This window comes from Aulostomus chinensis, chromosome 8 (genome assembly GCF_037954235.1).
Source record: "Aulostomus chinensis isolate RoL2024-O1b breed Wild chromosome 8, RoL_Achi_v1.0, whole genome shotgun sequence".
Taxonomy (NCBI): Eukaryota; Metazoa; Chordata; class Actinopteri; order Syngnathiformes; family Aulostomidae; genus Aulostomus; species Aulostomus chinensis.
The window spans coordinates 24,099,048-24,221,733 of NC_141327.1; the positions used below are offsets into that span (position 1 = coordinate 24,099,048).

General features: G+C 42.9%; 9 protein-coding genes and 1 long non-coding RNA gene across 22 annotated transcripts; 4 read left to right on the forward strand and 6 right to left on the reverse strand.

Annotated features, from left to right (window-relative positions):
- Positions 1–2,321: 2,321 nt before the first annotated feature.
- Positions 2,322–11,412, reverse strand: tmem154 (transmembrane protein 154). The gene is made up of 8 exons (XM_086211805.1): positions 11,077–11,412; positions 10,272–10,367; positions 9,104–9,175; positions 8,881–8,916; positions 6,862–7,029; positions 6,460–6,514; positions 6,248–6,324; positions 2,322–3,357 (listed from the first exon to the last, which is right to left on the reverse strand). Exons 1-8 carry the CDS (start codon positions 11,168–11,170, stop codon positions 3,353–3,355), a joined length of 603 nt encoding a protein of 200 aa, XP_086067931.1. The 5' UTR covers positions 11,171–11,412; the 3' UTR covers positions 2,322–3,352.
- Positions 11,413–14,404: 2,992 nt separating this feature from the next.
- tma16 (translation machinery associated 16 homolog) lies at positions 14,405–18,449 on the forward strand. The gene is made up of 7 exons (XM_086211808.1): positions 14,405–14,522; positions 14,690–14,793; positions 15,414–15,451; positions 15,558–15,642; positions 15,759–15,907; positions 16,025–16,067; positions 16,913–18,449. The coding sequence occupies exons 1-7, from the start codon at positions 14,520–14,522 to the stop codon at positions 17,103–17,105; spliced, it is 615 nt and encodes a 204-aa protein (XP_086067934.1). The 5' UTR covers positions 14,405–14,519; the 3' UTR covers positions 17,106–18,449.
- On the reverse strand, positions 17,289–34,726 carry marchf1 (membrane-associated ring finger (C3HC4) 1). 2 transcript variants are annotated; one of them, XM_086211806.1, is made up of 8 exons: positions 34,323–34,726; positions 26,158–26,211; positions 24,569–24,642; positions 21,883–22,680; positions 21,514–21,694; positions 21,221–21,365; positions 19,105–19,149; positions 17,289–19,014 (listed from the first exon to the last, which is right to left on the reverse strand). In XM_086211806.1, exons 1-8 carry the CDS (start codon positions 34,407–34,409, stop codon positions 18,704–18,706), a joined length of 1,695 nt encoding a protein of 564 aa, XP_086067932.1. In that variant the 5' UTR covers positions 34,410–34,726; the 3' UTR covers positions 17,289–18,703. The 2 variants fall into 2 exon arrangements, with proteins under 2 accessions (XP_086067932.1, XP_086067933.1); XM_086211807.1 differs by lacking the exon at positions 19,105–19,149 and having other exon boundaries at positions 34,323–34,714.
- Positions 34,727–37,081: 2,355 nt separating this feature from the next.
- LOC147257708 (uncharacterized) lies at positions 37,082–41,039 on the forward strand. The gene is made up of 5 exons (XR_015117624.1): positions 37,082–37,362; positions 37,660–37,791; positions 38,471–38,883; positions 40,147–40,266; positions 40,373–41,039. It is a non-coding gene; the product is annotated as an uncharacterized LOC147257708 (long non-coding RNA).
- Positions 41,040–45,861: 4,822 nt separating this feature from the next.
- On the reverse strand, positions 45,862–59,538 carry tmem192 (transmembrane protein 192). Of its 2 annotated transcripts, XR_015117625.1 has the most exons (7): positions 59,393–59,538; positions 58,375–58,530; positions 57,591–57,852; positions 57,377–57,499; positions 50,448–50,553; positions 47,283–49,930; positions 45,862–46,555 (listed from the first exon to the last, which is right to left on the reverse strand). XR_015117625.1 is itself a non-coding variant. In XM_086211818.1 (6 exons), exons 1-6 carry the CDS (start codon positions 59,417–59,419, stop codon positions 49,816–49,818), a joined length of 789 nt encoding a protein of 262 aa, XP_086067944.1. In that variant the 5' UTR covers positions 59,420–59,538; the 3' UTR covers positions 46,570–49,815. The 2 variants fall into 2 exon arrangements, 1 of the variants encoding a protein (XP_086067944.1); XM_086211818.1 differs by lacking the exon at positions 45,862–46,555 and having other exon boundaries at positions 46,570–49,930.
- On the forward strand, positions 46,177–48,658 carry apela (apelin receptor early endogenous ligand). The gene is made up of 3 exons (XM_086211819.1): positions 46,177–46,492; positions 47,847–47,936; positions 48,230–48,658. The coding sequence occupies exons 1-2, from the start codon at positions 46,417–46,419 to the stop codon at positions 47,933–47,935; spliced, it is 165 nt and encodes a 54-aa protein (XP_086067945.1). The 5' UTR covers positions 46,177–46,416; the 3' UTR covers position 47,936; positions 48,230–48,658.
- A 415-nt stretch (positions 59,539–59,953) lies between the features above and the next one.
- LOC147257711 (LIM and calponin homology domains-containing protein 1-like) lies at positions 59,954–92,787 on the reverse strand. Of its 9 annotated transcripts, XM_086211817.1 has the most exons (31): positions 92,314–92,787; positions 84,097–84,167; positions 83,938–84,007; positions 83,746–83,852; positions 83,633–83,663; positions 83,411–83,521; positions 82,174–82,301; positions 81,931–82,001; positions 80,830–81,031; positions 80,471–80,677; positions 79,729–80,037; positions 79,215–79,481; positions 74,751–75,008; positions 73,375–73,713; positions 72,948–73,253; positions 71,830–72,162; positions 71,497–71,535; positions 70,965–71,094; positions 70,663–70,820; positions 69,873–70,485; positions 68,862–69,191; positions 67,082–67,184; positions 66,934–66,959; positions 66,641–66,754; positions 66,391–66,483; positions 65,525–65,729; positions 65,332–65,431; positions 64,870–64,944; positions 64,664–64,772; positions 61,603–61,705; positions 59,954–61,182 (listed from the first exon to the last, which is right to left on the reverse strand). In XM_086211817.1, the coding sequence occupies exons 1-31, from the start codon at positions 92,425–92,427 to the stop codon at positions 61,157–61,159; spliced, it is 5,148 nt and encodes a 1,715-aa protein (XP_086067943.1). In that variant the 5' UTR covers positions 92,428–92,787; the 3' UTR covers positions 59,954–61,156. The 9 variants fall into 9 exon arrangements, with proteins under 9 accessions (XP_086067943.1, XP_086067936.1, XP_086067935.1 ...); XM_086211810.1 differs by lacking the exons at positions 74,751–75,008; positions 80,471–80,677 and having other exon boundaries at positions 66,934–66,956; positions 92,314–92,782; XM_086211809.1 differs by lacking the exons at positions 74,751–75,008; positions 80,471–80,677 and having other exon boundaries at positions 92,314–92,781.
- A 1,277-nt stretch (positions 92,788–94,064) lies between these two features.
- uchl1 (ubiquitin carboxyl-terminal esterase L1 (ubiquitin thiolesterase)) lies at positions 94,065–100,025 on the reverse strand. Of its 3 annotated transcripts, XM_086211820.1 has the most exons (9): positions 99,978–100,025; positions 99,884–99,895; positions 99,280–99,408; positions 98,185–98,326; positions 97,709–97,794; positions 96,912–96,959; positions 96,711–96,780; positions 96,558–96,616; positions 94,065–95,112 (listed from the first exon to the last, which is right to left on the reverse strand). In XM_086211820.1, the coding sequence occupies exons 1-9, from the start codon at positions 100,008–100,010 to the stop codon at positions 95,029–95,031; spliced, it is 663 nt and encodes a 220-aa protein (XP_086067946.1). In that variant the 5' UTR covers positions 100,011–100,025; the 3' UTR covers positions 94,065–95,028. The 3 variants fall into 3 exon arrangements, with proteins under 3 accessions (XP_086067946.1, XP_086067947.1, XP_086067948.1); XM_086211821.1 differs by lacking the exon at positions 99,884–99,895; XM_086211822.1 differs by lacking the exon at positions 99,978–100,025 and having other exon boundaries at positions 99,826–99,887.
- Positions 100,026–103,576: 3,551 nt separating this feature from the next.
- Positions 103,577–107,823, reverse strand: LOC147257713 (arrestin domain-containing protein 3-like). The gene is made up of 6 exons (XM_086210245.1): positions 107,535–107,823; positions 106,559–106,616; positions 106,264–106,411; positions 105,948–106,044; positions 105,497–105,753; positions 103,577–105,416 (listed from the first exon to the last, which is right to left on the reverse strand). The coding sequence occupies exons 1-6, from the start codon at positions 107,788–107,790 to the stop codon at positions 105,162–105,164; spliced, it is 1,071 nt and encodes a 356-aa protein (XP_086066371.1). The 5' UTR covers positions 107,791–107,823; the 3' UTR covers positions 103,577–105,161.
- Positions 107,824–109,844: 2,021 nt separating this feature from the next.
- anxa5b (annexin A5b) lies at positions 109,845–120,798 on the forward strand. Its single transcript, XM_086211823.1, has 13 exons — positions 109,845–109,967; positions 110,254–110,304; positions 114,196–114,280; positions 114,619–114,713; positions 116,131–116,244; positions 116,357–116,447; positions 117,293–117,372; positions 117,466–117,516; positions 119,423–119,516; positions 119,648–119,743; positions 119,866–119,924; positions 120,162–120,284; positions 120,388–120,798. The coding sequence occupies exons 2-13, from the start codon at positions 110,302–110,304 to the stop codon at positions 120,448–120,450; spliced, it is 954 nt and encodes a 317-aa protein (XP_086067949.1). The 5' UTR covers positions 109,845–109,967; positions 110,254–110,301; the 3' UTR covers positions 120,451–120,798.
- Positions 120,799–122,686: the final 1,888 nt, after the last annotated feature.

The window sequence follows — 122,686 nt, forward strand, 5'->3', positions numbered from 1 at the left end:
TAATTCTGCTTATGCTGTGTATGTGTGTTTCTTAGCTTTTCTTTAGCTTATTTACTTTTCTAGAATTTCCATATAAATTTAAACTGGAATATGATTCTTATGTGTAACTGTAAATACATTTTCCTCAGTAAAGTTTGGGTAGAAGTACAATAGACAGGGGAGGCGAGAGACTCCAATCCTATTTTTCACGGTGTGTCAGAAATCACGGTGGATGAAAACCTAGACCCAATTCTCTCCAGTATATTGAGCCTCATTTATTCACAGGCAAAGAAAAAACAAGCCACTGTGGATTAGTGTGCTGCTGCTGCTCAAGTTAGACCTGCAGTGCCAGCCATGGTTAGCTTTGGCTCACGGTCATTTTCATGCCCTGTATCTGAATCCTCCAGGGAGCGTCTGAAGCCCTGAGATATCACTAAGCACCAAACATGTGATCCCGAGAAGAGTGGAATTGAGAGACTGGCATCTGGTCAAGGAATACTGAAAAGCACACCCTGGAAACAAAAGACGGCTGTAAATAACCACACGTTGCTACTAAGTGGTCTCGGGGACATAACAGGAACTGCTATGTGTGCATGCGTTTTTATGATCCCCTTCAAGAAATCTAAATCTTGCATGGAGTTTTCTATTCGAGCTGTTTCTCAGTCAATGAAGTTGAACACTAAAATACACCCAATCAACTTCTGTTTTGAGGATTTTACTGGGGTCAGATCTACAGTATTCTACTGAAAAAAGTTAGTGACATTATTATCTCCACTCTTATTGCATCCTTTTCAATTTCTGCCTTGTTATTCACTGAAAACAATGGAATGCCTCAAGATTTTCCAACATGAATGTCAGGAAAAAAAAATTATCTGTATCTAAAATATGTTGGTCTAAATGAATCATAGATGCTAAGTTTACCAAAAACGCTATTAGTCTTTACTTTGAAATGCAGTTCCAACTCACAAATTGTCCCCAAAAATACCCAGATTCTCTAGTTCAAGCTCTGCCTGATGTTTTCAGGCAGAGGAAGAATTAACATGGTTTAAATTGTTTGTCATGGCTTTACAAAAGACCAAGCGTAACGATAAAAGCGTTCATTCACACACACAGATTCCTTTGTGTTGACTATGTTTTCCTCTCTGATGTTGCCCAAAAAACAAAGTGGACGTGATGATTGCGAAAGACGGACGATGCTCTGTAACATCACTGCTGCTGAAGGCAAACAAACACGGCTGCTGGTGTGGCTGTGAAATGGAGCTGATGGACTGTGACAAGCAGCAACATTGCCCGCTGGCAAGATGGTGATTCAGTCAACATGAGCTGTGTCAATTCAGGGAGGCAACTTACTGGAAATATGATGCAATGAATGGGTCATATTTACGGTGAAAGAAGGATTGAATATAACTTTATTAACAACAAAAAACGATCTGTTAACAAATACAATGACTGACAGTGTTAAAGATTGTTGCGTGTTGTCAGCCATAGTCCTGCTGGTGAGAAGCATCAGCATTTTTATTTCCATGTAAACCAGTTTAGCCAGTGTACGTACATGTTTGCAGATGTTTCTGACTGTGCACACAGTAAGAAAATACCAGCACCTGCTGTTCGGGAGCACCTCGGAGGGTTTTGTAAGCACTTAAAGTACTATGTCACTTCATAATATTAAAGACTTTATTTATGCTGCTATTTATTTGAAACACATGGTGAAGAAAGCCAGCAGAATTCTCACATTTGAGATACTGGTTGTTTTTAATCTTGGACCCTGTTTAACCATTGTATCTAAAGGATTTTGGGGGATAGCAACTGTTGGGATTTGGTTTGCTGTAAGGAAATTTCCAAAAATCTTACACAAATATCCATAGATGACCAGAAAAAATATAGATAGTCAAAGGACAAGGTCACTGTAACAGGCAAACATTGCTGTACATTATTTTTCAGTGTCTTATTACAGAGCTAGACCCATTAATAGCCAGAAGATTAATCAGATGGTTGTGTTCCTATCGAGGAGAAGTCACTGGGTTAGCAAAATTAATATCCCTCACTGCCTGGGGAGTATGAATGCACACACACAATGTTGTGCTGACCCATCTAAGTCAGTGTCAAAATGTTTCATGGGATGAATGAGAATGAAACTCTCAGATCATTGAATGTCTGTACCAGAATGTGTCACCCTCCATCAACTAGTTAATGACATTTCACTCAAAATTCAGTAAAAGTCACCAGGATACGTTGCCCAGGAGACGTTCTGGACAAAATCTGATCCCCGTCCATCCAGACCCGAGAGGTGGACTGACTGAATATTTCCATCCATTTCAACTCTGGTGTAATAAGAATGAGGCAATCATTTCACAAAGACATTGTATTTATTGAAATCTTTTGAAAAGCTTCATCAGCTAAACAACATATGTGAAATATTAACAAAAAAAGGCATCATGGAATACATGTTTTGGTTTGCTGCGTTCTCATATTTACAGTGCAAGATGCAAGAAAATACTGACTGACACTGAGAAAGGAGCTCTCACTTTTTAGTCACGACTGCTTATATTCAACACTTTAAAGGCAAAAGCAGAAACAAAATATCTGAGCAGCATCTGTAGATATTAAGTATTCAGTCAGAGAGTTATTATGTGTAGCAAGATGAAAATCTTATCTGCAGCAGCTGTTTCAGCAACGGGCAATAATTTATCAAAAGACTCAGTATGTGGCTGATTTCACTTTCTGAACAGTTTCTGGATAAAAACACACAAGACTTCATAGGTCTTAACCAGCTCTGCACAGGAATGAAAAGGAGTGGCCTTCTTTGTCATGCATGCCTACAATCCTCAACAGGATATTTCCCCATTAAAACCTGCAACTGGGGAGACACACAACAAAGAGGCTTTGAGCCGAAGAGACGCCATCAGCAGAAGCTATGAGTTGTCATATCACTGAGAGAGGTTTTGTGTTGACCACACACTCTTCAACCATACGAATTTGCAGATAAAGGAGTGTTTTGCAGCTAAAAGACTGTTTTTTTTTTAAGTTAACCCTAAAAATTTAACAATGTGGCTGATTCACTGAGACCAAGAATACTGTACATTGACATTTCAGTGGATAATAAAAACAGGCAAAGCATCAAAGGAGCAACACACAACACTGATCTTTGTAACACATCCTGGACATAAATGAAACAACGGAGCCACTGTTTTAAAAGGTTAAGTCCAGTGTTGTTTTCCGTCAAAGATTTTAATTTTTCGATTTTTCTGTCAAATCCTGTGGTCAATAACCTTGCTTTGACATGGTGTGATTATTGCTGAAGGGTCATAACTTCAGAGCTGGCAGATGTTGGTTGCTGACTGCGTGTCCTTGCATGCCAGGTGAGCGTCCTTTGTCAACCTGCAGTGGAAGAATCATGAGAGAGAGTCGGCAATGTCAGAGTCTGGATGATCTGTAATGTCTGATCTCATGAGGTGGCGGCGGGCGCAACAGCTCAGCCACTCACCTGACATTGTTGAAGCCTACAAATACTACATTTACACTGTTGGCATTAAACCTTCTAAAGCCTTTAATTTTAACATCGACTCTTATTTCAAATCCAGTCTTTTATCTGAACTTCCCTGAAGATACATCCTGTCAATGCCACTGACTCGGCGGCTCGTACTCATCAGCCTCTGCTGGCATGAAAGAGGCATTGTTCGCATCACAGAGTCGAAGAGGAATCATCATAGACATAAACTCAAGACACTTACAAGCTCTGACCAGTGTCGACACTTGCGCTCTCTAAGATCTGTGAGTAAATCCATATGAAACAGCGGCAAAGTGCACATTGGGGTTTAAAAGATGAAAGTATATCTTCCTCTGGAGGACAAAGAACTATTCCTTGTGTTTCCAAAATATGTTTGGAAAAGCATCCAGATTGATTCTGTAAATGTTCATGCAAATATACAGACGCTTTCTTTCACGAAAACTTAACAAGATTACATTTGGTCCCCCTCCACAGTCTCAGCGTGACACATTTTCTGAATACTTCAAACATGCACTTTTCTTTTAACAGCACAGTGAATTTCACCCTCTGCAAAGCATCTGGTAGGTTTCAAAGCAGCTTCGACGACATTGGATTGTATGTTTTCTATCCTTAATCTACAACTGGGCCTGATTTACTGTGAAAACACACAGGTCTGACAAACAGAGCGCAGCTGCTGTACATAGAGCACAAAACACAGAAGATGGCATCACACTGTGCAATCACAACTGCGCTGATATTGCTTGTACTTCTGTTTGGAGATCTCTTGTGTAAGCCAATGTGTACAGAGAGCTTCAGATGTTGAATGAAAATACCCTCTAACCCTTGCACAGCTTTGCAAATGGAATCCTGAGAAAAAAAGCCGTGTGTAGCTTTGATGACGTTGGTCAACAGTCAGTAGAACGGACCTTGACCTTGCCTTCCCAGCCCTGCCACTAAGGAGACTATCCCAGGATAAGTTGCGCCACAGTCTGTGCATGCCTGTTGTAACCACTAGCAGATGTGAGGGTACGTTAAGACTGCAATGCTCGATGACTCAAGGCTCACAGTTCATCAGTCTGAGCTGTACTGAAGCCAGCTGGTGCATCAAAACAAACACAGGCTGGAGGGAAACAGGGTACTCTTCGGAAAGGCTTCTTATAGCCCATCTGACAGGTCCGTTAGCGATGGCATAGCCACCGATAGGTCTTGTGAGTGTCATCATAATTACAGTTCATGACCAGGGGCTTGTGGTTATACTTGCTGTAATATGTCAGGACAGTGTTACAGTATTGACAAGAAAATCTTAAGGCTTTTAAGCTATTGTGATGGGTGATGATCATGATGAAATAGGTCGCAGTTGATAAGCCTGCTTTTACAAATGAAAGTCTCCCGTTAATTTGGAAATTCTCGGGAATTGTGATTCCAGTAGATACAGAAGAAACCATCTGAATGTCCAGGAATCAAAATTGAGTTGGACTTGAGTCAGCAACAACAACTGTGGACAAATGACTGAATCTGAGAGCATGAAGCAAATTAATGAGGTGAAAAATAGTTTGAATTTACTGATTTTTTTTCTTTCTGATTTACTATGTATGAGAAGCAGTGATAGATCTGCCATGTATTGGGATCAGCCGCTGTTTGCTTTGATGACTGACATCAGCAAATAAGATGGCAGCAGCCAGAGTTTATGTTTTCACATGAAATTTCTTTAAGTAAGTTGGTTTAGTTTGTATGATGGTTACTTGTTACCCTGATTTAAAAGGAGGAATAGAGTTCAACAAAAACAGCATCAACTAACAAGCTAAAAAAAAAGAACCTGCCAGTATCCATAACGGCTCAGTTATTATTCCAAACATCAATATTGATGAATTCCACTAATGGTATCTATATACTCATAAGCTATGCTGTGGAAGTTACAGCTGTTAAATTAGGAATTGAACCGTTAAAAGATATATTTTTGAAAATAAATCCAAGTGGATGTGATGCCTTGACAGTATCGTAACTCTATGCGTTACATTAACGCTCAGCTTGGACGACTTGTTCATTTGCACATTTGTTTGTGGTAATTTATCGCTGCAGGCTGTACTGCTCTTTTATACCCCATAAAAACCCAGATTGTATATATATATATATATTTTATTTTATTTTTTAAAATTTTGTTATATTTTCTGCACTTTTTAATCGTTTATTGGATTACATGCACCAACAGCACCACAACAAATTCCTCGTATGTGTAAAATCTTACTTGGCAGTAAAGCCTTTTCTGATTCTGATTCTGATGTAACAAATGTAATCATACGTCATCTTGGTGTGTGAGAAGGTGTCAGTGTAAGCTTTTATTGTATGGAGTGTTTATGGAGCAGTGTATCTCCTCAGGGATGGTCATGAGCTAATATCTCAATCTGGCATAAGTCATCTCTTCTCATTTAATTAATGATTTTTGTGCATGGTGCTTGTTTAATAAAGATAAGACTGTATACAGAATCATGAACGTTTAGTGCAGTTGGAGCAAACGCATTAAATAAACCTTACTAAACCCTCATAAATGAGGTTATCAGTGTCATAAAGGTTACATGCTAACTTCATTCATTAGCACATCGTAAGAAATATCTAGAACTAACAGTTAATCAGGTTAACTATGAGCAATGACATCAATATTGGGTATATAACTGTTAGTTTACTTCTCATGAAGAAACAGTGACCTCTGCTGGAAAAAGGTGCCCTCTCACGTTAACGTTCACATCTCTGACAGTGTCTCATTCTTATTTTACAGAATCCTACCGTCTTTTTTCATCCATTGGTCCAACTCATCCATCTCCAGCTCCAACACAGACGGCACATCTTCTTCAAACATCGGCCTAAAAATCACATCAACAATACATCAACAACAACAAAAAAACAAAAAACTAGATTTAGAGCATCGTATTTCAAAATTTTTCCAAAAGCACTTCTATAAAGCGTTTAGAAAAATGACATAAATTCTGAATACATACATTGGCACCTTCTCTGTGCTGGATCCATCTAAATACGGATCCTCTTTTCTGGAATCTATGAGAGGAAAGCATCACTTGGTTAATACAGGATGTCATTACCAGTCTAAACAGCTAAATATGATGAGTTAGCCTTTAGACCAGTTAAATCACGTATCATCAATATTGATTCATTGAATAAAAATTAAGCCAGACTCTAAAAATTTACAAATTCCACTGATATTCAGCCATACAGGAATTTATATGTAGTACGTTGATTTTTCATAATCCCCAGATCTCACTGTAGACAAATTACATTGAATTTCAAAGCTTATTTTACTTTCACCTCCAACCGTCTCCATCTCCCCTTAGATTTTTCAGTGATTTGGGTGAAGAAGGATTTGGTATGTGTTGTGATGGATTCACCTTGATTTCTTGCATCTGTATCCCACTTGCGTTTGATGCAAATACCAAAAACTATCATGGCAATGATTAAGACAACCAGCACCACAGGAATCAGGATGATGGTGGGAGTCAAAACAGTCTCTCCTGAAGGTGTGGCGGTTGGATCAAGTAAGGTGGGATCCTCGGCTCCTGAAATGACAGCAGAAGTAGCTGGTCATCATTCCAGCTCAGCTCAACTTTTGTCTCCACTTTTGGTGATATTCGGTCTCCTGCGCGGTGTCCCACAAGGATCATTACTTTGCCGTTTGTTGTTCTCAATACACAAGTGACTCCTCAGCCCCATTATGACACATCTGAGTCCGTCCTATTACTGCGATACTTATGATACACACTTGTACCTCCCTTTGGGACGTGGTGGTATTTGAAAGGCTGAAACTGGATTGCTTCTTCAAAGAGGATGAAGCCATGAACTGAATTAGTTTTCAGTCCAACAGATGCTGTTAAAACTGTAAAGTAACTTCCAAACACAGCTTGAGGGTTGTAACTAAGCTTGGCATTTTACTTGGTGCTGATCTTTAATCATATATAATCAAACATTAATATTAAGTAATACTTTTCTGGAATCATATTTTGTCTTTTAAACAAGGATAGAATATATGATAGAAATCTGACATCATACTTTGTAAGATTGGATTTAGTTCTTTTGTGAACATCAAATTTTTTTATGAATATCTCTTTTCATTGAATTAATTATGCAGAGGGGGAACCAACGGGTTCTGGTTTTGTTTTGTGGTATAGGAGCCTTTCCCAATCTACAGACTTTAGAACATTTATGTTATAATTGCACAGAGATGATGCTGTATTTTTGGTTTGGTTTAAGCTGTCCTGTTAGGTTATTAGCACATCATATTTTTAATTTGGATTGCGGCAAAGCCCTCGAATTTGGGGTCAGTTTGCTGCCTAAATCCAAAACACATCATTCCACTCTGTTTTAATGTCACTGAGGCGATGAATGATTTTTGAGTTGATTTTAAAACATTTACATGAACTGTAAATGGACGAGCAAAGATTAAAATCAGTGACATGGAGCATCCTCACTGAGTGCATCAAGGTCATTCGATAAGCCTTCCGTCACTGGCAGTCGTTAAAAGTAACTTGTCAGAGGAACAGTTTCTATTTCCATGTTCAATCACTCCATGATCAAATCAAACATTTTTCCCTCAAGTGGGTTTCACTGGGGGCGGCACGGTGGTGCAGTGGTCAGGACTGTCACCTCACAGCAAGAAGGTTCCAGGCTCCAGCACGGGATCTTTCTGTGTGGAGTCTCCATGTTCTCCCTGTTCCTGTGTGGGTTCTCTCTGGTACTCCAGCTTCCTCCCGCAGTCCAAAGACATCAAGAGGGGACGAGGCTCATTGATACTCTAAATTGACCGTAGGCGTGACTGTGAGTGTGAATGGTTATGAGGTGGGGTTCACCCTGGACAGGTCACCAGTCCATCACAGGGCCAACACATAGAGACAGACAACCATTCACACTCACAGCCACGCCTATGGTCAGTTTAGAGCAGGGGTGTCCAAACTGGTCCAGTAAAGGGCCAGTGTGGCTGCAGGTTTTCATTCCAACCAAGCAAAAGCAACACCTGATCCAACAAATGAGCTGTGTGGACACAGCTTAGTTGATTTAAGTAGAATCAGGTGTTGCTTTTGCTCGGGTGGAATGAAAACCTGCAGCCACACTGGCCCTTTACTGGACCAGTTTGGACACCCCTGATTTAGAGCATTCAATTAACCTAGTCCCAACGTGGGAGGAAGCCGGAGTACCTGCAGAGAACCCACACAGGAACGGGGAGAACATGCAAACTCCACAAAGAAAAATCCCATGCTCAAGCCAGGACTCGAACCCGGAACCTTCTTGCTGTGAGGCGACAGTGCTAACCACTGCACCACTGTGCCGCCTGCATAAAAATAATAATAATTATTATTATCACAAATTAACAATTGTGATCGCTACATACAATCATTTTGATATATACATCATACCAGCTCCGGAGCCGACATCTGTAATGGGTTCTTCAACTGGAAACAAAAGACAAAAGACACACACACACAGTGATTCAACTGTTCCATTACTGATGAACACAGCACCTCCATCTCTTCTTTAAAGATGTGAAAGAGGTGAAGGCAAACTGCATAAGAGTATCAAATGCTGACCAACCAAACTCCTGAGCAGCTCCTCACTTCTCTGTCCAGGAGGTGAGCTTACCTGTGACAAGGATGTTGATGGGGTTTGATGTTGAGGAGATATCAGGAATAGATGATGTAGTTTCTAGAGACTCTGGGAGAAACAGAACGTGATGCCAACATGTTCACTGAGGGACAGTTGAAAGACAAGAAGTATGTGGACACCCGAACGTGACACAACACACTGCACTGCTACACTTATCTTTGTAAAACTACACACATCAAGTTGAGAACTGTAAATTATCAGTCATCAGTTTTAAACTTCATTCAATACAAGTAAAACCAGGAAAGGAATATGTCAACATTCATGATGCTCTGGGAATGTTTAGGGAATATTTTTGGGAAATTGTATATAGGACGTTCCCTCGAGGTTACTTGTTGAAAGTTTCATGTCATGACACCGTTCCTGTACCGACATTGTTCCCTGAACTTCCTGAGTTATGTTCTCTAACCTTAAAAAACTCCACATCCTGACCACCCAGGAACATTCTTTAGTGTGAAGATCAAGAAGGAACTTCCCCAAAACATTTCCAGAACATACTGAATGTTCCTTTATTCTTCCACCATATTTCCCTTTAAAGAACAGTGGGAGCATCACAAGTTGACATCCTTTAGCTGTGGTGGTCTCAGAATGTTTTGGGAATGCACAATTTATGGACATAAAGCCCTGTGGAAAAGTTTTTTGTTTTTTTTTAATGTCCCCAAAAGTTCTCTTTGTAGTGTTGCTATAGTGACCATTAAATAACAAAAAATGAAATGTAGGTAAAATTTGACCTGCGCAACTTTCATTAACAGACAAAAAAAAAAAAAGATATTTTAAGAACATCTTCCTTGTTCTGTTCCACATTCTGGATAAAAGAACCATGTTGGTACTGCACACAGTGGCAGAAGCTCTCTTTTTGGTCTAAATGAGCAGATATTTATGATTTTTAAGTCTAGAGAGTGATTTTAGCCACAGAGTGAGGGATCCAGCTAAATGGTAAGAAATTGGGCTGCCGGCAGATGTGCTAGCTTGATAATCATCCAGAAAAGGTGCCACAAATTCCCATCCAGGATATTCCTCACCTTTAGAATATTCTCTTCGATGTGGATTGCATATGTTTTTAATTGGAAGTAGCTGGTGTATAAAGGATAGACAGAAAAGGTGTCACGAGTTATTGTCACGTATGTTAGAATTTCTTGTGTCTCACCTATCACCTCTGGTTCATCCTCAGCAGTTGCTTCTTCACCTGCTTCCTCCTCGTGTGTCTCAGTGTCTGACTCATCGCCATGATCTTGGCAAAATACTGCAATTCAACACAGCTTCATCTTACAGAAATATACATTCAACAGCATTAAGTGAAACATTTTTAGCCGCAGAGAGAATTAATATGAAAGCAAAACACACATATGAATGAAGACTGCAGGGGATTTCCATCGACATAAATAAGCTCTGTTTCTAACCCGTAAATACAGAACTCCAAGTCAGAACATACAGGAACTTACAACTTCCTGTGCTCAAACATTACTAGCAGTTGCTAAAGCATTGAAACTGTTACAAAAATGGAGTGAGCAGTGCAGGTGGCCATGTTCAACATATTGAGTAATTTGTTCCCAGCGGGGCTTTCTCATGTCAAAAAATGTGAGAATGTGCTTCCTTTGTTTAGATGAAGCTCGATTTCATGGGGAAAAAAAGAAAGAAAAACATGCAAAAAAATGCTAACACACTGTAAGGTGTGTCACCATTAGAAAAGGCGGCTAGTACTTTTATATCATTTCTAAATGGAAGAGCTGTAAAGTAGCTGAGCACCGGACACAAAAGCGTGCAATTAATAGTTTGGATCTTGTTATCTGCTCCATCTGGCATTATTAAACGCATTATAAAAGTAGCAGTTACTAGTAATAAATAATAAAAAAAAACAAGTTACACCCTTAAAATCAGGGAAGTAGAATGTAGAAATCAGGGAGGTGGCAGGCGAGAGAGAAAGAGAAGGTAAAAGCATTTCCTCATCCTACCTGTCCCAGCTAGAGTGGTCACCAGCAGCAGGAGCAGCAGCAGAGGGGTCTTTCCCTGGGGGCCTCTCATGTTACCAGGCCAAGAAGCAGACATAGTGCCATTGTGTGCCCGTCTCTCTCTCTCTCTCTCTCTCTCTCTCTCTATACTGTCACAGCATCACACTTCCTGATTTGACTTAACACGTTAGATGGCCAGAAAAAAAAAAAGGAAAAAAAAGAAGCCTGCTGTACACACCCTCAGACTCACTCAGATAAGTCACTCAGATGTGATGCAATCAGCTGTGCTTGTAGCCACAAGTCTGACGGCTCCTCAGCTGCAGTACAGTCACATTCCTGCCAGTTAGGTATGCAGCCCTTCAGTGTCAGGGCAAAGCTGAACAAACTTGAAGGAAGACAGAAGAACCCCCCCCCCCCCACCCACCCACCCAAAAAAAAAAAAAAAAACAATTTGCATGAGCTCACAGAGTCCCAGCTGGTGGACTACCACTTCACCACGTCGTCTAGCTGCGTTCAACAATTCCCAGTCAAGGCCTGAAAATGTGTTGTATTGATTTGTAGGAGGTATAAAGCTCAAGTAAGATCTTAGTGTGAGTCATTCTTTGTACTAAAATACTGATTGTGTATTTGAAGGTCATGCTGCTGTGATTATCTATGGGCAAATGCTGATGGCCTACTTTAAAAGAATACGATCTTTCTTTAGGTACTCATGGGTTTCAAAATGTTGGCTGGGCTTTGGGATATCTGTCAGCGGTGGCTAATATCAGTCATCGAAAATGGCATTAAAAAAAATCAATCCTGCGTCACCGTGAAAGTGGATAAACCCAAAAGACTTGAAAAATGATCCTTTTGAAATATCTAGTGACTCCTCAGAGGAGACGTGCGGCTAAATGACAACAAAACAGATGAAATAACAGTAGACTTATGATATGAACCTATGAAGGCTGTACATCAGGGGCCCAGGCCTCAGAGGGCTTTAGGGTTAAACTCCCAATCTATTTTACTCATGTGTACTCAACAACACATTTGGCAGGTGTAAATGCTGAAACTCAGAAGTGACCTGCTATTGAAAAAGTATAATTTATTTGCCTCTTTTTTTCTTTTTCTTTGCCAATTGAATTGAGTTTGTTCGTATGCCTGTGGGCTCCTCCAGAGGGAGGAAGGGGATGAGGGTGGGTGGTTGAACTCAGGCATAATACAAGGTAATTGTAACTAATGGAAAAATGTCCCCAATCATCAGCCATGGGCCTCATTCATGAAATCCTCTTACACATTAGCGGATGTTTTTAACCCTCTGTTTACCTTTCACACTGGAACCCGAACCTGGTGGTTATTTGTATCTCATCTCTCCGTTTATCTTGTGTGCCTCTTGTAGCTGTCAATCACCCAGGCTTGCTAAGACTTCAGTGTTAAAAGGGTTATGCCGATAGCAATCAGGACTGAATTGTGGGCAAAGAAACCCCAAAACAACAAGATTGTGCATGATTGAGCCTGAAAGAGTCTTCAAACATGCTGGCAGCTCTAAATGACAGCAAGCAAACATCCTACACGCTAATAATCCAGCCACTTCTCTGTGCCTCCGTCACTGTCGGCCATCAAATAGGAAGGAAACAGATAATAGAGAGTCAGGACTGCATAAAGAACTTCAGATGTTGACCTGCTCTCCGTCACTGCAGACCCATCACACCCTGCTCTCGTCCTACACCTTCCCCTCTGGTCTGCACCACAGAGCACCACGCCAACGCCAACCCAACCAGATGCATCAACACTTTCTTAACGCAGGGCATCACTCTGATGAATAAACCTGAAACTCTTAAAACCCACTGCACCAACAAACTCAACGTTCAAGGCAGATGCCTGCCCGCATCTGTCTGCTCCAACATTTCTGCCACTTAGAAGGCAGGTTTTTTTCCTCGCCATCTGCTCACTCACAGAGAATCACTGAGTGTCTTTAACCTAAATGAATTTAAAGAGCAGGGATCAAGACCGGCTCGATTTGTAAAACGCCATAAGGTAAGTTGTGATGTGGTTTGGGGGTACATGTATAAAACATACTCAAATTATTCTGTCCGTGTTCATCCCAATAACATTGTACTCTGCAGAGTTGTTGGAATAAAGTTTGAATGATTAATATTCATAATAAAAACGCTCTTATTCTGACAGATCTCATGAACAACATTCATTCCTATTCTGTATATATTAGTTTTAAATTCTTGATTACCACTGTTCTGACGTTTCCCCTGGTTTTAGGGGTATGTCTATTCTGTGCAATTATTACAAGAACAATAAAGAAAACCGAGGAATATTCCTTTGTGAATGTATTACAAACCCTTACAACAAGTACTGTTTACACTGTTTCCTATTCAGATTAATATACAGTCTTAGTGTGGTGTTGTAGTGAATTAAATGACGTATTTAACATCGTTTGGTGAAAGTGTTCTTTCTTTGTCTTGAGTGACAGAGCTCATCAAAGTCAAAGTAATCTTCGTTAGCCCTGAGGGACGATTTCTTGCACAGCCAGCAGTAAATACAGTCAACATGCACCAGTCAACACACAAGTCAATCACACAACATGTTGGTTCAGACAGCAAAACGGCCACAGGGACAAATTAATTCCTAATTCTATTTCTCTAAACCCTTCATCTTAACAGACTGTATGTGGAAACAAGAAGCGACTCAAAAATCCCTGAACAAACGTCAGTAAAATTTTACCTTGATTTTTGTTTGTTTGTTTGTTTCTCTGAGATTTACTGCGGCACATTCGAAAATGTCCTCTTACCCGTTTTGCCTTGATTATGTCGCAATTTATAAATGTCAGAGCGTAACAACATTTCTGAGTCATTATTTAGACAGTGTTTGACTGTGAGAAATTATACATCATCCTATTAAATCCAAATCATCATCATGAAGACAAACTTCCTTTACAGTAATATTATCCAAATAATGCTCCAGGGGTTGTACGTCAGTCGGTTTCAACACAAATTCTGGTAGACAGACAGGTTGTTATCACCGCCAAAAGTTGAGACACCTGTTATGGAATTTTTTGCACTAACTTTCAAGGTTTCAGTTTACTTCAACGGCTTGTTACTTGAGCTCTGACAAACACCTTTTTACGTCTCTACATTTCTAAATATTACATTATAATCTATTTATTTTAACTCCGGTTTTTGGTATTTACCTCCAGAATGTAAGTGTATAAACTAGTGCAAAAAAAAACCAAAACAGAATTAATTGGGTGTTCTACAGCTTTGTTTTCCTTGAAGTCTGTGTTTAAAAACATCCCAGTAATCCAGAAACACTCCTGTATTGTACCCTAAAGACACATTTGTTTAGAGAAAAGGAACATTTTTTTCTCTGTGCGACATATCCGGACCCAATTTGTTGACGGACCGGGTAACTTCCGGTTGGAATATCAACAGGCAACCACGAGTGCTTAAACAGACGAAATGGTAAGACAGGCTGGAAAAATGATCTCTGTCTGTGTGCTTGTAACGGACGAGAGTGACGTTTGAATGTGTGAGTGAGTTTGAGTATCAGCTAATGACCGGGAACAGCCGAATGTGACTTTACGTCATTGTTTTGTTTTGTTTTGTTTTGTTTTGTTTTGTTTTTCCAGCCCAAAACTCAGAAGGGAAAAGCACCGGAGAAGGTTGTTCATCCTTACAGCAGGAAAGCCGCCTACCTGGCCCGAGAAGATCTGCGACTGAAGAGGAAACAAAGGTGCTCAGTACAGGAATGTTTGAGCGTTAACTGGCTCGATGCTTCGAATACCTAAATATAAATATGCGGAGCAGGTAACGAGATTGGGTTGCTGCTGTGTATACAAATTTCCTCCCAAATGGTTTTTGATTCGTGTCATTCTTTCTGGGAAATAAGCAACCGAGCACTGATAAGTGTTACCGTAATTTCAACAACATTTCGACTTCCTGTCTACTTCTTTCCTCCACATGTACATGCACGCTAACCAAATCAGAATATTACTATCAAATAAATCACATTTCATAAGTCTTTTTTTATCTTCAATGAATGCTAAGTCATTTATAATGACTTAAAGCAACAGACGTGGTTGGTTGTTGCAGATCTGGCAACTTTTTAATATTTACCATCAAAACATTTGGTTCCCTGTAATACATTGCGGGGCCTTTGGTTACTATAATGAAATTATGAAGCAACCATAAATGTTGTTTGAAATGAACTTAGAATGTTTTGATTTTCTGAAGGCCACATAGATTTAATAAATGATAAATGAGGTCTGTTATTGTCTTTTATTGCTATTTTGTTGGCTACAAATAGAACAAATAAATGTAATGACTTTCCTGTCATCGTTTTCTCTCCTGCAGGCAGAAACATGACAAAGCCACACGCCTAAGCAACATCGGTAAGCCGTTGCTCACTGTCTTTTATTTTGAGCACTTGCTCCTTGTTTACCTGCTGGGAGAATTCACCAACCTCCTGTTGAATATCTTCTCTATACACACACACAGGTGAGAAGCTGTTGTGGTTTCAAACACACTTGGATCCAGAAAAGAAAACTTACACCAAAAAAGATGCTTGTGACATTATTGAAAGGTGGGTTCATATCAGGGCTCGTTAGAGTACTTAGACTTAATTGGTATCTTGCTGTGAACTGTCTAAACATCAGATTGCTCATCACGTTCATCTTGATGATGTGTGTGTGTGTGTAGGTACCTCCACAGGTTTGATTCTGAACTGGAGCAGATTGAGCTGATGAATGGGATCAAAGGTCGGAAGGGTCGTCTACACGGCGCCAGAGAGAATGTCATCAAGCAGACCATCGAGCGAGAACGAGCCGACTATGAGGGCAATGGGTTTGGTGAGTAAAAGTGTAGTAGTAGTAGTAGTAGTAGTAGTAGTAGTAGTAGTATAAGTAATGACACAGCAACCGAAAGCTTTAGAGTGTGTATGATGTAATGTTTTCTCCTCCTCTCAGAGATGCCGGACCTCATCAACAGCAAACATCTGAACACATTCAGGTCAGTGAGTTGCCTCGACTGTTCAGGCCAAGATGAGACAAAATGACCCGTCTGGGCTTCACTCGAGTCACCAGTTCTAACTGGGCCACGGTTTAAACTTTGTCTTACTTCCTTAGCCCCCCCACCCCCACCCCACCCCACCCCTCCCCACCCCACCCCCGTCTTAATTCTTGCTTGTGTTGGACAAAAGCATCTGCCAAATGAAAATGGTTGGATTGTAAATTGTAAACTGGCATGTTTCATCTCATCCTGTATCTAAATTTAGTTTCATTCCAGTCTTTGTGTAAGGACTGAGCTGCCGTCCAGCTAGTCAGTGACTTAACTGTTGACTCAGTAAGATCGCACATAAAATGATTCGTTTACTGTGGTCATGTTGTGAGGAAGCATCATTTTAGTGCTCTCATTGCTCATAGATTAAAATCCTCATTTATCTGATGCAAAGTTTCACCTTCAGTTAACAGATGTTTCCACAACTTCTTTATTTTAATTATACTGACGCACTGATATTTAGAAATGACCATACAAATTATTTAAAATGATGTCATCCTCAGCCAAACTTCCAGCCGCTGCTCCGGCGGATGACGAGTTTATTAAACATCCTTAATGGTGTCAGCAGCTCAGGTTGGCTCGGTTGTTTTCAGTGAACATCGGAGTCGTTTAGAAGGCAACAAACTTGTTCCTCCACTTTCTCTTTTCAATCCTGGATGCAAAAGACTGGTATTGCTAACAATAATCCAAAGAGATGACGGTATTAACCACAGGATCAGCACATGAAAAAAAAACAAACAAACTGAGAATATAACGTATGATAACGCTGATATTTGTGAATGTCCTTGTTCTGGCAGGGATTGGACCGGAGATCTGAAGAAACTTCCGAACATCAAACTGAGGAAGGTGTCTAACAAAGGCTTGGATGGGAAGAAAGAACAGGAGGAGGAGGTGGCAGATGACAACGAGGATGACTACGATGACGATGACGACAACGACGACGATGACGAGGAGCTGGATGAGACGCTTCTGGGGTCAGACTCAGAATGATGCTCGTTCACTCCATCGTCTGTGCTAGACTTCAGCCTGCTGTTCTAAAACTGAACATGGAACTGGCTGACTGTAGAGACTCTACGGTCAGAAAAGTGTTTGTATTGAAATGCTGCTACTCTACTACTGTCCACAAGATGGGACCAAACTCTCCTGTGACGCGTGGTTCAATAATGTGGCAGCAGTCAGATAAGGAGTTCTACATTCACTGTTTATTGCACAAATAAATATGCATTTTTAGATAACGGGATTATTCCATTTTGTCCAATCGGGGGTAGAAAAAAATGCTTTTTCAAAGATTTTGGCTGCACTCATATTGTGGTGGATATAAAACAGATTTTCCATGATGTGACAGTGACACAAACCCAAATTTAAACCTGTAAAAAAGTTGACACGTGTAAACAACAGTTGTGTTTAGTAGATTGACAGGTGAGAGCGACAATGTTTGGTAACCAAGGAAGCTAAATTAACCTCCGGAACACATAAAGCTGCAAAATGTGAACTACTTTCTGAAATGGTTCAAACTTCTACTATCACCATAAATCTTTTTTAAAAACATAAACTGTTAGATTTTAAACAGCTAAAGAGTGTGTGTCTGTTTATAAACGCCTGGCTCTTTGGTGTCTGAAGACCTGATTGTCCAAGAGGAGAGTAAAGGCCTCAGTATGCTTCAAAAGAAGTGATTGTCAGAATTAAAAGATGCACCCGCCCACAGTTTTTCAGTTGGATCATATTTTGATACCCGAGATCGTCTTTTCTGGAATATTATGATTGTTGTCATTTGCTCAAGGGCACATCACAAGATGGCAGTAAACCACACAGCCCTTCAGAGAGCAACAACTAAACACATTGAATTTGAATGTGTGTTCGGGCTCATGATCCAGCACAAGCTATGGAACAGAATCTGGCTCAGCACCGTCATTCCGATTTCTGATCCGTGAATAATGTCAGCACCGGCACCTGATTCCGATAAATCCGATATCAGTCTCGAGTCAGAATATCTGAGGCTGCAGCTCCTTGCAGAAAACTCCCGACACAAAAACCTGCACGGAAAAGAATGTCTGCAAACAATCTGATCCCGACTAGAGCGCCTTTAGGACTACCCGACCTCACACAGGATAGAATGACTGCCGCTACAAAACCTCTCTGGAGCAGCAAAGAACTGCCCTTTGCAAGTGTCTGAGTCCACATTTCCAGTGAAAAAGTGCTGCAACACAACTAGGACTGAGCCAGTCCACACGAGTCTGATCTTTAGACCGGGTAAGACGAGAGGTTTGAAGCATACTGGCAGCTTTAGCATCGACACACAACTCTTGTCAGTGCAGTTTGAAAAAAAAGTGCATGAAGGAATAAAAATGTTTCTCGCGACTTCATTGTCTCTTCCGTCTCACTTATTCCTGGCTCCTCGTGCTCTTCCCCGCTCTTCACGGCAGACCTCTGTTCTGAAGAAACGGCTCTTTCACTTGTGTCTCACGAGATCAGTAAACGCGCAAGCTGAGATGCTAAAACACTGCGGGTCTGACTCACACTGTGCTCACACCAGCCTCTTGTTGCATGAGCAGGGTGTGACTCAGTGCTCTAATCTGAGCCAGAATCAGTCAGACGGGGTGTTGTGTGGGTGCTACTGCTGCCTCCACAGACACCTCTGAGTCCATCTGTGCAGCCGGAGCGGGACTGACAGGAACCTCCACTGTGTCGTGCCTGCCGTTTGTCATGGCGCTGGGCCGGACCTGAGGGTTGTGCGGGTTCTTCTCGGGGCAGTTCTGCACGGTGATGATGCGGTTGAAGGCCTTGAGGCGCCGCCACAGCTGCAGGTAGACCTTACATTGGATGTACATGAAGATGAGGCCGCCTGTGAAGCCGATGGCCACCACAATCAGCTTGGTCCAAAAGGGCCACTCCACCACTCCTGGACAAACACACACATGATGACAGAGCTGAGCAAACCTGCAGGATGTGTGACGGACCATGATGGTGGTGTTTGCGGCGCTGTGCTTACCCTCGGGCGTATAGTACTTCAGAAGAGAAACTCTCCATAATTCGTCTGCAATCAAGAGTCAGTGTAATTTCTATTTATGATTGCTGTTGAACTCTGATCTATGATCTACACTTGATGATAGACAGTAGATATATATTATATCATGGCCACTCTAGATGTTTACTGGTTGAAGCTCTAGAATGTGGAGAGTGTAACCAACATTTTCGGTAGGCGTTTGTTTACAGGTCTAGATTATTACACCGACATTATTCTGTTAATTCTAATCTGTTAATAGATCAGATATATCCCGTCGTCCTTCAGCTCCTCGACAATCATACTCATCTGTAAAAAGTGAGGCAAATTCTGAGGGGCCTGAAATCAGCATTACTCCTAACGGTCAGCAGGGGGCGACATTGTACTGAATTCTATGGGCAAATCAGATTTCCTCACTTGATGACCTGAAGACAGATCATGGTCTCTTGCTTCAGGTCTTCTTCAGGGCAGCGTTTAGGTCATTTTCCCATTCAGTGTAAAACAGACGATAACAGATGATTACCATGACAGGCAGAGTCTGAACGGAGGTGCTCCATCACAGCTCCACCCTAAAACTGAGCTGGATGTACTCTCTGATCAGTCAATTGGATTTTTAGCCACGTTTCATAAACCAGCTCATACACGCCAGTTTTGGTGTAAAGGCAGAAAAAGATTCCGCTTCTGAAATTCTGTAGCCTACAGATTTTAATTTAAGAGTTTGAGGTATTTTGATCTGATATTTGTAAGTTAACAAGAATGGAAATGAATACAACATCGATTGAGTGAGTTACACTTGGCTTCTACCTGCCCAAACCCAATCCTGGTTTTCAGTAGTTGTGAGTCAAACAGGCTCCGATGAAAAATCAAGCCACCCCAGAAGCTGCTCAGATATATGCTAGTGCACAGAGGAGATTTTTGCTGGTGTTCAACTGTAAAAATTAGAGTTTGAAAAGAGAGATATTTGAGACACAAGACACATCCTTCCTGCAGTTTTCTGTCTGTTGTGAATTGCAGTCATGACACAAATAAGTGAGAAGCTCAGGATCGATTGCTCAGGTTTCATTATTTTTCCATTCCCCACTCATCGACTGTGACTCAGCTTCACCCACTTCAACACATCAAACCAGAAATTCCATCTCTTCTCTGCGTGTGACATCCAAATTACTTATATATGAACTTATGTGATTAAAAGGCATTTTGCTGGCAAGTGGCCATGGTATAAGGGGGGTTAATTCCAGTGTAAGTCACATGATCGTAAAAGATCTCACTGCCACGAACCACCTGACATACTCCTTTAAAATCATGAAACTTACACATGGTTTGGTGTTATCAGTGATTAAAAATGTATATTTAGATTAGCATCTATTTGGTTTGTAGCCTTGGATTCTATGATATGAGAGAGATAAAACAGATTATTCTACGACCACAGCACAACATTCCACCACTGAACACAACCTGGGACGTACCACGGCACTGAGGGGTCTACCTCCACGTGAGCAACACAAATGGAAATAACCACTAAACGTTGGCATGACGGCCGGCATTGGATCAATACTGGCAAGGAGCTCTGGCTCCAGTTCAACCAGTTCATGAACTGGGTGTTTAGTAGACACACACACAGACACACACAGACACACACACACACACACACACACACACTTACTGTATATTTCTCAAAATTTAATAAAACTAGTGAAAACATCGGGTGAAACACAGACATCTATTATCAAATTCATTACCAGAGTCACGCAGGTGATAAAGGAATCGGCAGAATTTTTCAAATCTATTTATTTTTCAGTTGTGTTTTGAACATGTAATTGGAGTGATATGACTTGATATATCGACAGATACATTGTAAAACTGCAAGCTAATGTACCAAAAAAGTTTTTTTTAAATGCTTTCCTGCTAGGAAATTAAATTAAATTGTATGTTGAGCACCAGTGTAATGAAATGTTGACGGTCATGAAAACAGTTTTACAAATACAGTGTCGCAATCAGCCACCACAGATGCTAACGCTGTCAGTTCAAAGCCCAAGCCTGTTCCAAACATTCACTCTGCATGTCTCTGGTACATGAGGGAGGGGTGTGGAGAGGAAGTACTAACCGTTCTTCCCAAGTCTGATCTCCTCAGTCGTCCTCTTGACCAGAATGTAGACTGACCACAACATACACACAATTGCTATCAGGTGAAACATGACCGAACAGAAGATCTTCCTCCTCTCGCTCTTCGACATGTGTAGCTTCTCCCACTGGACAACAGAAGAAAGAAATGTTCAGTAGTACATCCTCAAACTCTTGTCTGGAGGAGTAAGCATATAAGTCAACGACAGTGTGTGTGTGTGTGTGTGTGTGTGTGTGTGTGTGTGTGTGTGTGTGTGTGTGTGTGTGTGTGTGTACCGTGCGGAAAGGTTTGAGTTTTGTCTCCATAATAAAGTCAAATTTGCAGAGTTCACAGCAGCGAGTGTCTGAGGATTTGATCCACTGATAGAGGCAGGCATGATGGACGAAACTCAGGCTCCCCGTGCAGCGACAAGGCATTATCAGCGGGTACTCATCATCCCCCTCACAGTGGCAGATCCTACACACACACACACACACACACACACACACACACACACACACACACACACACTCGTCAGAATGATGCGCAGCTTCCATAAGGTCCCTGTGGATTGCTCCTGTACACTCACCTTCTCCGTCTCTGTAATGTTTGGATAAGAACTGTAAAACTGATGAGTGCGCACAGGCTGATGGACACACACTGACCTGCACACTTCCATCTCAGAGTCGTCAGAGCAGGGCCGCAGCAGGCCGCCGTTCACGCCACAGTGTTTCTGTGGAGTGGGCACAGACATGTCCCCACCCCCTGAGCCTTTTTCCTGATATGATTTGGTGATGAGCTCCTCGCCATCCTCTGCCACTGATGAGCTCTCCCTGCGAGACTTGAGGCCTCGGCAGCTGTTCTCTTTATCCCGGCTCTGTGACCCCTCCCTCTGGGAAACGTGGCCGTCTCTCTTCGCGGAGCCCCTGCTGCTGTGCCTCTTTTTAAGGCCTCTGCTGTCCTCCACCAGAGGCTGGTTCTCCTTCTCCTCATCTGAGCCCACCGACTGCAGCTCCATGACCTCTGTTTTGTCTTCCCCTCCCTTGCCTCCACTGCGGCGCCGTGCTCTTCGGGCTTTCTCCTTACTCCAGCTGCGGGCCTCACGGCACGCCTCGTCCTCTGAGCTAGAGTCCGAGTGGGTGGCACGTGAGCAGCGGAGGCGTGGTGGGAGGTCCCTCCGGTTCCTTAAGGACCGTTCTCTCTTTTCTCCCCTCTCGCTGCGGTCAGAGCTGAGGCTTCGGTCGCTGCGGTCCGTCTGCTCCTGTTTGGCATTCGTTTCCACGCAGTCAAAGGCGGAGCAGCTGTTCCTCTTACGGCGATGACGGCGCTTCACCTGCTTTTTCTGGGTCTGAGCTGAGGAGCTCAGAGCTGAGCTGGGGACTGTCATCATAGACGCATGTGTGCTCTTGCTGGATTTGTGTGATTCAGAAGCATCCTTCTCTAAGTGGGTCAGCTGCCCAGAACTACACATCAGACACACACACACACACACACACACACACACACACACACACATGCGCATGCACGCACACAGATGGAGACATGAAAAAAATCATAAATGAGATGGAAATGACACAAAATGAGAAGATTTTCCCAGGTAATTTAACCCAAAGTACCAAAAAGACTTCTTTCATAAACTTCCTCCATCCCAGTACAACCAGCTGAACGGAACTGAGGGTTGTGAAGCTCTGAGATGTTGAGCGTTCAATAATGGCCTCGCAAACTTTCAGAGTATACGAAATTACACAGTTGTTATTATCAGCTCTTAGAGAAAAGAAAAGTTGGTAGTCGAACAATGCCGTTATTTTAATCACAAGGGTTGGCAAAAAGACACCTTTTTTAGTCATTAATTAAAAGACGCAAATCTAAAGAACCGCTTAAAAAGTTAAAGCTAGTAATCGCATCCTTGCCCTTTGACCCCACAAGTGGTTTTTAACTAGTAAATGGAGAGCTGTGACTCATGGGTGGAGGGCAGCGATACGCCTCCGTCTGCTGGAAATTAAAAGAAGAAGAGCGCATGCATTGTTGAACAATGGTTTTGTAAAACAATGATGGAAGCAGACGAAACCATTCGCGTAGAACTGTGACCTGGAACGCTCTGTGGATAATATCTGACTCATATTTTTGATTATGGTCATCACAGCCTATAAAGAGTGAAAAGTGCTCTGAATGCCTGGAGACAGAAACATTCTGTCCTCTAAAATGTATTCATTTACACACACACACACACACATATATATATATATATGAGAATTTAATTATTTTATGTGTTTTTCATGACCAAGATGAATCTATAAAATTGATTTAGTTTGAATAACTATGCATTTAAAATTGGTTGTATCAATTTTTAAAGCGTAATGAAACTTCAAACCACGTTTATCATGGGATTCTGAGTAAAAGCTCTCGGATATCAAAATAAAACATAAATTCACAGGTCTTTTTTTTTTGCCCCGATACCTGACATGAAAGCAAATATTTGATAACTGCGTTGACAGCTTTGGAAAACCTTAAAATGAGAAAAAGGTATACAGCGCTGCAATCCGAACTGAACTTTATCTGTGGTGCTCACAGCTTCTTCTTTTTTTTAAAGGAAAAAATGTCACATTCAAAATTCAGCAGCACTATCACTCCCACCATCAGTCGCCCTGTTCCTCTTGAGAATGCGTTCTAACTGGGATGGAGAGAATAGTTCCAGTACTCCTGCCAGTGTGTAGGGTTGATACTGGAAGGACACACTGCTGTTGAATGATTTAAACTTAATTTATTTTACAGTATCTTTCCTAAAAGCAACCCAGTACTACTGGACGTATGCTTGTTTCTTAATATGTGTTGGTACTATCAATTGACCAGTGACCACTTGTGAGAGGAGTACGATCAGGATAGTATCGCGAGGAACTGGTGAGTACGGAATGATCTGAGCATGGTGAACAGACAAATGGAGGCACAAACACACACAGGGACGCATAAAACATTTATCCACCATCATCAAACACCAGGAATCAATCCAGCCTGGCCGTGTGGATATAATAAGCTGAAACATCCCATTTGTGCAATAAGCCATTTTTCTTTCTTTTTTCCTCTCTTATTGACTGCACCGTGGGAGCACCATTGGATTTCAGCATCCATTTTATATTTGTCATGCCCTGGAGGTGCAGCTGACCATACTAATTCAGTCTCTCGCTCCGTCAGGAAGAAACTCTGCATGTTAATATCACCCAGAGGCTTCTGGCCGCTCTGGTGCCGGCTTAAGATGATGTTTGTGTTTGCAGGATTTGCAGTAATAGGAAAAGGCTTTTTTTTTTTTTTTCCTTCAGTCTTTCATTATCTGAGCTAAAGAGATGGATGTCTTACCTGCATATGTCCTGAGAAGACGGAGTGATTGATGTCTTTGAGGCTGTCGTCTGTCCAGCTGTGGAGTTGCTGGCCTGCAACAACCAAGAGAACCTGTTGGGATCCCTCTGCCAATGACTGATCAATAACGGTTCAGCCACGTTATTCTAAAGGCCTAAAATAGGATGAGAAGCCTGCCGGTCCAGCGTCTGAGGCAGCCTCAGACACTCACATGGCCTGCAGGCCTCACAGGGTGTCACACTCCATTATTGTATTACACATTGATTTACAATCAAGTTGGTCCTCCGCATTCATCAGTGAGCAACCATGAGAGGGACCAACTCCATCGGAGTATGAAATTGTACAAAACTACATTTAACAAATGAGTGTTTGATATTGTTTGTGCATAAAAACAATGACAATTACGACAACAGAATCCTTAAACCACTAACTACTCCCCTCTCTCTTTCGAAATTCAAGATTACACAAACATGTAAATGTTTTTCAAGCATACATTGTATTTTTGTTTTTTTTCAACCAGGATCTGCTTCCTTGTGATGTCACAAACCCTGCTCATGGGACCACCTCTTAAAATAAGATATTCACGACTAATAGAACAGATTTCAATTCAAAACGATATTCAAACTTCAACTGAGAAAAACACATTTTTGACGATGGTTTTTTTGTTACGATTCTTGAAAGTAACATCGATAGTGCAAGTCACCAAATCCTTACGTATTTTAGATCATAACGCCAAGTCACCTAAGTTTCCCCAGCGCGGATAAAGTGATGTCTTATTTGTTGTGTGCACTAATTCACGTCTTTCAGGGATCTTTGCCGGCAGTGTAGTTTTAGGAGCAAGTGAAGAATGAATATAAAAATGTAATTTTAAATCGGTTTACTTGAAATTCTAAGAAGGTCAGCGAGTTGCCGACGAAGCTTTAATGCTTTGAGCCGACTGTATTAGGCTTAAATCAATCCGACAAAGATAAGGAATTCTCTCTGTGGGGTTTGTCCGTCTCTGACAACCTCTCACTATCAACCTACTTGAGTTCCTATTTTAATCCACACACCGAGAGCAGCAGGATCTTCTAGGAATGTTGATGCTGTTTTGAGAGATTAGTCATCAGTTTATACATTTCAATCCCAAACTGTCGCGGGTTAGACCTACACGGCACAGGTTACCAGGTGACCTCCAGGTGAAAAGTCAACCGTCTTCATGGCACCAAATATCCTGAGTTGCCCCTGACGCTACCTCGCTAACCCCTAAATCCTGACATAGGCCCAGGGTTCACTGCTGATCTCAGGACAAGAGAACCAAAAAAATAACCTCAGATAAAACAGAGCTGAGACTTGTGATGCGTACAAACTGTAAAATTACAGGCCGGATTTAAAGAAAACCAAAACAGAGGCAACTGAGAACTGATTTGATTTACAGTCGATATTAAAAAAAAAAAAAAGGAGTGAAAGTATAATTGAGTTTAACAAGTGACACAACCGTGGACTGAAATCCGCCTCATGTTAGTGACATTCACATCAGTCTCTTCTTCCGGAAACACACATTATGAACCATGACTTTGATATGAAATGCTCTGATGACCAGCGGTTACCTTGGAGATGTTGCTGGACCGACTCCCTGAGCGTCCAGGTGTCTTGCCCTGCCCCTGCAGACGAGACAGGAAATCATTACAGCGAGTCTGGGATGCTTTAAGAGTTAAAACCATTGCTTCATCTATCACGGCACTACAACCGTTTCACTGCAGCATCATAAATACACCAGCACCAGCCTCATTTATCTCACACTTCATTGTTATGCGCTGAAGGCCGCAACTGACATTTAATCCATAATCTGTTGATTAGTTTCTAGATTAATCAGCTAATTGTTTAATCGATTATAAATTGAATCTTATGAAATGTCTCAAAAAACCTCAACACGTGTTCTCAAAGCCAGAATTAAGGCCCGTGACTTCAAAAGATATTCAATGTGAAAATATATAAAAAACAAATAATACTAGTCTTATAAGTTTGACTTGAATATTCACATCACACAAAGAAAGAGCTGCAACGATTAATAATGAAGTGGATATTCTGTTCATCCTTGTCAATCTTTTGACAGGACAGAATGTCAAATATTTCCTGGTTCCTGAATCTTAAATAATCAGGAGCCGCTGCAAGTTTTTTGTTACAATGTTAAAAATACGAGAAAAGTGAGAAATAAGGGTACATTTGTCAAAATAAACAGTAAATTATTTAATTCTCTAACTATTTAATACAGACAAGGCAGATTTTAGCAACTGCGTCTAAAGCATTAGTGGCTCGCACTTTTATCTGACCAGCTGAAATCCAGCATCAGGAGTCATGCGCGGCCACGTGTCCCTGTCACTTCATGGTGACCTGAGCTAAAACTAGCCAATCCTATTACACGCCCATCCCGCATTCTGCAATGTGTCTCTATTTTAAATTCACTTAAAGCACTTTTCCTTGGGCGCCCTGCAGCGTTGATTGTCTGACCTCTGGGGTTAAGACCTTGACACCAACCGTCAGACGCGCTGACATCTGTGGCCTCGTTCACTGCCAGCACAAGCTTACACAAGTTGCAGTTGCCAGGTGATTGTATTAGCGCAGCATACTGAGAATTTCAAGATCTTCCTGTAAAGCGTCGTGAACACAGCGAACTTTCTGGGAATGTGAAGTTGTGCTTCTCAAATTACAACATGCATAGGTTGTGACAGGATGCAGCAAACCCCTGACGAACCCAAGTACGTTGTGGAATCGTTCGTTAACGACGATGGTCGAAAAACACGTGCAGGAGATAATAAAGGAAGAGGCAGCGTCTCGATACGTCAGTGTTACATCCTCCTCTCTGACTGACCTGTTTTTTGAAAACTTTAAAAACATCAACTTTACAAGATCTCTGAATGTTTTAGGACTGAGAGCATGAGAAATCCTCACGATAAACTTATTTTGCGAAGGGTTGGGAAATCTACTGTTAGAAGATGATCCTCTACAAACGTATCTGGCATCATAGGTGGGAAAAAAAAGAAGAAGAATAAAACCTCTCTAGATGAGGTTATGAGAATAAGGTGAATCCACTCGAAGACAAACCAAGAGACCTGCAGGGAGGAAAACAGCAGGAGTTATGAGTAATGTTTGCTTTCGTTTTTAAATTCACCGATGAACAAGTTGATTTTAGAGGTCTGGAAGCAGGATATTTCTGCCTCAGCCACACAGGTGATACGACTGGCAGCCAGTTACATTAAAGGATTAAATACAATTATCCCAGACAAAGAGCGCACACACACACCTCACACACACCTCACACACAGCTCCAGGCCTCAGCTGCCTTTACTCTGGAGATGCGCTAAATATGAGCGGTCTGGGGGAAGTGAATGAAAATCTGAAATAAAGTGAAGAGAATCAGGATTTTATTTATTTATTTTTTTTTTATTCTAAAGGCAACACATTAAAACCAACCTCAGTTTCAAATACTCCAGAGCTCTTTTGGCCTTGAGAAATAATACAGAGGTTTATAATCTGACTACAAATCAGTGTTAAAGAATATTAGTAGATCTTATTCCAATATGAGGACGTGCATTTTTATGATGCTGGACTTAAAGTTTTCCAAATAATTTGATGAATGAATGCCTTAATAAATGAGACAACATGTCATTCAACGCACCAAATATAATATTACAAATATAATTAACTGATCAAATATGACATGCATTGTCTTATGGAATTTATGTGCCTCTTTTCGCCATTCTTTTATATATTTTCTACCTCATTTCAGTTTTTTATAGATATAGAAATAACATGTAATAAACATTCATTTCTGTATTTTCTTGATAAATAACTGCCATATTATTTAAATGAGGAGACTTTGGCGCAGCGTCGTGGCGATTTACTTTTTTCTTACAAAGTATCTGTTTGGGCTGAGTAGGAATATGGTTGGGGAGCAGGTACACGCGTGCACGTGGGGACCTACACGTGCACGAGTGTACCTGAGAGCGTGGACACTCTGCAAATCAGTGAAATAAATAAAAGAGACAGAGAAGAAGACTGCATCATCTAATCTGATCAAGGGATTTACTGATACAGTAGCCATGTTTAAATCAGTAGCGCCGAGTAGAGCTCAGAGTACTGTAAACACTTCGCTCCTCCTCTGGGGGTTGGAGGAAGTGGAGGAAGTGGAGGAAGTGTGTAAGAACACATCAGGAATTCATCAGCAGTCAAGCGTACAAAAGATTTTTTTCTAACTCACTTTTAGGAAATAAAATCCACCTGGTAGGTCGAAGGTCCTGTAGCTGGCTTGTACCCTCGACTGTCTTCGTCCTAAAGGGATGGTTTTATTGCAACTAAAATACCGAATCATTTATATGTAAATTATTATAAAAAGTTGTTTTTTTTTAAAAAAAAAAGAAAAAGATTTCTTGTATGATTTCATGTTTTGTTTATTTACTTCAAACCAAAGCCCTGTTCTACCATTGCTGTGTTAGTGATCCATCTATGCCTGCGAGCTTGGTGGAGAATAAAAAAAAAAAAAAGTTTTTAAAAAATTGGTGAGTTAAAAAAAAAAAAACCCTCAATTAATGGGATGTATGAAAAACAATCCTATTTCGTCTCGTAAGGTGGAGTCTCCTCCAACACTCGCCGTAACTCAACCGTCAAGCTGTTAACATTTGCAGCGGCGTTCAACTCCTGTGAGGGTTTCTGAGCTGTTATGCATCAGCTTTGTTTCTGCGCGTTCAGTGGAGCGACACGTCGGCGAACACATAAACAATCAGATGATCCATTTTTACTGTCCTTGTCCTCTCTGTCTGTAATAGTTTATGTTTTAGTGGGCAGTAAAACAAGTTTGGGATCTATAAACCGAGACACTGGATTGTTGGAGGATGCAAGTAAGCAAACTCAGGTTTTAACCTCTTTTCCCTCCTCTCCCTTGCCAGACGCTCAAATAAAATCAAACACACAGCAGCACTGAACAGCCCGTCGGGAGTGATTATGATCACAAACTCGGGTGTCGTGCGTCGAGGGCTGGTGAGTTCCAGTTCTGCTCTGATGTGGCAATGAGTGAAAAACCAGCTCCTGAAAGTGAGTACAAGTCACAAAAGTCTTGTGTTGTTGGAGGACAACCCTGAAAGAAATATGATTGATGTTTTTAATCTTTGAGACGAGCTACGATGTATCACGTCTGGACCGACCTACTTAACACAGTAGGTTGGCCTGTGACCAACGAGCTAATAAACACGAGTCAAAGTGTGTGTTGAGAAGCACCAACGAGTGAGAGCGTATTCACACCAGTAGTAGTAGGCGGTTCCAACACAGTGGCAGTGTGAAAGCACTCCTGTAATGGTGTCTGCGCAGCAGCGTTGTAACAGGGTGGTCTTCACTGTGTTCAAACGACAACCCCCCCCCCCCCCCGCCCCCCAAAAAAATATATAAGCCATATCACAATATGGCTCAGTGCAAAATCCAAATCACAGGAGCTGCAATAATTGCCAAACGTGTGTCGAAATACCATCAAAATGAAGTTTTGTGGTGCTGTTTATGTGTTGAATACGCTTCCACATTCAAATATGAATCGTGACACAAGGATGGTTCCCCCTCTTATTGTGAATTTGTCATACCTGTCGAAATAATTCCAATTTGTTCAGCCTGAAACGGGGATGATGACCTTGACGGCAGCTACGGCTGAGCAGCAAACTGAATATGTATCACATTGAGAACCTCTCACCGGCTCCTACTCATTAAAAGAGCATAAAATAATGCTTGATTCACCGTAATCGAGGCAAAAGATGGAAATAATAAGAAATAATCAGTGACACACACATATAAACGTCGATCACCCAGCTCATCTGGCTACTCTGACTTGATCAAGAACATGTACTTCAGATTTGTTGGGAGGAAAAAATAAAGAATAAAGAAAGACAACGAGTGAACAGAGATAAAAATGCAAGTGGCCCATTTCTTTTTTCCATGATTTCAGGAGCATATATATATATACATACACGGTATGATATTGTATATATCTGGTATGAAAAAAAGAAGACACACAACACTTTAGTGTCGTGTGTTTTCACATATTTGTCATTTCCTCTATAAATACGAGGAACTGATCTTTATAAAGTATCGCGACCTCCACTTGCTGCTGCTACTCCTCCACTACCATTCACCAAGAGAGGGGTTACACACACACACACACACACACACACACACACACACACACACACACACACACACACACACACACACAGGGTTGCCAGATTAGGAGCAGCAAAAACTGGTCCTTCTGAAAACGACAAGCATCAGTTTCCTACGATGACTTACCAGACCACCTGCTCCTCGGCAGACACCCTGACTCAGTCTGAGGCAGAGCGGAGACCAGTGAGTCTCCGTGTGGACACGTCTCTGCAGGGGGGATTAACTGAAGTAGCGTGGCTATATTTTCACACTGTACATTGGCTTGGCCACATTTAGTCCACCAACCATCAACACTTTAAATTTAGTCCTGGCACGTTTTACTGCCTGCATGAAATATAACGTGAAATATTTGTGAATGAATGAAGCGAAATCCATTAAAGAAAAATAAACGTGCCATGGGATGGAGCTGTGGCGATCAGAATCTGGGGTCTCTCCATGGCGACACAAAAACTCACCGGGATTCACATATTGATGAATTCAGAAAAGTCCCGTTTAAAAAAAAAAAAAATAGAGAGGAAATATGCAGAATTGTGATAAAACAAAAAAATTACAGAGGCCTAAACTATTTGTTTTATGTATAATTAAAATCTCGAATAAATAAAAGCTTCTGCCTGTTTGTAAGGCAAGGCAAGGAAAGTTTATTTGTAGAGCACAATTCATACACATGGCAACTCAAAGTGCTTGTATGTTCCTCAGTCACGCTGGAAGAAAAACGCCCAGGGATGAGATCTCCACCATGGATGCTCCTCTTTTAGCTTCCATAAAAGCTCCACTTTAATGTGCAAGGTTTATCTCGAATGTTGTTGTTTTTTTTTATGAGAGAAAAATGTGTTTTAAAAAGATAAATTTGCGCTCCTGACGCTGCTGATGCAATGGGAAGTTTGTCTAGTTATGTTTGACAATATCCTTTTATCATCTGCAGAGCTTGTTTACTTGTATTTTTGTCATGTAATTAAAGTTGCAAAAACTGACATCTAAACTAAATATCTTCCCGGGCAGAGCAGCGTACGCCTGCTGGTTTCTGAACATATATTTATAGTCCAGACTTCATAACTTTGATAAATAGTTCAAATAGATTTTTTAATGATGGTGCCAGTGTGGTTGGAAGCGCATCTATAGTATACATTTGCAAATTCAGGCTGTGCCACTTTCCTCAAAATAAGTTTTAAATGTATTTTTACTTCAGACGGCTACAGATTCAACACTGATGAGATGGTCGTGTGTCCACTCTGCTTAAGAAATGAAAGGTTTTTCGGTGTCTTGTGCTCAGAACTCAACTACGTCAGAAGTCAAAAAGGCTGGAAAACGTCGGTTTGTTCTTCAACAAGGTCCTCTGTTTTAATCGCGTGTTACATTATCCATTATGTCACTGAAGCCATCTCAACTCTCGTCCAAATGTGGTCCCCCGTGATGACAAAAAAAATCCAAAGAGCTAAAATGCTAAAAAGCAGGGTTTCAACATCGACTATTTCCGACAGAGCCGACCGCCCAGCAGCCTGGCGTGAGGAGACAGCAGCCCTCCTCCTGCTCCTTAACATGCAGATAAACACCCACAATATAATCATCATCATCATCGTCATCATCATCATCATCGTCATCATCAAAGCGCTGCAGCCTTGCTATGTTCTCACTGGATTCCACTCAAACCAAATCATCTGGGATGCTTGTTGTCTGAACGTTTTCCGTACAGGGTCCACAAACAGCCGTGGGTTTTCACAGTGGTCCATCCATCCATCCATCCATTTTCTACCGCTTAACCTGTTAAGGGTCGCAGGGGGCCCAGGGGCTTTCGGTCAATTTAGAGTATCAATCAGCCTCGTCCTCTCTTGATGTCTTTGGACTGTGGGAGGAAGCTGGAGTACCAGAGAGAACCCACACAGGAACAGCGAGAACATGCAGACTCACACAAAAAGAGCCCATCCCCGAGCCGGGGCTCAAACCCGCAACCTTCCTGCTGTGAGGCGACAGTGCTGACCACTGCACCACCGTGCTGCCTTTCACAGTTGTATTACTTTTCCATTCACCTATACTTGTTGCTTGATACCTGCCTACAGCGACTCCACGGTCATATTGTTTACACTGAGGAAGCCGGCTTGCTGTCATGACGACCACGGTGAACACCTCTGCAGAAAATCTCAACACACGCAGAGGATGCGGAGGAGGGACAAAATGACGAGGGAGAAGAACAGAGACCAGGAGAGATGAAGAAAGAATTAAAGTCTATCTTCCCTCTATCATGATGAGAATCAGCGTTATGAGTCTCACATGCTTGGGAATCTTCATCACATGACCATAAAGGAACCTCTGAGCAGTCCAGACATGTCCCTGTTAGCCATGGGGTTTATGTCTAAACTACAACCATGGAGTTGTTGTTGTTTACATCTTACCCCCCTAAACCGGTAACTCTGCTGATTGAGTTCCAGCATCCCTGAGACTGCACTGTTTGTGCAAATGAAAGTTAGCAAAGTAACTTTCCTGCAGGGACCAATCAACTCTACCATGTGAAGCGGCTGGTTTCGTAAGATCAAGATGTAATGTGAGAAACCGTCTCGTCTGGCGTTAACTTAGGTGTTCAAAACAGCCGATCAGTGCGTGGTGAAAAGTTTGAGGACTTAAATTTGGACAAATCATAAGTGAACGATCCTGCAGGCCACGGTAGGTTCTCGTAGGGGACGGGGGAAGTGAGGATTTGTGATCTGTAGCTGCTCTGCTTGTTGTCAAGGGATCTTAGAAATTTTTCCTTGAAATAAAGCCAAACAAAAATAAATGAATACCTTTTGTGCTCAAATACTTCTTTTAATCATGCACTTAAGGAGATCTAAGGTCTTTTAAAGAACAAAGAACCAAAAACAATGGAAATGCCAGCATGTAAGAACTGTTAGAAATACTTAGACGCAGGTGACAGAATCACACAAAATGAGCTCAGGAACGATACTGAAACGCTTAATTCTGTGTGAGAGAGTTTCCGTCTGGTATGACCTCAGCTCTCATGCTGCGATAAGCCTCTAAATCTGTCTTCATCCAACCCTGCTTGCTCTTGGAGAAAAATGCACAATAGCTTGTACATGTGATGTAACACGAGGTGATCCGAGGTGACGACACATTATGTGAGATGAAAAGACGTCGCCTGATAGGACTTTTTGCGATGTTGTGTTCTTCCATGTGGCACTCAAAGATATGAGGTAATGTGCAGGCAGTTAAAAGCATCAAACCCCAAATGAGGGAGTGGTGATAAAAGGCTGGTGAGCACAGCTATACTGTTCATGTAACTGTCAGCTGATGCACACACACACACACACACACACACACACACACACACACACACACACACACACACACACCCAACACCCACTGCGGTCGTCTCCATCAAAAACCCAATCAGAAAACTGTGACTTTCTGGCCAAAGAAATAACTTCTCTGGAACCTCACGTCTCTGTTACCTGACCAACACTTGTTTCAACTCATGATTTTAAAAAAAGAAAGAAAGGAAAAAAAAAAAAAAAAAAAGCTCCTCCAGATCCGTCACTGCCACTTCAGGACGATGAAGAGCAGAGTAAAGGAATTCGAAACTGACCTCATTCTTGTCTTTGGAGCGAGGAGCGCTCTTGCCGTTGCTGGCGGTCTCCCTGACAGGAACCACAGTTATCTGTTGTACTGGCATGCTGCTGTTTCCAGGCAACACTGCTGTTACTCCCACAGCATTCTCAGTACGCTGTACCTTCCTGTCCTCCGCTCCCCGCAGGAGATCTGCTGCCCCATCCACAAGGAAGGGGACGGTTCTCCACTAACGCTGTCCTATGTCAAACCGATCCAGATCATAAAGTGGAGCAGAGAAGGAACAAGATCAGGTCACCGTGGCAACACGGAGACAGCTATGGAGATAGTGGGGTGTGAGGTCGTCATGACGACTGGGAAACTACTCAGCAGTGTGTGCACCACCTCCTGAGCCCTCCCTCTCCTGCCCTCCTGCTGAGAGAGAGAGAGAGAGAGAGAGAGAGAGAGAGGAGTTCCGATGAAGCTGTGCAGTAAACAAGGAGGCAGGGAATCTGTGTATTGTGTTAATGTGTGTGTGTGCGTGCGTGTGCGCGCACGCCTCTATTACAGAGGGGCAGGGCTGGGATTGTGCCGTGCTTGCCCAGTAATAAGCATACGGTCCACGAGGATTAGGGCTTAGACTAACCTCAATCTCCTCCTCTGACCAGGGGTGCTGCTAATAAGCTTACACAACTTGTGCACATGGACAGCTAACACACACACACACACATTGTTCAGGGACTTCCAGATAACAATGTGCAGATATATATTGAGCCATGTTGTTTCCATAATCTAAGGTCCTAATCTGACTCATCAGAGAGAGAAAAAGAACCCAAGTGTGTTGGCGTGTGTGGGTGTTGAGGGTGTAATCCTATTTCAGACTGTCCCGGGTCATGAGGATTATGACTGATATAAGTGGAAAATAGGTGACTTAAATGAAGACCAGTAGCTGAAGGAGGTGAAGAGGCAAATGTCCTCGTACATGAACAACTCCCGAGATTCACACATTGATGAGGACTGATCTTTAATCTGAAAAAATGCCTAGGAATGGCTTCCAACTACAGTAATGGTCTGAATCTGCAACAATGACAGATCCCAACTGCAGCTGTAATCTTAATCTTCTTTGCTTTTTTTGTCTACTTTCATTTCTATGGATCACATTTCATTTAAGAGTTTGGCAGTGACTCATGTTCTGTAAATCTTACACTGGATTTCCTAATTCCTCGTTTGAAAAAAAAAAAGAAAAATCCTCTGGAGCCAGTCTGACAGAGCCAGAACTGCAACAGGAAAAACATGCCACAAAATGGTGACGAGCACAGACACAATGGACTCAGCTGTACAGATGAAGGATCGCAATAATGGTGTTCTCTTTTTTTCCTGAGATTCCAGTATTATTGAAATAATATTTACGGATGACTATGATTATTATCTGATCCCAGGTAAAAACAAGTTAATACCACATTTACACGCAGTAAAAATGACACATAAACTTTGTAACTTTGGGAAAAAAGTAGTATTGTTTATTATTTGTTTCTCTCCAAAAGTTTGCAAAAATGCTTGTAAAACATATATTCGTTGCATTGTTTTGTTTCTTCCTCAGTGAGCAAAGACAAAGGCGTGAAGCGGAATCTTTCTCGCCGGGTCATTACGAACATTTTTTTAAAAAGTGCCGATCCCGATGGCGCGCTGATGTTGGAGTGCATCCCGAGACAAGAAGCTAAACCTCTCTTAAATTTGTCTTAGTTCTACTTTTTTGTCTTTAAAATACTTTAATATTTTCCTCTCTTCACTCACGGACATCCACCTGTGCTTTGGTTGACCTGAACGCTCAGTGACCTTTTCCTTCCACTCTGCTTGAGTTTAATTTTCTCCACAATATTGGAGGGTTCGCTGAAAACTCCAGACAGTCCGACTTTGACCGCGTTTCTTCACTCACCAGTGAGTTTCACCATCAACAAGCCACTGAAAACAGAATTTTTTGACGTCTTTCTTCCCTGATTTTTCTGCGGGAGGGAGAGGGTGAGCTGCACCTTTGCATCGACGGCGTTCAACAGCTTGTTAGCAGCAGCGCCGGCCCTGTTTTCATAAGAAACGATAAACCTTTATTCGTCCCTCAGTGGAGAAATTGGAAAAAAAAAAAGAGAGAAGTTGGACGTGTGTGAAAACCCACATCCTTTTCACAGACACAAGAGCATGTGCACTCATACTGCACACAGAATTTGAAGCGGTCACTGCACCACCATAAATGGGGAAATCAGAATGCACGTGCGGTCTATTTTTCTGTAAATCCTTGAGGCATGCAAGGTTTCAGTTCTCTTTACCATACATCTTAAGCAGGTAGGTTTGTGAGCGTATGAGGACACTTCATTGGGAGTATTTTTTTTTTTTTTTTACAGAAAGAAAAATATGTTATTTTGGGGAGAGGGAAGCTCCCACAAACAAGAAGCACTAAAATTACCTCTCAAGCCACTCAGGAAGTTTCAGCCTCAGAGCAGCAGCAAAATGTTAGCGCTGACATCGGTGAACACGTCTACCATTTACAAATATAACCCAATAAATACACGTCTATGAAGAATAAAACGGTCAGCACGCTCAGAATTATGAACACACACACACACACACACACACACACACACACACACACACAGAGGCCAACACACGCATGGAGCTCATGAATAATTAGGGTTCATACGATCTCACTTGAACTTGAGATCTTGAGTTCTTGCCAATGTGTGTGTGTGTGTGAGAGAGAGAGAAAGAGAGAGAGAGAGAGAGAGAGAGACATTGCGTGTGTGTGTGTGTGTGTGTTTGGTGAAGCAACTGTGCAACGGTTAAATTTGAAACTTTCCTGTATCACACTGTGGGTACGTGCTGACGCTGACACGGTTGGGGATGGGAGTCACCTTGGCTGTGAAGCAACTGAATTTACGGACAGATTCTTCATGGTGCACAGCGGCGGCGGGCAAAGATGGCATCTCCATTCACCGAGCTGGAGCTGCTGACCATCATGTTCTCGCTCCTGGTTTTCGCTCTCTGCACAATAACTGAGATGATCAATGAAGAGCGTGCACGTTCCAGTGGTAAGACTGCAAACACACACAGTTAACACAAATTGTCTGATTTTCTTCACTCTGTCCGTTTAACAGCACTTCAATATGTGAAAAAATAAATATATACAATTTCCAAATATAGTCATTAATTAAATACAGGATTTTTGCAACACTGGATACCACCGGGGTTGAGTTAACCTAAATTTATTGTGACCCCAGTAAACCTTAACTCCACAAAAAGTTTTTTTTTTTTTCTGAAGTTGTTTGAGAGATTTTAATTCAAGTTTATGGTCACTGAGGAGTTTTGTGCTGTTGATTTGTTTTTAGTCCTGAATGGTTTCATCTCTGCACTTCATTTCATTGATCTGGAGGATTCGCTCTAAAAATGCTGACGTTTCTGTGGCTCTTCTTACTCGTTAGAGAGCAGCAGCAGCAGCAGGACCGTTATCTCAATCAAAGGTTTGCTCTCTGGCTTAATTCTTTGAGAGAATCTTTGAGCTACGATTACTTCCTAGATTTCAAAATACATTAAATTTGAATGTTGACAGTCGAGTGTGTGTGTAAGTCACTGAAGACATGATGTTTTTTGGTGGTTTTATTTTGTGTATCTAATGTTGAGGTTGAGTTTTGTCAGTGTTGTAGTTGTGTGTGTGTGTGTGTGTGTGTGTGTGTGTGTGTGTGTGTGTTTGTTGAAGGACGAGTTGTCAGGGTAAATGTACTCAGGAAAGAAGAGTGAAGCCATGACAAAATCTCTATAAAATGAAAGTTAAAGTTACATATTCAGTATGAAATGAAAAACAAAATAATAGCGCGCGCGTATGTGTGTGTGTGTGTGTGTGTGTGTGTGTGTGTGTGTAGAACCTTAACCAGGAAATAATTAAAACTTTTGCTTGGAGAAAAGACTGAAATCATTAATTTATTATAAAAAAAAAAACACGGGTAATTCATTTTCTTTGACTGAGTGATTAATTGTTGCAACTCTACATATCACAAGCCTACAGTTTCTCAACTGCTGGCAGAAGATCCGTCATTATAACAAATATGAAATCTACGTAAAATCACACTGACAGTCATTTTTTCATCCCTCGCCATGAAAGCGAACAGGTGTCTGATAACAAGTTTTATTCCTCTTCCTCAGGGAATGCCGGAGCAGGAGGTGAGGAGGTGATAGTCTGATCAGACGTTCCTGGCTGGGAGTGGAAAACCTCAGGGGACTTCCTGTTATGTGTCTTTCCAGAGCATGTCAGCCAAATCCTCGGAGCGTGTGCGTGTGTTTTCTGCGTTATCAGATACAAGAGCAAAGTCCAAACGGTGTGTAGGAGCGCGTGTGTACTTTGCTCAGGGATCTTGGGTTATTTGCTTCCAGGATGAGACATGTACTGTAAAAGTAAAATCCATTAAACAATTGCTTCAGCGAACTGTGATGAGACAACACACTTGTATTCTCTTTGAGAGTGTGTGTATAGACTCTCGGTGTGTGTGTGGAGATGCACACAATCCCTCCCCCTTTGATCTTGCGATCTGAGAAGAGCTGTGGAGATTCTCCCTTTGGTAAGTCTCTTTTTTTGACAAACTTAAGGAAGGCCGGCTCCCCCCCCCCCCCCCCCCCCTTCTCTTGTAACCATGTTTGATTTTACTGGACAAAAACTACATGTCAGACACAGGTCGGCTCTAATTTGACATCTACGACCCTAGACAGTTTTTTTTCCCCCTTTCCGTAATCCATGTCAAATAAAAATGGTATCCATCTTCTTGTCTGTAACATTAATGAAGCTCCTGAATGATTTTTATGTCTCGAGTCATTCTCCGACTACTTTATGGTCATCCTTAGGAAGCTCTGTGTAAAGCTGATACTGAGAATATCTATATATCTATCTATATACTGTATATATGTGTGCGTGTTAAGTTCAGGCTTTTAAGGACGAGTTTGGGCATAAAGGTTAAAACTCCTGAAAGTGAAAATAAAATGAATTCACAGAGTTTTCTGAAAGTTTGCGAAACTTCAATGTCTTTACTACCTTCTTTGATCACTGAATATTCCTCTTATGTGAGCCCTGCCTCCTGTTTTTCCCACACGCTAATATTATCATACCTTACTGAACTTTGCCAGTTAATACAGCAGCTGGTAGACTGCTGTGTGTGAGACTAATGCTGGGGAGGTGCACAACCTAATGTCTCACAGACACACACACACACTCACACACACACACACCTAAACCATGTGGTCTGGATATCTTGAATGCTAAAAGGCTAAAAGCAAACACAAACATAATATTCAGCACAGAACAGGAAAGAAAATTCTGCTCTGAGACGGAGAGACTAGATGTCATGACACCGTAAACAAATACGGACTTTAAAAACGAGCACACAATAAAATGAATGAGACCAACCTGACCGAAGTGGCAGGACCGAGGCAGTAGGGCCCTCTGGTGGAGGCGCTTGGGTACTGCGTGAATGACGTCAATCTGATTTTGTTGCAGCGTGGTTTCTAAATGGATTAAAGATGAACTGGTTTAATTCATATTAAGCACATATAGAATAGACTATTTTGGGTTCACACACAAATACAAAACTGGTATTGATCCACTCTCAATATTGAAAATCAACTAGCTTACATTCAGGAATGAGTAAAAGTATAAAATACCACTTGTAAAAGGACTCATAGTAGGACATTAAAGTTGCATTACTGTGTCTCTTGGAGTACAAACAAGGGACACAGTAAAATGGGGAGGATGAAGGTCAGTTCAGCTGTAATTAACGAGGTTCTGGGTGTTAGCGTGAAGATGATGTAATGGCCTGTTGTGTGTTGCGTAGCTGTGTAGATGGAAGTTCCGTTCTCTGGCTTTGAGCTGACCTTCATCATCGTTGCCTTCGTCGTCTTCTCCCTCTTCAGCTTGGCTTCAGTCTGTATCCAACCCGAGGCAGCCAGGACAGGTAAGACCCCCTCCTCTGCGGTTACCCCCCCCCCCCCCCCCCACACACACACACACACACACAAACAGCAGCATCCTAATGGTTCAAATGTGTAACGCTCTTTCAGAGGACGGCGTCTTAGAAGCAAAGAGGTTACAGCCCCTCAGCAGGAAGCAGAGAGTGATCACCAAGCAAGCTGGAAAAAAGCCATGACAGAAGGCCTGGTGCACCATCATTCTCAGAGGAAAGGAGATTCCTACAGGTTGAACTGCCTCGAGAGGAGGTCGCTCTCAGGACTGGGGCAAAAACACCCATGTCACAGTTTGCATTACCCACACAACGTTACCAAACAATGATGTGTTTTTGTGTGTGCCAAAGAGCTACCAAGCCAAGCTTTTGGGAGGTTAAATTTGTTCTTTGGTTATACAGACATTGTTGTGTGTCATAGATGAAGGGTCTTGCAAAACATGAACTATTTATGCTGTCGTGATGTTCCTGGCCAAAGAACCGTGGCCCGGTTCCAAGTTACATTTTAGAACGTAACTTGGAATCGGTCACATCAGTCGGGTCTTGACAACTGTTGACTGTGGAGGAATAAAGAGAGAAAAGTTTTAGATGTTCACTAACTTTTTCTTCATGTCACTGTTTTGACAAATAGAGAATATTTATGTCAAGCTTTTTTCCACGTTGACCAGAACCCTTCCAGCTCTATGATTATCCTGAGTAACGCACGGTGCATGTAGTGGGGTCTCCAGATAACTGTGTCTGCTTTGCTGTATGAAATAAAGTGTTGATCTGTCTAAAGCAGACGACTCCGATTGATCTCTTCTCATCAACGGACCAGGTGAAGTCGGCGTGTTTCAACACTTTCCATGAATCCCGAGTGCTTTCCAACTCAAACCTCTGCTCTGGTAGTAAAGGAGTGCTTGACCTTTGGCCCCATCTGCAGTTTTCAAAGAGAGTCCCATCTATGAGGACTCAAATGAAAAGAGATCATTACATCAGAAACACAAACGTCATTTCTTCATATAGATATAGATATGTTAACGTGTGTGTGTGTGTGTGTGTGTGTGTGTGTGTGTGTGTGTGTGTGTGTGTGTGTGTGTGTGTGTGTGTGTGTGTTTGTGTGTGTGCTCTAGTCCCGGAAACACTCTGAGTCTGTGTGTGTGTAGTGAGGCCGATGTGTCTGGGTTAGGTTTTAACAAACCAAGTGACTTTTGGCCCCTGAAGCCCTTTTGGGGTGACATCCTGGGGGGGTGCCAGGCTACTCCCTGTTGAGTTTGCCCCTTGACCCTTAAGCCCTCCGTCACTCCTCCACAGTCAGCCGTCTAGTTGCCGACAGAGAGGGGAGGAGGGGGAGGAGGAGGAGGTGCTGCGGCGGTTCAACAACTGTCATGAGATTCTATCTTTCTCATCAGAGAGGAGACAACGAGAGCTGCCCGACTCATTTGTGGGCCGCTGTGATATGTCCTGATTGGCTTCTACACTCTGTGTGTGTGTGTGTGTGTGTGTGTGTGTGTGTACGTGCGTGTGTGTGGGTGTGTGTATTGGCTGAGCACTGCTGTTCATGTGTATATGCATCCATTGGGGTCTGGATTGGGCAATTGGAGATAAGAAGTCTTAAGAGTAATTAAGCTCTGGCTGGCTGTGGCCCTCATTAACACTGACGACCTTATGTCATGACAACAGAGTCCCTATCACTCAAACCATGAACAACGAACTGACCCATCAGATCACAATCAACACACACACACACACACGCACGCTGGACTACACCCCAAAAAATTAGACAAGACGGCACATTATATTCATCCTACTCAAGCTGCCTCTCTCTCACACACACACTCTCTCTCTCTCAGTGAGAAATACAATTAAAAGCTAATGCAACAGCCGTTATTAAGCGGGTTATTAGCAGTTTTTAAAAAGCAGACAGTACTGTAGCAGCGAGGATGCAGAAGTCAGCATTTCTGTACGGCGAACACATGAGCACCAGATTCAAACTAGAGCAGTCGTCCCGGACTGGCGGGGACCGCGTCTACGGAGGAGTTACTCTGCTGCTGCCAGTGGGAGTAATCATTGACAAATTGGGAAGTAGCTCAGCTATTTTTTTGAAAACAGTAAAAAAAAAAAAAAAAAAAAGGAGAAGAAGACGAAAGTGATTAAGAAACTTGAGACTTTACCAAGACCGCTGACCACTCATCTGTAGGAGGGTTTGTTGATTTTAGACAGATACTGAACCACAAAATCATACCCCGAAATATCCGGTGGTCAGATGAGCCACAACTGGAATGTCCTTTCAGATCGGAAGCGTTCAGCATCTCTTCACAGGCAACCTTGTTCTTCTGTGCACTCGCTGAGTCGTTTTTCTGATTCGCGCGCGTTTTGGAATGTCTTGCGCTGGTGGATTTGGAGCTACATTGGTTAGTGGTTCTGCGTCTCTGTTGTTAATATGTTCCCTTTTAGGATGAAACAGCAATAAAGGACAGAACCTCTGACTATAAAATGACTTCTCCGTCTCCATCAACTATTTGGAGGTTAATGCAGAGAAGCCACCAGGGCAAGATAAATGTCAACACGTGCACATTATTTTGACGCAACATGAAGCATAAGAGCTGTAGCCTGACGAGTCAGAGAATGCGACCAAATCATCAAAACTGCAGACATTCATCCCTCAAGTGTCGGCCGGCCATTGTTACAGCAACCTGTTGACTTATACTCTCATCTTTATCTATCTAAGCGTACGAGTGGTCAGATCACTGGGGAAGAAAGAGGCCTGTGTTTACGGCTCACTGTTCTTGGCACGTTTTATCAGAAAGGAAGTTCTTTATCTGTGGTTCCTGTTCAGGAGATGATGGGAGAGGAAGACTTGAAAACTCAAAAGGGGAGGAGAGGACGAACCTTCCTCTGAAGTCGTAAAAATCACAGCTACTAGAAAGACCGAGACAGCGGCTCTGCAGTTCAACTCCAACTATTTCCTTTGGTACAGGTACACACTCGCCCAGCGTCCCCCATCACCCACCCGCACTGACAGAGCTGGCAAACAAATCAAGACAATGCTCACTCGTCCGCAGCCGGGCCGACTTCTAACAGTGCAGCGTGCAGGAGCGCGCCACTTTCTCTTGCTTAAAATGAGTTCTACAACATGCTAGCTCAGATGAACATCTGGTTCCTTTGCCTCAAAATCAACAGGAAATAAAGATAAATAAAAAAAATACTCTGCTACTTTGTTGTAAGCCTTAAATATATCAAAAAAATACAACAATCACACGTTTTAAAGCGTTTCCCCGCCTTAAAAAGCGGTAGTTGCTAAAAAAAAAAAAAGGGGCTAAAGAAGAGCTAGAGAGGTTGTCCGAGTCAATAAACATGCTGAACACACAGAAAGAAGAAGAGCAAAGCAGTATCAAGCAAAGTGCTCAATTCTGTGTTGGCCTATGAAAATGTAAATCATCCCAAAATTCTTCCTTTGTTTTCCTGCACAGGACGACGTGTTCAAATTGCGTCCCCTGTCAGTCCAACAGTCCGAGTTTCTTCTGTTGTTTCTGAACATGAACGTTTGGCTCACCGATTTTCTTTTAAAGCATTAATTGGAGAACTACACCAAACTTTTTGGATGACGTTCAAGATCCAACCTCATTATTACACAACTAATATTCACCATTAAGGTCCAAATTCCTCTCTGCTGGGAGGTTCAGCTGTGGTACTGCAGCAGTTCAGTGTTGTTTACCCTGTGTGTGTGTGTGTGTGTGTGTGTGTGTCTCTCTCTCTCTCTCTCTCTCAGGGGAGTGTTTGAGCAAGCTGGGAAATCCCTGTCAAGACGTTTAATCCCCAGGAAGAACAAATATTACAACATGCACTTCTTAGTCACACAGAAAACCTGGTGGGGAGAAATCGGGTTCGATTCACTTGTTTCTGTTCTGAAGTGCAGGGAGAAAGAAACTGAGAGACACAGAAATTTGGCAGCGGTCAGCAGCCAATGGATACCAGCTGGCTCTGAATGACAATTGGTCTGACATTAACATATTCAAACGGGGGAAAATAAAAGTTTTTAAAAGACAATGGCAGCTGATATGCAAAGAGCAGCTTGCCAAAGAAACCACATACCCTCAGCCGAGTGTTTGCAGCAGGATGACTGCGTGCGTACGCGAGTGCTGTCACTTAACCAAATCCATGAGGAATCTCTGTCATTTCGAGCAACATTTTTGCAAATACCATAAAGTCATAAAGACACAGCGACACACACAAGTAAACCCCGCGGTCGGGAGACTGTCCCTTTTTGTCTGTTTCTCAGGGCTACAGAACCGACCGTGCAGATGCTTGTTCAAAGTCTCAGTGACTATTTTGAGCCCTGCGGTCCATTAGTGTCCTGCTGCTTCTCTAATCCTCATTCACATGTAATGGCTGACATTTCATCTTAATGTGTTAATTCATTAGCTGGGTGCTGAATGGAGAGTCGGTCCACAGAGACGGCTGTGAGCAGACACGCTAATGAGCCTCCAACACTTCGGAAGGGTAGCCAGCAGTGACCACAGAGCCAGCGCCAAGTGAACCGCTTTACCTGCAGCAGAAAAACATCGCCTGCTGTACACCAGCTGACCACATGGACGTCCGAATATGCTCTCCACACTTGTGTGTTTATCAGATCTGAGTTTCAAAACTGACTTATACTAAAGGAAATACGAGCACACTGTTTTCTAAAAAAAGTTTACATTTTTAGATTTTTTTTTTTTTTTAAAAAGCCACAATTCTTAAAAGTTTCATGTTTTAGCACAAGCAGCAAATTAGCCAGCATACAAGCGCGTGGAAATGTCTGTAACTGACGGCATTTTAACCGAAAATGTCGGATGAATTGCTGAGGTTACCGCACTCGTTTCACGATCAGAATTTATCAGGTAACATTTGGAGATTCTATAAAAGCCCCGTGATTACGTCATTTATCTACCTTCCAAGTTAGCAGAGGGTTACCCGGGGGTGTGGTGCGGATTCACCGCAAAGAGCGCAGTGTGCAGCCTGGCCACTGGAGAGCAACATTAATTACAGTGGAAATAATTTGGCTGCTATTTAAAAATAATAATAAAGATAATAAAAATAAAAACCTCATGGTAAAAATCATACAACAAAGCAAAACTGGTAATTGAATAACAAGTCAAGAGCAAAAAAAAAACAACCTCTTACCAACTTTTATGTATATATTTATCTTATTTTATCATCTTCGAAGCGTCACTGCCCTAAAAAAAAAAAAAACACAAGTCACTCTCACCAAACAGTAATTTAATAAAAATATGATTTTTTTTTTTTAGCCATTCAAATGATAATATAACACACACCCAAACACACACAAAGACAGACAGGCAGGACAGTAACCAGGTGGTGTCCCAGACAGACAGTCTACAGGTATCATCAATCTGATTTCACTCGATCGGGACCCCTGCTACAAGATGCTCATCACAAACACACCCCCCCCCCCACCACCCCCCATTCACCATCACCAGATGTGTGTGTGTGTGTGTCCTTCTGAGAGAGCGGGGGCAGGGAACAAGTGAGGGAGGGGGCATCTGGTTCTTGGAGGACCTGCTACTTTAACCCCTTAAATCTTTGTTCTGCTGTTATAAATCAACAGGGTTTGATTCACACACTTTCTAATCACTCATAAACGGACGTACACACACAATCGCGCCAACATAAAATGGAGCAAGCAGGAGACTGCCTTCAAGAGGCAGTATGAGGGGGGGGCTTCCTGTCATTTGAATTACCCTCTACATGTGGGGTCAATATGTGCAGTGTGTGTGTGTGTGTGTGTGTGTGTGACAAGTGGGTTGAGGTGGGGGCAGCAGAGGGAGCTGCCCACCCCAGTTGCCCCCTCCCTCTAAAAGTCTGTATAAAGGAGGTGGGGGGAGAAGCACCTTTGTCACTTTGCTCTCAGTCACAGAGACAATTACACTCTCACTGGGCACACAAAGTGAGGACACACACACACACACACACACACTCTCCAGGGACACACAGATTATCCAGAGTAAAGAGGCACATCTGTGGATTCTCCGGGGGCCTTCTGGACTGAAGGAGACAAGAGAGAAGTGACCCACACGGAGCATCGTCACCTCAGCCCTCTATGAGCCAGGACTCCTGCAGACCTTTGGCAAATATTGAGAGAAGCTAAGCAGCAGCTCAGCCATGAGGATCTTCAACCTGCTGTACCTGCTCCTGCTGCTGGCAGCTGTTCTGGCCTCAGCCTCCTCCGTCAGGCCAGGTAAGGACACCTTCAACAACTTTCCCAAATGGCTGACAGGTGCCTCTTAAACCTTGCGCCGCTCTGGTTGGCCACAAAAAAAGGCAACTTTGGCTGGTTTGCTTAAATTTAGGAGATCAAAGTGACAGGTGAAACAGACCTACGTTATACCAAATATAAAATCACTTTAATGGGCTACACACCTTTAAAAAAAAACATCAAAATTGCAGCTTTAGTTAATTTATTATTACATTTAAAAGTTTAGCATCTGTTGTGTTCATGTCCAATCACAAGCAATGTAAATATGAACATCTACAGAGGTGATTAAATGAAAAAACAGTTGAAAAGTCAACAAACCAGAGGCATTTTTTAACCACATTTTTTTTCTTTTTGTCGTGTCCACTTGTTTAATTTGTTTTAAATACAGGCTTCACCCGGTGTGTCACGATAAAAAAAAAAAACGAAATTGTATTTTTTAAAGTTTAACAAACGAGGGTATCGTGTTGCAGCAGGTGCGTAAACCCGGGGTCGGTTGCGCCAGAGCCAGCTGTTGTTCGCGGGAGAGTTTTGAGCTTGGGGTCGTGATTAGGTTCATGTGATGATGATGAAGAGGGAAGGATGAAGATGGGAGGGGACGAGAGCGGAGCGCCGCGGTAGGGGGGGATCGCACAGCGACCCAAGTGAGCCCCTTTGTCCCCGGCTAGAAGGCACTCCGGCGCGCCTTTGTCAGCGGCGGTGTTAAATGCCATGCAAATACCCGAACTTTATTAACATGACATGGAGTACCAGTGCCAAGTGTAAAGAAACGTACCTTCAGGCGTGGTGAGCCTCCTTTCAGAGGCAGCCGGGAGGAGAGGGAGGAGGAAGAGGGAGTCATAAAGTCATCTGGCACTTTATCTCTTCCTGGGCTTGGCTAGCAGCCTGTGAACCGCAGGAGTCAAAGTGGATTTATTAGGGACGTTTAAAAATAATCATGTGTTAGGTCTGTGTGTCCCACTTTATTAGAAAAAGGGGGTGGTGAGGGTTAGGTGGCCACGAACGATAAAACCCACGTTTTTCTGCTGGGATATTTTAGCTGTAATTAGATTTGCTAGTCTCTTAAATATACCTCGTTGGCCAATGGTGTCTGTAAAACATGTAGTTTTATGATTTTAGCACTAAGTAGCCCATAGTGAGTTTAATGTCCCCCATTTGGGATTAATTAAGCCTGTCAGGTGAGGCATGGTGGGAGTATGCAGGGGTCCACCTGCAGACATAAATCAGGCTCGAAGGAAATCTTACCAGCACAGCGGTGAACATTTCTCTGCATTATCAGAATTGCACATTTCATTCAACGGTTTAATTCTGCACTGAAACTTTTTTTTTTGCCCCCCAGATTTCCTGAACCTGAGGAGAAAGTACCACAGGCACTACTGCCCACACAGACGCTGCCTGCCCCTCCACTCCAGAGTACCCTTCCCCTGAGGTGAGAGACGCACCAACACATGGAGGTTATGAGGCAAAATGTGTGATACATGAAACCCAGTCAGGTTACAGAGCTTTCAGGTGGCACTTAAGAAGGTGTGTGTGATTAGAAGCAGAGGTGTGTATTCACGCAGAACAGCAGTTGAGGGGCTTCGACATAAATCTGGCTAACGATGAAGAGGAAGGCTTTAGTGCCACGAGGAATGTTAGAGGGGGGGATTCTGAGCTCTAAGCTTGACTCTTGTGCTTGTTTTTACCCCTGAGCTCCTCCTAAAGTCTGGCACTCCATTACAGGTTGAAGCACAAGAATGAGGCGGACCAAAGGAGAGAAGATACGAAGCAGCGTGTGGCCCAAACGTCACGGATGGAACCCAGTGCAAAGACTCAGAACAGGAAGTGGAGGAATAAAATAAAAAAAACAACAACAGCAACTAAAGGACTTTGGGACCGTGTCAAAATGCCACAAAGACAATCATGCTTAGCAAGCGGTTTCTGCATGACTGACTCTTCACTCCTAAAAAAGACAAATATAGCATGAAATGTAACGCGCTGCAGTTTGGTGGCCGCAGATTTGAGTTTGTTCAAGCACCTTCCCTCCTCAGAGGCTTCTGTTGCTCTCAGGAACAAGGACGCAGGAGCTCCAGCAGACACGTTTTTAAAGTAACACTCCAATGAAAAGCTACGGACCAAAGAGCTGGAGGCTGCAGCTACGATGAACGGAATGCCAAGTGTTTATAATGCATGTATGCACTTCAAATGTTTATTAAAAAATACATGTCAAACTTTTTAATCAAAAATGTTTGTGTAAATGTTGTGTTTTTACTATGAGACTGCTTTAGTGTGTGTGTGTGTGTGTGTGTAAAAATTTGAGTCCGATTTTGTAGGATTAAGAATAATATAATAATAAGTGAGGGTCAAGAGAAGTTGAGAGTCTGGGAGCAGCTTTGGGGAATTTCTTGAAAATGGGGGGGTACACACACACACACATATATATATAAATAACAAAATTGTGTGACTTAATGGTCAGGGCTCCCAACACCTGCAGTCCCCTGGTGAACCGGGTTCCCAGCAGAGGCCACATGTGAAAGAAGTCATAAATGCTGCGCTCCCTGCAGAGATGTGGACGCTGGAGCATAAAGGATTCACCACGGGGAACAAACACAGAGGGTTCAAACTGATGACCTCCATATTCCGTGGATTCCTGTTGAAACTCAACACAGGAAAAAAAAAAGCTGAGGTGTGAAAAGTCCTTCGCAGAAATACAGCAGGGGTGGATGCGCTGTTTCTCATTCAACGTAACAAGACGAGAGGATATCAAAGATAGATTTGAATCAGATCACAAACACACAATTATTTAATGGAGAGGTAAAACCCGCCAAATAAAGCCACTCATTCACAAAGATAAAACAACACGAAGAGACGTTCTACAGCATCATCGGGTCTCTTCCTCCTGCTTGACCCTGGTAAACATTTATCTCCTGAAGCTCTTCCCTTCCTCCTTAGTGCAGATGATCGAAAACAATTTTGCCTCTTTAGTTTCTCACATTAACACAAGCGGCAGCAAACACGGGTCACTTGAGGTCATACCGCAGCGATAAAAACACCCTGACAACTCTGATCTGTGACCCATGACTCCCCAACTCCTCCTCCTCCTCGCCTCTTTAACTGCAGCTCCTCCTGCATTATCTGTCCATCTCAGGTGAGGATGCCTCGGCCACAAGCTCCGTCTGTGCGTACAGGGACTTCCTTACTTTTGTCTTTTGTCCAGTGTTTCCTTCGCGGTCTCTCTCAGATCCAGTCTCTCTTTTGTGTCAGAGAGCCAAGTGGTAAAAGCCACCTTCCTCTTTAGAAGAGGAGGAAGAGGAGGAGGCCGGCCGCGGTCAGTGCTGAGCGGTGAGGTTGAGCAGCCTCTTGCTCAGTAAGCTGTTGTGCTGCTTCAGGTACTCGATCAGGTCGGCCTGCTTCTCCACCACGTCCTCCAGGCTGGAGCCCTCTCTGTCACACACCACAACAGCAAGCATGCAAATCACAATCTGACAACACACCAGCGTTCATTTTCTACCCAGCAAACACATGACAACCACTACTAATATTTGTGTATTGAAAGCCTGATCGAACTTCTTCCACATATGAGAACAGACAAAAATCATTACATTAGATCATTACTTTGATCGGTATTTCTACAGTAACTTCCAAACTGAAAAACACTGCGTTTCTGTTTGAGAGAGGTGACAACATACATAGTATTTGCAAAAATCTTCATCTCAGTGCAATTAGTTCAGTATTATTTGATCTCTTTCACTGCAGTCCGATCACGGCAAATTCTAATTTGAAATGGAGATTCATTTAGACGCAGTTGCTGAAGGCCATGGTGACAGACTGCTGCTGCATTCAGTGCAGACTTGAGTCCCCAAGTATAAGCAGGGACAAGTTCTTGCGGGCGTGTGAGTGTGATGAGAGTACATGTGTGTGTGTGTGTGTGAGTGTGTGAGTGAGAATGAGTGAGATATACCTAAAGCCCGTCTCAGTTGGCAGGCTTGTGACACTGTGAGTGTAAGAATGTTCTTCTTGGCTGACGTCTGGTGCTGATCGGTCCGTGTTGAACCGCATCACTTTGACTGGAAAACAGGAAAACACACACACACACACACACACACACACACACACACACACACAAGTGTTTTAACTTACACATAAAGACAGACAGAGGTTATTAGGCAGTGAGAGCTTCTCTGCCAACGTTAATCACTCCGGTGAGAAACTGCACACTTTTGGTTGTTTTACAGTTTTCCATTCCTCTCCCTCTCCTAAACACACACAGGCTGTTATATCCTGCACTTAGTCCTTATGGGCTGCCATATCCTGCACTCAGACCTCTAATTCTCACACCCTAAACATACACCTTTACACAAGGGGTGGAGTTAGCAGCGAGGTGTGGCTGTGGAGCATACAGTAGCTGGAAGAGAAGCCAGAGCCAAAATATGGGCGACAGCTTCAATCAAGATAAGGCGGTGTGTATGCAAGGCGAGTGTGTGGGTACCAGTGAGCTATGGGGGGAGGTGGCTGAGTCATGATAAGACTGAGGGGAGCGCCATTAGTCAGAGGAAATTGTCAGGGAGGTTCTAAAGACTGCAATCTTTACTTTGCTACAGTGAAGCATCTCTGCATCCACACTCACAAACAATCCCAAGAAATACTGCACATTCCTGCATAATGAGGCCCTAAATCAGCGTGTGTGTGTGTGTGTGTGTGTGTGTGTGTGTGTGTGTGTGTGTTGCAAGCATGTGTGAAACAGAGGGAGACATCTCAATAAGGCAGAGAAATGGAGTGAGTGAAGTACAGACTGTTGGCAGTAATGATGATATATTTTTTTAGGGATGTGTTTCAGGCTGGCTACCAAATCTCTCCTCCCCCCACCAAGCTGCTTTATCATCTCATACCGAAATTCACTGTCCGTGGAATAAACCTCCAAGTTGCAGCTTTTTAACGTTGTACGACTGCTATGAAAGGAAAAGTGGTGAAACATTCTAATTAAGTTAAACAACATCTTAGTGAACTGGTTTCTGTTTTCATGTTCTGAGACACATTAATGAGTACTGGAAAAACAACAGTTCGAGAAACTGTGGCAAAGTGACAGGTGTCCTCCAGAAATGTCTGACTGGCACACGACTCTCGTTGTTTGGAACACTCAAGCCGAAACATTACAAAAGATTCGATTATCTTGACAAAAAAAGAAGAAGAAGCTTTTCCTTCTAAAACCAATTGTGTTCATCCATCGCTTTGTGAACATTTTCCATTTGAATGCTCTGGCTCATAGACGATAACCAAATGGTGTGATCCTTGTCACTGTTGCTGCTAATTTATTGTGGCTCTTTCTCCAGAATTCAACTCTGTAAATAATTAACCTGCTTCGATCACTTCAAAGTTCGTGCCAGTAGGAACCGGCAGTGGGAGTCGGGTCATATTATGCAGATTCTCGCTACAATGATTTCTGACGAGTCTTTTACAAAAGAGGGCAGTGACTAAATGACAATCTATCTGTCCTCAGCCGTCGCTGACTGACTGATCAGCGCTGACAACACAGTTGCTCGTGCGTTCGGCCGGCACTTTGGCCTGCCAGTCTCATCTGTGCTTTTCCATCATTCTTGCTGCTCCACAAGCCACTTTTTTTCACAGAGATTCTGAAATAGTGCCATAAAAAAAAGACTCTGCTGTTACGACACTGTGCTTGTTTAAACAGAACTCAACAACGCCGGCATCAAGCCAAGACAGCGTGTGAATTTATACGGCATCCCAGCATTACCCAACAGACGGGAGACGTGTAAACTCAGCATGTCTTAGGAATGAGCTGTTCTCCCATTCAAGCTGTTGCCTTCACACAGCTGTCGATTCATCGCTGTTTCTACTTCAGCTACCGGATCAATCTGTTCCCTCATCCCATCCCTGTCTACTTTTACTCTGGTGGTGATGCATTTGCAGGACTGCAATATTCTGTCTGTCTGGAGTTTCACTTTTCACTGTTGTGTGAGGAAATGTTGGTAAATCATGCTGTTTTTGCTATTATGTTAACTTTAATACCCACGACCCTTAACGGATAGGCGACATAGAAAATGGATGGATGGATGGATGTTAACTTCAATGCATCCGAGGTAACTGAAGGCTGCTTGGAATCACATAAGCTAAGTGACGGATGCAGTTAGTGTCGATACGAACATTTTTATTGACCTGCAAAAAAAATCCAGAGTGTGGAGGGCAGCGTTGTGCATCAGGGGTCAAAACGCTTGAGATACCAGGATTGATGGATTGATGGATGGAGGGAGCAGTTTGAAGGACGTGACACATTTCACACCTCCTTGTGAGAGGCTCTCACAGGAGTCCACAGACAGGGCTCAGACCTCGTGCACTCAGATCAGAGAAGCTTCAATCACCCATCAAGAAGTGCACATTTCCAGGTGATAACAGTGAGGCTGCAAAGGTGCTAACACCTAATGGCACCACATGTAGCGCTCACAAAGACAGAGCCTGGACTGATATCAAAAGAATCAGAAGAAAATGGATCCCTGTAAAAGACGGTGACTGATCCTCGGACTTGAAGAGAGCAACGCGATAGCACAAAGAGGGAACGTGTGGAATCAGTTTGGTCGCGACGAATGACAATGAACTCCTTTACAGAATGATGCAAGACAACATGCTGATGGGAAACACAACCAGACATAAAACACTATATTTATGTCCAAGTATGGAACATGCAGCACAGATTCTGATCTGAATAGCCAACCGGGGGCCAATGGGGATTTTTCATTTCCCTGCGATTACTAAACCAATGTTTTAAAGATTTTTTTAATATAGCTGACATTTAAAAAGGTTTAAATATTATTAAGAGGACAATCAGTTCAGTGAGAAAATACAAAACTAATTATAAATTGAAATTATAGAGGGGATGATGATGTGTTTTAAGGGTTGCCATACTAAATTAACACCTTACAGTTGCATAACAGTTATGAGTAGTGACTTAACCAATAAAATACGAATGTTCCTTTATGTGAATCATATCGATAAATTATGGGGTTTATGTGTGATGGGGTATAGGTATCTCTATCAGAGAGAGAGAGTGTGCGTGTGTGTGTGTGTATGTGTGTGTGTGTTAACCCCATGCCCTACAGTGCTTACTCTATCTTCTGCCCAGGCAGAGGAGAGAAACGTATTTGAAGTGAAGCCTTTGAAGGCCAAACCACGGCTTTGATGTGCATGGAGGTCTATAGAGGAGAGTGTATTCATGTTAAAATGAGAGGCCGAAAAATACAGCAAACCTCAAAGACACACACACACACACGCACACACACACACGCACGCACTTACAATCAGCACGCACTTCAAAGAGGGGTTGAACGAGGCCTTCCTGTATGGCCTTCATAGCTGCAGGCGTTCTCTCTCTCCCTCTCTGGCTCCACCACCAGGTTTTATTTTCTTCCCATGAACTCATCTACGTCACCTTGACCACGCATTAGCTGGACACATCTGAGTTCCTGCTGTACAAAGGTTCGCCCTGCGAGGCGTCGCTTGGTCTGCGTCGTGGGTGACTGCACTGATCTGAGCTGGAATGTGGCAGGCGAACACAGATCCCCCCACCACACACACACACACACACACACACACTCTGGATCCCCCCTCACTGTAAACAGCGGGACAATGTGTGTGTGTGTCACCCTGTGTTTGGGTGGAGTGGCTGTGGGCTACCCTTTGGCTAGGCTAAACCCTAATGCTTCTTATCTGTCCTCCTGGCTTCTCTGGTATCTCAGTCACCAATCTGTGCCCCTCAGCTGCCAAACACACCTTTAATATGGATTTCCTTTCAATACTGATCCTTCGATATCAATATCCTCTGATAGAGCATCTTTAACAGCAGTCTTCCTTTCCTGGTGCATTTGTCTTTACCCAACATTCCAGGGAAATGCATCAGTATTTGCTTTTCAGTTCCCTCACTCAATCACATCAGAAAATGCAATAAACAAGTTTTGAGGTCTAAATCAAAAGATGTAGCTACAACTGTTCTGACATGCTCGTATGGAGCTGAGGGTAGTTTGAAACTTGTTAATTCGACACCTGGATTGAAGCATCGATTGCCGCAAACGATACTCGTGTACTGCGTTCTAAGGGAGCGTTACACGTTTTTTTTTGCAGAAATTCATTAAATTAGTCTAACAACTCATAGTGTTTGACATGAAAACTGAGGTTTGCGTTAAGTCTGCAGCTCAATGTGGTGGGCACCAATCAAACAGCCAACTGGGACTTGGGTGAGTTATCATCTCAGGGGGTTTTCTCCCTAGACACTCAGACTGGTGATTTAGATTTGAACATTTTTCCACTCTTGAACAGGCCTGCGAGGATCTCGTGTGGGTTTGTGTGTTTTCCATTTGTCTAAGAGAGGTGGACTTGCTGAAGTGTTTTAGCCACTGAAGTGACAAGACAGCTCTGTCCAGGAGATGTCACTTCAACAAAGTCACAACAAAACAATAATTTAAAATTCAACTCAGTTGATGTTCAGTAAAATAGCAACAAACTAACATCAGCTGTGACTTCAGTGTGAGCTGATACTGATACACCGTCCCACAATCTCACTTGCTATAATTTACACCACTTCCAGGCTAATTAATGCCCCTGTATCGTGGGACAGTGTTTAGTGATTCCTGATATTGTCTTGGCGCTGAAAAACATCAATCTGAGGTAGTAATTTCAATTGCCATTCATCATTTTGTCTTTTTTCTACCATATTGAATCGAGAGTTCACACTGATTTTCCACTGAGTCGACTGAAAAGAGGAAAAGAGGACGGGGGAAGAGAAATCTTTCAGGGTAAATATATGAGACCGGCCCCTTAAAATAAGAATGAATCCAGTGTTTCTCCTGCATTATTTCAGTCCACAATCCTGTGGTTATAATTCAGCAACAGGCTACACACTGGCCATTATGCTCAAGGTTAGAGCTCCCAGTCTTACTTCCTGGAAATATTTAAGTCTTCAGGTCATTGTCAGCAAAGCTGATGTGTTCAGTCAGACTTGTTGTCTAGTAGACAGATAGGCAGCTGCGGGTATCATCTAACCAAGTTTGAATGCTGGTGGCATCCTCAGTGAGGATAGACCAGCAGAACGAGAAGGAGAGAGAGAGAGGAAGAGAGAAAGAGAGAGAGCGACAGAGAGAGAGAGAGAGAACGAGAGAGAGAGAGCTGAATGGCTGATTGTCATGCTGTTGAGTCTGAAAAGGGCAGGGCAGGTATTGTGATGCGAATGTGCTCAGATAGAGTGGGGGGTGGTGTGTGTTTGTGTGCAGTGTAATCTACAGGGTGTGTCTCTCTTGGTATTATTACTGTCATCTGCAAGAAAACCCAGTGAGAATTAATAAAGTTAATAACAACAAAGTTCAAAAAAGCAGCAAAATGACAGGCTGGAGAGCACATATTCCTCTTAACTAAGATTTGTTTTCTATCTCTGCCACTACCGGACTTCCTGGCTTCTGTAGTTTGAATTTTTTTTTTTTCCAATTCGCTTTTTTTGGGGGGGGGGGGGGGGGGGGTGACAGTGACGCTGGTCTGCCACTTTCAAATTAGCCATAAAAAATTGAGGGGTTAGAAAGCATGTACATCCACCAAACACCTGGTACGTAAGGCACCTTCTGTTTTCCATCATACACAGATGGCCGACATGGCTCAGATCAGGTGGTATAATGGCCGTCTGGCAATCATAAAGTCACAGGTTCAACCATGACGAAGTGCCCCTGAGCAGGACGGTGAACTAACGGCTTCTGACGCCTCTGCCATCGGTGTGCTAATGTAGAAGCAAGCTGGCACCTTGTGTGCTATAAAAACACTGAGTGGCAGTAAATAAAAGTGCTTGAAGTCAGTAAATGTAGCCATCTTACAAACACAACCAGACATCACGTGAAAGGAGGCAAGACAGCTGAAAGCATTCAGTGAACGAAGCTGGATGTATTGGTGGGACTGAGTTTGAAGCATTTGCCCACACTTGGCCTGCACCAGGCTGTGTGTGTGTGTGCGTGTGAGAGAGAGAGAGCGAGAGTGATCAGGGTAGAAACAATAATGTTTAATATATTCCAGGAAGGAAATGACACGTGACAAACTTCTCAAAATGAAGGGTTTGGTTGACACGTGTCAAACAAAGTAGCTCTTCTCTCATTTCACCTGTAGCTGAGTGTATAATTATCTTGGTCTGTTAAAACACTTTCCAGTTCTTTTACGGTTTTTAGCTTCTTTGTGTGGTTTGTCTTTTTTGGCAAAACTTAAAGTAACAGAGACACAAATGCAAAATATGGCTGAGTTGTTTTTGCATTGAATTAAAAGTTTTTTTTCAAGGTGCTGTGATTCAATTCATTCGAGTGTTCTTTACTGCTGGGGGTGTGTGTACATTCTATACCACTCTCTCGTAGTCATATTACACTCTGTTTTGTGTGCGTCTCTATGGCCCTTCTATAGCCTACTCAAGACAGGAATGCTGTGCCATTATTCTCCGTATAAAACGCAGACACAGAATATGTAAATCAACTGCTGACAAGGCGGGAAAATGGCCCATTAGACGCTAACACTCTTACAGTACATGTCAGTGATTATGGGACGCTGGCGTGCTGTTTAAAGTCACAACCTGGGGCATCTTTATTTTGTTCAGAGTAAACAAGCACCGTGTCATGGCTTTGGAGACTGCTCATGGGTAGATTTATAGAATATCTTGAGTCAAACAGCCTCTGTCGTGGAAAACATTCATTGATTGGTCCTCAGATGGGCTTGATTGGTGAGCAGGTGTTGAAAGCCTTAGAAAATATATAATAATGTGGTGATTTCTGATTAAATAAAAATCTGCAGAATATTGCAGCTGTGATGCTGGAATGAGGTTTGTCTTCTCAGCAATTTAACTGACGTCTGAGATCAAAGTACCTGTGTAGTGCAGCAGGCACGGCAACCCAACCAGGAGCTCCAACCCCAGAACGCCCATCAGTATGTAGGTCCGCACGGTCTCTGGGAGTCCAGCAGCCACAACAACCAACAGCAAAACATTTCCTTCACACAGAGAAAATGCAATCACATGCTTCAGTATTACTGCCATCTTGTGGAGGAGCCTGGATCCTGCATGCGTAGTGTGTGTGTGTACCTGCTGAGTGGATGGTGAGGGGCAGCTGTTTCAGTCCCTGCATCTGCTTGTAGAAGCGCAGGTATCCTCTATTTCTGGCTTGACTGTGATGGTGCTGCACACACGCAGTGAACAACGCCACCAATGCCCATAGAAACACCTTCCCAAACACAATTATGCTCTCACCTCGCACTGGACCTAAAACACTTGCACAAGCCTCCTCTTGACCAAATTTCAACACACACAGCACTGCCACACATAATGACAGCACCACATAGACAACCTAAAGAAGAGGAAGAACAGAGATGTGCGAGTAAGTCAGACGTGTTCGGAAAAACTGAGCAAAACTGGTAGTAATAATACACACATGACAGGCATCTGATGCCTTTCAAAGCCAAACTTGATTACAAGTTTTCTATGTGCTGTCAGAGTCTATTACACCCAAAAAGTACAGCATTTCATATCTAATAATGACAAAAACTACTTTAAAAACATTACCAAAAGATCGTCTCAATATAATGTTGAACTCTTTTTTTGTGACATGCCCCAGTAGGACACACCCCACATAAAATTACGCCCATAATTTGATTTGAGCAGTGAACTTTTTCCTAAAATATCTCAATTTCATTGTGTATGTGCACTTAAGAATATATTCTTTTCCACAAAAGCTATTAAGTAAATCGCTAAAAACTTGTATTTTACACCAACAATATTAGCAGCTAAATAACTGGTAAATGAACCCATAATGAAACGACCAGAGTACACAGGAAAATGTTCAGTGTGCAAAAGTATGTGTGCTTCATACATGTAGCAGAGACAGCAGAGCGGCATGGCATGTTGTTGGTACAGTCTGAAACTCTCTCCTGATGACAGAGTTCAGGGTGTCAGCAGAAATCAGAGGTCCGTCCACTAGAGAGTCTTCATCCAAGCTCCGCGTCACATCTACAGAGGTTCCTGCAGGCTACAACGAAAACATTAGGAAAGAATGTTTCATCCCAATTTGTTAATGTTTAAATGTTCTTGTTTTAAATGTGTGAAAATGCAAAGGAGATTAAATATTAAACCATGGAATAATAAAGTAATGCTTTGCTTAATGCTTTTAATTCTGATCATCTGTCATGAAAGCAGCATCACTCAGAACTGTATGGAAGTATGCTGAAGGTACCTGAATGGAACATTTTCAACGACAGGCCTGTTGTTGCACCGGAGTAATAAATTTGGGGTTTGCTGTTTTTAATCTGCTTAAATTCAATAAGAGGCCCCACCACAATATCAAAATATATGCACACCCAGCTAGAGGAGTTTAGATGAATCATTCACTCCTATTCTGCTAATTTGCAATGATTATCTTTCACTAGAAAAAAGCAAACAGTCCCAGGATGTCCACCATTCACTGCACAAATGGCTGATTTCGTATTTTATTTCTGACATCTATCAGTCTAGCACAGACAAATAGATGAACAAATAGCCTGGTGGTTTGTATCTATCGGATGTGTGTTCGTGATTTATAAAGAAACTTAACTAACGTAAACATTAGCTCATCATTCAACCTGCAGCTAAATGGCGCATCTGAACATTGACCAGGAAAAAAAAAGAAACGTCGGGGGGAGGGGGGGGGGGGGGTCCGATAATTACCAGTAGTAGATTTTGTGTTTAAACTGGCTCAAACTGGATAATCTGCTGAAATATCGAAGGAACTCAATACATCGCCTGACAGTTGTGGCTAGCATGCTGGCTAACAGAGTAAACAACTGTAACGTCACGGTGCTAGGAAGCTAAACGTTGGCATGGCAACAATTTCTCATGAAATGGTGTGTACATACTGCATATAAAGGTCCCTTTGAGTCCATGTTGCTCAGGAGTTCGACGTTTTAAGTTGAATTTGCACACAACAAACAGCCATTCCCAAGACGGAAAAGCGGAAGACAAACGCGGAGTGCCACCAGCAAGGACCGGATCACGTGACCGACGAGCTCAAACCGGCAGATTACCGGGGGGCTCGCATGCTATTTTAGAGGCGGTCAGAGGAGTTTCTATTTTAATATTTATGAATTTGATTTGTCCCACTTCTCAAGGCAGCAGGGACATTCACAAATCAGGAATCTAGGAAATTTTATGTGTCCAATGAATTATCATTCAGGAACTTTTCAATTCCATTCCAAAGGTTCTCTTTGTATTGTGGCAATAGGACCACAAAATAACTTAAAAATAAACATTATCTGAATGGCAGGAGAATTGTTACTTGCAGGACTTTCGTAACCATGAAGATGTTTTAAAACATCCCCCTATTATCTGTCAGGTGTCAGGACATGTGACACCCAAGATTCTCCACACAAACCTAGAAGAGGTGTATAGAAAATGAAAATACAGAGTAAACTGCAACACCCAGTTTAAAATGTTTTATTGACAAACATACACTTGCTATAAAAGACAATGAACTGAGCACTCTCAGAAGCAACGACACAGAGACGTTTAGCTCAGACTCGGGAGGCAACACTTGTGATAGAGGCAGACGAGGGGAGATTGTAGGATGTTATGAAATGACATAATATAAGGAACATGAAAGCAGCAAATAATGTCTGTCCGTGGTTAAAGCTCATAGGAAGGGCTGGAGGAGGACAGCAGGTGATTAGGAGAGGCTGATCCATTTGTTGTTGTTTTTTTGCTGGTATGGAACTGTGCTTCAAGTCAAACCACACATTGCATACATACTCATACATGCAAGATTTCACACACACACACACACACACACACGCACGCACGCACACACTATGTGCCCAGACTCAAAGGTCCATGTCCTGCACATGTACTTGCATTCAATACATAAGGCACTGATTCAGTCTATGAGAATAAACAATAAACATCTTAAAGGGAAAATATTTAAAATCCACTGTATTATTAATAACATGCATTTTCATTCTTGTATAATTATAAAGAAGATATTTGTGTAAGTTAAGCAGCCGATCTAAAAATTCAAAAAGATGATGACGTACATGTTGGAGGAAAGTTAAAAGTTGAACTCTTGAGATTACAACCTACACCAAACTCACACTATTCCATCCGAGCAATACTCACAATAACTTATATATGTTTGTGTTTCATGCAAACCGGTAAATATAAAACGCAATATGAATGAGAAGGTATGAGTAAGGCATTATAATGGTCAAGCTACTTCTGGGTATCCAACTCAAACCACTCAGCGAGTGGACTCACATGATCAGTTTAATGAACTGCTGTGAAAACTCATATTTCTGACACCAGGATGCTAACGGCGGTAGTGTTCAGCTTATAGCGTGAAATATTTAGCTTGTGGTAAAATAGATTATCATTTTAATTGCTTGACTGGGCTTGAGTGTGGATGTGCAAAGTCATAAACACTGATTTCTTAAGACCATGCTACACATATTGAGAAAAGTGTACCCTTGTGTACAGTCAAGAAGTGTGTGATGTTGTGTCTTTGTTCCAGTTTGACGTCCAGTAACATCCATGAAGCCGTTGTGCATTCTAGGATAATCCTGCAGCTCTGAGGAGATCCCTTTAAGTGTTCCAGAGATGTCACTGACTCAGTTCCAGTAGGGTTCAGGTCATCATAGAGTGGTGGGCTGTCCTCTGCCTGTAAACAAGCATGACAACATGTAACATGTCTGTCTGTCAATAGTAACGGTGCCAGCTGAGGCTGGTGTAACCTCACTTCCTGTGAGGTTTGGATACCATGATTTTCTCCTTGATACCAGATAATTCCTGAATTTACATATCTGCTGATCCAGTATCGTTGTGGTAAAGATATATATATACATACATATATGATCTACTCTAAGAGTCACTCCTCCAAACTACAGCCTTGCATATGTGAAACCGTTTACAAATAGTATTATTTCACAATGTAAAATATCACTACATTCACTGGTTCATCCTGCATACCAGAATTCCCACTTATCTAGTTACCAGTAACCAGTGGAAGCACAGTCTAACCTCCTGTGTAGGCCACTGGTTTAAAGCAGTGAAGAAGGAACACGTCAGTAGATGTTCTCACCCCGAGATGCAATATAGCAGTCGTGACAACTCAGCAGTCCGTTACGAATCCTTACGTCAGTCCCTGCTGTGGCATCACCCAGCTGCCCTTCACACACGCCACACTGCGGAGAAACGTGCAGCTCGCCATTAACACTTCACACAAAAAGGACTTAGTAAATGTCTTTAATCACAAGCTAGGTCTGCCTTGATCGAAGCGAAGTAAAATCTGGTCAACTGGACGTAAGTTTATCTTGAAGACGTTTCACCTCTCATCCGAGAGGCTTCTTCAGTTCTAGTGAAGAGTGTGGAAACTCCAGCTTATAAACCTATGTGGGAGTGGTCAGTGCTATTGTGGTGGAAACGACCCTCCCGAGACTCACCTGGCCTCCCCAAACGACAGTCGTTGTGCGGTGTCAGGGAGTTTCAGGGGTGGTCGTTAGGGAGTTTCACCGACCACTCAGATGCTAATGGGCTGTGCTGGCATCAGCCGTTCCACATGGGTCTTTCAGCTGAACTCTTTGGGGAAGCTTTGAAAGGACTTGGTTGTAAATAGGTGAAAGGAAATGTCGCGGTCCACCTCCTCTGTTCAAAGATGGTTTCTCTATCCTGACGTGGATGGCTTCTTTAACTCCTCTTTCAAACCATCTGTCCTCTCTGTCGAGGATTTGGACATGGTCGTCCTGGAAGGAGTGGCTTTCCTCCTTGAGGTGGAGGAAAACCGCTGAGTCCTGTCCTCCAGAGTTGGCTCTTCTATGTTGGGCCATGCGCTTGTTGAGGGGCTGTTTGGTTTCCCCTATGTAGAGATCCGTGCAGGCCTCACTGCATCTGACAGCGTATACCAGATTGCTTTTCTGGCTGTGAGGGGTGGGATCTTTGGGGTGAACCAGTCTTTGTCTCAGAGTGTTGTCTGGTTTAAAAGACACAGGGATGCGGTGCTTATTATAGATTCTCCTTAATTTCTCAGAAACCCCTGCCACATAGGGGATCACTATGTTTTTTCTCCTGCCTTCTTCATCTTCCCTCCTCCTGGAGCTCTCCTCCTTTCTGGACCTGGAAGAGGATTTTACAAAGGTCCAGTCTGGGAAGCCACAAGTTTTAAGTGCTCTTTTCAGATGCTGCTGTTCTTTTTTCCGGCCTTGGACGCTGGTGGGGATGGTCTCCGCTCGGTGTTGCAGCGTCCTGATGACACCTAACTTGTGCTCCAGAGGATGGTGAGAGTCAAAAAGCAAGTATTGGTCAGTGTGGGTGGGTTTCCTGTACACATCCACCCTCAGGCTCCTGTCCTCTTGAATGTAGACGTCGCAGTCCAAAAAGGGCAGATGGTTGTCTTTCACATCCTCTCTGGTGAACTTGATGTTGACGTCTACCGAGTTGATGTGTGCTGTAAACGGTTGTACCTCCTGAACCTTGATCTTCACCCAGGTGTCATCAACGTATCGGAACCAGTGGGTGGGGGAGGGTCCACTGAAGGAAGTCAGGGCCCTCTGTTCCACCTCTTCCATGTATAGGTTGGCCACGATAGGAGATACGGGAGAACCCATGGCACAGCCGTGTTTTTGCCTGAAAAACTTCCCTCTGTACTGGAAGTAAGTTGTGTTCAGGCAAAGGTCCAGAAGTTGGCAGATTTGGTCCGGATTGAGGTTGGTCCTGTTGCTTAGGGTGTTGTCCAGCTGTAGGCGTTTCTTCACTGTTTCCACAGCCTCCACGGTAGGGACGCAGGTGAACAAGGAGGTCACATCGTAGGACATCATGGTCTCATCTGGGTCCAGTTTGAGTTCTCTAACCTTGTTCACGAAGTCCATGGAATTCTGGACGTGGTGGGGGGGTTTTCCCTACCAAGGGGGCTAAGATGGTGGCGACGTGTTTGGCGATGTTGTACGTCACAGAGTTTATGCTGCTGACAATGGGTCGGAGCGGGGCACCTTCCTTGTGGATTTTAGGGAGGCCGTAAATCTGTGGAACTGCGTCTCCGGGGTACAGGCGGTGATACTCCAAGCGGTTGATGATTTCCCCCTTTTGCAGCTTCTGTAGGTGTTCCACCACTTTCTTCTTATAGCTGCTGGTGGGGTCGCGTTTTAAGGTCTCATATGTGTGAATTTCACTGAGAAGAGAACTGATCTTGTCCTGGTAGTCAGTTGTGTCAAGGACCACCGTGCATCTTCCTTTGTCAGCCGGAAGGATGGTGATGTTCTCATCTTTGCTCAGGGCATTCAAGGCCTTCCTTTCCTGGACCGAGAGGTTGGCAGAGGGGACCTTCGCTTCGGAGAGGGCCGCTGTGACCTTGAGTCGTAGTTCATCTGCTTCTGTGGTGGAGAGGTTGTTCTTCTTGATGGCGGATTCTGTGGCAGTGATGAGGTCCACCGTCGGGAGATGTTTCGGGGTGACAGCAAAGTTCATTCCTTTGGCAAGGACGCGTTTCTCAGGACTGGTGAGCTCCCTGTTGGATAAGTTCCTTATCCACCTGTCCTGTGAGTCCGCTGGGGTTGGGCCTTCTGCTTCTCGTTCCCGGTCGAGGCGAGACTGGAGGCGCGCGAATTTCCTTTTCTGCCTCTCCTTGCGCTTCTGATGTTGACATAGTTGGGCTGTCCCAACGAAGGAGGTGACCTTGTCCAAGATGGCGGGTGGCAAAAAAGGCGTTAACTCTTGATTAAGGTGATCTAGCTTGCTCTTTAGTCCCTCGATGGTGAAATGGACCTGTCTCACTCTCTCGTTGAGAAGCTGATTTTGGGCCCGTTCCAAAATCTTGCTGGCCCTGTGGCCCCTCACGGTGGATCCTAGTAGTAGGCTAGTGGGAATGAGGTTGTGTTGGCGGCATCGGAGGTTGAAACGTAGATGGTTCCTGTTGTCTGCGATTTTCCTTGCAGTCCTTTCGCATTCCCGCACCACACTAAGGATGTCCTTCCCATGGTGTTCGGCAAGATGTCGAAGGTCTGCCTTGTTAATTGTAGTGCATTTAGGTTTGGTAGTACACATCAAGTACTTATACACAGTCAAAGTATTTACTGACACAAACAACCAACAATATAAACAAAATATCTTTTTTTATTCAGAGAGATTGTATTTGTCTACTATCACTTTACCTTGAAACACTGGATGTGGAAAAACAGTCCCAGTGTGTCGATAATCATAGCAGCTCCTTTCCCCAGCGGTTCAGAACAGCCAGAACATAATCTCTTCCCACTCACACACCTACACAACACACAGATAGTGGTGTCAAATACACATTTGTTCGTGAACCAAAGTCGGGGCTTGTATAGTTGCATATCTCATGTGCATGAGTCATTACCTGCTGGGTGACGGAGGCTGCGGAGAGGATGAGGAGGACTGCTGCGTGCTTGTAACCACGTCATGGGAACCAGACCTGGTGAGACAGACCAAAAAATAAATAAATTTTTATCTGGTGACTATACAAGTTCAAAGAATTAAAACTACTGATTATTTATGTACTGTATGTTGTTTATTTATTCAGCATACTGCATGCAATGTGTCTGTGTATAGTGTGCAATGTGATTTTACTTTTATGCTCTTGATTTTGTTGTATTTTGCACTAAACAATGAAAATAAAGGCTTTCTATTCTTTAATTATGAAGTTGAATTCATCCAGATGTGGTCATTTCAACAAAAACACATTTGAGACACTTTCAGACAACAATAACAAAGCAAATCCAAATGTATATAGAGGAGTGCAGCAACATGGGGTGGGGAGACACACATGTATGGCAGACACACGACAAACTTCCTGTCATACCGTTTAACAACATGTGCCTGGTTAAGCTGGGGGTTCCGGTCTAGAGAGGCTGTCTTCCACAGTTCCTGTTTCTTTGAAGGCTCGCCATCGCAAGCAGAGTCTATAAGAATGCACCACAAAATCGATCACAGACACTCAGAACATCAGCCGACACCTGCTACATATTAGTGTATGCTCAGTGCTTGAATCTGACCCTGGAGGAAATGTAGCTTTGATGCATGCTGGTCCTCATTGCCTTGGGAAATTCTTTGGCCATTTTGCTGCAAGGAAACATTTTGTACGTCTGGCTGGTTGTTTTCTGCAGCTGGCAAAGTCGTCCCTTCTTGGATCAACTGCTGGTAGTTGACATGGCCAGAGGGACTGAGGGGGGTAACAGTCTCCTCTAGAATCTTTCTTTCCTACAGGATGTGCAGACAAAAAAAGACTCAAATCAAAAGATCCAAGGAAAGGATATTCTTAATTTAATTTTCTTTTTTTTTGGGGGGGGTAAAAGACAGGTATTTGTGACACACATTAGGATGTACATACAGGTCTGTTTTTTTTACTACATGGAATAAACTGTATTTTGGCAGCAAAGTTTTGTTCTGCACTAAACATAAGAGTCAAATTTACAGGTTGTCATAGCAACGTTGCATGAAACTGCCGAGATGTTGACTCAGTTTGTCGACAAACAAAACAGAGGAACTCCTACATCTGCATCATGTGTTGCTGTTTATTTAAGAAGAGGAGCAACTACTAGTATCTTGGTTGTGTGATAGAAGGATGATTCTCTCTGACCAGTCACTGTTGTCACCCTTAATCTCAGCTCAGCTCAGAACTTTGACAGAAGTGATACCAAAAAAGTAGCATGAACTATCTGCAACTTTTGCTTGATGGAAAGCAAAAGGGTAAATCTCTGCTACCAGGCAGTGGATAAATCGCTACAATGGCAGCTTTATGTACAAATATTAAAAACGCAAATATCTCAACAATGAAATGGTAACATACATCTATTATTGGAGCTGAAGGTGATCATGTGCAGCCTGTATTTTCAGTGAGTCAGTCTGTGTTAGTTTGTACCTCTTCATTGTGTTTACGCTCCTCTTCCTCCACCTCCAGCTGGGCTTTCTCCCACTCCTTCTTCAGCTTCTCCTGTTCTTTCTGGTACTGCTCCTGCAGAGATGCATATGCTTAATAGTGTATGCACAAACACACACACACACACAAACACACACAGAGCGACAGTCTCACAAACACATACGCATGTACACACATCCTGTCTTCTTATGTTCACGGAGCCATACATGCACAAACCATTCCACCAGTGTACCTGTAGGAGGCGCTCCTGCTCCTGCTGCCACCTTTCCAGGCGTTTACGCTCCTCATTGGGGTCCCAGACCCAGTGATTAACACGTTTAGCCAAGTTCAACATGGGGGTCTCAATCTACCCAGACCCCAACAACAATCACACACAAACACATGTATACGGACCAAAAGGACAGAAAGAGAGGAAAGGTGAGAGGACAAGTCTGACTACAGCTAGACGAAGGGTCAAGACAGGGTCAAATTTAAGAATGAAGGAGAAACAGAAACAAGACACCGGTGCTGATCGACGCTACTCACAGTCACACTGCTCTCCTCGAGTCCTTCTGTGACATAAAGGGAGACAAATACGGATCAAATTTACAGAAATAATTAGCATACTGAAGAAATATTAGCTGACTTCTGCAAAATGACAGGTAAGCGAACAGAGTAAATAGAGCAGTTTCACCTGTGACAGTGGGAGAATATTCTTGCATGCTGTTGGGTGATGCAGCTGGTTGAGCCTTTTCTTCTTTTGCAGGGTTCTCAAATCCTCCTGTGGTTCCATTGACCTGAAAGTCAAATATTCAATAAAATGAATAAAACACGGACTGGAAACCCAGTCATTTTTCTTCTGTCTCTTTTTATATATTTGCTAAAATATTGAATGGATCATGCTGGTGTTCACATGTTGTGCAAATAACATAATATTTTCATTTCCACCAGCCTTTTTAATCAAAGCATACCAATGGACCTTTTCGGATGATTCAATTCTCAAGACAGTCGTTGATTTTGGTTCACGTACATACAATATTAAAGCCAACTTGAGGAGACTGTACACTTGCTTTACATCAGCAATCCATCACAGGGAACACATGAGAATAGTTTCACAGCAACTTACAAAATCCCCTGATGTAGATTCAAGATGTTAAATATGCAGCTGGCTCAGGGGTTCTGTAACATCCCATGTATGATTTTGTGATTTACTTCTTTAGTTTCTTGTGATGTTTTCTGTCTCTGACATGCATATGTTTGTTTTTTTATAGGCATAGCATGGAATGCTTTCTGTTTCTTTTTGTCGATATAACAAAATCATGATGAATGAAACTCCTCTGTTAAAGTGTTTTCACATGCCAGTAAGACTGGACTCAGCTGCCCAGTTGCAGCCTTTTAATGGAAGAAGTAAGCCAAGGGAAAAAAGTAACCGTATATTAACCCTGTCCATGTAGTATTTTTTTTTAATCACGGATCACATAATCCTCAAAGAACACAGCTCATAAACAGCATGGATCAGCACCAGACTTTTACATCTGAGGTATCAATGTTTCCAGTAGAAACTTGAAAACATCAGCAGAAATTTACTGATTTATAACTATTATTCATAACTTGAGAACACACCGTCTTTTTGGGAAATACATTTATTAGCCACTATCCCTGTTGTCAGGTGAGAAGAGATATCGCTCTCCTCTCTCTGCTTGCATTAAAGAGCTGAGAGCCACAGAGAGAGAGACTGGGAGGTGTCAGGATGCCTTCATCAGAAGTCATTAAATATATATTTTTTCAAGAATATTATCAGATGAGGCGGCCCAGTGGTGCGGTGGTTCGCGCTGTCACCTCACAGCAAGAAGGTTCAGGGTTCGAGTCCCAGCTCGGGCACAGGATCTTTCTGTGTGGAGTCTGCATGTTCTCCCCGTGCCTGCATGGGTTCTCTCCGGGTACCCCGGCTTCTTCCCACCGTCCAAAGACATGCAAATGGGGGCTAAGCTAATCGGATACTCTGAATTGACCGAAGGTATGAGTTAAGTATATGTGATGGCCCTGCAATAGACTGGTGACCTGTCCAGGGTGAACCCTGCCTCTCGCCCATAGCCGCTGGGATAGGCTCCAGCCCCCCCCCACGACCCTTAATAGGAATAAGCGGAAGAAAATGGATGGCTGGATGGATTCTCAGATGAAGATCCTAAACCTAAACTGCACAAGATGGAGGTATGCTAACCTGCCCATCAACTACCATTCATTGTGCTAAGCTATCAGGTCAGCTGATCACTCCCTATGAGTTTCAGCTCCGGAATGCAAGCACGGAGGATAAAAAAACTATCCTTCTTTGTGTCTGACTCTGAGAGGATGGAAAAATAAGCATATTTCCCCAAAAGCTGGTGTGTTCTGTCTGAATATGTATAAATTAATCCTCAGCAGTGTTTAAAAATACGCAGAAGTTGTAGTGTTGTTCACTGATATCTCCCCATTACCTGTCCATTGCCTTGGAAGTCCAGGGGATGTGGTTCCACATATGTCTGTGTGAGTTCTGTCACTATAGTTGTTGTAGTGATGCAGTTCCTTCCACTGAACAGGGAGCTGATGGCCGAGCCTGAAGACGAGGTGGATTTCTCTGTCTGAGGAGGGGGGGGTTGTTCTAGCACTTCCTGACTGGATGTGGTCTGCTTAGAGGTAACGTCATCCTCCATCAGTCTGGGTGGAATTGCTTTCTTGGCCTCTGGTGAATGCAGTGGGGAGGCAGGCGGAGTGGAAGCAGACAAATCCTCTGTGGCTTCTCCATTCACTCGCACCAACCCGTCAACCTCACGGGGACAAACATAGAGATCAGGATTACAGAGATTGCTAGTTTTAATTTTTTGTCAACAAACTTATGGAAGTCATTTTTACTCGGTAAGGTTTAAGCATTTAATAAAGTTATTGCACAGTTTTGTTCAATATGTAAGACTGACTGTCAGAGATGTTTGAGGTTTTATGTTTATTATATTCATCTGTAGAAAAAGTAGCCTCCATCACAGATCTTCATCAGATGATCTGTTGTCTAATACATTTTTGTGGATTGGAGTTAGTGTGCAGGCTACTTTTTCTCTTTTCTCTAAGATAATCTGACAGTCTTGCGCCTCTGAGATATGCACATAGCCTCTCCTCCTACTAATTTATTCATCTGCAAAAAAAACATGAAAACCAGACGCAGAAATAATCATCATTAATATCTGGACCGCATGTACGATGAAAAAAGTCGAAAAGATGCATTGCAGTTTTTTTCATGAAGGTATATTTCTGATCCCACACATGGATAGATATAATTAAGATATAATCACAATGACACTGCATACACATAATAAATAAAGATTTATATGCCTTCTAGTAACACTGGCGTTAGAAATGTTATCACATCAACCACCTCTTAAATTAGAGCCTGAGGTCAGGCGGTAAAGTGTCTGTCGCTGCAGCTGAGTGGACACGTTCTGATATCGAGCCCTCACCTTGACAGCGTGTGAGTTCCTGGGCTGGCAGTAGGGCTTGGCTGCAAGAAGAGGGACGGGTCTGGAGGGTGCAGATGGCGGGGAGGGGAGTGTGTGCACAGGCTTTATGGCATGAGGCTGCACATGTGTCGTTTGAGGCGGGGTGTGGTTGTTTCGGGGCTGTGGATCAGGTTGTTTGGGTGTGTTTTGAGACTCAGTCGGTTGAGGTTCATGAATTTCTGGGGATTGAGGTGGTGTGTTTTCTAAGTGTGTGACGGAGTGAAGGAGACTTTTAGATGTCGGTGAGCTGAGCAAGGGAGCAACAGACGTCTCTTGTGAAGCAGCTTCTTCCAACTCGATGTCTTCAGATTCTGTGAGCTTCTGGTCTGTTGTAGTGGTTGATTCTGGTTTATGCAGAGGAACCAAAGGTTCAACATCTTGAACTGGTTTCTGCTCTTTCTCCTTCTGAATTAGGTCTGGTCTGGGTTTGGAGGTGGATCTGGGGAGTTTTAGATAGTCTAGTGTTGCATCACTTATGGTGAAACGGAGGGCATAACGCTGTAGAACCATGGCTGCCTCCTCAGGAGTAGCTGCATTCCTGTAGGCTTCGCACAACTCAGCCTCTCTGCGCTCTCTGGAAGAATTACAAACACAATTATTAACCTACTCATTGTGATTATCAAATATATGTTTGTCATATTTTTGTCTTCACAGCCAATATGAATAGGGGGAAAGATTACAGCGTCAACTAACTCCTTCAACTCACATACAGGTATGTACTTTTTTTTTAATGTCATCCTCCTGTCCTTACTTTTCCTCCACAATCTTCTTGTAGGTCTTAATACTCTTCCTCTTGTTGCTGTCACTTCCTTCCTCCTTCATTCTTTTCTCAATCCTCTTCCTCTCTTCTTCTTTCTTGATCAGCTCTTGTGATGCACAGCGACGGCGATTCTTCCAGCGAGCTAAGTCCTGTGACAGGTACATATTAACAAGGCAGCAAGACATAGTGAGGATGTTACAGTTTTGATGGATGTGTCACGGAATTTTAATAAAAAATAAATCTTTAGCTACAACATATACAGCAAACTGTCTAGAATATGTCAAGTCTCTCACATTTTGCCATTGGTCCTCTTCATCTTGGACATTGTTGTACTGTTCATGCATTCGTTCATAACGTGACTGACTCAGCAGCGGTAGGTGACCCACCTCGTCCTCGTTAACCATGTCGCTCATACTAACACTCCTATAAAGGAAATAGAAAGAGAGCGTGTACATCACATGAACCACGTGACTAAACATACTAACTATGGCGCTGGGAAACACAATATCATCACATTCCACTATGATCTAAATCAACTTTCAACTTCAAAATGGTGTATTAGTTGAGAAACCTATGCTACTGAGTTAGAGAACTAAATGATTTCTGTCTATAACAAGACAAACAACTAAACAAAAAAGTATTGAAAAAAAATAAAGCGCAAACTAAAAGATGACTCTAAAAAGCTGGGTGTTAGTAATGACTGACTGGGATGCACAGCATATTCCTAAGGTTAATGTCTACTTTTGGACTCTAAATCAAATGTAGACGGCGTTTATAATTCGTTATCATGCAGAAATTCAGTCAAATCCACGCCGACAAACTTACTCGGTATCCTCAGACATAAACGCAACTCGTCGGCTCATCCTAAAACAACAACAACAAAATGAGGTGAATAAGAGGAGAATAGGAGGGTGGGCGAGGTAGTGGGTAGGGGGGCTCATGTTACAGTTTCAAATCTCAAGGCGAGAATTTAATACTTGTTACTTAGCAGCGGAAAACAGAGATAGAAAATAATCGTATCGCTCATGATTACTTCCATTCAAAGATCTCACAGGAGAAAATAAAATCAGCTGGATGGCAGACACAGCGAGAATCATACCCCTCAAAACGGAAAAACGGGAGTAAACACATGCAACAGGGGGACGACAGGCTTCTCACATCATTGGAGGCAGAGCATCATCCTCCAGCCAGAAGGGTTTCTTTACTGGTTGATTAGTCACATGACTTTTCCTCTCTTCCACCTTTTCCTCAACTCTCTCCTTCACAATTTGTTTTTCTAACTGTGCGTCCTGTTTACAAGCCTGTGCAGTGGGAGGCTTGCACAGAGGGGTGATTGATGGAGAAGAGAGAGGTACGGTCACGTCTGTGACAGGTGCTTGAGGGATGGCCATGCCTTCTTTTTGCATTCCGCAATCCTCCTCCAGTCCCTCATTCTTCCTGGGTGGGGCTTTGGAGGGTGGAGCTTCAGGTTTTGGAGCCACAGTAACGATGCTGCTGAGACAACGATCCAATGACAAAGCCAAGATTACCAGGGAACACAGCTCCGTGGGTAAATCAAAACTCCATCACAATGTCTGCGACTGCACCCCATAACAGCAAGGTGAAATGGGGGTGTGTCTGCTGTTAGATAGACAACAGTTGACAGATAAGGCTGCAGGTATGGATTCCCCCCAACTGAGTAACTATTGAAACTATGGATGCACAACAATGGCTTTTTGGGGCCACAATATTTTATTTTACAACCGATATTTCCCGATGAGAGAAGAAAGATCCAGTGGAAACAGCATGGCTGACTGCACTCACAAGCTTGGTTACATACCACTACAGGTAAGTGTTAAAACATTCTATTTGTAATTTCAACCATTAGAGAGTTGTAGTAGTGCAGCAGGCAGTTTTCAGGCAAATGTGATTCAGCAGTGATTTAAATGTGATAAAATACATATAACATATGTCCCATCCTTAAAACCAACAACCAAAGTCAAGCCAAACAAACTCAAGGTTAGACTGCACCAACAAAATAAGTCCAGATTAGTCCAAACCAAGCAGCCCTGAGCCAAGAAACACAGCCAAGACTCCAACAACAACAAATCGACCAGTTGGGATACACAAACAACAGCAATGAAACATGTTGCTAAGAAGCCATGACAACAAGATTGACTCCAACTCATCTACAGGGACATAACACGTCAAGCACTGCAGACCACGTCTTTGCCGGTCAACGGATCCTCTGTTAGTTGTAGTTACGTGAACCATCATGTCATCATGCACGGGCATACCTCTCCCTCGTCATCTGTTCTGTGAGTTTAGGTCTGCTGGACAGCTGTTTCATTGCCGATACAGGGCTAATGCTATATTTGACTGATCCTGGAACTGGCAGAAACTGGTTGAATGCTGCGCTTGTTTTTTGGAACGATCCGGTCCTTCGAGCCATCATGTCATCCTTCTCCAGGTCAGGCAAAGGCTCATTTTCATCGTACCCATCTTCATCATCGTATTCGCGCTCACTGTGAGACCGGATCACCGTTGTGTTTGGGTGCCTCTGAGGTGTGTCCATGGAATCATTTGATTGCTGATGCTCCGCTCTAGGAGAGAAACTCCCGTAATTGAAATAACTGGAGACTGTTTTTGAGGACGCACACCACACTGAGCTTGTTAATGACCTCGGCACACTGTTAGAACAAGCCCACACAAATCTCAGCCCACCTGAAATTAGTTTTTGTGCTCCTGTGTGCTTGAGTTCCCTTCTGCTCCACTTGTGTAGAGCACTTGGAGGCAGGCAAAGGCAGAAACTGGTTGTAAGTAAGTGTAGCTTTACTTTGTTTTTGTTTATGAAAAATTCCTGTCCTCCTTGCCATCATGTCATCTTTCTGAAGATCTGGGATCCTCTCCTCTTCTTCATCCTCATCCTCCTCCTCTGCTCTCCTTTCATACTGAGCGAAACGTGCATCCAGCTCAGCGGGAGACAAAGAGCCCTCAGTAGTCCAGGGTGAGAGGTCAGCAGAGTTTGGGGTAGTTTGGCTGGATTTTTCTCCATCGATCTGGCTGTGAGAGGATCACATAGAGCTCTAACCACAGCAACAGAAGGTGCATGAGTCCTGGCCAACTAGCTTCCAAATACCATAAATAAAATATATGAGAGTGTAACGTGCAGAAAAGCAGGCCAGCGGTGATCACCAGCGCGCAATACAAATTTTAAAGGAGTATTTTCAGAAAAATTCCAAACTAAATGACATTCAAAAAAGTTTTTCAGCAACACACAACTGAGGGTTACAAACGAAACCATGCAAAAATTATGATTTGAATTTACACATAGATCAAGCAAACAGTGTCATGTGAAAGCCTACATTCATAAAGGATCCAACCAGTAATTTTGTTTCATTGAAAAGATTCTGAAACAAACATCGGAGGAGGTGAAGCTATACTAGAGGCAATAGCAATATTTTTCTGGACATGTCATTGACAAATTCAAATTAAATTCCATGAGTCCATGTGAAAACATTTAGGCTTCTTAATATGATCTTGATTGTGTTCTGGACTGGTGAGCTGGAAGACTTTTTCCCCTTTTTTTTGAGGAAAAAATATGGAGTTCAATGATACTATGTTCACACTCAGTACCTATGTAGCCACCCTGGCAAAGGTGTGAGCTCTCTGAGAGCTTTCGGGTTTCAGTTATGTGTTTTGTAAAAACATTTTTAAAAAGGGGGGGGGGGGGTGGTAAGTTGACACATATTGCTATTGCATTCATGAATCTTGGTAGCAGCTTTGCAAACCCAGTTCAAGTACACTACATATTCTGTGACAGCAGAGTTCACACATGCATCCTTGTTTGTGTGTGTGCCTTCTTTTCTCATTAAAACTGCAGGCAAATAAGTGAATTACAGAGCATTGCATCCAAACTATTACTGCTATTCATTTCCTAATTCAAATATGCCTGCAATGATATTGGCAAGCAGATTATTTTACCCATTTAATAAGTAACGGAATAGACAGGGAGCTATCTATCCCTCGGTACAGTGCAGACTAATGCAAGCGACCTTGGGTTCGAGCCAATGCTGTCTTGTATTTGGCCTCGTCCATACCTGTGTTCCCGCTCTGAAAGCTGGGAGCCCAGGCCAATGGTAGGCATGGCTACTGTTGCCTTGGAAAGGAGACATCTTAGCAACTCCGTCTCCTCCCCTTCCCTTGATGTGACTGTGTCTATTGGCTGACCGATCTCAGTCACGCCCCCAAAGGTCACAACTTTGCTGTGACCTCCTCCAGCTTTTGCTGATCCGCTGAAAGGACTTCCATAATTTTTCTCCAGACAAGCCTGACACACAGGGGCTGGGCTAGCCTCACTGTAGATACAGTCTCAGAAATGAAGACAAACATACACACAGTAATGGACATACATGACAATGACAGTGGACAAAAGAGCAGGAGAGAAAGAAACAGGGTAGAAAAGAAATCATGAGCAACTAGAGGTGAAGGATCAGCCTGCGACAAAGGAAGGATGAGGTGGAAATGAATCGGACAGGAAGTGTGGATGAACAGACGGGATCTGAACTGATGTCGAATCAACACACTCACATACACACCAAGCATTTTTACAACTTTAAGACGCCACATTTTCCCCGATAACGACGGCTTCTCCGGGAACACAAAAAAATCTTTCTCCTATCAAATGACATCAGCATCGGGAGGAAAAACAAAGCCTAGGCAGCGCTCACAGCCAACAATCGCCTCCTTTCTCTTTCAGTCACTCACTCAGTCTCAGCAAATTCCCTACTCTTTCAATGCCTGTCAGAGAAGACTGAAGAGGACTGAAGTGCACAATAATGAGGAGAATAAACAAGCAGATGAGAACACAGGGAGCAACGGTGAAAAGGAGGGAAGGGAAACTTGGTCTGAGGAGATTAAAAGCTGCTTACAAACAAGACACTACTGACTGAGGACAGAGGAGAGCTGACGGATTATTGACATTGATGGGGAATAGTTTGAAGTTTAATAACATTTTCACCGGAGTGGGTACTCAAGTAATATCCTTAACAGACTCACAGGTCCAGTCTCTAAACAAGGGCTGCCAAGTGGGCAGGCGGCAGAGTGGCACTTTGCGTAGGACGTCATGGAGACACAGACAGCAATACACAGACCAAAGGCACTTTAACAACTCAATATGTGTTTGCTTTTGGCCTTCAGCCCACCATTAAATTTCAGTTGTGGCCCTCGTAGGAAAGAGTTTGGCACGCCTGATTTAAACATTGAATACTATCCCTCAGGTTCTGTTGATCAAGTGAGCGGAAACAATTGGAGAGTACAAAAAAATTGCTCTGCAGAACAAATCTTATATCTGTGGCCATTTAAGTTGAGGTGGGGACAAGTTGTGTAGCCGTAAACACGATACTACCAGCGACATGCGCATTCGTAGGACAGACCAGCAACAGTTACTGACATAAACTCCTTCAGCGATAGTCTGACAGGCTAACATACATCATCTCTTTTCACAGTGTTACAAAGTTATTTGCACATCTGCGGTGTGTTTCACTTAAGTAATTTTTGTAATAAATAAGAGTTAATACACATTTTTTGCCACGTGTATTCTGAACTAGCTAATCATGTGTTGGTTCCACGCCATTCCATGTCACCACCTCAAGAAAATCATCAACCTGTGGGGAAAAAATAAATGCTGCCTATTTCATAACTTTGCAGGTCAACTGAATGTGTGGGACCTAAATTTTCTGATTGGACACCAAAAAATTCATTCCCAAATGGAAAATTGTTTTTAACATGTTTTATGTACGGCACTCTGGTGCAGTGGTCAGCGCTGTTGCCTCACAGCAAGACGGTTCCGGGTTTTGAGTCCCGGCTGTTGCACGGAATCTTTCTGTGTGGAGTCTCCATGTTCTCCCTGTTCCTGTGTGGGTTCTCTCTGGTACTCCAGCTTCCTCCCACAGTCCAAAGACATCAAGAGGGGACGAGGCTGATTGATACTCTAAATTGACTGTAGGTGTGGCTGTGAGAGCCAGTGGTTGTCTGTCTGTATGTGTTGGCTCTGCCATGGACTGGCAACCTGTCCAGGGTGAACCCCGCCTCTCACCTGAAGGCTGCTGGGATAGGCTCCACCCCCACCACCCTTAACAAGATAAGCAGAAGAAAATGGATGGATGGATGGATGGAAATTATATATCGTCACCCTATTAAAATAAAGGCCTAAGTCATGATTTCAAGTTTTTGGGAAAACACAAAACATGCACCCAAATGCAAAGCACCCTCTTGACATCGGCCATTGTCCATCGGGCATAAAGAGCGTGAGCCATCCGCTGCCCCAAGCACCAATGTGTCTCTGGAAAACAATTACTTTGTCCAGCTTGGTAGGAAGTATTGTGGGTACTATGGTGCAAGTGATGAGGTGATGGACATGATCTGGGAGCCATCCCCTGCGCCGAGTACCAATGTTTCTTTGGAAAACAATTATTTTGCCAGGCGTGGCTTGAACTATGATGCCATGGAGGACTCAGTCCAGAGCCCAACCCCTGTCCCAATGATCAGTCTTGAAGACAATTATTTTGCCTGGCGTGGCGTGAACTGCGGTGCCAGGCAGAAAAAGGTCTGGAGGCCAACCCCTGAATTCTCCCACTACCGGGGAGTTTGCAGAATTTTTTCCAAGACCGATCCTGAAGCTCTGTGCGGGAAACACAGAGCAAAGTTTTACAAGAAAGCTCGTGCTGTTCCCTACACAAAAAATTGTGACACTGATGTGACGAGGGATCCCAGCGCCCCCTGTGAGATACATCGCCGCACCATTAGGTAGCAGGATGATAGGGTCCTCTACTTGAAGTCATGCGGCACCAGAGGAAACCCTTGTGACACCAATGCCAGGGAAGATGGAGTCCTGAAGAGGCTGTATTGTGGCATCCTAAAGGAGATATTTTGTGGAGCCTTATACAGCAAACATCATGCCGCCCATTATCAGAGGAACCACAGCACCAAGGAAACAATCATGGCAGTGATGACAGGGAGGATCAGGGTGTCCTCCTCACCACCACCTTTAAACCTTGAAATAAACTTTAAAAAGCTTTAAGTGTAGAATGTTTTTTTAAACCATTTTTCCCCTTAATTTCCATTTGTTCAACTGTGATTTATTTGAATTAAAAAACTGCCTGCTGGATTTAAATTGACTGAGACTCTCTTTCTGCATGCAAGTTGAAAGTTATGCCAATAAATAACACAAGTATTTATTGAAATAACAACTGCTCATTGGATGCAAATTTTGCTATGTACATTCAATGCAATGTTTTTGATAAACCTTTGGCTACGATTTATTGATATGGTGGCAACAATTGTTTCCAAATCTCAAAAAGCAGCTATTGGCTGTCTGAATAGTAGCCAGACATCGCTAGATGACATCAGCAATTAATTTGCATAAGAATGAATTACTTATAATGGACTTTAAGTGGCTTATATACGTTAAGACCTGCAAATGAACTTTTTCTGTTGGGGGTTTGGGGTTGACCAGGGACACTCTGATGGACCCTGTTGCTCATTTATCTAATTCTTCAGGTTAAAATGGAGTCATAGTTCTGGGCTTCCTACTGAAGCAGCTGCCAGAAATTTCCACAAAAACTACGATGGCACCTTGGCCAATCAGTGCTGGGATTGTGCCTGTAATGAGTTCCCCTGCAATAACCAAGTGAATGACTCATAACGCCACTGTGTCCTCATGTGAAAAATCAGTTGCAGTACCTTTTTAATCCAATAGGAGGACCAGCCAAGCTGAGTAGGTTGTGCCCGTTTTGATGAGGGAGAGTGACTTCCACACAGAGCAGATTCTTTGGTCTCGATCTCAAATACTACTCGACTAACAAAGGAGCAACGCGAGGATCAATATTGGTTCAGCATTTCTATCCCGCTCTGAGCTGAAAGACCAAAGCGGGCCGAAAAGCCATGCTGAGTGCCACTTTTCTGCTGGACAGGTAATGTTTTCCAACTAACATTAGCAATTGTTAGCAACTTTAGCCTCTGACAGGTTCATGTTGTTTTTGTTAGTGTGTGACAACATCACCAAATTTATCGCAAGGAGACTTAAGGAGCAAAGTTAGAGGATGAGCTTCATTTCTGAAAAGGCCTGTCACTGACAAAATGTAGGGGCCATGGGATATTCTCGCTGGCGTCCAAGCAACCATCTGGCATCCAGAAATCCCCAGATGTGGTAGAAGATCTCTGATGTCTGCTATTGCGAAACTATGTCCTTAAATGTCTTCCTTAGCGGACAGGATTTGTTATAATATGACAAATGTTTGTCTTGTATGTGGATTTGATTGCGGACTCAACTGGATGCCATCAACCCAATCATATTCACTCTTTTGTTTTCACTATATGGGTTGTAACTTCATTTCTGCTGTCATCACCCTCATAAAACTAAAACTGGAGGCACACACACTGTAGATTCTCTCATCAGCTCTGAAGCAAACACTCACTTACACACCACACACACACTTGACATACAATAGTGTTGAAGAACTTTAAATTCTATGTGTGCAGAACAAAGAGTGTGTGTTGGGCACCTGGGTTCAGTCATCCTGAGTTTTTCCCACTTCTGCTTATCTGCCTGGCTCATGGAGGCAGAAACAAAGCTCATTGGTCCATCCCTGTGAGGGCGTGGCCTACTCTGAGCCCGCCTACGAGCCAGGTCATCCTTCTGCTTATTAGGTATGGCCTTAACCTTTGCCTCTTCTTCCTCCTCATCTTCCTCTTCCTCCCTGCGGTGAAGGGTGGGGTTTAGAAAGGGGTTGTCTCTGCGTGTAATGATGTCAGGGACTTGTTCCTTCTCACTGTCCATCACCAAGGTGGTAATATAACGTCACACCGCACACGTTAGACATCCAAGTGAAACAAATGCACACGCGAAGCGACAAGTGACCACAACACCCAGAGAAAGAAAATAGGAGATAATATTTAGTTGTAAATTAAGAGGAAATTGATGGAAAGTATAAACTCTCTCTCTCTCTCTCTCACACCCACATCCACACCCACACACACACACACACACACACACACACACACACACAGGGGTCTAACCTGATCTCCCTCTCCTGCAGTGTTTGCTGAGAGGCTCGTCTAATGCCCTCCCAGCGTTCCCGGTCTTTGTTGCTACACACAGGTGGGGGGACAAACTGATGCACGTTGGATGTGACAGGACCGCGTTGAGCTCGTCTGGATGCCAGGTCATCTTTGCAAACATCAGGAACTTTCTGCTTCTCTGCTTCCCCCTCCCCATCCGAGGAGGAATCCCACACTGATTTCTGAGCATTCAAAAAGTCATTATCGCGGCGAAGGATGATGTTCGGAGATGGTGACCTCGCTTCTTTTTCCTCCACCATTGGAGGGCTGGGGTTAGAGATGGGATTGCATAGGAAGGTCATTTCAGGGATACTTTAAAATCCACCGAGCCATGTTTGAGAGCAGAGGTAGTGACGTGCAAAGATTAGACTTGGTATGCACCTATGACAATTACTAATTACTTGCAGTTAAATTCAAATCCATGATTGTGACTCATTTTCAACACACCAGCACCAAAGTAGTGGCTCAGACAGATGACATTGATGGAAACCTGTTAGTCACATCTGAATACCAACAACTGCTCATCATGAATGAACCAGACTGACGCAACCAAGCAGGTACATCAAGCTAACCACCAGCATGACTGAGGCACACCAGAACATATCACAAACAACTTTTCCATTACAACATTTTCGTTAGTGAACACGACCACAACTGTCCAACCACAATGACAGCAGATCTCATGCGGTTCCTCTCAGACCTGCTATAGCGAACAGCAGCAGGCAGAACTTTAATTCCTGCCTTCTCCAGCTTTTGCCGCTTCCTCTGTTCCAGCAGTTCCTGGGCCACCTTCTGCTCTTCATGTTTGAGTTTTCCTCCATTGTTCTCAGGTGCCCAGGTGACAGTCTTTGGGGTTTTGTTATGTTGTTTTTTGCTCTCAGTCTGCTCTGGAGTAGCTTGAGGGTGACTGGGGAATGGTGTGTGATGGCAGGGAAAGGTTAGGGAAAGGCTCCTCCCGCGTGGTTTACGTCTTCCTTCTGCTCGTTTTTTACCGTCACATTGCTTAAGGATACCGTTATTAAAAAATAAATCAAAAGTAAGTACAAAGTTAGTCATTACCTCCTCTGCTCTCCTTCTTCTGCGTGGGGTTTTCGCCGTGTACTTAGGATGTAGGAACTGGCATTGCTTCGGTTGGGAAGAAACTGGTTAAAGGGAATGGAGCTTCTTGATTCACTGCTGGCAGTCCGTCTGGCCAGCATGTCATCCTTCCGCACATCTGGCTTCCTGCCAGGGGCGTCAGCCTCTGAGTCGCTGCCTCGCCCTGGGCATCAAAGTGCGATGGAGCATAAAAGGGGAAAAGGGGGGGGGGGGTTACAAAGTAAGCTCTTAATTGGACCTCGCATGCTTATCTCTGCAAACACTACGGAGTTGTTAAGGCTTACAGTACGTCTCCCTCAATGTGTGTGTGTTTTTTTAACTAAATCAAGATCTCTGCAAAGTCATTCCAAGGTAAGTACATGTTAACAGATTAAAATGATTACTAACCACAATAACGATGCAAAACATGCTTTAATGTTACAGCAACACCATCTCAATCGGGCACACTGATCACTGTTTGTTAGGTTTCTCAGAGGGTGTACTTTTCTGTGACCTGCAGGACCGAATGAGTCTATTCACGGCTCTGCTATAGTGTTTTTCTTGTCACCTTCTTCCTCACATATAATACTGTCAACATACACAAACAGGATGTCTGTGATGTCCCCCTTCAAACACACACTCAGACAGGATGTTGACCTCGGTGAGTATTTCCCAGGTTCAGTTCCCTAATGACCGCTACTGAGACCAACAGCTGCTGCATCTGGGACCCACACACACACGCACACACAGGCTGGGACTGACATGTTCAGCTGTTGTCCACAGCCGGCCTGACTGGCCACAACATACCACAGTTAAAGCCCCTACATGCTACAGACTATTTATGGAGGAGCGGTTTTGTGCTGTTGCTGCTTTAAAGAAATCTTGCGACAGTTTGTAAAATATCTTGACTTGCTTACTTTCTTAGAATAAGGATTGACTGCTCACAGGTCCACCCGTTAGCTAATAGGCTACTGCTAGGAAACAACCAGCGTGTTTTTTGGGTTTTTTTTTTTTTTTTTTTAAATTAAGACCCAAAGCAACAGGTTTACGTTCCCAACTTGAAAGTGACATGTCAGCACCAACCGTCACTGTTGCCTCGATTCACCACATCAGGAGAGGGGCTGTGCTGTGAGCGCGAGCCAAAGGAGTCCAGGCTGTTAAATACCAACAAACACACAAGGAAACACTGAGTTTCAAATCTTAACAACAAAATTCAAGCACAGGAAATTCACTTTGTGTGCATCAGTATTTCCATTCTGATATGATATAGTCCCATAGTGTGTGTGTTCACATGCGCTTGCACGTGTGTTGACAGACGTCCCTCACCTGTCAAGGGAGTTGTCCCGAGTGTGTCTCGGTGGAGAGAGAGACTCGCTCCTCTCAGAGTCCCAGCAGTCATAGCCGCTGTCTCTCACACTGCGCTTCTGGGAACTGTCCCCTCCTTCCTCACTTTCCTGCACACACACATACACATTAAACTTTTCATGATAGCTACAGCTTTGTTAATATCAATAGAAAGTGAATGCTAGTGCTTGTTCTAATAATTCAGAATGTTTGAATGAGATGACTGTCGCAACACCGATTCTCTTTAGAGACAAGTTTTCCTCTCCAATCAAATGACACTGGCGAGTGTTTTTAGAATCTGACATGAGACAGCCGATCTCCTCCATGTCGTAACAATTCACAGAGGCTCCATGTATTATTTTGCACAACAGATGATAAGTGAGATATGAAATACAATAAAATGATGTTCGTGACAGCAGATTTCTCTCACCACATGTCTTAGGTTGAGCTGCTGATGGTATTAATTCAGAAGCTTTCAGTTCAGATTTGAGAAGAGTTGAGTACAAAATGTCCAGGATGATTATCGCCTCTGCCAACAAGATAATATGATCCCCAGTGTGTTTGTTAATTTTGCACAGCTCAACGAAAGGAGGTCCAGCTACGCAAAAATAATAAGCACAGTATCTAAAAAAACTTTTGGACAGAATTAAATTTTGGTGGAAAGATAGGTAATATTAAACGGAACGAGTAATTTACTTTTTGGAGTTAATCTGGATCGAATTGTTGATCCTGGATTCTGAAGACTGCTTGAAGACAATGGCAGGATAAAGATTTTAGCAAAATTTCTGTTCATAGTCCGATTTGTATCAGATTTTTTTTGGCGATGTGTCATTCAAAATAAATTTGTTGGCAGGTGGAGATGAATATTATAAAACATTTTTTCAGATATTTGGTTTATATCATGTATCCATGAAGCCTCCTTGGCATAGGTGAATGAAAAGCAAACAAGAAGAAGTTTGGATCTGGCATGAAAGAAAAAACTGGACTTCTAACTGATATGAAACATTAAAGCATCAAGCTTCTTTCCTCAACCCCATCCCTTTTCTCTATCTTTGCCTGAGATAGAAAGAGAACAAAACAAAGAATGTGTTTGTCTCCTGGTGTGTCCCTCCTGCACCCCAACAAAAACAGGAAACCAACATATCCATCCCCCGCACCTCCTCCCAGCCACTATCAATCTCCCAGTCTCTGCTTTGTCCTTCCCACTTTGTTCACTCACCACCCTCATTTGTGCCAGCAGCCCTTCAAACTCCTTGAGGTTGAGTGTCGGGCCGCTGTAGGAGGCACAGCCGCTGGCAGCTTTCCCCAGCCAGAACACTGTGTTCAGCACCTGAGACAGAGCCACACAGGGATTTAGTGTAGATTTATAGCTAGTATATTTAGAGATGCTAAACACAATGACATTCAACATCATGCAAAAAAATACCAAACAATAACTCACATTTTTAAGTTTGCGGCTGCAGTCAGAGTCCCTGATGAGACAAAGTGTGTTAATGTCATGTGATTCAATACCTAAGTACTGGGACATTAACAGGAATAAAAATGGCCGTTTACTTGAGGTTGGCTCGTATGGAAGTGTCTTGTAAGTCCCCAGGGTCAAACAGCTGGGAGCCCTTCAGGCCCAACTCCTCACAGCCCCGCAAGAAGACTGATAGATTGTCCTAGAGAAGACAAGGCAGCCAAGACAATGTTTAACTCTGTGAGGAATAGGCTGGTTCCCAGTCATACTGGGGAGGGTCCTCTTACCAGCCCGGCGATGGGGGTGGGTAATCGGTTGATCTTCTTGACCAGGCCTGGTTTGATTGCACTCAGCAGCCTGCGTGGAGGAGGGGAGCAGCAGAGATTTACTCAATGTTAGGGGTTCATGTAGATTGTTGCTGCTACTTGACGATGTCATAGGCTTACTCGCATAACAGGATGCCGTTCTCTAATGCACTGCGGAAGTCCTTGTCTCCGAAGCTCTTCCCTGTCACCGCCTGAGGAAAGAGGACAGGAAGAAAAAGGTATAACAGAACTGGAGACTAACTCCATCTGCAAGAAGAGAATTCATCACAAATCAATTCATCTCACTAAAAATGTCAGAGGTTACCCAAGACGCTAAATTGAGAATTTGCTAACCTCCGAAATACAAATAAATTCAAACAACAATGATGAAAAGTAGCAAATTCTCACATTTGAGAGGCCCAAATTGAAGACATATTTAAATAGAATTTGTTGTTCCAGGACCAGCTGGAAAGAGATTAAGTTTGTTTGAAGAGATTTATGTCCTTTGGTTTTAAAGTCCAAGATCGGGCAACTTGAAACATCACATTTCTTTAGAAATAAAAGAACTGTGTCACAATATTCCTAAAAAAACAAGGCTGAGGGAAGGAAACAGAGCAGAACGTAGGAAAAGAGACATGACACACTGTTTACAGCAGACTGAAGCATGATTTGAAACCCTATCATGACATCATAACACAGAACAGATGCAACCTCGTGTGAGGTGGCACAAGGGAGTGCAGCTCTGATTCCCAAAGGCTTCCCTGTGATCCACTTTGGCTTGTACTTCAATTATTCCTCACCTTGGTGAGACGCATCTGTCTCATCAATACATGTACAGTATACATAGGATGTTGTCCCGCCCGAGGTGTACACGTGTTCACATGCACTAAGTTTTCTGTACTCTATTAAGAGAATAAATAAAGCTTGGCTAATTAACTAGCTCAGAGGTTGATGCGCATGCCGGAGTAGGAGGGAAAGCTGCTGCTCTTCTCATGCGCATCCTGAAAATGTGAAAATCTCTATGTAAAACAAGAAATAGCCGGGAGCTGGACAGTTAACAAAAAATGTAGGCCTACCATTGAGAATTGATTAACCATTTAGGTCAGCTATGTGGTTCTGGTTTCTCCAGAGGGAAGATGTGGTGCTTTTCTCTCTTTTGTTTTTGTACATTTGTGGCATTTGGCTCATCAGACAACACACACACTTTAAAGATATCACTTTGAGCTTTCATCAAATATTCATTTTTAACATATTTAGGAATTAATTGAACTGAGCAGTCCAAAAATATACAGATGAAGCCATCATGCCAACCCAAATATAATCACTGTAAAAAGATAAATATAAATTTATTGGATTGAGCCTCTGTGTCCCTGACAGAGGAACCTGCTGCTGCCCGCTTCACCCTTCCCCCAACATTTTGCTTCAGTAGAAACCAAATTAGAGTGACGCCAGGGCACTAACACACTGCTCTGTGTCCTCATTCCCTTTTTCTCAAAGTGCACCCACACACACATCTCTGATTTTAATGCAAGGTTCATATCTTCCCAGAACTGCACCAGTAATTCTCTAACCTACAGTAAAATTTGCAGCTTTCTTGTACTGACAGGAATGAATCAGGAAACAACAGTGACATACTATACAACACCAACCCACACACACACACACACACACACACACACACGGTGAAGGTGTTGTGTAACCAGCGGCCAAAGATGAGTGGAAATGTAGAGAGGTTTGACTGATGCCTGTTTAGACGTCTAATCCAGATTAGCACAGATTACAGTGAGCATCCAAACTGAACTGTTCACTGCAGCCACTCCCTCTCTCACTCTCTCCGTGCTCATGTGTAAGATCCTGTCAATAGACATTTAATCACATTCTCAGCATGTCAGAAGACCACAAACACTTTATCAACTCCAGGTTAAATATGTTGCCCTGACAAATTATTTTCAGTGTTCTTCATCTTGTCTTCCTCTGCTTTTCTCTTTAGATCTCTGTGTTCTGTCTTGTAAAATGTATGATTTATTGCTATTTCTGTGCTTGTAACACATGCATCAAAGGAAAACACACACACAGACACACACAACTGCGAGCAGCTTATTGTTTTTCGTTACGTAAGAGATGACCAGATGTTTCCCATTGGTATCCCCTTCTTTTTCTTGTCTTTCATCATTCTTCTGTCCTACGTTTATTAAGGTTCGTCTCCGCGTCTTTTAAACATTTACAACATGCTCCTGCATTATTTACTCACCGGCGAGAGCAGTGGAGTGAAGGCAAGCAGGACTACTGTGTTTGGGATCGCACTTCTGTTCAACTGTGTAGGATGCAGTACACAGACAGCGAGCGTGGGGTGGAGGTAGTTAAACATGGGTTAGCGGTCGAGTAATTATTACAAACTGAACCACAGCAAGTAGCGACTGATTTTCGCTCTTATTTTATCACAGGGTCAATAAGGGCCATGACATTTGTGCCAGAGTGTTTGTTTCAAAAGGAGAAATAAAGTGTGTAAGTGAGAATGTGGCTGTTAAGAGAGCATTCAGGTCTGCCACAAAAAACGAGCAAAAGGTCTTGAGGGTATTTCAGCGCCAGCAACAGTAATTCGACCCTCTCTCGCTCCCTCCCAGCCCTCATGGTGGATTGCTCTGCTTACCCTCGGTGAATGGCAGCAGCAGCAGCAGCAGCAGCAGCAGCAGCAGCAGCAGCTACCATTTAAACCCTGAGGTGGGAGTGAGTGTGAAGGGGGTAGAGGAGAAGCAGAAGTAGGCCAAAGTACACTTGATTTTTATTTTAACAACTGCAAAAAAAGAGATGGAAGGAATGAGAGGCTAGAGAAACAGAGAGAGCGAGCAGGGAAAAAGACAGCGACGGGCTGTTAGTAGGGTTATTTCTGCCAAGCACATCATGTGCTGCAAATGCACTGAGGTGACAAAAGCCTGGATTTTACATAGCCAGACTAAAAGTGATGAGAAATCTGTTCCGCGCGACGATGATGCTGCTGCAGCTTAGTTGTCGTTTATATGTGGCGTGGGACAGTCAGGCAGTCTCCTGAGCTGAACTTAATCCTGATTTGTGCTCTCATATATTATGTTTAGATGTGAACCACATGGTTACTGTTAGCATCTGTTTCTCTGAAAAAAACCTGAAAACACCCCTGATGGCTATGTTATAATCCTAAAAGACTCTTCTGACCACCACCAGAGCATAATCTAAAATAAATGTGTTGTACTTGTTCCCAAAACTTTGCCAGAACTTTTATGTCTTTTGCAGGGTTTTTATGACAGAACATTAATAAACAGTGAATAAAATGATGGAGAGCAACATTTTGGTTCATGTTGTCCAGATTGAGCAACATCGTATGTCATGTCAAGAGAATTTTCTGACAAGCAATCCTAACTTGGGATCCAGACTAAATAGATCTTTTCATATTTGGAGGATTCTTTGCTGAGTATGAAAATATCTTCAGACCAACTGAAAGTATTAGTACAAGACCTTCTGGGCTTTTTGAAGACTGACAGGTATTTGTTTTTCAAAAAAACAAAAAAAAGAAAGAGAGAAAGATGCTCAACTATCTGTGTGTGTACCTCCAATGTAACTCGTCGTGACCTTGCTGTATGAGATGGAGATGAGGAGTATTTGAGCCCAACTGTGACGCAAAGACTACTGAGGAACACAGGCGTCTTTATCTGCGTTGTTGCATAAGCATTAGCTTTGTTATAGTGTGGTAAAGTACCGAAGGGAAGACAATAGAGACGAGGCAGGAGGGACAGACAGAGCGTTAACGTCATAATCCAGATGTCTAGTAGGTTTAAAAATGAGTTTAATCTGCACGAGAGCAATTAATCAGACTGGAATCTACACTAGACAGCTGCTGACAAGTGATAGCTGGTCAAAATAAGGAACTACACCTTTCCTTTGCTGTAATTCCAGAACTGTTAGAAAGTACCTATAGTACATCATAAAGTATTTCAGTGGAATAAAGTTGTTACTGTTGTATAGTATTGTAGCATTTCTGTTACAACATAAAGGAAATATATAAAATGGGGTGAAATTATGTAGCACTTGTGCTCAAGCCAAGTAGTGGTACAGCAAACCTGATGGTCAACCTTTCAAACATCAATATAATCATTTCCACTACTTTACACTATACTTCATGCATGGTTGTTGCTCTTCTTGAAGCTTCATGACAAGTCATCAAATTGTTGTTAGAAAAGCAATTAAATCCTGATAAATCATCTGTACCGTATCATAAGTTTATGGGTGACAATCAAAATCATACGAATGAAAAAAAGGTCACGCCCCATGTTACAGGTTGTCTGTGGTAACAGACAAAAGCCTGAGAAATGACAGATGAAAGACATCTCTGCCAGCAGCGAGTCTGTGACACGATTATTTCACATTCATTCATACAGCATGTGATGCATGGTAGATCACCGAATCTCCACTCTCACACTTATACTCCTGCAGACACAGCTGGCTGTCTGGGACCATCAGAGTTAATCTGCCAAGGACAGCTGTGACATCTGTCACGAACAAACAAACACACGCACGCACGCATACATTCCCTCATGGCTATCTTTCGACAACATGACTTGATATCAATGAATTTCCACACTCCTTAACCACTGACTGTATTGATGGGTAGACATGGATGATGGGAGAACGGTAGCAAGGCCCTCAAGTCCTGTAGAGTGATACTTTTATCTTTTTTTAAAGTGTGATGATCATCCTGTAATTTATGGTCCCATTTTCATACCAGAGTTGATGCCACATACCCTTATACCACCGCATATACTTGTGTTCAAGCAGGCTTTTGGGAACCAGAGTAAACCTGCTAATGAAAGCTGATTGGCCTCTTCTGTACTGCCAATAGTTGAGCTTCATCTCTGTTTGTTTTGTTTCTGAGAAAAAAGTGAGCGCACACATCCATAACTTTTAATCAGGCGTTCCTTTTCAGAGATGACACCAGTAATGACCCCAGTGATTTTTTGTTCTCTTTTTTTTTTCTGATGCATTACGTTCAATTTCAAAAACATGCTGAGGAAACAGAACAGTGGAAACAATCTGTTGAGAAAAAAAACTAAGATGGCCAAAATATCAAACCTGAGGTTGAAAATGAGAGTAAACAAACCAGTAGTGGATGTCATGATAGCTTTGCCCTTTCCCTAACCTTCACCGTCACAGTTAAATACCGAGCCCCAAACCTTACCTCATACAACACGCAAGCTCAAATAAATTACAGCTCCTGTCTCCTAAGTGCATGGCTCAGCCAACCTGACTAGTTACAGTTTACAACAACCTGAAACTGGACAAAAACATAATGAGTCCTACAAGACTAAGAGAGGAGTGTTTATTCTAATGTATTTGCATAGAATATAGAAGTATTTGTATATAGTTAGTTCAACTTTGTATCTCGAATCCGAACAACACGAGTGTGTGTGCTCTTGCTGATTCACGCACATTCTTTCCTTTATTGACTTAAACTTGCTTGCTACTGTTGGTGGTGACCAGAGGTTAACTAAAGGCGGTGTGGTTTGTATTTCTCTAAGCATGTGCTGAGTTTGACATCCAGCAAGTTTAAAGCACCTTTGACCGAGAGCATCAGCTCTGAGACGGTCTATTCCGGGCTCGTCTCCTCTACAAACAGATAGATAAGTCCTGTGTGTGCCAGTCTAATTCCTGGCAGGGTCAACGTGGTGGTAGTCTACTGCTCTACTGCCCCCCCGGAAACAGTGACACCTGAGAGCTTGCATATGCCATGTTTCCATAGTGACCGGTGTCACTCAACCAGGGTGTGCCCCAGGAGTGAATGAGCACACTTTGCATACCCTTGCAGACATGTCACACATGCACACGCGCACGCGCCGTCAGAAAATGTAGCAAGTGCAGTGCAGCATGGTTAACCGTGAGCTGTGCCCACCTGTGAGAGTGTATAAATACGGCCCTAGAAATAGAGTCAGCATGACCAGTCTGAAAATAACCTGAGAATTATGAGGCGGCAAGACAACAATGCAAGAGGAACACAGAGCAAAGAGACTGCAGCAGAGATTAGGATTTAGAGGCCAAGCTCCCCTGTCTGTGCTCGCTGATGTTGCATGATCACTTAAAAGGACCAAATATCAAACCGCAACAATCCGCCAACAAACCACAACGCTGGGTATTATCACAAAGCGTGGAAGGATTTCAGGGGAATGTCTGTAAAATGATGTGGATTACAAATAACGTCTTAATTTCAAATTTAGAAATGAAGGATGTTCACGAGTGTTAATAAGTGGAACATATTTCAGTGTTTGTGACAAACTGACAGAAAAGAAACTTGGTACTTTTCAAAAAAAAGGGCATCAACCTATCCGTCCATTTATTTAGTTATGTAAATTAGAATGATCTAGTTTTGACATAAAAAATACATAATAAAACCATAAAATCCCTTGATGATGCTCATCAAGTAATCCAAGTGTGCTGAAGTCTAAATATGCCAAGCTGTTTAAAAACCATCACTGATGCCTCACTAAAAACACGGCATCATGGCTGGGAGCTCCAGGGAGGCTAAAAACATGGCGCCAGTTTTTCTAGACGAACGGACAAAAAAAAAACCTCCACCCAGCCTTTAGTCGGCATGACAGTCAGTAGATAATGACTGAAGCTTCATTGTTTTGGGTGAATTATCCCTTTAAGCTCTGACGCATTGAGCTGTTTTGAATACAGTCCTCTGCTCACCTGATGATACGTTGATTTAAAAAAATCTCTATTCATGGTCAGAAAAGCCCTGCCAGTAACTTCAAACTGGAACTGATATGTCACCCCTGGCGAGTGTGACATCATTGCGGTTTGATTGTTCCAGTTGGGTGAATAATCATCAGTGCATATGAATACCTGGAATTAGCCTAAATACGCTGTTCATGGAAAAGTGATTTTTTTTTATGAGTGCCATTAATGTTCATAATCATATTCCTGCTCTGTATATGGAGCAAGTCTGAAAAATACATTATGATCCACTTCGGTGGCCTTTCAGACTCATTTTTACCAATTTATTTCCATGAAGGTTACAGTACTTTTCCATGCCTTCGAGGCAACGTTTCATGATTATGCATTCTTTGAAACATTTGCATATTCATGAAAAAAACATGCATGATATTAAAGTATAGAAATACAAACACAAATTTCAAATTCCCCACAGTATATTTACCTAAAACTAATAATCCACTAAGTAGTATGATCCAAAATAAACATTTATTTAACTAAATTAAGGACAACCAATATAGTTCTAAGCAGATTTTACTGTATAATGGAACCACAGATGCTCTTGGTATTAATGAGGTAAAATTCCCTGACTTTTCCCAAACACCCATGCTGTAGTAATTATTCCAAATTGTCTCCAGGCCTGGAAATAGCTATTTTCAAATTGTATGAATCTTACAGTTTTATTATAAACAATGTATTAGGAAGAAAAATGTTTGATTGAAACCAACCGGCTTCAAAGCATTCTCTAATTATCAGTCTTCAGCGGTATAAATATATCTAGTTGGGACCACTTTATCCATGATAAATGATTAAATGCGGTTGTGTTGTGAAGACTTTTTTTTATTATTTTGCTATAATTGAGGCTTATGTCAGGACTGGAAGTTTATAGTAGTGTCAAATTGCTCTGTTCAGCATAACTTGTGCCTATTATGAGCTGTTGAAGGGCCTTGTGGAAAAAAAAAAAAAAAACTGCTAACGTTTGTAGCCGACCTTTTTCTGTGTACCCAGGCTAGATTCTTGGCAGGTAGCTCGGCTAAAGCTCCGCGGTGACAATAATATATAAAACAAAATAGGTCATAACGGAGCTTCACGGGCAAATCATGATTCACCGCTCATGCTTATGGAGGGAGGCGGGGTTTTTTTAGCCAACCAGATGATGGTGGAAGCGATGCAGCAAACCACAAAATGATAATCTCATCTGATGCGATCAACTGTTGGTCCAGGATAGCATCTCGTGCGTGAACGTTGGCCCGGTTTCATAACCATGGCAACCAGAATCCCCTCGCGCCTGAGGAGGGGAAAAAAAAATGTACGGGGTGGGGTGGGTGTTCCTCCTCCCTGGTGTGACGACAACAGTCTCGCCACTTAAGAAACAGGTCATAAAGTTTTTAAGGAATTAAGTTACTTTAATTTCTTATTTCATGTTAAAGATGCAGGACTTTAAGGTCATGAGTCACACGTGTGAAAACTTTTAAGGGGTTGTAACCCGACAACTGCACCACCACCCACCCCCCACCACCCCAACAGGTGACGATGCACCGGTGCTGATTTACAGTATTTATATCCCCACGCAGTCCCAGTGTGTCAAAGTACGGTTCCGTTAGCCCCCCTCTATATTACCTCTATCCATTTCTGTGCCTCTTGACAGGCTGGTTCGGGATGGTTCGGCTCCAGTGACTCCTGCTCGTCCCGCGGGGCGTTCGGGACATCTCGGCCCGCTGCCTGGCTCGCCATATCTTCGGACAGGCCGTTCAGAGAGGACCGGAGAGTCTGTCGGACGGACGGTGTTGATAAGCTCCCCCCTTCTCTTGGATGTGACGGTGCTCCCCTCTCTCCTGTCTGTCAGCCCGTTATCCTCCTCCTCCTCCTCGCTTTCAACCGACGTCCTGCTCCGACTGTGACACCGAGATGGAGAACGAGCCTCCCGAGACGATGCAACACGAACCAGGCGCTAAAAATAAAGACTCAACGGTGAAACCGCGCGAGGCTGACGCCGTTCTCTGCTGCTGCTGCCGCCGCCGCCGCTGCTGCTGCTGCTGCCGCGCCGTGCGCTGTAGGTGGCGTGAACGCGCAGGCAGGAATCTATGCGGGGGGGGGAGTCGATCGAGAGAGAGAGAGAGAGAGAGACAGAGAGAGAGAGACAGAGAGAGATGAGCGGGACTGCAAAACGTGTCCCGTTATTTCTCGGATCTCATACGTCATCTGGAGGAGGCTGTCCGGGGAGGTTTGAAAGCACCTCACCCACGTTAAGTCCACCAGAAAGACCTTGCATGCAGCAGGGACAACAGGGACACGCACCAGCCTCAGAACCCGCCTGTTTAGTTCAGTATCACCTCTTGCAGGGCCGCAGACACGAGGTCATGAAGGCTCGACGCCATATGCAGTCTTACATATTTAAGTCATATCATGACCGTCTCATTGCAGCAATAACCTATAATTTGAGCAACATTTGTATCAAAGTTTAAAAAAATGAAACACTGGGATATCACATTTATGAGAGTAGTCAAAGTAGGGCTGCTGAGGGAGGACACACGTGTCTCTACTGACCTGAGATCAGGTTTGTAAAGCCACCCGCAAAGATCAGATTGGGTCAATTAATATCTGAAAACATAAAGTCAGCTAAGGGGAACGATTACAACCCTCCATCGATTTGTTTTTTCAGAAAAATGTTTTACAATGTTAAGTTTTTAAAAGGGTACTGACATTTCTAAATGTCCAAAACATGCTGCAATTTATCACATCAGACAGATGCACTTGGTGAAAATGTATTTATGACTAGATATTCTATTTAAGGAATGATTTTTTTTCTATTCTTTCCATCCCAGTTCAGTAGTAGTAATGTGCAGGATTAGATGAAAAATGTGTGTGTGTGTGTGTGTGTGTGTTGGGGGGGAGGGGGGGGGCGGGGTTCTACTGACCAACTTGGTCCAAGGGCCCCCTGCTGGCCCTGCTTCTCCTCTTACAGGATTTTTTTTTTTTTTTTTGCCAAAAAAAATGTCAAAAGCAGGAAACCGCCGATTAAATACCTGCCAAGCCCCCTCAAACCCCCAAGTTACACAGAGTACACGTCCTCAGTGCCCCGGTAGTACGCGTCTTCCTCGGTTTACGTTTGAGGAGCACACTCCTGAGTTCCTAAGTTGCACAACACTGTTAAAGAATGATTTGATAGTTCAAATGAACCGTTTCAAAATTTTGTTAAAAAAACAGCGGGGTTTTTTTTGGGGTGGGGGGGGGGGGGGGGTTTAGAGCACAAGGAAAACTTGTTCCAGAGTCATCTCAGCAATTCTAATTCAGGGTGGGGATGTTTGTTTTTTTGAGACAGAGAGATACTGTCCAGGTAAAGTACAAATTAAAGTCTTCAAGGCAAGATGTCTGGTATTCATGTCTTCTAATAAATATGAAGACACCTTGAAGTGTTAAGTTGCTTTATTGAATTCCCACAGCGGCATCACCAGTAGAATTACAGCAACAGAATTTTTGGAAATTGCAGAAAGGTAAACAATTGGTATACAGCTTAAACATTGTACAACAACCCAACGGTTGGTATTTTCTCATCCTTCACACTAACAGTGCTACTGACCAACAGCAGTTTTTTGTTTTGTTTTTTAAACCCCATCGTAAACAAAGTGCAAACAACATTTCAATATCGGAACACATACAGTCGAAGCAAAGAATGACTAAAATCCTCTCATCCTGCAATTCAAAAAGGTAACACCTCAAAGCAAACCTGTTTAGTTTTGTTTGTCGTTTTTTTTCCCCCAGAACAAAATGTCAGTAGTAAATGTCACAACTCAAAAAGTGCTTTTGTCAGGACAATGGTGAAATTATTCCCACAGACACATTTGGGCTGTTCCGAGGAATGTCCGAGCCTTAAACTCTCAACCACATAGCAACCAGAGGCATTCAGAGAAACAGGAAAAATGTTTCCCCATTCAGGCTTTTTTGCTTTTTCATTCTCATGCTTTTTTTTTTCTCTCAGATAGTCTTACTGGCACAAAAGGTATTTAAGCATCAATATTTTACTAGGATTTCAGCACAGACACACACGGTGGAATCCACTGCTAAATTATGTCACATACAAAAAAATTTGTGCAAGCCTGTGTCAGATAGTTAGCTGAAGAAGAAAGAAAGTTTGACTGTGGGTGCGCTGGAGAAAGCTTTGTTCACGAGGAGACACGGAGGGAAATATATGTGGAAACAGTATGTGCTTTAGAGTGCATAGTGTGTGCTGATGTATGTGTACACAGGTTGCTCTGGGTGTCTAATGATAGTGTTTGCAATGTGAATGCTCCAGGACATTTTGGTTGACAGTTGGGTTCAGTGTCCTTCTTGGATCTAACAGTGGCAGAGAGCCACAGCAGAGAAACGGACTTCACCTTGCTCTCGTTCCATGAACCCACGGCACACTTTGGCTGCATCCTGCACGTATGAGACGGAATAATAGACAATTGAAGATGTTAATTCATGTGCTTGTGTCAAGTGTTAAACAGATTCGACTTTAGGTGGAAAAAAAGTTTCAATTTAGAATTATTTCTTGGCTAAATTTAAAATTATACAGTACAATTTAAAAAAAATCAATACTTTGGTTTTCACTGACATTTTTGATGAGTTCTCATATTTGCATGCAATTTTGCACTTCTCTGAGGTACTTGTCATATTAATAAATTGACTTTAAAGGTTTGCAATGCTTTAAAATATTTTTTGAGGACTGTGAATTCATAGTTTGACAGTTGGCCAAAAATATGAATAATTTTACATTTTATTTTGCCAATCCATACTCTCCAGGAGAATACGAAATGCAGAACAGAAAAGGGAATCTTGGTAGGCATGTCTACTTTTTAACTCCATGGACCAGTGTGTAACATTTAGTGACATCTAGTGGTGAAGTTGCAGATTGCAACCTCCCCTCTGTTTCCAAGCGAGCTGCAAAAAGGCTGGCTATTTAATAAAAATATACCAATTTGGCTTGAACTTCACACAACGCAGATGTTTAAGACAGCACCAACAACCACTTATTCAGAATCCCTAAAAAGGGCAATTCATTGATATCCAGTAAAAATGGAAGACAGAAAGAGCAACCAATCGTGCTAAAACTGAAAAGGTCAATATTTTGTCCATTCTGGGCAACTGCAGGTGCAAAAGCTCAGTGGAAGAGGATTCACTCCCAGTGTAGGGAGCATTCCCAGTATTCTGCTAACAAAAACATATGGAATCTCACTAAAATCATGGAATTATAAAACTTATGACACAATAATTAAAAAAAAACACCACCACCACACTGAACCCTCATGGACTTGAAAGAGCTCTGCATAACCATTTAAATGTTGAACAATTTTAGTTTGATTTCATTACTCATGCTTGTACAGCCCTCGTGCTTGTTCGATGACCTCACCATGTCAGAGGTCAGATCACATGACTCCCCAATGACTTGCATTACCACAAGCAAACAGGACCGTGTCAGATACATTAGGTTTTTACAGTCATCAACATTTTCATTTTACTTTTATAATGACACTTACAATCGAACTGGCCAGGCTCCGCAGAGAGACCAACCAGGTGTTAAAGGAAACACACTGGCAGTAAAAACGTATTGCTTCGGTTTCAACAATGATTTTGTCGCCTTTTAGAGAAGTAACCAGTGTTCTTTGCACTTCAGACCAATTTTATGAATTCATTTGGAGATATTAGACAATATGCACTAGAGTTACTGATCCCACTAAGGCACTGCAACAGCCACTCCCTAAGTACAGGACAGTGACTCATCACAGGTCACATGCATTTCGGGATTTGGCTGTTAGACTGCTGTATTTTAACCTGTTTGACATGACATGTTTAATGAATACAATTGCCATCTTTTTACATACCAATATGAAGGAGTCATCTTTGGTAGCTCCATGGTTAATGGGACCATTCATTCTCCCATCTTAAAAACAAATGATGAAATTAGGAATCCAAAATCCAGAAAAACCGAGAAAATGCAGAACAGAAGACCGTAAATAATGAGGGTGTGTTCTCACCGAATTCATGGAGCTGTCCATTTATATTGACAAAGGCAATAAAGTGGAAGTTGACTTGATCTGCTTCTGGCTGTGAAAATTGAAATACTGGATGTAAATACTTTGATTATAAGTGGAGTTAACAAAGGCCATCTCAAAATTTAGTGTAAATATACAAGCTGTCATATATCCATGATGTGATTTTATGGATAGTAGTCTTACCCTGCATTGTCCCTGTGCTGCAACCTCATTATGGGTGTCATAAATTGCCTGGTAAAGAAACATTCACAACATTTCATTCTAAAACAGCCACAAGAGCAGAGATATTTAACCAGCATATCAGAAATATTTATATAACAGTGAAAACAATCTTCTCTCTCTAATGGGTGTCGTAATCATGACACACCAGAACAGTCCAGAAGTCATTTGCTTGTGTCTAGCGCCCCCAAGTGGTTAAAACTACACAAATTTTACAGTATCTTTTGTTACATTTACGTTTTAATGCATCACAGCTTTTGTAGATCAGCCATTCAGCTACTTCAATATATCAAGCAAAATAATCCTTATCATTTATTATTAATATTTGATATCCATTTTCTATACTGCTTAAGCTTACTGCTTAACCCTCTGTTAAGGGGGAGGCCTATATCCCAGCTGACATTGGGTGAGAGGTGGGTCGCCAGTCGGTTGCAGGGCCATCAGGAGCAATTAGGGGTTCCGAATCTTGCTCAAGTATACTTCGACATGGTGAACAGGGAAAGTGATGATAAAACCTGCGACCCTTCAGTTGCTAGATGGCCACTCTACCTCTGAGCCATGCCGCCTCTATTTGATATTCAGGGATACGTATTTCACATAACAACGTTGGATGGTAACTAAAACTTACACAGCTGTAAGGAAAAAACAAAAAAATGTAATCACAATCTTTTCATAATAGAGGTTCATTGATACCATTAAGGATCCTGAGGTAAAAATGCTTTTTGTCAGTTTGTGTGTGTGCGTGTGTGTACACTGCGTACCTTATACTTCTCCAAATGCTTAGCACGGTCCTCAGCATTCATGTCTGCAGTCTCTTCTAGAAACTTCTTCAAGGTGGAGTCACTCTCTGAGCACGACGGAGCAAAATGATTTTAGTTACATATCATTCTTCATGTTGAAATACAGTAAAAGACACTTTTTAAAACATCTGCATTCTCAAATCCTCACTGAGCATACAAATTAATGGTAGTGCTTTTATACCGAAGTTCTATGGTTCTTCAGAATATTTCAGAAAGTACTACTCCTGAGAAGGAAAACTTAAACAGAGTGTGGTTCAATTTCAGTAGCTTATCATAGAAAAGCAACTGACAGAAAAACAGAGGGAGCGTCCAACTTTTGAATGTAATAATGAGAGCCACATACGTCAAACCTTAAAAAAAGAAATGCTGAGTCACTGATGAGGACCGACATTAAGCTGAATTTTAATCTCATTTACTGTCGTATCAAGTATAGTTACCAAATTGGATTTTCTTTTGGTTGTTGCCGACTGCGTGAAGTAAGGCGATGGTGCCACAGCAATTGACTGCAGTCTGCTTCAGGAAATAAAGGTCAGAGCCTCCTGTTGCCTTACCCGCCTGCTGTTGTCTAAAAGATTCATGCTGCAAAGCACACACACACGGACATGCACACACACGCAGACAGGATAGGCATTGTCATTTGACCAGGAGAACAGTGTGTGCAGCCAACTTTGAAATGTGCACATTGATTACAATCACAATTGAAAATGGCAGACTAGGGAGTTGAGGATTTACTTATCTGCTCTATAATCATTATAAGCCACAAGAGACTGGTTTGAACAGTGAGAGGGGCAAAACAACTGAGTGGTGATTTAGGAAGGGGGACTGATAACATATTATTGTTACCGATGCAACTGTTGAGTCCTGTTTTTTTCTCTTTGTGAACAAAAGCCCCAAGAATTTAAGCTTCAACAAAGCCATTCTTTCGTCTCTGTGTCAGAACAAAGTGTAGAAATGGAGAGTGATGATGAAATAGAGAGTGACAAGTCTCTGGTGGCATAGACGCGCAAATTTGACATCATTGTTTTCCATATGCAACTGTCAGAAAATCAGGCTGGAGTTACAGGAACCGATAAGCTGAGAGACATATGATTTAGATGGATTGCGCTATTTGGAGACACTACTGGTTCTCATTTCCTGTGCAACAGTAGAGGACATTGTGTATACTTTAAAGTACACAACCTTAATTTAAAAAAAAAATGATAGGGTACTTGATTAATAAAATTGTTTCAGGCCAAATATGTTTCTGAGGCAGAGGTTGGGTTGTGGTACGGTTTACTGACAGCAAAACAACCCAGTTGATGGCCTTTTTATTTTGTGGGTTCAATAAAATAAGACTTCATATCTTGTATCTCAGCTCTTTTCTAAAATCTCAGATTGGCTCTTTTTTGTCCATTAAAATATCACACAGCTCTTCCTCCCTCTTTGCCTGCCCCCCCCCCCCCAACCCCCATCTCTGTACCACCCCACCCCAGACAGATTGTATCACTGGCCCACCCCACCCTTGGTCTCAGTCTTCCCGTCAATATTATTACCTGTTGTGTAAGTGGGAAGAGCAACATCAAGGCACAACATGGTTTGGGAACGGTGGAGAGTTGATCAGCCTCCAATCCAAGCACATCCACAAAGCGCCAGCTTTCATCCACGCCTAGCTTGCTCATCATCTGAAAGGAAACAAAAAAAAAAAAAAAAAACACGCAGTCAAGAAATAAAACGACGAATCCAATGGATCTCAAACAATTAAGATCATCGTGGCGATATCTATAAATATTTCTTCTTAGCTGTTCAAAGATGCTGCGTTGTGCTGGCCCCGTCAGACCACACCCTTTAGCCTAGACACAGGGGGCAGCGCATGGAGGGATGCTGCTGCTCGTGGAATTGACCTCAACGACTCTAATGTTTGCCATGATTTAACATTTAAACTCTTGCTACACAGTGAATTTAAAAAAAAAACCAGATAATTAAATGATGAGTTACGAAGTAAATGGCTTGATAGCATAACAGCATTTAAAAAAAAAAAAAACAAAAACCCGATTTAACTAACCACGTCACTAGTTTGAGTTAGCTACTGTAAAACTTACCTGGTAGCTATGCTAGCAATATGCCGCCATTACTCAGCATTTTACGTTTGTTACCCACCTTGTTCAGCATCTGAAACGATATATAAAAAAAGAGATAAGTTGAGTTTGTCGCCTACGAATACGGATAGAAAGCAACCAGCTATTCTTTTCACCTCGGGATTTATTTCCATTGGTGTCCACTCCATTTTGTCAAGTTTTTTTTAGTGATATTTGTCCAGCTGTGTGCTCTGATTTGTCTGTTCTCACCCACTAACTGTTGGAGGAAAGTGTGCCTGTGGGTTTTATGCTACCGGACCGGCCATACCATTCCGCAGCAGACAGGGGTGAACTCAGATCAAATAAAAGCTGGTGTATACATTTCTAAATTCTTTAAACGTCAGAAGGATATTTTTGTTTTATAATTCCACTTACAGTACATTGAACTGTTGTCTGGAATGCAATTGAGGCAAGTTAACTCCGGTACAAAGAATTAGTGTAAAGTTAAATCACACCACTGAACCACATCAATCTGGTCTGGTCAGATCAAGTACGTTCTAGAAAGACAGATAAAATCATTCACGCTCCAGGTCAATAGGTGGAATTAAAAAAATTACAAAGAATTACTTATTTTTTATTACTATATATTTATATTTAACCTGTATTTAGGTTATTATCTCCATTTGTTTTGTTGCCTAAATTGGCCTGACATTTTCAAAAATATATACTTTTCATTTTAAATTGTTGGAAATATGATAGATGAATATAAATCTAAGTCTATCCATGCATGCATTTTCATCAGAGCACCCCTCCACTTAATAATGCATTTTGCCATTCAGTTACATAACTTCAATGTTCCATCTTCACCAGTACAGTGATGTACTGTATGTGCTAGTTAGACACTAAAAGGCTGCTTTCACATTCATGTGCTGAGGGGATTGAGAGGATTTCTGGGGGCTCCGTTTAAGAGTGTCACATGAAAGATTGAAAATCACCTAGCATCTCATATTCCACACTCCATATCAATAGGGGGGCAGAATATTTCGGGGGTTACAGAAGCAGGTTTATGGAAGGTTTAAGGAAGTTTGGGGTGTCCAACTGTCACATGACCCACCCCAAGGGAGTTTGCTTCAAAGGCGTTTCTATAAAGTCTTTCTAAACAGAAAACAGAAAGTTTCTGCGATGAAAGGTTCTGTTTTAACCCAAATCATGATGTATTTCACTGGCAATTAAAGTTAAGTTAAAAAAAGGGAAAATAAGTCAACACTGAGTGCAAGATAGAGTCTGAATAATCACTTTTCATTGGAAAGTTAGTGCTACTAGTGGTGTCCTTGCAAGGTATTGAAATTTTAAGTGCTGTGTCTTGCTAGTTACGATGCAACTAGTTGATAGTGCCACGATTCTGTGCAAATCCATTCTGTTGCCAAATTCAGGTGTCATATTTCTGCCAATAATTCATAAGCACATAAGACAAGATTGAGTTAAAGTTTTGTGTGGACAGAAACCTTTTCTATCATTCATTTTCAACTTGAATGACTCATCATGTAGCAAGACTCCCTACAAGGTCCATCACACGGTTTCCATCTTGCTATCATTTTCTCTCCTCTTTAATAATTAGCACATTTGTCTGTTGTCATTTTAAAATATTGTTTCATAAAGTAGATGAAGCACTTGATACATTGCTCAAAGGCCTCTCCAGGTAACATTTTTTAATTACGACACTTTATTTCTCGCGTGTATTTGCATCTCTTTTGTGCATCTACAGTGACGGCAGTAATCGTACGAAGAATACATTGAGTGAAATGAGACTGCCAAAATGCCAAGCGTTGTACTGAAGCTAGAGTGCAACATAAATGTTTTATTTATGCAGGAATGACTTTGGAATCGTGAGTTAATCAGAAGTGATGATGGACAATTCCAGGAGTTATTGATCATCCATTCCTGCAGCGAATGTGCATGTGGGAGAGAGGCTTAGAGGACCAGAGTCACAGAGAATGACTGTGAAATGATGAGGTCATAGGTCAGGGAGATATTGGTAGCTGGTGATTTCCTCTCTGTGCTGTGTTTGTGTGCCTGTTTGGTGTATTTAGGGGTGAGTTTAAAAGGGAGAAGCAACACTGATGCAGAAGTCCGGAGAAAACCAGAAGGAAGAGAAGCGAGCCTGGAATGCCATTTTTATTTCCTTTTTTTAATTTTTCAGATTGTACGCCAGAGACAAATCAAGCAGTAAAACAACAAAGACCTGTAATTTTCTTAACATACGAATTATTAGACTTGTTTATGCGGAAAAGTCCATGTTTGTCTTTTTAGTAGCTCCTGACTGGAAGGAGAAAAAAAAAAACATTTCTTCAATTGACACTTGAAGACAACAGGGCTGGAAGAGTTTAATGGACACCAGCTCTTGAGTTCACTTAATGGTCAAGAAGGAATTACTGGAAACTGGTTCAGACCCTCTGCTCCTGCACACACCAACATGCCCCTACCATCAACATTTGAGGAGACCAGTGGCGCGCCTCCTTTGGATGCAGGTTGGGGCTGGAGCATGGTGGTGTACTGCTGTCTCTTCATCTCCCTCAGCATGCTGCTGGCTCTTCTCCTGCGCTTCTTTCTTCAACAGTCACAACACTACCGATACCGAAGGTGATGGATCACTGTGACACCGGGACTCCAGCTTCTCAACAGTCACTCTACACCGTTATCCATCTGTCCATCCATCCTACTTTCATGAATGCAAAGTCTCACCAGTAGCTCCAGGGAAGTTCTTCAGATTTGGCGCAAACATCCACTGGAACTCAAGGATGAACTGAAAAGACTTTGGTGGTCAAAGTCAAGAGTTTACATGAACAGGATTTATCTGAGTCTGACCTAGACTCCACATCGATGGAGGGCAGAGTACTTTGGGATTACAGGAGTAGGTTTACGGAGGCTTCAAGGTGTTCACAACACAAGTTGTGACACAGACTGAGAGAAGTCACTTTTAAATGTAACGTTATAGTGGTTCTGTTGCAAGGGACTGAAACTATGTGCCCTGTTTTCCCAGTTATTGTGCAAGTCTGTGTTTGATGGCAGTACCACTCATCTGTTCAAATTCATCGTGTTGCCACATGTCTGCCAGTGAGAAGAACTGGTTAAATTCAGATGTCATATTTCTGCCAATAATTCCTGAGTGTGGGAGAAATGTGAAAAAGAGAATGTTGTTCCATCTGCATTTTGTCTTTCCAGTATGATATCAGCAACGGTCATGACTGCTGTTGTTTGTCTTACACTCATTTCATATTCTATCTATTGTTTGCGATTCTTTTATGCTGAAATTTGTCACAACTTTTGTTTGTCTCATCCTTGAGCCTGTAAACGCATCTCATGTTGGATGAATATAATTCACTGGTCATGAAGGAGGAGAGTGAAGTTTTGAATACTTCATACCAATTCCTGAATTTTATAGTAACATTCTGTAAGTGGATTTTGTGACTGAAATTTGATTTATGTTTTTCCCTATTTTTTCCAGTGAGCTTTTTGAAAAGTCAAAACATTATGATGATGATGATGATGATGATTATTATTATTATTATTATACATCTTCAAATAGTTGAACCAAGATTCTGTCTCCACATCTTTCACATTACGGTTCTCGTCTTTAGTTTACTTGGTGTTTCAGTTTTAACATTCTCCACTGAAAACCATCCATCCATTTTCGTCCACTTCTCCTTTTAAGGGTTGCGGGGGGGGGGGCTGGAGCCTCCACTAAAAACCTCTCTGCAGAAATACTATTTTGGTTGGTGTCAGTCTTTCCCTGATATTTGAGTTTATTATGTCTGTGTGTTGTTTACTTAAGAAAATGGTTGGTGAGGTAATAAATCAAGTGAGTTATTTAATCTCAGAGAGTCTGAGGTGTGAGGGGAGCCTCTGCATAATTTGGCTCCCTACAGTGGAGTCTCCCCCTGATGGTTATTAGAAAGATTGCATCTTCAAAAACCTTGCTGTAAGTCTTTGTTTTGAATTGACGAAGGTAGCGCCCAAGCCTGGAGGAGAGCGGATATGCGCCTGACCTTACCGAAGTGTCACGACTCACTCTGAGGTTTAACAAGAGACCCCAGGTTTACACAGGTGTTTGTTGCATCGCATCAGGTGACAAATTAAAGGCAGAATCCCAACGAGCGAGTGGAAACCCACCAACGTGGGGGAGGTTTGACTGCAGGCTTGGACCTACATTCATATAAGGTTTACAGTGCTTCAAACCTGCATAGTCCACCGCTCCCGACTATTCAGTGCAGTTGCCTCACTTCTGGGGTTACATTTGAGCTGATGTTATTTTGATGCAGGCACACATGCGCCACCCCTGTGCCAGCTATGAGCATGGAATGGTATTAATATACATCCGGGCAGGAACTGGAGACTGGTAAATAACACTTGGTTCTTGTGTGCCCAATAAAAACGAATTAAATATAATACTTTCAACAGACACAGTGACTGATTTCTATTAAGATATTTAAATAAGTCATAAAATACTTCAATGTTTGCCCTGCAATGACTTATCAAAACGGTGTCTGACATAAAAGTTGCCCAAGAATCTTTCGCGTCCACATTCATTCAGAACGTTGTGAAGAGACGTCTGACGCTCCTTCATCAAAGTCAGATAAAACACTTACAACTTGGGAGTTTAGAACGATAACAGCAATGTCTCAGCAGACTGTAAAATATACATTTGGCTTTTAAGCAAATTGCTATGACAAACAAAAAAAATTAAATATGAAATTATATAAAGGTTATGTGTTTTATTGAAAAGTTTTAAAGTCAGGTGTGTGTGTGTGGTAGAGAGAGTGAATATAAAGCCAGAGACTGAATCAATTCTGAATCAAGACTGGAAAAATGGAGTGTCGTCGTAACTTGACATGGTTCTAGTGATAAACCGTCGACATCAAACTAAAGGGCCACATTAATGCTTACGTGCACACGGCGAGTTAATATTGCACACAGTGCCTTTCAGCACCAGGAGTTCACATATTATAGCTACTTTTTCCTAGTTTACTTCATGATTTGTGAGCTGAGTCAGTCATTACATTCTATTATTCCACATGTGGGTTTCCAGAAGCAGGCGTGAGGAGAAGAAGTGAGCGAGCTGGAGGAATTTCATCGGTCTGAGACAGGAAGTTAGAGCCGGTCACTGCTGCGGTGATGGCAGGTCGGCCATCGGAGCTGTTGGGGATATGATGTATGTTGGTGAAGCTGAGGGAGATGGGGGAGTCCCTCAGGCAAACAAAGGCGGGTCATACATCGGGGCATTGGTTGGAGGATGGAGCGCGGGGGGAGATGATGATGAAGATGGAGAGTGATACTGGTGAGCCTCCTCTCACGGGTGTAAGCTAAGCCAAATGTGCACCTGGAAGGCCGGCGTTCATCAGGTGGTGATCTGGGTTTTCTGAATACTGCTGGATGTCTGAGTATTCAAGCGGGTATGTAGGACCTGAACTGACAGGCTCCACAGCGGGAGAGAACTCACTGTTTCTTAGGCTCTCAGTTGCCCCGGGAGCCCCATGCTGCGCGCCATGAGCAAGGTCAGGTGGAATAATGACCACTGGGAACCTGGCTTGTGGAGAATCGCTGACATCCAGATACACCTGAGGAGTTAAGGACGGCCTCATCGTGAAGAGCAAAACAACAGAATTCAATTTGGAGAAAACATGACATCTGTTCATACCTTCACATGGTACTCCACCAAGATTATCTCACAGTTGTGGATGGTCGGACTCAGATTAGAGGGAAGCTTTATTTCACGCCACACCTCCTTCTGAGTTTGGGGGTCCAAAGATCTGTTGGTCACTTTTTCAATGACAGTGATTTTATTGCTGCTGTGACCCTTGGCTCTGTACTCCACATCCTGCACAAAACTGAATTTTGGTCTTGAATGACTGGAGGAGGCGTTGTTGATTTTTGCAACAATCGATATGACCTCTCCTATAAGAAACGCAACATAATTCTAATTAAGAATTCATTCTAGTTAAAGGGAAACAAGCTAGGCTGCTGTCGGATGTGTAAACATGAGATGAATTGGTGGCCATGAAACAGTGAATCCTATCTCTCTATGACTCCATGCATGTTTCCTGTGTCTGCCTTCATGACTTGGTTGTAATGAGGAAGAACTTTCCTACCTGGGATGTACGCCGTCTTGTCAATGCTGGCCTCCACGTGCACGTTTCCTTTTGAGAAATAAACCACTTGTTTTTCTGTCGAACCAACTTGACGCGACTGTAAAGGAATGAAGACAGACAGAGCTACAGTGAGATGCTCACGTAGAGCTCCTCTGAGAGATGAGGAATGGAACCACTTTCTTCAGAGTCGCCATGAATACTAGAAGTCGACCGACGTGTTTTTTTTTTTTTCCCCCCTCTGCTGCAGTGTTGGGACACCATCATTAAGCAGTGGAATATCAGAGCTCATCGTATGAAGGAGACGTATCTCACGAACCATCAGAGAGTGCGGGTTCTGATATGACTTGGACACAAAGTCGATCTCCTTTTCCACAGTGTGGTCCAGTCTCCAGCTTCTGGACAGCTTCGCCGCCAGCTTGTAAACAATCTTTCCGTGGCTCCCGCTAAAGGTTGAAGGCATGCTCCTGCGAGGGAATGTCCAAAGACTCAGGTTACACATCTTAACTGGCATTCTGAATTACATAAACTGCAATTATCGTAACTGTAGAGCACACAGACTATTAATAACCTTCAAGTACACGATGGTGCACACGGTAAGTTGTCTCACTTACATTTGTGGTAAATTTAAGCAGAAGCTGTACACATGGATCCCCTGAGGAACAACAGTCCCTACAAGTCAAAGTGTTTCGGCGTTACATTTGGAAATGGTTTGAGCATCACTTGATTCTAGTAATGAGGAGGAGTACTTTATTGAACAGGTACGATTAACTTTCAAAAATGATCACATTTAACCGGATGCAACATTCTATTAGGTCACCTCTGCCATATTTCCATGCTATGTGTATAAATTCTACCCTTGTGTGGTCTTAAACTTTATTCCATAAAAGATACTGGTGAGGGTTTTTATATATTTTTTTTTTATTGCTTTAAAACTTGAGGCTCTACATTCTTCATGGGATGACTCATAATTATCAGCCAATGACGAAGATTAAAATGAACCCCCGACAGTTTAAAAGAGCTCCAACTCCACCAGCTGTTTACCTGTTGATGCTTCTGATGCCCTCAGTCAAAAGACCTGGTGAACTCCCAGCTCGTTCACAGTACTTGTACTTTTACTGATGTTAAATATGAGGGAACTAAATTCAGGAATTGTAACATTTCACATAAATCAAGAGATTGTCAGCATGTCCTACAGATATAGGGTACATGTATAAGGTAATATGCTGTCATATACACCTTCTACTTCTGTATACTTATACTTGCATAAATCAAAAATATCCATGATGACTTGAATTATGGGATTATATCTGGCATATGTCACATCTGTGGAGTACACATGAGTTCTCCACCTGTTTTTACTTCACAGTTACCGTATGTTGTGTATGTGAAGGGTGAAATATGACACGTTTGTTTAAATTGTGATATAGAACTGTTTTTTTGTTTTATTTAATGTTTTGGTTTACCCCCCCCCCCCCCCAGCATCAACAATTTCATCCCTGATTCCTGAAGTAAATAAACGCACAGGAAAATGATGCAAAAGTCCACGTGCCAGTTTAATCTCACGCAAAAAGGATTTGTTCCGCCTACCCTCGGTGTACTCAGGGATTAAAAACTGCCTGAGTTTGAAGTATCTCCGGTGTGCAGAGGAGGTGTAGGTGCGACTGCTGCTCTTTCTCAACCAGCGGACCCGCGCGTCTCCCTTCAATTTGACGAAGAGGCGTTTAATCAGCGTCTGCTTGGATAAGACCAGAGTTACTGCTCCAGTTACGGTGTCCCCCTCCGAAAACGTCCCGCTCTCGTTCAGCGCATCGCACGTTATTGTTAAAAGTCGGTTTGACGTCATTTTTTGCAGGCGCAAATGAACGAAGACGGTGAGTTGTAAATGAACGCGGAGGTGATGTGACGCGCACGCAATGTTGAGGTTTGCAGGTTTATAGTGCTCCCCCAGGGGGAGGGAGCGCCACGCCCCTTGAGGGTCTCTGCCCGGGTCGCCCTGACTCCCCCATTAGCTGCGCACGTGAGGCCAAATACACATGGCACCGCCCACGTCACGCACGCCGTCCGCGACAAGTGTTTCAATATCACATTCATAAATCTCCCAGCTCTTCTTTGAAACTTAAGTTCGGTTTTATTCCCCTCGGATCGGAATGTGATTGACAGGTGTTGACTGAGTAGGAAGAAGAACCGCTGCAGCGCCTCCACATGACGTCACTGAAGCCGGGAAAGAGTTCAGAAGGAGAAAAAAAAAAGGATTGTGAAAGAAAACCGATGAAGAGGGAAACAAAGGAGTGAGGAAGAGGGTTTTGTCTGTGGTGCATCCTAAACTTATGACCTGTAACTGTTTGCTTTTATGCTGTAATTGATTTATGTCAAGGAAATCACATTCACAACAAATACTCACTCAATTTTCTGTATGATTTGACTTATATTAAGTTAGAAATTTTGGGAAATCTATCCATGTCCAACTTTTCAGCAGTCACATTTGTTATTTTGCTAATTTCAGTGTTTATTGCCAGATATTTGCTCAAATACATGTTGTATGTTAACTTTTGAACTACGAAAGAGACAGTGGGCGAAACCCTTGTGAGCTGGGAATATATTTAAAATCATTTTAAGAAAAAACATAAGAGTAACAGGGTTAAATGAGTCTACTGCAAAGCTAATGCGTAGTCTCAGTTATAACTTACTGGATTCGCTGTCAAGCAAATTAACAATAAATGCAACTTTTCATTGCATTTTTTTTGCAGTTTGAAAATCTGCATCACAAGTTTTCAATGTTTCGAGTGATCAAGGCTAAGAAGGTAACAAGATGTAGCATGAATACAGGCACTCAACAGTTCTGCTGATGAATCATCAACAAATGAGAGTCTCCTGGTTTACCAACCTCCTGATTCTGGTTCCGTCTGTGCCACGTTTCCTCCTACTGCGCCCTCCGGTGGCGGAGAGCTGCTATGACACGCAGGAGGAACAACAGCTTCGCCCAAAGTGGACTTTTGCTTCGTCTTCGAACTATTCTATTCTGTTCTAGTCACTCTTCTTCTTCGTTTTTTGGGTTCCATCCTTTCGGACAAAGCAAAAACAACACCTGCCGTGTGTTTGTTCGCTCTGGAGTTTTCAACATCTGTGAGGCTAAAAACGTATTCACATTGTGTTTATTACTACCAAAGATCATACTTTTTCAAAATAACACACTTTCAAATACAAGTTCGTCGATGCTTTTGCTTTCTTTTACGTCATTTTTCACGGATTCAAAAGAAATTTATTTAATTTACTTTTTGTATTAATTTGTTGCCCCCACCCCCCACCCCCATTTTTCCACCTCTTCCAAGGGGCCACACCCCTCTATCTACCTGCAGGAAACACAACCGGTAACTCCACCCCTTCATCTGTTCATCAACTGAGATGCAATGTTAATGAAAGATTAACAGAGATTATTGGGGGTGGGGGAGTATTTCTTGTTGAAAGTGCGATGTGACTGCTGAAAGCTGAAAAGCTTTTGCTGGATTGTAGGTCTGACTTGAAAATTTAAAGAACCAATAGTTTTGTGAAAGACTTGGAACCAAAAGGAAAAAAAGGGTTCAGAAATGTATTTAAAGTGAATATGGTGGGGGGGGGGGACTTACTGCATGTTGGGTTTGATTAAAAACATTAGGAACGAAACTGTGCAGACGTCACACCCTCATTTTCTATCAAACTAACTTGACACAATCAACTCTGCACTGAATTCATCAGCCGCACAGCAAAAGAACGCGGGGCGTGTATCTGCGGGGCGCCAATCTGCTGCTTTGCTTGCACATTCAACCTAAAGGCTACACAACAGAAACTACAATTCCCAGAGTGCTTCGCGCGTACAGCTACTCTGGCTGTGCGCACCGGGGTGTGGCACACGCACACGCGCACCCGCACTCTCGCAGCTTTTTCTGAGCGGATGAGGGTTGTCCGTCCTTCTTCTCTTCCTCTCTCCTCTCTGCCGGATCTCTTCTGCCCGACGAGTCTCTACTGAACTCCGCAACTCCCCGGGTAAGTTAAAGCCAGAAAGTCCCCGCAAACATTCCGCAGCATCCGCCAGGTGTGCGTGGACAGCCGGGGTCTACCTGAGGACTGAGCAGGGCCATGTCGGTCCACTTCAGGGACGTTTGACAGCTGCAGCAGCGCAGACCGGAGGAGTTTAACTACTTACAGATGTTATTTTCTGGAGGAAAACATGGAGATTTAGAAGTTTTAAGACTTTCAGGTGAATTAAATCTAGTCCTCTTAGGAAGTTTGTCTTGTTTAGTGACGAATAACTTTGTTCTTTCCTCAACAGACTCAACCCTCCTCTCGTTGGAAAAAAAAAAAAAGTTCTCCTGTCAAAATGGTGAGTCACATTCACAAGTATTCCCCTTCCAGGCGCAGTCAGCGCAGAGAAGCACTGTATAAAAAAAAAGATTGCGGAGAAAAGAAAAAGATGAGTTGAATTCCATCTCTTAGACGGTACAATCCGTTATTTATGCAAATGACTCATAAGTGTTTACCCTCTGAACTCCCACAGACGACGCCCACTTTACTCCCTCTTATATAATGTGGTTTTATTGAATGGAAGTTTTTGCAGACATGAATATTCGTGATACGCTTTCGATTGACTTCACATCAGACATATGGATAGATGTTAGGTCAGTGAACACAACACAAATGACCCGAGGCTGAAGTTTACTTTTCTATAAACGTTTTGGTGTGTGTGTGTGTGTGTGTGTGTGTGTGTGTGTGTGTGTGTGTGTGTGTGTGTGTGTATACAGCTACATATCTGAGGACCAGTTTGAGTTTGAACCGTCACATTTTTGTCTGTCCTCATTTTTTCAGTGGAAATTTGAGGGTTAAGTCTTAGGTTTTTTTTAATTCATTTATTTTTTTAGGTCAGAATAAATTCAGCTGGCGGAGGGTCTGGGAGTGACCTCACAAAGACAGATGTAGAGTCGTACGTGTGTAGTTTGTGCGCATGCCTGCAGGGGAAAGAGTTTTCATTTAGGAAGTTTGGTGTATGACTCATGTGGGCTTGTGGGTCCTTCTGTCTCCCCACCTCTCTGTGTGTGATACTCCCTGCTCCTCTGGCCCACCCTCCCGCTCTTAAAGGGGAAACTGCTCTTTTATTCAAATGAGGCTGGAGCAGAGTGTCGCCATTAACATATATGAATATTGTCATGATGGTTATTAGTAATGATTGAAGATGTTTGGCTGCCGGAGTCTGCTGGCTGTTAAAGGCAGCTGAGCAAACTTGCCTGGTGATCTGCCAGCTAAAGCCGGTGTTGATACGCCTCTTTTGGACACATTGCTGAGGTCAAACCTCTGACCATGATTTATACTTCTCTCATTATTAACAAATCTAAAAGGGACTTTTTTAATCTTACGTTGTTGCCTGTGATATTTTGTCTTAAAAGAGACACGTTGACAGCTCTTATGACGTTAATAAAGTCATAAAACGAACTGGAAAATGAATGGAGTGTGAAAAACATAAAGCCGGAGAAGTCATGGAAATTCACTGCTCGAAAAAACAACAACAACAACAACAACAACAACGACATATGAACAAATTTATGTAAAACACAAATATATGATTCTGTTTTGTGAAAGCTAGCCATTCATTTTAGTTCAAGTTCGCTGGTGAATTTTGGCGCAGATTCCTCTGATTATTTATCAGGCGTTAACAGACTTACAAATAAAAGACTCCCTCCAGGCGTCCATGTCATGGACAAGGCTGCAGACAGCAACTACTTTACTAAGACCAAGAATTGATCTTTTGTATGCTGTTTCCACAGTTTCAAAAAAAATCCTCTGGTGCTTGTTCTTCTTCAGTCCCTGTAAAAAAAAGTAGCACACATTTGCTGATGTCATTCGACTGGCGGTAATAATATCCTTGGCTGATAGTAAATAAAGGCCACATCACAATGTCATCATGATTTTACATCCCGGCAGGGAGTTCCCTTCACGGAAGAGTGACTTGGTGGATTGCAGACAGAACCCGTTGCGACCAGGGTTCATAAATGTTGGCGGGCATTGATAAGCCTCTTGTTTGTGCTGCTGTGCCAGCTGTGCCAGCCTCTGGAGGGTCAGCGTACCGCCGTCAGCCCCCCCCCACCCCCCCCCCCCCTTCACCAGCCTCAGGTCATGCCTCAACCTGCTCATTCAGAAACATTCCTGGTGAAACGATCCGTCATTGTCTTCAGGGTTGTTGTCCACATATCTCAGCCGTTACTCGCCCCAAATCAGCAGATTGATTAGATTTAGGTAAACTTGCAGTGCTGAGCGTCTTCAGGACACAGACGAGCGCGGGAACATGCCGGCCCTGCTGAGACACACAAATACCTGGTTTTTAAACGCTGGTATTTTAGTCTTTTTTTTTTTCTTTTTTTGGGGGGGGACATTCCACGTGATTTCTGCATATTCAGGCTGAGAATTCCAGAGACATTCCCGTGGTTTTCCTCTCTAAATAAAAAGAGGAGACAAAAAAAGCAACGTGGCTGTTTTATCATTAATGTGTCACAGTTTGAGGGAGTGTCTGGAATGAGTCCTGCATTGTTGCAACACTTCTACTAACGAATCAGTCTTAATAGTTAATGTTTTTCAGCCTTATCTAATTCCGACTGTCCTCAGTATAGATCCGTTCCGTCCCGTCCCGTCCCTCGAAATGTTTTCTCCGTGTTGTTAGAAATGATTAAACTTCACGGGTGATGTGTGTCGATGCCAGATGTTCCAAAGCACATCAGCCGTGGTTCTTTTTAAGGATGTTTGACGCCAGTGAGAGAAGTTTCTTCCTGTTTTTTTGTGCCTGTACTTTCTTTTTCTATGATTTGCTGGTTTGGCAGTGTTTGTTTTTAAAATTAAGAGCACATCATCGCACAGGGTCCTGTCCTGTCTCCCACGTGGGTGTGGTCGCCTCTCCCGTCAGTGGGCGTGGTCGCCTCTCGTCAAATACTGATACTGTAATATTTCGGGATGCTTCATCTTGCAAAATGATAGAGATAGACCGGTGGCAAATGTTTTTATTACAGCAGCTGGTGTCAGTGTTGGAGATACTCCAAGTTAAAACCATAGCATTCTTCTGACATTGGCGTCACCTCAGTTGGCATTTGAAAATAATGGACACCGCATCATCGGAGTGAATTCATAATTCCTGCTGCTTTTTTAGGGGTTTGTTCCTCTTCAACTGTACGAGGACCGGGATGTCTCTTAGATGAGTTGTCTCACCAGCTATCCATTATCACACAACGTGGTGGTGCAGTGATGCTTTTGTCAGCAAAATATTGTGATAAAGTATGGTATTGTAAGTTACTCTGAGGCGCCCTCGGTCAGAGGAAGGATTGTTGAGGACGATGTGTCGCCTGATCTTGCGAGAAAGTTCCTGTTCTCCTGATTCATCTGGCTTTAATAAAAAAGCCACTTTTAGTGCCCCAGCGTCCAGAGTCATGTGAAAATGTGTCATGTATTTAACCTGATGATGTCTCAGTGCTAGAATCATCAAAATATGTGCTCAAAGTCACTTTTCCCATGAGAGTGAGAGGACTCAGGGCCTAAAGGGGTGGGGCAGTGACACGCGACACTGATTCAGGAAATGATGTTGCGGCTCAGTTCCGGATAGTCCTCAGTTCCACTCGCTACAAACTTTAACCCCGAACGTCACGTTATTGTGTCATTTTCCATTTCAGTGATTCATGGAGGCTCTGTAGGCGATGTAGCAATATGTGTAATAAATGTTTTAGTGTTGCCATGTCTGCCAAACAAATTAGCCTTCAGGGACATTATTAATCTCTTGAATCTTGAGTTGCAATAAGACTGAAATGCCTTTTTGCCACACATCATCAATCATGTTGGAATCCCTGATCAAATCTTGAGATTCTCAAATCTGATGTAGAAATGACGAGAGGAACGTGGTGTTTATGAAGTGGCAGCGCACGAATAAAGTGTTAGCTTGCGTGTGTGCCACGGATGGGATGTTCATGAGGTGAACCTAAAAGTGGAAAGAATGCGCATAATCTGAAATATTCTGTTTTCCACCGTATCCAAGCGTGAGTACACAGACGGGGAGAGGAGAGAGAGAGAGAGAGAGAGAGAGAGAGAGAGAGAGACCTTAGATAAAAGTCAGTTACGCTCACACAAATCTTGGATGTATGATTTGAGACGGTATTTCTGATTTGACGCCTCTGAGTTCATGTGTAAAAGCGTCTTTAGCGAGAGAGGCGTCAGGGTGACCCTCCCCTTATCTTTCCTGCCACAGGCCAGCAGAGGAACCGTGAAAGCCAGTGGAAACTTCAACGCCAGTGCGGATGCCGAGGTCCTGTACAAGGCCATGAAAGGGCTGGGTAAGATGCTCGTGTACCTGCATGCTGTTGTATCATGAGCTGAAAGAGTGTCTGTAAACGGTTCAGTAGCAGCCTCTGTGCACAGCTCCGCCCAGAAACACACACACACACACACACACACAAGCACACACACAAGCACACGCAGTTGAGGTGAAACCTGAGACACTGCATACACAAGCTGATCCTTGAGCCCGTAATTGTGTGTATGTGTGCGTGTGAGACATCATTGTAATCAAGAAGCCACCTAGACAGAGCATCATATGTATTATGTACATCACGTGAGAATGCCGATGAATGCTTGTGAGTCAGAGGAGTAACCGTGGCGCTTGTTGCCGTAGGGACCGACGAGGATGCCATCTTGCAGCTGCTGACAGCTCGCAGCAACGCCCAGAGGCAGGAGATCCAGACTGCCTACAAAACTCTGTTTGGAAAGGTTAGACGGATCACAACTACATCACATGACCACACATACTGGGAACAGAAATGCTTTTGAAACTCTTAGTTCAGATCATTTGTCACAATGTTCCCCTTTTCAACAATATATGCCACAAAATTAGGAACCTCAGTCTTTCTTTGTATTTCTGTAGTAAAATACTCTTTCTTTTTTTTTTTCTTCTCTTGAAAGAAAAATGTGACACGTGTTTACATAAAGTATGAGATCGGCAGCTAGTTAGCACAGCCTGTCCAAAACAAACAAAAAGTGAAACACACAACAAATAGCAAAGAGAGAGTAGTATGTTCTGGATCAGTTCTAGCTGTGTTCCACGAGTGTCAGCTGACCAGATTAACCGTGAACGAGCCAGAATTGGTCCAGATGTAGAAGCAGCGTATCAGTAATTTGGTAGTACAGCTATCTTAACATGGCGCTGTGTGTCAGCCAGCTTCTGGCCGTGGGATCGGATGTACACTGATCAACACAGGCTTGTGACTCAAGTACTTCCTGGATTCATTTTGCTATCTGGGATCTGATCCAGTTGTGGCGCTTCTGAGATGTTGGCAGAATCTCGCAGGCAGTTTTCCTTTGTGCTAATCAAACCATCAGCTTGTTGTGGTTGTAGCGTCAGACTTCTTAGGCTGTCAAATTGATCTTATAATGGAACTCCTGGCAAGGAAGTGAAAGAAGTGCATCCCTTCAACACAATACAACTCTTGAAAGACAAATAAATCAACCCCCCCCCCCCCAAAAAAAGGAAAATTTCACAGCAAGCAGGAAAGCGTGTACCACCTCTGTGCTGACTATCATCTGTTCGCATTTCTGGCTGTTGCTTCTCGAGACTAAAGCCCTTTGACAGAGCTTTAGTTGTATTGTGCTTATTAATGTCAAAGTCCACTGTAGTAGTTGTGGGTGGAACTTAAAAAAAAAAAAAAAAGCATGTGCGTGTTAATGAAGAAACATGAGCATTCACTTCAGATGAAAGAGTGACCCTCACAGCTGGAAACGTCTAGGTGAGCTTCGGTTCAGCTTAATGTGAAATCTGCTGCAGCGCGGCAAGATCCTGATGAAATTAGGATCTGATGTAACTGATGTCATCACCCAACGAGAGACGGTGACGAGCACGAGGGAGCAGACTGGATGAGGAGACCATGGGAAGGATGATTAAATGGCCCAACGTAACAAAAAAAAAAAAAGGGGCAGGAAGTAAAGATACACAAAGGAAGTGCATTTCAAATAAAGGCAGGAAATAGACCACAATCAAAGGAACTAAAGTCACACAACTCCACTTCATGAAAGAATTCCAAAGAAACCGACTGAAGAGTTGTGGCAGCGACATGGTGACCATCAACGACAGCACGGTCACACACACAGGATACATGATAACACACACACACACTCTCAATCTGAATATCAGGATCTGATCGGTGACCTGAAGGGAGAGCTGGGAGGCAAATTTGAGACGCTGATCGTGGCTCTGATGACCCCACCCCTCACCTACGAAGTGACATCCCTCCGCAACGCCATCAAGGTAGGGTATTCATGTGATAAACGTGACACTGATGACGTAGAGGCACATGTTGCAGGTGCAAAGTTCCGTCATAATGTTTTGGACTGGAATGTTTCCCCCCTCTCACCTCTAGGGGGCAGGAACAGACGAGAAGGTCCTGGTGGAGATCCTCGCCTCCAGGACAGCTCAGCAGGTGAAGAACATCGTGGCTACTTATAGACAGGGTAAAACACACACACACACACACACAAACAGATATTGATCAGAACTGAAGAAATCTGAGGTCGCAATAAAAATTTAAGGTCACATTATCTGCACCTTTTTATACCATTTGATCATTAAATTGCCTTCTTTGTTGTATTGAATGTAATCTTGGAACAACTTGGTGAGCCCAGCAGAAACCATGTAGAAAACTCCAATAGCTGCAGTGAAACTCTCAACAGTCATTCATGGTGTTTGATTCAACCTGTTAGGAGTTGCTGGTGTTTGGATAAGGAAGAAGGTGAAGAGTCTCATCGTCCTGGGTTTCCATCTTTAATCGTCAAGCTCGTTAAATTTCAGGAAGCGCCAGAAATGACAAACGGAACAACCCGAAAAAGAAACAAATAACAAAAACAAACCCCCCCAAAAAAGAGAAGAAGATTTCCAATATAAAAGTGAATACGGAATCAAAACCCAGGAGAATGAAAGCCTACCGTTCCAGGCAAGGACAGCCTTAAATCTTTAAACAGGACAAATCAAGGTAATTAGGTTGATATAATTGAATTAACAGTGAATGCAACCAAGCTCTGCTGAGGATCTACATTGATGCATTCCAGATAATTCTTCTGAGAGGAGAATAGATAGAGGAGAATAGAGGCTCTGCTAAAATCATATTTGTGCAAAGTACAGCTGAATTCACGAGGGCCGCTCCCGTTTGGTGCACAAATCTGTTTATATAACAACAATGTAGATACATAGCCAAATATTTTATCAGGGAAAAAACACAGACGCGCGCACACACACACACACACACACACACACACACACACACACACTAATGTTCTTCATTCCTCCATGTGTCCCTCAGAGTACGATGATGACCTGGAGGAGGACATTTCAGGAGACACTTCAGGTCACTTCAAGAGACTTCTGGTTATTCTGCTGCAGGTAAATCCTCCTCTCCTCTCCTCTCCTCTCCTCTCCTCTCCTCTCCTCTCCTCTCCTCTCCTCTGACATTAACCGTTATCTGTCTCTCCATAGGCTAACAGGCAGAAGGGGATCCAGGAGGGAAAAGTGGATGAAGATGCTCAGGTATGTCTCTTTGCTGTTGAAGAATAAATATTTCTTCTCTTCACCATCAAATGGGTCTTTGTGTGTTGGCTTGAGAGTGTGACAGTCACATGTGTTGATAAGCTCCAAACACAGACCTTGGAGGCACGTCTGCCTGTTTTGGTGTGTGGAAATAGAGCTTTGGAAGAAAGACTAAGCGGTAGCTTAGGAACAAGGACCAGTGTTTTTTGCCCAAGACGTCCCTGTGTTATGTTTTCTGATCCAAAGTAGCTCCCATAGTTCACACCTTTCAGGTGCAAGTTCGAACTCATGACCCCGACCCGTTTCTCACAGTCGCGGCGTCCTCGGCGCACATCGGCTCCTGTAAAAAGGGAGCAAAGCTTTAGTCAACTAAAAGCTAATTCTCAGGCCGGGGTGGGGTCCACTTGGACAAATGATAGCCAGCCAGGGGGTAAAGTAGGAAAAGTGGGATGGATGATTGACTGTAGGAGCTCCCACACACCCGCCTCTACATCAAGTGCCACCATCCTCTCATTGTTTGGTCATCCGAGAAAATAAAAGAAAAATGGAAAGTATGAGCAAGAACAATCAGAGGGGGTTAGAAGTAAAAGCCTCTCTCAAATAGACGTCCGCAGCTGGAGTAAATAAAAGAGATTTGCTTAACTGGTAGTTAAAAGTAGTGAAACTGAGATAAGATGTAGGTCATCTGGGACATGAACAGAGAAACGTTCACATCCACACGTGCATACATTTCTGTTAGGGATGATAATGATAATATCAACATGTTATCAGCTGATTTTGGTCATTTTTGAATTATTATGTGTTGTTATATGTGTGATGACTGATACTGATATTGTCCCAAGTCTCCTCTTCCTCACTCATCACCAATGATGAAGAGACGACAGATATTTTTTACAGGCTTTTCCTGAAGAACATTGCATTTTGTTGGCGTGTATAAAGTTTAGATATCAAATAAACTTGTGTCCAAACAGAGTAAATCAATCCAGATGAATATGAAATGCAGTGGTCAGCACTGTGGCCTCACAGCAAGAAGGTTCCAGGTTCGAGTCCCGGCTCGGGCACGGGATCTTTCTGTGTGAGTCTCCATGTTCTCCCCGTGCCTGTGTGGGTTCTCTCTGGTACTCCAGCTTCCTCCCACAGTCCAAAGACATCAAGAGGGGACGAGGCTGATTGATACTCTAAATTGACTGTAGGTGTGACTGTGAGTGTGAATGGTTGTTCGTCTCTGTATGTTGGCCCTGCGATGCACTGGTGACCTGTCCAGGGTGAACCCCGCCTCTCGCCTGTTGATGCTGGGATAGGCTCCAGCCCCCCCGCGATCCTTACTAGTAAGGAATAAGCAGAAGGTGACGATGGATGATGTTAAACATCTGATATTAGCAAATTATCATGTCATCTCTCAAGAGTTTGATCGCCCCCTAGTGGCTGGCTGCAGTAAACGTCAATCTGCTTTAGCAAATGGGATATGGGCCAAATTAAATAACAAATCAAAACAAGTTTTTGCCAAAGTGTCACGGTGGTGCAGTGGTCAGCACTGTCACCTCACAGCAAGAAGGCTCTGGGTTCGAGTCCCGGCTCTGGCACGGGATCTTTCTGTGTGGAGTCTGCATGTTCTCCCCGTGCCTGCATGGGTTCTCTCTGGGTAGCTTCCTCCCACAGTCCAAACTAAAATGGTCAAAAGTGAAGCTTCAGTGATATTACAAGTTCCAAATAAAGTTCATGGGACATTCGTGAGCACCAGTAACAGAGATAAACATGCCAGACTGGAGCATTGCTTAAAATGTTCATCATCTGTAGTCTCTTCACTGGTGGCAGTAATAGAAAATACATCCAAATACACATTGACTGGTTAATAATTTTAGGTTGTTCACTTTTTCTGACTTAAGTGTAATATTTGTGGTTGTAGGTTCTCTTCAAGGCCGGAGAGCAGAAGTTTGGCACCGATGAACAAACATTTGTGACCATCCTGGGCAACCGCAGCGCAGAACATCTTAGGAAAGGTGTGTGTGTGTGTGTGTGTGTGTGTGTGTGTGTGTGTGTGTCTCTCTCTCCCTCTCTCTCCCTCTCTCTAACAACGTTGTGAAGAAAGATTCATTCTAGACTGGACTAATTCCGAATGTGTGTGTTTCAGTGTTTGATGCCTACATGAAGCTGTCTGGGTACGAGATGGAGGAGAGCATTAAGAGGGAGACGTCCGGCGGCCTGAGAGACCTGCTGCTGGCTGTCGGTATGAAACCGCACATACAGGAAGTGTTTTATTTAAAACACAGGAAGTGACTTTGGGTGAAGTTTTTTTTTCCTTTTTTTTTTTTTTAATCATGACCCCGTCTCTTTGTTTTTGCTCTGAAGTGAAGTGTGCCAGGAGCGTTCCAGCCTACTTTGCGGAGACTCTGTACTACTCAATGAAGGTGGGCCAACAGCCATTCATTGCTGCAACAAGGCCAGGGTTCACCCCCCTTGAAATAAACTTAAGATGTATTTTAATCTGGTTTTTCATGGGGTTAATTTTGTGTTTGGTTTTGTTGTTATAAAAGGCATGAATGAAATGTGTAACTATGACGTAGACTGCAGGAAGCCAGCGTTTGATAGAGAAGGTAAAGCTGACATCATTTTTTTGTGCGTGTGTGTGTGTGTGTGTGTCTCAGGGCTTAGGAACTGATGATAACACTCTGATCAGGGTGATGGTGTCTCGCAGTGAGGTGGACATGTTGGACATCAGAACTGAGTTCAGGAGGATGTTTGCCTGCTCTCTCCATTCAATGATCATGGTAAACATACAAACACACACACACACACTCTCTTGAATGAAAGCTTCTCACTTAGCATGCACGTATGAACACATTTCTTCTCCATGTTGTGTGTCTGTCGCAGGGAGATTGCGGTGGCGACTACCGTAAGGCTTTATTGTTGCTCTGTGGAGGGGATGATGCGTAACCACGGCAACAGCAGAAACCACACTTGAAGTGCCTCCTCATCCAGAGGGCCCTTTGCTCACTGAGATAACAACACCAACAAGCTAATTCAGAGCTCAACAAAACGTTGCTTGGGAGTGCAGACGACCCATTGGGTCTTTTAAACTATGATTCCAAATAATGTCTTTGAAAGGTAGCTAACAGTTTGTTCCCATTTCCATTGAAGCCGCTTTCAGTCGACTAATATCCTCATTACGAATAATGTTTTATCATTCATGTATGGTATCCGACTTCAATTATTTTTGTTTGCACTGTATGGCAGAACCCATATTGCTATTCAATAATAAAGGTTTCAATTGATGAAGTACAACAAAACTAGACTTCTTGTCTCAGTTCCAGTATCTCTCCTTGGTTTGTGCAGGACTTGTACCTGCCACATATGGCCTCTAGAGGGAGACAGAGCAGCTGCAATAGAACTACAAATCAGAGCACCTCTCCATGTGCAGTAATTTCCAACAGTTCACACTGCTGCTTCCTTCTAAGCTTAATGTTGTTTTAGAAAAATCATATTTTATCTCATAAAATTATTATGTGCACAGTTACGCTCGGGCACAGGATCTTTCTGTATGGAGTCTCCATGTTCTCCCTGTTCCTGTATGGGTTCTCTCTGGTACTCCAGCTTCCTCCCACTGTCCAAAGACATCAAGAGGGGACGAGGCTGATTGATACTCTAAATTGACCGTGGGTGTGGCTGTGAGTGGGAACGGTTGTCTGTCTCTATGTGTTGGTCCTGTGATGGACTGGTGACCTGTCAATCACAGTCCATCTGGACCTGTCTAGAGTGAACCTACAGCTGGGATAGACACCAGAACATGGACGGATGGATAGATGCATGAGGAATTTGTGCAAGTAAATGTTTTAGTACTTTAGGGAGTACTACATGGAATGAGGAGTCTAGGATGATCATTAATCTGGCCATATCGACGCATCGGTTAAAAAGTCCCAAAAACTGCTTTAACCTGTGAGCCCAACATCATAAAATGCTCTAGCAAAGGCTTTAAACTACAGCGCCTACTAGTGCTGAAATCCTGCATTTTTGGACCAGTGATGTCAGTAATTGTACCTCATCTGTTCTCCCTAAACACTGGATGAAGTACTTCGGGTGAGAGATGACAGTTTTAGACTCATATATTGTAGGTCGATAAAGAACACTCACCCCACAATGTTTATCCATATTAGTGACAAGCACCAGGAAATCCTAGTTTTAATTATTAAGATTGAGCAACCAGCCAGTCTAATCCAACAGACTGAGGACTTTTACAGAAGGGTCTCACCTGGTCACGGGTCTAGTTTCAGGTCCAGGTTAGGGATGAGGGCCTGGGGTATGTCCTGACAAGGATAGATGTATGGGTGTGTGTTTGGTCAAGGGAGGGGATCATCTGGGGTCTCATTACTCTCTGGTATTCTTCTCACGGAAGCAGCCATTCTTGATTGTTTCCACAGCAACAGGCAGCCAATAACAAGGTCTGAACAGGAGGGTGTGGGGTCAGGCCACCTCGAGCCACAGGAAAAACAATACCACGGACTCCTCCCCCTTCACTGCTTTGCGTGTTTTTGGGTGTGGGAGTTTGTGGGTGGGCATGACTTCAGGCAGCTTTGTAGGTCAGATCTGTGGTACTTAATGGAGCGTTGAGTTGTGTTTTGATGTTTGGTCCCTCCTCTTCTTTGCCACGCTGACGTTGGCGCCCTGTGAACTTGAACCAGTTCACACAGTGATTGAGGTTCAACCCCCCCCCCCCACACACACACACACACACACTATACAGAAGTCATACTATATAGCTCCATCAAAGAGAAAGAGACAAGATGAGACAGGCCGCCATCGCCCGATATGACAAAGATGCGCATACCAAAATATGACGCAGAAGATGCTTATCACAACAATATGTTCCTTCAGGGGTCTTTGGTATTTCTCTAGAAAGGAATAGTCGTGAGTAGCTGCATTGTATGTCGTTACAGCAAGAACAGGGTGATTCAGGGACGCTGTTTCATGTCATAATAGTCCAAGTGAGCTCAAATATCAGTTTGAGAGATGCGAGTGAGTGACATCAAATGAGGGATGCTGAATTGTGGGAAGTAAAGGATGTTTTTGGAGTTTGATCCAAACTAAAACCCAGGATACATCCACGTCTGCTGTTTACGCCGCCATGCTGGCGACAGCCGTGGCCAGAGGCATGGTGTTCTACGTGTTCTGCCCC

Bases quoted from the DNA above. Each gene is read 5' to 3' on its own strand.
- LOC147257711 (XM_086211817.1), bottom strand. From the start codon at position 92,427: ATGGCGAGCCAGGCAGCGGGCCGAGATGTCCCGAACGCCCCGCGGGAC. The intron at 83,664-83,745 runs GTAAACGGCCAT...TTGTCTCATCAG, and splicing joins TCCATACGAGCCAACCTCAA to GGACTCTGACTGCAGCCGCA. The intron at 80,678-80,829 runs GTAATGACTAAC...ACCATTCCCCAG, and splicing joins GAAGAAGGAGAGCAGAGGAG to TCACCCTCAAGCTACTCCAG.
- apela (XM_086211819.1), top strand. From the start codon at position 46,417: ATGAGGATCTTCAACCTGCTGTACCTGCTCCTGCTGCTGGCAGCTGTT. The intron at 46,493-47,846 runs GTAAGGACACCT...TTTGCCCCCCAG, and splicing joins AGCCTCCTCCGTCAGGCCAG to ATTTCCTGAACCTGAGGAGA.
- anxa5b (XM_086211823.1), top strand. The intron at 114,714-116,130 runs GTTAGACGGATC...TCTGAATATCAG, and splicing joins ACAAAACTCTGTTTGGAAAG to GATCTGATCGGTGACCTGAA. The intron at 117,517-119,422 runs GTATGTCTCTTT...TTGTGGTTGTAG, and splicing joins AAGTGGATGAAGATGCTCAG to GTTCTCTTCAAGGCCGGAGA.
- marchf1 (XM_086211806.1), bottom strand. From the start codon at position 34,409: ATGCCAGTACAACAGATAACTGTGGTTCCTGTCAGGGAGACCGCCAGC. The intron at 24,643-26,157 runs GTAACCGCTGGT...TGGTTGTTGCAG, and splicing joins GGTCCAGCAACATCTCCAAG to GCCAGCAACTCCACAGCTGG. The intron at 21,695-21,882 runs GTCAGTGTGTGT...GTGTGTGTGTAG, and splicing joins TCTGAGATGGAAGTGTGCAG to GATCTGCCACTGTGAGGGGG.
- tmem154 (XM_086211805.1), bottom strand. From the start codon at position 11,170: ATGTCTGCTTCTTGGCCTGGTAACATGAGAGGCCCCCAGGGAAAGACC. The intron at 6,515-6,861 runs GTGAATCCATCA...TTCCTCTCATAG, and splicing joins TACAGATGCAAGAAATCAAG to ATTCCAGAAAAGAGGATCCG. The intron at 6,325-6,459 runs GTATGTATTCAG...TGTGATTTTTAG, and splicing joins AGCACAGAGAAGGTGCCAAT to GCCGATGTTTGAAGAAGATG.
- tma16 (XM_086211808.1), top strand. The intron at 15,452-15,557 runs GTAAGCCGTTGC...ACACACACACAG, and splicing joins CACACGCCTAAGCAACATCG to GTGAGAAGCTGTTGTGGTTT. The intron at 15,643-15,758 runs GTGGGTTCATAT...GTGTGTGTGTAG, and splicing joins GCTTGTGACATTATTGAAAG to GTACCTCCACAGGTTTGATT.
- uchl1 (XM_086211820.1), bottom strand. From the start codon at position 100,010: ATGGAGTGGACACCAATGGAAATAAATCCCGAG. The intron at 98,327-99,279 runs GTAATAATATTG...TGTGCTTTGCAG, and splicing joins TCTTCCCACTTACACAACAG to CATGAATCTTTTAGACAACA. The intron at 96,617-96,710 runs GTGAGAACACAC...TTTGTTTTTAAG, and splicing joins TGGACAGCTCCATGAATTCG to ATGGGAGAATGAATGGTCCC.
- tmem192 (XM_086211818.1), bottom strand. From the start codon at position 59,419: ATGGACTCAAAGGGACCTTTATATGCA. The intron at 58,531-59,392 runs GTATGTACACAC...TTTTCGTTGTAG, and splicing joins CAAAGGGACCTTTATATGCA to CCTGCAGGAACCTCTGTAGA. The intron at 49,931-50,447 runs GTATATCTCACT...GGTGTGTGACAG, and splicing joins CCAACTGAGACGGGCTTTAG to AGAGGGCTCCAGCCTGGAGG.
- LOC147257713 (XM_086210245.1), bottom strand. From the start codon at position 107,790: ATGACGTCAAACCGACTTTTAACAATAACGTGCGATGCGCTGAACGAG. The intron at 106,617-107,534 runs GTAGGCGGAACA...TTTGACTTGTAG, and splicing joins AATCCCTGAGTACACCGAGG to GGACTGTTGTTCCTCAGGGG. The intron at 105,754-105,947 runs GTAGGAAAGTTC...CGTTTCTTATAG, and splicing joins CAAGACGGCGTACATCCCAG to GAGAGGTCATATCGATTGTT.